The sequence below is a fragment of the Eublepharis macularius genome, chromosome 6, assembly GCF_028583425.1.
Source record: "Eublepharis macularius isolate TG4126 chromosome 6, MPM_Emac_v1.0, whole genome shotgun sequence".
Lineage (NCBI taxonomy): Eukaryota > Metazoa > Chordata > Lepidosauria > Squamata > Eublepharidae > Eublepharis > Eublepharis macularius.
In genome coordinates, this window is record NC_072795.1 from 102,609,803 (window position 1) to 102,753,981 (window position 144,179).

Consider the following 144,179-nt stretch of genomic DNA (forward strand, 5'->3'; position numbering starts at 1 on the left):
TGTAGAACAATAACCAAATATGAAATGCTTATAAAAGAACTAAATATTTTAATACTATTTTTTTTTCATTTTTAATGAATTTTATTGATAACAAATAGCATAACAACATCAATAGTAGAAAAGTGGTATAACATTATACATAGAGGTAGTCAAGTAACAAGACGATAACTTTTTCACAGAACCATTAGTAAGTAACATACAGTGCAGGCAAGATTACATGAAAAGGGTGACTAAACAGTAACAATAGGGGCGGGAAACAAGGTAACGAATCAGTTGTCATAGAAGCCCAATTAGAATATGATAGGGATATTTAGTCAGACATCTTTATGAAGGCACATCTTCTTACTGTTTTCTTGAGTGTTAACGTTAGCTATAGGATGTGAGTTCTCACAACAGAGTTCAAATAGCTATTTCCTCAGCCAAAGTGGCACTCACAGTGTTGTATTGTGTTGTTCCGAAGTCAGCTTTTCCTTGGCTTGTTCCATATCTTGAAAACACCCAACACCTGTATGAAGCTAATGCTTTCTCAGTGGCCTGGAGAACTAGGCAATGAAGACGCTGCAATATAGACACCTGGAAAACCTCACCTCTTCCTCACCTGACCCTCTCAGGCTCCCCTTCCTTCAGCCTCCTACCATATTACAGTTCTTTTTGTATTCTCTACCAGCAACAACTAAGTTTCTTACTTCTGGATTAACTCTAACTGAACCTTAGCAGGCTGTGGTTGGCCTTTTATTCTCTCCCACCAGACTCTTCAACTAATTAAAGTGCGCTGCATCTCAGGCACTTACCTCATTGGTTCTAAGCTAAAAACCAATGAAAATGGTTAAACCATTTTACTAGCTGACCAGTCAGAAGTGGCGTATTTTGAACTCTTCTATCCCATACAAATGCAAGGAAACTCAATGAAAACTTCAGAATGAAAGCTACTCCCTTGGTAGCAATTTCTGGGCATCACCTTCAATGCTTGGCAGGCTGTTCCGAGGTGTGTATATTTTGTAGCTTTACTTCCCTCACAAAAGTAAAAACAGTCATTCATAACTCTCCAATTTTTCAATACTTTTCATTACTTTTTTATAGAGAGAATTATTATTTGCCCTCATTATATATATTTGATAATGTCCCATAAGGGATTTTAACTGTTTCTCAGCCATGGGTAATAAAGTCACCAGCACGGAATAGCAAGACAGGGAATATTGGCCTGGTTGCTTAGGCAACTGGAATGTGTTTCTCCTTTTCCTTCAGAGTAAGGGCAATGGGTAGGCTTTGTTTGTCCTCAGTGAAGTTGTCACATAGCCAAACCTGATTCATATGATGTTATGAATGACACCATCATGTGATCTCCAGATCATACATTTTCAGTAGCAAAAAGAGGAGGGGGGTACCGACAAAGCAGCACAAATTGGAAACAATGTGTGTGAACAGGCATGAAAAATCAATTTCCAAAAATTAGAAGGGTGGTGATGGACCAATCCCCCTCCAAAAACCCCCTTTCCTTCAGAAATCAAAGTTCAGGAAAATTGCGAAGCGCTAGTTTATTAGTTGTGTTTGCCTTATGGAATAAGATGGGGAACACTAGCTTTTCTGCATCTTATTCCATGAGATTTTCCCCAAAGCTAAACATTTTGATTTCAATGGGAGAGACTTGGATCTCCCGTCCTCCTCACTTTTTATCCTCAAAACAGCTCTGTGAGGTAAGTTGAGAGAGTGACTAGTCCGAAGTCAGTCATTGAGGTTCATGGCTATGATTTATGTCTCTCCTGTTCTTGCCTGATAACTTCAAATCTGCATCACGCTGGCTGGACCATGCTTATTGCTGTTTGAGTCACCTGCAAGTGTAGCATCTAAATCTTGGATGAGCTTGGGAGGTGGGTCATAAAACAGAGGACTCAACAGTGTAAGTTATCACTCATCAGGAGGCAATATAACAAAAAGGGAACTTGATTTGAGTTTCTGCTTTACAAGTGAATATTCAGGTTAAGCTAACATTTGCATGACTCTTTGCTTAACCATAATTATGGCTCTGCAGGGTTATTCTGACACCAAAAAAGAATCAGACACATGAGCTGGCCAATTCCATTTTCTCCCTAATAGAAGATTATCCAGGGAGAAATCTGTCTAACTTTTCTGAGCAACATCAAATTGACTTTGATTAAATCAATACCTTTGACTCTGCTTTGCTGTAAATATACACCTTGATGAAAATACAGAAAAAAGTAAAAATTGCTATCTAACAGTCGCTAAAATAACTGGAGTAAATTATTATCGTTGTCCTTCATATGTAATGCTGTGATTGTAACAAGAGCAAGAGTAATGCTGAGCATATAAAGACCCACACCTTGTGATTCTGATGCTTCAGTTGTTGCCACAAACATTTCCTAACCCCTACACTTTAGTTAAAATATTGAGTTTCCATCCTTATCTCCCCTCTGTTTTGGCAAGGCATCTGAGACTTCTATAACTATTTATGAAGTTAGCCTGCCCTCCAAAAAAATTTCTTTAAATGAGTTTCAGGCTTCATGCTCAGCATTTAATGGGTCACTGTAATGGGGTTCATGTAGCATATTCAACTCATTCATGTAGCTCATCCAACTGAGTCACATGAAGCAATATGTTCTGTGAGCACCTTAGTCATATGCTGTCTCTCTTTGCTTGTGACATCCTGGGTGATGTGGGTTGATAATGGATGAGGGGAGCTGCTGATTGTTCAGGAGAATGACACTCTACATCACACAGTATGGGATCCATTAGATTATGTCAGGGTTCCCCAGCCTTTTTGAGGCTCTGGGCACTTTTGGAATTCTGACACAGGGTACTGAACGCAACTGCAAAATGGCTGCCGCAAAATGGCTGCAGAGTCAACCACAAAATAGCTGCTGCAAGATGTGGAGCCACATTAACAAAGGAAGCCCAAATGCAGGGGAGAAGAGGGGTATTTTTTTAAAAATACACAGGGAAAAAGGAGAGAGACAGAATAAAACTAACTTTGGTGGCAGCTGTCACTGGAATAAAATTATTTTAATCTGCACTGTGAATCAGATCTCCAGTGGCCAATCAGAAACCCTGATGAGTAAGAACCCTAAACGGCCCCATCCACCTCTAAAAGATGCCAAGAAAGGTGTCAGTGGGCATCATGGCACTCACTGGCATCACTTTAGAGACCCCTGGATTACTGTTTCTTTTGAACCAGAGCTTCTGTTTTGACAATTCCTTCTACAAATTTAATCTACAATACAAATTTATAGTTTCCTTACATTTTGAAAATTAAATACTTACATTAGTCTATCCACAAGAATGGATAAAAGTATGTGGGGGGCGTGTTTGGCATTGTTTTACAATATTGATAAACATTTAACATGATGTGAAAATGATTGGTAGAAACTTCCTCCCCCTTTTCAAAGGGATCCATTAACCCAGAGGGTATAAAGTGCAACAATGCCTCAGTGTACTACTGTTGCTGCAAGGTTTCTCCTCTTCCCTTCATCCTTTCAGTGAATTTATTACAAATACCACTAGATGGCATCTCAGATTGGAAAGACATACTGCATATACTGTGCATGGCTAGCATATGAATTTAGAAGTCTTCAGTATCAACTTTCTATAACTTGGATGGATAGTATTATGCATACAAGCAGCAGCATACGTCAAGTACTCCTGACTTGAACATGTGATACTGTCTTATACCAATGGGCTATCTAGCTCAGTACTGTTATCTGCTCTGAAGGGCCACTGGTCTCCAGGATCTCAGGCAGAGGAAGTTTTTTTCCAGCACCTACTGTGTGTTATTTTATTTTAAGATACTTGGGACTGAGCTCTGGCCCTTCAGCACATGCGCTCCATCGCAGCTCCTGCTGAACTGGTAGATTATTCTAAGTAAGCTTCTCTTGCAAAAGAACATCGCAAAACATGTCAGTGAGGAAAAAAATGGGCAGGGTGGGGCGGAGAGGGAGGATAATTTTGGCCAAAACGTACACACATGCGAACACAGAATAAAACAAGATATGCAGTGCCATCATGTTCCCCAAAACATAGGTAGAGTAGATTGACACTGCCTCCAAATGTGGCACAACTTTCAGGTAAGCCCTGTAAAAGAGATGAGAGTGCTCATGATGAGCTCATCAGCAGTCTTTTTTCAGTTGGTAAATACTACATGTTAATGAGCCCTTGATTCTACATATCCTTCAGAAGATCATACTTAACAATGTGTTTAGACTGTGGGTGCACCTTTTCAGTCTGTGACAGTTTTATATACCCTTGATTGTCCTCAAAGATTGTTATTGATTCAGGCCTATCCAGTACTGTCTAAAATTAACTGCTGAATCCAGATAGCCTTTTGGCAAGCTTATGCAGCTTCTGTTGAAGAAAGTGCTACAATTGTCTGTTTTTGGCTTGCCCAGCTAATAGTGCTCCATACTGAAACGGATATCTACTGGTGCGATCGGTGATGTTCCCAGCCCAGTTTTGGATATACAGTCGCTGGTAGTCACGGCTTCACCTGGCTTGTTCCCTTCAGATACCGCATCACTCTTTTCACTGCATTTCAGTCTGCCAGGCTAGGCGCAGAAACTTTTCTACTCAGAAATCCTACAGCAGCACTTATATCTTGGCTAGACATTGGGGCTAGATACAATGGTTTCCCCATTACCTCAAGATAATGATTATTATTGACAATGCTTCTTGATTGCTGTCACCTCTTTTGCCTCTTCCATTCCAAAACACTCCAGCATCTCCGTTATTTTTTGTTTCCGACCAAAGAGATAGATCCCATCAGCTGCTCTTCCTATCTGAATACCAAGGTAATATGTAATGTCTCCTAGATATTTCACTTCGAAATTTTGATTCAACTGGTGTATTATCCTATCATAGTCCCCTTCTTGTTGAAAAACAAGAAACCACATAAATCAGGATGTGTGTCCATTGGTTATCTTGTTTTTTGGTGTACAAACTTGGATCTGCTTTGCCTCTCATGAATCCTTCTCCAGTGAGTACTTCATTTAACTTCTCATTCCATACTCTGGCTGCTTGCTTTAGGCCATAAATACTCTTTCGGAGTTAACATTCTAATTCCTCAAAGCCAGGTGGCTGGTCCATGTAAATATCTTGTGTACTATCACCATACGAAAAGGCGATTTTTATGTCTAAATGTTTGACATGTATTCCCTTTCCGGTTGCTACGCTCAGTAAGATTCTTTAGTGGGGTACTTTACTGCTGGAGCAAATGTCTCATCATAACCCTCACTACAATTTTGGGAATATCCTTTTGCAACAAGTCTTGCCTTACACCTTTCAATTCCCCATCTGCATTATATTTAATTTTGACTATCTATTTGCATCCTATAGTTTTGCACCCAGGTGGCAATTTGATGAGTGTCTGAGAGTGGAACTACAAGTGACAAAAGGCACAGATTGGACACTTGTCACCTTCCCTCAAGTTTTGATGGGAAATGTAGGCATCCTAGTCTTGCAGCTTGGCTCTCTGACTGCTGTCCAATGGACTTTTCAACTGTCACTTGTCCAACGTTCTGCCAAGCTGCCTACATTTCCCATCAAAACTTGAGGGAAGCTGACAAGTGTCCAATCTGAGCCTTTTGTCACTTGTAGTTTTGCTCTAAGTCTTATTCTTGTGAAGTGATTGTATCTTTTCTGCTGCTGCCTCTCTCCATTTTTTGGTTTCATTTTCAGGCAACTTGGAGATATCTTCCCAAGACAAGGGCTCAAATATTTTCTCAGCTTTGGCTATCTAGGATAGTCTGCAGGGTAGTATGGCTTTAGCTTCTTGGGCTAAGCATCCGAGGGTTGTAACTTTGCTTGGTCCCATTTCTTCTTGAAATCCTGACAACTCTGTGCTGAATTTCACCTCTACTTCTCTTAGTCTTGCTATCTCTTGCTCACATGTTAATGAGTTTTCTTTAACTTCTGTGGGTTGCATCAGATTTAGTCCTGGGGTCTCATCAAAGTATATGTTAGGACCCCTTTCTTTTTCTTAGTTAGATTTTGCCTTTAACCCTTTTCTTCTTGCCCCCTCTGGATAGATTGTTGCCACCAGGAATTATATTCCAAAATAATTTAAATTTCCCCTTTAATAATGTGCCCAAGCGTCAGGCTTCTTCACAGGACTATGTGGCCCTGAGGATAGGAATGGGATATATAGGAATGACATATGCTCTGGGATAAAAAAAAACCCCAACCAAAATAAACTTTTATTTTTACAAGAAGCATATTGGTTTCATATTATCTCTTAAGCTTGATGGTTTCAAAAAGCATTATCTGTTCTTAAAGTTTCTTTTCATAGGCACAGTCACTCAGAACTTCATAAACTTTCTCTCTCAGGCAGGGGCGGCGCAAGGGTTTGCCACGCTCGTGGCCAGCTGGTTGGGTGCTCCCCGCACGCACGCAAGTGCGCGCACACACCAGCCTGCATGATGACATCACGTGTGACGTCATCACAGGAGCACGTGCACCGCCGCTGGCCCGATTGCTGTGGCAGGCAGCCTCCGAGCTCTCCCACTCAGTTGCCTGCACCGCCGCAGATGCCTGTCCGCGGCGGCTGCGCCCGGCCGGGGGCTTGTGCTGGTGGCGGCAGCAGCACGGGGTGGGAGGGATAGGAGGCTGCTGCTTTGTGGTGCGTGCTCCCTCCCCCTGCACCTCCTCCGGCGCTCCCTCCAGCACCCCGCACCTGAGGCCACCGCCTACCTGGCCTCAATGGGCACACCGGCCCTGCTCTCAGGCTGCACACTCAGTTTGCCTGCTTTAGATATCAATTTCTCACCCAAATATACGTAGATTTTCTCTCAAGCGCACACAGTTTGTCTGCTTTAGATTGAATGGGTTTCACTCAGACACACAGAGTTCAGAGTTCCACACAGGTTATATTTCTCTCAGAAATGCTTAAACACGCTCAGGCTGCACACAGCTTGCCTCTCTTGCCCTCTAAATATTTCTCTCAGAAATGCTTAGACTTGCTCAGGCTGCACACAGCTTGCCTGCTAAAACCAGACTCAATATTTCTCTCAGAAACACATAGTTCAGCCTTCGCACAGATTGCCTAATAGAACTAGAATGAGACTCCTTTTCAGGCTTCCACACAGGTTCCCTGCCTTGCCCAGACTGAATATTTTCTCTCCACTCAGTAACTGAAATAGCAGTTCACTCCGCCCACAGTCTCAATCATCAAGCAATCATCTCACTCACTCATCCCTCTCTTTCACCCCCACTCTTCATCTGTATCACACCAAGTATTTAAAGATACACATACACATACACATTGAAAATCATTACAGTACACTATACCACTTATTGTAAACTTGTCTGTCTTTGGGAATAGAATTCTGTGCCTTTTACAGAGATCACTGTGACCCACTAGTATTCCTTCTGTGACTCTATTGTCCAGCTTTGAGCATTTTTCACTGAGAATGCATAGGCTGTGCATCCGAACTCTATGATGTGCTGGATGTTTGGCTTTGATCCATGCCATAATTCATATGGAGTGCTGTCAATTGTTTTTGATGGTAATCTATTTTGTAGCTATGTTGCCATCATAGTTGCTTCACCTCAATACTTATTTGGCAATCCAGCATCCAGAAGCCTGCATCTTCCTTTCTGCTGTACCATTTTGTTCAGGTGTGTATAGCACAGTTGTCTGGAGCTCATTCATTAATTTGCCCTTAACATATTCAAGTGTGCATGACATGAGTGCATCTCCCCACCCCCTACCACCCTGTAGCTACATAGCAAATGGCATTCTCTGCCTCTCTGCCAATCGAGTCCTCACAAAGGGAGACCCGTCTCCTCCTATCAGGTTTGGAAACATTTGGAAGGGAGTCTTCTCTCATAAGCTGAAGTTTGAAAGACACTTCCCTGGGAGGGACTTACATCTGAGCAGAACTGTTTAAGATTGTATCCATAGCCTTTCAGGGCTCTCTCTTTTCTCAGTCAAATAACAAAATTGGCAAAATTGTACCTATTCCCTCCTTTCAAAAACAATCCTGCATTCCCCCAAACCAAAAGAAAAATAAATACTTATGGGAAAAACATAGATCTCTTTGGAAAGAGGTGGGTGGGGTGGAATTCAGCAAATCATTCCAGCTGCCTGCCTGCACTTGGGCAATGGAAAAGTTTGGCAGTGAGAATGCCATGTTTTGCAGCAGAATGCTGAGCATCAAAAGGAAGGATTTGGATTCCCCCCTCATTGTAGGAATTAAACTACAAAGCACAAGGGAACCAGTAGCAATGCAGAATGCAAAAGTAATGTTATTGGCACTATAGAAAAATAAAAACGTGAATATGAAGCAGGATTTTTTTTAATGTTGCTGCACTGCACTTGTTGGAGTGCTCTCCTACTTGAAAATGCCCTGCTGAAGAACAGAGTGGATTTTCACATTTGAGGTCAATGCAAGCACAACGGACCAAAACTCATGAAAATGAAAAAAAAAACAAGTGGTTCAGTTCCAAGATAGCACTAGCACTAGCTGATCCGGAACAAATTATTGAGCAGAATTATTCCAGAACCCTCAGAACTGAAATTGAAACAGAAATTTTCTTGGTGTATACTCCTAGAAGTCAATCATGGTTTAGGTTAAAGTTTTTGAGAAACTTAAATGAAGAGGGGATTTGAACAATCTGTTTTTTAACATTGTATTCGGTTGTGATGTTCGTTGCTTTTGTTTTTCTACAGCAGCATGAGTAATTGCAATTGCTAATCGTTTGCAAATTTTGGCTCTAAAAGATATTAATTTGCCTTGCTTTCCGGCTGGAAGAACAGTATTTGGTCAATCTAGGAAACAGCATCAAAGAGGCACATCAAGTTGTGTTTTCAGATCTGTCAGAAGCCACAGAGATGAGCTCATATGAACAGAGATTGGTTTGAAGAGACAAAAATAAGACAGCATCACTCCACCACAGTTGCAGATTAAAGCTGCTGCTACAACTGCTGCATAAACTTGGCATTTGGCCAAGCCTTTGAACAGGCAAAGAATTCAGGAACTGTGATGTATCAGCAAAACTGCACCTATAACGTGTTAGCAAATGAAAGGATCATTTATTCTTTCATCAGCAGGTCTTAGGGAAGCAAATTTCCTTTAGCCAAAGGGTTATTTTTAACATAAAGAACTTCAATTTGTAACAAAAATACTGCTAAATTGCTCCCTACTCTCCCAGACAGTGGGAAGCCTAGAAGTAATGCTGCAGGGTTTCGTTTTCATTGGCTAAGATAGTTACTGGAGACTGAAGTTGTAATATTGGTTTATTTACTGATATATAAGTGGAGAATAAAGAGACAGAATTTTAGTTTGTTGGTTTCTGAGGCTGATTTTGATGCTGGCTAATTGTGCAGTTTGACTGCAGGCACACCTTTAGAGACTGAAAATATAGAAGAGCGAAGTTGAAAGGGTATTAATAAAAATGAGAACTGCATCAGGTTCTCAAAGAAAACACCTACATCCTAGGTGTCTCAGTTTTAGCCCAAAAGGGAGGGGATTGGGAAATGCATAGCTGACAATCTGAATCCAAACCCGAATGGCAAATTTTTGTCATCCTCCCTCCCCTGCAGGTAAATTGCCTGTTCAGGAAAACATCTGCAGTCATTTGCTCCCTTTGAAACATGAATTGATCATTCCTGTCTATTAGTTTGCATTCAGTCTAGGGAAGGATGGTCACCCAGCCCCAGAACAATACATTCTTTAGTAAAAAGTGATGGAACTTAATGCAGCAGAAAGATTAAATAATCCATTAAAAAGCTTATTAAAATGGAATTTTTAATTCCTTCAATACAGCACATTTGCTTATTAAGATGGTGCCTCCCATGCTGAATCAGGATGTCCAGCATGGGTACTGACACACTCCTTGTGTGGTTGGTGGGTGCCAGTCACACTGATTTTTCATGGCTTACATTTGCAGAACTTGCCATCTGGGAATTCTCTGTGAAGTCATGTTTCTTTGACATTCTTGTTTCTCCTGCATCAAGGAAATGTGTAAATAAATAACAAAGCCCCCCTTCCCATTCAAATGGGCAAAAAATCAATGCAGGGGCTACAGGCATGCTCTCCTGATCATGGCACATGCTTCGTATCTAGGTTTCGCTCTAGGCCTGGTCACATGATCGACCCACTGGGATTGCCAGTGCTGGCATCTGGAGGAAGATTGCAGGGGTCAGAGAGACCTACCTGTTTTGTGTTGCACTGTGACGTTTCTTCTGGCATGAACTGGAAGTGATGCTGTAGCCCAGTGGTTATGTGCTTGGGCTGCAAATCAGCACTCTACTGGTTTAAATCCCACTACTGCTATGAGCTCTGCACGTGCCCTTAGGTAAGCCACTGCTCTCAACCCCAGCTCTTCAGCTCTCCAGCTGGTGACTCAGCATGCTTTGGACATGGGGGGGCATGTCTCTCTGTGTGCATGCATAATTCTCTTGATAGTAAGGCAGGGATGCCTCCTGACTCCTCCTCTGTCTCTATGTCTCTTGGGAGATTTCTTCTTCTTGGGAACCAGTAGCAATGTAGAATGCAAAAGTAATGTTATTGGCACTATAGAAAAATAAAAAAGTGAATATAAAGCAGGATTTTTTTTAATGTTGCTGCAGGATACAGTGAAGCCTCCCTCCATTAACATTCCACACCCTGGGAAACTCTTCTTCTTCTTGCCTCATGGCCTTCTAAAGGGGAAAGATGTATGTCTCAGAGCTCCTACCATTAAGTTCTCATCCACAGACCCACTTGCAGCTTTGCTGCCGTGCTATCTGGCCATGGTATTTATAGGGAAGGTGATTCTTTAGACTAGGACTCTTTCTTTCTACTCCAGGATATTGCCATGAATGGAATCTACCTCAATAAACTGTAAGTTCTATCTAAAAGGAGACCACATTTTTCTTTTAAAGCTGCTACTAATTCACAGGGATAGATGTTGCAATTAATTAAATCATGTGGGGGATTGATGGGTTAAATCCTTTCATCCATTCCTGTATGGTCAGAATCCAAACTGCAGATGTGTGTGCAATTTACCTTTCACATGTGAATGGGTCTCCACTTTGTCTGTTTTGGGCCCGAGTTTACATCGTGGTCAGCACAATCCTGAAGGCCCACAGGGCAGAGGTGTCTGGATGCTTGTGTAACTACAGCAATGCTAATCTGCTCTCTATAGGCAATCTGCAGGGAGATATGCCAACACACAAACCCAGCCAGGCACAGACAGCAGAGCAAGTGCTCTGGAGTCCCTGATAACACCTACAGCATCCATCAATCATGCAACATCAGCAACCAATGACAGTTGTGTGAATGGCTGTTGTGTCTGACTACAAGGATGTCAATCACCAGACCAGTCACTGAGGTGGTCCTGCATGTACCGAAGACCAACTGGGAAGACTGAAGCCCATGTTTGCATGCCACAGTTTGCTTACTTTGTAGTTCATAGTGTAGCGTGGCTTTTATATTTAGTTATGATGAATATAGTGTATCATGCCTTATATGCTTAGACTAGTTATAGTTGTACTAAATTGCATGTTGTGGGTGGAATCCATGAGATTCCAGGCTGGGAGTGTGCTGTTACAGTGGAATAGAAATAGCTATGTATGGAGGGAGGCTTCACTGTATCCTGAGGAGGTTCTTTTGAATATGGATTGGTGCTTGATGTGCTAATCTTCTCTGCAGGGCTATTGTCGGGTATAGAGTGTTTTGTTAGCCTGGTGTTATATACAAATATGATGACTAGAGAATGTTATGGCTATATTTGCCCCTTGGAAGAAAAACTCAAAATGTCACCTCTCTGCTATGGAGTGGAGCTCATTTTTAATGACATGTGAGGATAGAAAAAGGCAAGAAAATGGTCTAGAACCTGCTCCAAAGGCATTGACTTCTTATAGCATTGTGGTGTTGCCAGCCAGTATTTTTTTTAAAAAAACTGTGCCCCCCCCTCCTTTTCTTCCTGACCTCTGGTTTTACTGCAAAACTAATTACTGATTTTACTGCTGACTTTACTGTTGATCATCTTGGGTTGGGACCCAGACTAAATTGGCAATTTTCTCCAATTCCCATTCCACTACAGACCCTCTTCTAGGGTCCCCTTTGCCCCAGGTGTAACATAAGATTTTACCATAGAGTGTCCGGTGATTCCTAAAACTATCCTAATCAGGGAAAACTTGGAAGTGGTGTAGTGACATGGCTGATGTTGTACACACTCCATGATGACCCTGTCCCCAACACTCTTGCTGGTTGTCAAGTTTGGTCTTGCAATCCTAATTTCCAGACAGTTTTCAAAGGCAGTCTGACATAAAGCCCATTAAAGTAATCTAATGTGGAAGTGATCAGAGCATGGATCACTTTGGCCAGATCATACTTCAAGGAATGGCTGTAGCTAGTATATCAACTGAAGCTGATAAAAGGCATTACATGCCATAGAGGAAGCCTGAACCTCTGACTGTGGGCTAGGATGCAGCACCACCTCCATCTATAAATCTGCTTATTCCCGAGGAGTGCAACCCCTCCCAGGACAGACTGATTCCTCAGGCCTCCATACATTGTCAGAATGTGTTCAGCTTCTGGACTTGGATTTCTCTTGATATTAATTTTGGGTTACCTGACTGCAGGATTATCATTATTTTTTTTAGCACAGAGTATGCAGCAACATTTCACCAATTTTACTTTCCAACGTATTCCTCAATGAGGTGCCTATACTTTTCTCTATATTTTAAAAGTTTTCAGTGGCAGGGTTTGCCAGTAGGGTCACCCCAGCAGCAGGAGCCAGGCATTTTTCTGCACCGCCATAATAGCTTGCCTGAGGAGGCTTGCGCTCTGTGGCTTTTGGGGACCATCACAAGGGAGGGCCACAGTGTGGCATTGCAGCTACCAGTTCAGCAGGGACATGTAATACAAGAGGCTGATAGGGATCTACCATAAAGCTCCCAGCTCTCTATTTTGAGCGCCTTGTTGTTTAGGAATACATTTAATTCTCAGGGTGACTCTTCCCTGTAATATACATCTTCCTTTTTACTCAGATATATCCAACACCCACCTTAATAGTTATATTATAACTAGTTATATATCATAAGATTTACTTTTGTGCTTATAACTTCTACTTCAATAAATGCTGTTTAACTGTGAATGCAGTCAACCAAATTGAATGTAATGTTTTATTTCCTTTCTTGGACAGGTGGATAAGGCATGAAGACTTCTCTTTCTCTCATTTGCACAGATGTATTTCAGGTCTCTGTGGTTGTGACACTGTAGAATGTGTCTTTCACTTTCAAAGATGGGATGGAGAAGGAGTGGTCTGATTTTCTGCAGCTTTGTACAGAATGTCTAAATGCACTCAAACTACCATTTAGTGAGAGCCAGAGGGTACAGTGAAGGCAGCAGACCTAGCTTCTGTTGAAGATCCTTTCAATACCTTATTCTCTGTGGCATGAAGCATGCCAGAATCTATTTGGAAGCATGTCATTGTTCTTTTATCAAAAAAAGAAAGGGAAGACCCTCCCCCAGTGCATCATCATTTGAACAAACAGTAGCAAAAATAGCCAGGCAAGAGTGGTCTCAGATGTAATTTGCTGTCTCCCAAAAGGCGGGGGGGGGGGCATACAAGGATATCCCAGGAATGTGGCATAGCAAAACTTGTGGAATTCACTGCTGCAGAATGTGATTATGAATACTAGCTTAAACAATGTATGCAAAAATGCATTTTTAGGATGGGGCAATTTGCAGTAGAGAAACTGGGGAGGGGTGCATTGTTCTTCTGTTTCCTGCTGCAGGGTTTAGACCTGAGAGCCAAAACAGTACAGAGATCATAGATCTCTACCAGTCCTAGGTCTGGCTCATGAGGCAAGGAAAGAGGGGATTTAATCCTTCCAACTTGGTTTCATTCTCTGAAGTGAGCCTCTCCTTGCTTTTATAGGGAAAAGACAGTCTTTTAAAAGGAGACCTCATTTTTCTTTTAAAGCTGCTACTAATTCCCAGGGATAGATGTTGCAATTAATTAAATCATGTGGGGGATTGATGGATTAAATCCTTTCATCCATTCCTGTATGGTCAGAATCCAAACTGCAGATGTGTGTGCAATTTACCTTTCACATGTGAATGGGTCTCCACTTTGTCTGTTTTGGGCCCGAGTTTACATCGTAGTCAGCACAATCCTAAAGGCCCACAGGGCAGAGGTGTCTGGATGCTTGTGTAACTACAGCAATGCTAATCTGCTCTCTATAGGCAATCTGCAGGGAGATATGCCAACACACAAACCCAGCCAGGCACAGACAGCAGAGCAAGTGCTCTGGAGTCCCTGGTAACACATACAGCATCCATCAATCATGCAACATCAGCAACCAATGACAGTTGTGTGAATGGCTGTTGTGTCTGACTACATGGATGTCAATCACCAGACCAGTCACTGAGGTGGTCCTGCATGTACCGAAGACCAACTGGGAAGACTGAAGCCCATGTTTGCATGCCACAGTTTGCTTACTTTGTAGTTCATAGTGTAGCATGGCTTTTATACTTTAGTTATGATGAATATAGTGTATCATGCCTTATATGCTTAGACTAGTTATAGTTGTACTAAATTGCATGTTGTGGGTAGAATCCATGAGATTCCAGGCTGGGAGTGTGCTGTTACAGTGGAATAGAAATAGCTATGTATTAGCAACGAAATCGATAGAGAATAGGGTCTGTGTGCCTTTAAGGACAGACTTATGGGAAATGTAGTTTTTTTTACCCTTTTTAGACAATTTCCTCTAGGGAAGAGTGGGAACTGTGTTTCATGATATCTCTTCCACTCTTTGTATTCACTCTCTGTTAGGCATGGAGGATCCTCATCTTTTTTACTATTGTGTATTACAGCTAAGCCATCTGATTCTGAAGAGTTTTAATGCGATAGCCATTAGAGATTCTAGCTCTCAAAAGGAATCCTACTTGCATCAAAACATCTATTTATTTAGCCAGATCCATTCATGTGCTAAAAATAAAAAAGATTTGGGAGTCGGTGTTCTCAGTTGTGGCACCAAAACTCTGGAAATCTCTCCCTGTGGAGATTTGTCTCTCCCCTTCAGTCACCATCTTCTGCCAGCTGTTGAAGACTTTTATTTCATTTGGCATTCCTTCAGTGATCCCTCCCTCATGTCCAATTCTTAATTATTTTAAATGTTTTAATTATTATTTTTATGTCTTTTAATGTTTTTTAGCTCTGGTTTTAATTGTTGCAGTGATGGGTTGCTGTTGTTGTTTTCTGGTTGGTTATAATGGTTTAAAATGTGGTTTTATTATGTATGTTTTAATTTTTTAGCTGCCTCGGAGGCTCTTATGAGGGCAGAAAGGTGGGATATACATTTTATTAAATTAATAAATAGGATGTTATAAATTCCTGGAAGGGAGGTAAAAGGTAAAGGTAGTCCCCTGTGCAAGCACCAAGTCAATCAATCAATCAATCGATCGATCGATCAATCAATCAATCAATCAATCAATCAATCAATCAATCAATCAAGTACCTTTAATGGCATACAAAGCACCAAGTCATCACTGACCCATGGAGGGACGTCACATATCACGACATTTTCTTGGCAGACTTTTTGTTTCAGGGTGGTTTGCCATTGCCTTCCCCAGTCATCTACACTTTACCTCCAGGAACCTGGGTACTCATTTTACCGACCTCAGAAGGATGGAAGGTTGAGTCAACCTTGAGCTGGGTACCTGAACGCGGTTTCCGCCAGGATCGAACTCAGGTCATGAGCAGAGCTTGGGCTGCAGCACTGCATCTTACCACTCTGTGCCACAGGGCTTGTTACCATTACCTGGACGGTAACTCCAAGTAATGGCCATTCACTACAGCTCTGTTCAAAAGTTACAGTGAATATATACACAGTTTGTGTACAATATACACTTAGCCAAGCTTAGAAGCTTCCCAAAAGCATCTGTTGGGAATAGAATGCTGTGCTAGATTAACATTTGGCTCTTCATCTGAGAACGACCTAATCCCCTCAGGAAAACTTCAAGTAGTTTGCATAGGATCAGCATGAACTTCGCTTAGTTGGCAGCAATGCATTGTCCCTCCTCATTAGTACAAGCTAGAATTTATGTCTCTCACAGCTCTTAAAAAGAAGTACAGTACAGGGCACACCTTTGTAGTGGGAAAGGAAAAATATTTGCCCATAGGAAACTTGGAACACCACAACGCCTTGATTTCAAGAAGAGAGCTGGATTGTTAGGGGGGTGGGGTGGGAGTTGCTAAAGGCTGCCATCTTCTTTCCAGGGAACGGAGAAGAGACAAGGAGCGCCACTATGCTATACCAGCTTTAAAGTTATGGCACTTTATGAAACTAAAAATGATGGGGACCTACAATAAATTGCAGGGAGGAGAATGATTTCAAGGGCCTAATTATATAATAAAGTATCCCACTATTTCTCTCTTCCACCATGTCTGTACCAGGACCAGACCTGTTCAGGCAGTGCTGTACTTTGATCTTAATTTCCAGATGCACATGGGGCTAATTTGGTTTCTGATGCTTGGGTGTGTGTATTTCTCCCCTGAATCATTTTTCTGATCTGAAACAATCTTAGGGACTCACTATTTAAACTTCGGTTTTATTCATTTTATTATTGTTATTTTGTTTATATGGTAAGCAGCCTTGAGGCCTGCAAAGTAAAAAGGCAGCTAATAATGTTTTAGATAAATGAATAAATTAATGTTTGCCCTATTAGAGAAACTTAGTGCATAGCTTGTAAGTAAAAGCAGACAAATCTGTGAAAAGTTTCCCTGGAAGGACAAATAAAAATCTCCCTGAGGCCATTTCGAGTCAGGAAAATGACACGAGGGAGAAAGGTTTACAGTCTCATTCCATGCATAATACAGTTCTGGTCTGAATTGGCCCCAGGGTTGCCAGCCCCCCTTACCTTGAAAGAAGGGAAGGGGGTCAGACAAGCAGGCAGAGCCCCCTGATGGCGATGTCTTGTGCATGCGCACACTCTGGAGGCCCCGATGATGTCACTTCTAGTTGACAGCCAGAAGCTACATGGCAAGGCTAAAATCAGCCCCAAACATAGCACTTTTGCTGTGTTACACTGATTTGGCTCCACCCCCAAATCTCCAGGAATTTTCCAATCCAGAGTTGGCAACCTGAATTCACTGTTAGGATTCAGTCATTACTGTTTCTGTGTTTTATAACTCAAAGACTGATAGCAGCAACTGTCTCTGCATTATGCAAACCACCTTTGAATGTATTTTTGTCTTAATAGTGTTTCTTCAGTCTGTGGCTAAGACCAGAGGAAGTGAGTGTTACTCTAAGCTAGTTCCTGGTTCCACATGACTGCATCTAGAATCACTTATTTTCCAAATTCCTTTTCCAAGTTCCTATCAAAATAATGTCTATCAAATCTCTGTTCAGCATGAAATTAATGCCTTACTTCGGGCCAGTAATTTGCTTTCAACCAAACCTACCTCACAGGTGCAGAGAAGTTAGCCGTGTTAGTCTGTGGTAGCAAAATCAAAAAGAGTCCAGTAGCACCTTTAAGACTAACCAATTTTATTTTAGCATAAGCTTTCGAGAATCAAGTTCTCTTCGTCAGATGCCTGATACAGAGATACAGAGACAGGGCTTAGAGTCTCTGTATCAGGCATCTGACGAAGAGAACTTGATTCTCAAAAGCTTATGCTAAAATAAAATTGGTTAGTCTTAAAGGTGCTACTGGACTCTTTTTGATTTTGCTACCTCACAGGGTTATTGTATGTTGCCAGAGTGAATGTGACCTATTTTCCAATCCAAGCCCAAATCTGAAACACTATTTTGGGCATAAAGAAGAAAAACCTGTTTAATGCTATCTCTCATTCCTATGCGAAAGAAGCTGCTGGCTTAGGTTCTCCACCCAGCTCAAAGTTCTCCTGGAGAAAATGGCTGTTTTGGTAGGTAGACTGTGTGGCATAATATCGCACTGAGATCCCTCCCCTCCCCAAACCCGTTTTCCTCACAGTCTACTCCCAAATATCCAGGAAAATCTGGAGCTGGCAACTCTAAGCAATGGCAAGATTTTAAAAGTGATTTTTAATTGAAATGATGTGCCTTTCTAGTAAAGAAAGAAAAAAAACATTGCATCATGGTGTCAAACACTATAAACCTTTTGAAAGGTTTAATGTGATTTTAAGCGCCAGATGAAATTCATGTAGTTCATAAATGGTCCTTCTTTTTCAGCTTGTCGGAATAGCCAGTGTTAAATGGGTTGGAAGAATACAAAGAAGCAGTGAGGTTAGAATAAAATCAAACTCAAAATATGATGCTTTCTCTTTGGCATCCAGTGTAGGAAGTAATGGGTGTAGCTTCTTTGCAGCTGAGTAAAAAAAAAATTACTAAAGGAGACATTGTGGAATGTTCTTGGAAATATTTTACACAGGAAAAGCTATAAAGTTACAGAAAATATACTTAAAAGTTGAAATAAGTTAGAGTGGTAGAACGTGTCCTGTTTTAATGTATTGGATAGGTATGTGTCCTTTAAAAATGTCTAAAATATATGTTTAAGGGATAGTCAAACTACATACTATGTGATATAAAGGAAATTAGAACTGTAAGAAATGTAAGCAATTATTAGTCAAGATTCAGGACTGCTCAGAAACAGCTGGTGTGCTGAAAACAAAAACAAACAAGAGAGTATGTGCCCTGTTGCTAGGCGCATACAGGCACACTAGAAATTTTTAGAGTTCAGCCCTCTCCCCACTTCTGAAAAAGTAAATATTGTAGTGGACAGATTTGTTAATGCATATAAATGGAAATGCATGCACATGGGTACAACTTCCCTTCCAAACCATCCACACCTAACTTCGGTTTGCAATGTTTGATTTGCAATTTTTTTTATAATTAGTGCAACCAGATACACGTGAGCGTTCACATTTTCAGAATATTGTTATGGTTACATGCTGCATCTTATAGAGTCAAGGAAAGATCCTTCATATAAGGATAGGTGTTAAAAACACACGTCTTTATTTTTATCTGTGAAATGTTGAAAAGTATGGTATGGCACTGAGAAAGTGATTTCTATTCAGAGTCTCCCTACATGAGATGCCTGGGCACGTGTTTGTCAAGTGTCAGGAGACACAATGTGAGCCGGGAAGCATAGTTTTGAAAGGAAGAGCTGGTGGAGATCGCTCTGGAGGGGGCAGATTTTCTCACAGCCCTCCACTGCCTCTGTCAAGCCAGATTGTCTTCCCTTCTGGAGCTTTAACCCTGCTGCCCTTGCTGCTTAAAACTTTGAATTAACCAAGCCTTGGCAGGGCAAAGGCTCCAGAAGGGGAGGCGTCAGAGGTGACAGAGGGTTGTGAGAGAATCCATCCCCTCCAGAGCGATCTCCGCTCGCTCTGACTTTCAAAACGCTTCCCGAGTCCCAACTAACATTGCTTCTCCCGATGCATGAAGAACACGTGTCAGATATCTTGTATAGAGAGATCTCCTACAGCACAGAAATTGGAGGGTTCTGTGGTCAGCTACTCAACTCAACTAACCTTTGTTGATGAAGATGGAAGTTCTGCATGGTGGAAAGGGAATGCAGGGGGTATGTGCGTTCATAGGAGGGGGTTGCAGAGTAAGAGTAGTTGCTGAAAGTCTGACAGGTAAACAGACCCAAGCAGACCAAGTCCACTTCCTCTTGTCACTGGGCCTAGGCAGTTTATGACTAGATTATATACAATGAAAGACTGTGCATCGTTTATGTCATTCATGTCTGAGGTCTTTGTCCCAAACAATTTCTTTCAGTGTTGCTCACCTTTTAGTGGCAGGGACTTCAAGACCTTTAACAGGGAAGTGATAGGCATAACTCCAGTAACTTTCCTTCAGTCTAGGGACAAGACAAACTTGTTGAATTTCTACCTACCGTCTATATGTTGCATGCACAGAACAAGTAGCAGGAAAACTGTGGTACCCCCTCCCCCTCACACACACTGTCATTACATATTCTGTTTTTACAGATATGTGAAATTCTCATAGGCCAGAAGAGGCCCTGTACCTCCCTCCAACAAAAGCAACAGAGCTGTTCATAGCCAAGCCACAGCAGAGTGGGGTTCCAGAGAGGGACACTATTCATGTTTTGGGGTGGTAGTGGTAGAAGAGGCAAAGATGGGCTTAGATTCAACAACAATGCAGAAAGAGCATTTCTTGGGGTTAAACTGCATTTTGAGAGCCAGTTTGGTGTAGTGGTTAAGAGCGGCGAGACTCTAATCTGGAGAACCGGGTTTGATTCCTCACTCCTCCACTTAAAGCCAGCTGGGTGGTCTGGGGTCAGTCACAGCTCTCTGGAGCTCTCTCAGCCCCACCCATCTCACAGGGTGAATATTGTTGTGGGGATAATAATAACATACTTTGTAAACCGCTCTGAGTGGGTGTTAAGTTGTCATGAAGGGTTGTATATTATTATTATTATTATTATTATTATTATTATTAACTAGTTAATGATGGGGATGATTTTTAACATTTGTTAGTTGGCTTAGAGAATTTTCTGACACTTTTTGAAATCTTAAGAACTACTGGCAAATGTCAACATTCAACAAGTTTCTCTGACTGGCTGAACAGCTCTGAATGCTCACCCATAATATTATGTGGAACCCTGGAGCCAAGAGTCGGACACCACCCAGCTCTTTGACTGACTTAACATGGTTTCAGAGCAGGGCATAATTATAGAAGGATACAACCAGATGGCTTAAAGAAGTATGTTGTGTTCCACGTGCCACAGCAAGGCAAAAATCCCTCACTGTCACCACTCAGTTTGACAACTGGGCCATGCCACAAAACATTTATATAATAATATGTTCCATCATTTATGTGAGTTGAAACTGTTTGGAAGCGTTTGTTTAGCTTAGCAGTAGAAGACAAGTTTTCGTTGGGCATTAGCTGCCTGTGAATCTTTGCTGGAGCATGGAAAACGTAGCGCCCCCCCCCCACCTCACAAGCCTTTCTCATCCTAATAAGGCAGAGTTCTCTCCGCTGGTAACATAGTCTGAATGCCTTCTTTATGAAATAATGCAGATCACTGAGAGAACAGCAGCCACGTGGTGGAGTAGCTGTATCAGCTTTCCCATCTATAATGAAACAGGATTGTCTTTAAAGAATTACTAATCTTGAGCAACACATTTAAAAAAAAACTCCTCCCTTCCCTTCTTGCAAGAAAATTACATATAGAATCATATTTTCATAACATCCAGTGTAAAATGGTAAGGAAAAAGAGCAACTATTACATGCAGGAAATAATCTATTTGTTTTCAGAGACCATTACACCTTCTCCTGAAGGTGTTTTTCCTCCTGGGGGTGTTTTTCCATCTTCTGGGCATGGAGCAATGGACACTGGGAGAGCCAGTTTGGTGTAGTGGTTAAGAGTGCAGGACTATAATCTGGAGAGCTGGGTTTGATTCCCCACTCCTCTACTTGAAGCCAGCTGGGTGACCTTGGGCTAGTCATGGCTCTCTGGAGCTCTCTCAGCCCCACCCACCTCACAGGGTGTTTTGTTGTGGGGATAATAATGGCATACTTTGTAAACCACTCTGAGTGAGCATTAAGTTGTCCTGAAGGGCGGTATATAAATCAAATGTTGTTGTTGTTGTTATTATTATCGATGGGGGGTGAGTAGTTGTGAATTCCTTGCATTGTGCAGAGAGTTGGACTAGATGATGGAGGTACCTTCCAACTCTATGATTCCATAAGAACTATCTCCAGCCAAATAAATGTCCAAAGTAAACCAGAAGTCACTAGTCCCTTTTGATTGCTTTCACTTTCCTTCTGCCTGATATTTGGCATCTTAATTAATAGCCAGTGGCTGGGATTTACAGGTGTGTTCTCACAAACACAAGCAGGAATATCTTTATAGTCAGGGAGAGGAGGGTTTTTTTTGTTTTTGTTTTTATAAAAAAGCTTATGGCTCTGATCCAGCTACAGTTGTGTTTGTAGGTACATTGTAGCGCCAGAGGGGAATGCAATGCGTATATGTTTCCCCAAATACCTCCTGAAACTAACTAAAGTGCTTTTGATTTTGCTGGAGGGAGAGAAAGGAGCTCAACGATCATTTATAGAAGTACCTATCTTTGATAGTTGATACACTCATTACATTCTCTGGAACTATTTGAATGTGTTTTGAAGTTGCAAATAAAATGCACCACATGGAGGGATGGTGGTGGAATGACTGGTTAGAGGGCTTTGTTAGGATAGGGACCATGGAATTGATTGGGGAGAAGGCACCAAACCAGAAGGGAATCTGTAGAAACTTTCAGCAGTTTTTTATTTAATTGCCACAACATAGCAAATCTCTAATGGTTTTTGCAAAATGGGCAAATGTGTGTGTGTTTTAAATGATTAAGACTGTGACATTCAAGTGCAGGAATTTGGCTCGAATCTAAACACTGCTATGGGATTCTTGAGTGGCTGTGGAGCTGGGGTTGCCAACTCTGGGTTGGAAAACTTCTGGAGATTCGGGAAGTGGTGCCTGTGGAGGGGAATTGGCGGGGGGGGGGGGTTCACCTAGAATCTGTAGTATAACAGAATTTGTTCTCTGAAGCAGCCATTTTCTCCAGAGGAGGAAATACCATCTGGAGATCAGTTGTAGTTCCAGGAGATCACCAGGCTCCACCTGGCAGCTGGCAACACTACCTGAAGCAAGTTGCTATTGTCGCTTCAGTCAATAAATGGTAAGACTGGATTAGGCAACAAAGTGATTTTCTGTGGATCAATGAAATTCATATTGTCTGAAAAGAATATTGGTGTTAAAAACTTATCCCTCACTTCATTAAAAATAAAACCTTGCAAAAACATTTTTAAAGTTGTGAAATTGTTGAGGGGACTGGGAAGCAAGCTGTACTAGCAGGGATACAAGCGCTAGCCAATAGGAACCTTTTATTGCTGGCTTTGCCCCCAGTTCAATTTGAATCACATTTGCTTTGTCAAATCTCATTGCTAGGGTTGTACTCCGGGGAAATATTCAGTTTTCCCACTTCGGGTTTACCTGAAGCGGGAAAAAGTTTCGGAATAACCCAAAACCCGAAGCGGCAAGCCACTTTGGATTTGGGTTATCAGAATTGCTTCAGTATGCTTCATAATGATTCGGAGCATATGAAAGTGAGGCCCCTCAACCCCTGAGCCCCCTTCCCCCTTCCCCCAACCCCACTTACTGAATCCTGAAGGCAGGAGCCGGCTCCTCCGTCACCCGCACCGCTTCCTCCTTCTCCACAGTGGCCAGCTGGGTAGCGGGGAAGGCCGGAGCAGGTGTCTCTGCCGCCGAGGTGGCTAGCAGAGCAGCGAGGAAGGCCGGAACCGGTGCCTCCACTGCTCGTGCCGCTGCTTTCACCTCCACAGCCTCCTTCCCCCAACCCCCACCCCACTTACCGAATCCTGAAGGCAGCAGCTGGCTCCTCCACTGCCCACGCTACTTCCTCTGCCTCTGGGTGGTGGGGAAGGCCGTAGCAGGCATCTCTGCCACCACAGCGGCCAGCTGGGCGGCAAGGAAGGCCACAGCCGGCGCCTCCGCCACTGCCGTAGCCAGCAGGGCAGCAAGGAAGGTTGCAGCTGGTGCCTTCACCACCTGCGCCACCTGCGCCGCCGCCAGGATGTCCCAGGTAAGTGGTGTGGTGGTGGGAGGGAGCCCTTTAAAAAGGTCCCAAAGTGACCCAAATCACATCAGGAAGCTTTAATTCGGTATTTCCAAATCGGGGCCATCACAGTGGCGCTGATTCGGAAATACCGAATCTTTACTAATTGGGCCCAATTCAGTTTTTTTCCTGAACCAGGAACCCAGTACACACCCCTACTCATTGCGTAATGGAGAAAAGTTTCTGTATTTAATGTGATAAAGGGCATGATTTTGCAGCTGTTCCCCATGGCTCTTAAAACATTATGTCTGTCTTCACATTAATAGGAAATGTATGCTGTTCTCTGTATTTATCTTACATTTTCTCTACATAAATGTCCAAGCATTCAATTTTATGATTATTCCTTTCAGTGGTCACTCTGTCATATTTGGGACTTCTCAGGTGTTTGGCGCAAGAAAAGTTATTCTGATGGAATTCTTTATCTGTAGATAATTTTTCTAGGTATTTATGATGATGTACTGGAAAATCCAGTCAGTGACAATTATTTTTATGTTTATTTTATTATCTACTGAAAGTCTTATTGATCCAAGGGTGCCAAGTCTCCTTTGACAAAAACAAACAACCTACTGGAAAATAAGGGCCTCCTTTATTCTTAAATGGTGTATATGTGTTTTTACAGGATGTGATCAAGCATGGAACAAAAGAGCTTTTTTTCTCTCTCTTTCAGCTTCTCTGGTATTCCTCAGAAATAGAAACGTACTTTTTCTAGTAGCCAAGGGAGCTGGTTCTTAATTTCACCAATATCGAACATTAGATTTCTGACTGACCTCACTTCTTTCATTATAACAAAGAGTTGTGTGACCCTTCAATGTACACTTTGATTGTGACATAAGCGTTGTCATCATGAGCCCACTTTGTGGGCTGCAATCAGTGGATGGACTAATAGTACAAAGAGAAGAAGACTGGGTGTGCAAGGAGAAGGGTTTTTCTTACATAAAGAGGACAGAAAGCTTAACATGGATCCAAGACATGGGATGTGTTACAGTTTATGGCAACGCTTTTTCCATTGTTTATTTTTATGCTCCTTTCTCCCTTTCCTTCCTCTTTACTTGTAGTGACCAGTTGACAGGATACATTTTCAACATTTGCTTACTAGAGTCAAATTTATACCAGTCCTGCCATAGGCTCAGCTTTCTGCCCTAAAAAACAACATTCGATTTATATACTGCCCTTCAGAATGACTTAACACCCACTCAGAGTAGTTTACAATGTATGTTATTGTTATCTCCACAACAACAAACACCCTGTGAGGTGGGTGGGGCTGAGAGAGCTCCTAAAAGCTGTGACTGGCCCAAGGTCACCCAGCTGGCTTCAAATGGAGGAGTAGGGAATCAAACCCACTTCTCCAGATTAGAGTCCCATGCTCTTAACCACCGCACCAAAGTGGCTCTCCGAAATGTGAAACCAACTACAAGTGCAGAACCTACAAAACTGGGATTTGAGGAAAGGGCGTTGAACTTCTCGTTCTAGAAATTAAGCATGGCTAATGAATTCATCAAAGAAAAAACACCCCAAATATCAGTGGGTTCATTTGCCTTGGGCGTGTTGAGTATGAGAGCTTTGGCTGGTTCAAAATGATGCTTTAAACAGAGAAGAAGAAAGGGAATAGCCTGCATCTTCTCTCCCCATTTGCAGCTCGTCATCACTCTGGTTCCCCTCTGACGACAAAGGCTGCAGATGTCAGGCAGCTGCCTGCCAGGCAGTGCTGCAACCGCGAGCCAATAAAGCTCCTTCTTCCAGGAATTGCTCTTGGCCTGGGATGTGCGGCCTGCCCAGGAAGTCGTTTCAGGACATGGCTGATATCTTCAGAACAGGCAGATGTTGCTAAGAATGGAAATCACAGCTTGATTTTAAACAAGGCAGTTCATATATCCAAAGACTGGATATTATAAAACTTGGGCTGTAACCTGACTTTTCAATTAATTCTGTATAAATTTGCATGTGAATACAGCAATAAAAAGGGAAAGGAGTGGACTTTTGTTTTCGGATGATGCAGCCGTTTATCAAAGTAGGTACCATTGTGAAAGAGGCATTGCTTCATGTCTTGAAGCAGGGGAAGAAGGTCTGTTATAAAGTGGTTTGTGGCTGCAGTTTTAGTTCTTGCATTAAAAATAGTAAAAAGTAGTGGCAAAAAGTAACTAGATGGGTGGGAGAGGAACTCTTGTAATTACAATCAAAGATGGAGAAAAACTCTCAGGCCATAATGGATTGGGACTGAAGGTGAACATTATGTGTTGCCAAATTTGACAGCATCACTAAAATCAATAAGCAGTCAGTTAATGTCACTTGTCTTTCATTTCTTAAGAGAGAAAAGCAGCTGGGGTTGCAATTTGGGTGGTCAAGTGACCGAGAAGGAAAGAGTCAACCACCCCTTTCCATCCCCACTCCCTCCCCACTATTCCACTCAAAAGTAACAAGGGCTGGTTCAAGATATTTTGTTGTACCGAACAGTCTCAACAGTTTTGCTCTTTAGATTTCACAGGCCCAAAAAGGAAGCCAACAACACAATGAGAAGTAGGAGCTCTACTAGCTTCCCATTTTTTTCTGGGTGCTTTCAAGGCCCTGATTGTGATCTATAAAGCCTTTAGTGCTTTGGGTGTTATACCTCAGAGACCACCTTCCTCTGCTTGCTCCTTGGAACTTTTCATGTGAATGGTTTTCTTGATTTTCCAAGTTTAACATGCAGTGGTATCAAGAGTGACTGCCATTCCAGTATCAAAGCGCATCAAATCTTTCAGGGTTTTCGGATGTGAACCCATAAGGCTTGACTTATACTAGGTCAGGACATCAGTCCATCTAATGAAGCATTGTGTACTCTGCTAGACACAGAAATACTATTGCATGTTCTTTAACAGGAGATGCCAGAGTTGAACCTGGGCTCCTCTGCATGCAAAGTATGGGCTCTGCTACTGAGCTAGATCAGCTACTGAGTGTGTGTGTGTGATATTATATGTGTGTGTGTGTGTAACTCACACACATTTAAAAAATTTCTATCCTGCCTAAATTTTCAGAACTTTTGAATCCACACTTGAATACACATACGTACACTTACACATAAGAAAGGGCCTCAAAAGAATACACTTAAAGACATATTGTCGAAGGCTTTCACGGCCGGAGAACGATGGTTGTTGTGGGTTTTCCGGGCTGTATTGCCGTGGTCTTGGCATTGTAGTTCCTGACGTTTTGCCAGCAGCTGTGGCTGGCATCTTCAGAGGTGTAGCACCAAAAGACAGAGATCTCTCAGTGTCACAGTGTGGAAAAGATGTAGGTCATTTGTATCTACTCAGGAGGGGTGGGGTTGAGCTGAGTCATCCTGTAAAAGTTTCCCAGGGTGTGGAATGCTAATGGCGGGAGGCTTCACTGTATCCTGAAGAGGTTTGGTGCTACACCTCTGAAGATGCCAGCCACAGCTGCTGGCGAAACGTCAGGAACTACAATGCCAAGACCACGGCAATACAGCCCGGAAAACCCACAACAACCAAAAGATTTTTATAATTAGAGTAGGTTTATAATGAAAAGAGGCATAATGAAAACATTAGTGGATCGTGCAAGACGGATATGTGAGCCGCACTTTCTCAATGAGGAAATTAATCATCTAAACCACGCACTTCAGGCAAATGGCTACTCCAGAAATGAAATCCGAAGAGCAATCAAACCCAGGATGAATCAAACAACCAAGGAAAAACAGTCTCCTACAGGAAAAGTGTTTTTGCCATATATCAAAGGAATTACTGATCAGATGGGAAAGCTTATGAAAAAGCATAACCTTCAAGCGGTATTCAGACCCACCCGAAAAATACAACAGATGCTACGATCAGCAAAAGACAGTAGAGACCCCCTCACCTCTGCAGGAGTATACCGCATACCCTGCAGCTGTGGACAAGTTTACATCGGGACCACAAAGCGTAGCATCCAGACAAGAATAAAAGAACATGAAAGACACTGCAGACTTGGACAACCTGAAAAATCAGCAGTGGCTGAACATAGCCTAACTCAAACAGGGCACAGTATCTTATTTCAGGACACCAAAATACTGGACAACACTTCCAACTACTTTGTCAGACTGCACAGGGAAGCCATTGAAATTCACAAGCATAAGCAAAACTTCAACAGGAAAGAAGAAACCTTAAGAATGAACAGAGCATGGTTTCCAGTTCTGAAAAACACCAGGCTAACAAAACATTCTATCCCCGACAATAGCCCTGCAGAGAAGATTAGCACATCAAGCACCAATCCATATGCAAAAGAACCTCCTCAGGATACAGTGAAGCCTCCCGCCATTAGCATTCCACACCCTGGGAAACTCTTACAGGATGACTCAGCTCAACCCCACCCCTCCTGAGTAGATACAAATGACCTACATCTTTTCCACACTGTGACACTGAGAGATCTCTGTCTTTTGGTGCTACACCTCTGAAGATGCCAGCCACAGCTGCGGGCGAAACGTCAGGAACTACAATGCCAAGACCACGGCAATACAGCCCGGAAAACCCACAACAACCAACACTTAAAGACATCTTAGCAGAATAAGTCTTCTGAGTTCTAAGTAAGATGGAGCAATGGCCTGCCTAAGGCAGCATCATAAGTTTACTTCCAAAGACATACAAGTTGGGCTTTGGTGGACCTTGACATTGGTGTGGTAGCCACTGAGAACAGCTCTCTCTAAACCTGTGGTGGCCCTGTTGCAGCCTGGATCAAAGGCAGTCTGATGGTAGCCTACTTAAGCGCCAAAATTCAGAGGAGGGTGAAATGGCAGATGAAGGGTGATATCTGCAGTTGAGTTTAGGCCTGGTGATCAGCTGGCCAGCAGAAGCGGGGGTGTGGCTTCTAGCCCTTGTGGCAGAAACAGAATGGCAAACTATTGCCCAATCATAGGCAAGTCAGAAGCAGCTTGGGGCATTCTGAGGGGTGTGTGGCTTCATACCCAGTGGTGGGCCATGACAAGTCACAAAAGGCTGCCTGGGAGGAACTGGGCTTGTCCTGGAGAAGGGGCAGGTGATAAAAACAGAGTTTGACAATGGGGCAGGAGCAGAGAGAGAAGGAAAGGGAACAGTAGGAAGGAAATGGCCAGAGGAATGGGAAGAAGGAAGAGGCAAGGAATCTGGGAGGGGAAGGAAGAAGCAGAGAACAGTAGAAGGTAAAAGAGGAGGAAAATGACAGCCTGAAGGGGAAGCCCTAAGGAAGAAGAAGAGTCCTTCAAAGGACAGTTGATTAGGGCTTCCTCAAGCAGAGGAGAGGTCTGAAAAAGGCAAGAACTACAGGTGAGCAAAGTTAACTGCAGGCTAACACATTGTCCTTGCCATAGATAAAAGGTGCTAAGAAAATAATCCAGGTTTGTGACTGATTTTGGAAGTAATGGAAAAGATATGCAATGTATAATTTTGTTTTACACTCCGTAAATCAAGAAAACAGTTCACATTAAGGGTCCCAAAGAAACATGCTTCAAAATATCTGATCAGAATAAGATATCATTACCCCTTTATTACAGAAGATGCAATGAGCTAGTACTGGAGTGGGAGGTAAGAATAATCCCAGCAAAGTAGATGGTCCTTTAGCAAATCGCATGAGTGACCCTCTTAAAAAAGTGCAGATTGCATTTACATTAATTCCAGTTGTTTCAAACACTGCAATTTTTTTCATTATGGATTCTTTTCTTTCTTTGGCTATCACAGTGCTGTTTTCCAGAAACATTTGCTTTTTTGCAATGTCACATGTTTTACTGTAATTTTGCAGAAGAAGAAAAAACAATGCAAAGGAATGCTTTAAAAAAGAGGAGCCAAACTCTCCTCTGTCATTTTACTATCATTTCTAATGATAAAGCAAATTTATTTTTGTAAGTTAGTTGTGAGAAGATATTGACAACAATAATAAAATCATTGCTTCATCACTCCCTGGACCCTACCAGAAAATAACGGCACAAAAGTAGATTAATAACCACCACCACCAACAACAACAACATTCAATTTATATACCGCCCTTCAGGACAACTTAATGTCCACTCAGAGCGGTTTACAAAGTATGCCATTATTATCCCCACAACAAAACACCCTGTGAGGTGGGTGGGGCTGAGAAAGCTCCAGAGAACTGTGACTAGCCCAAGGTCACCCAGCTGGCTTCAAGTGGAGGAGTGGGGAATCAAACCCGGCTCTCCAGATTAGAGTCCCACACTCTTAACCACTACACCAAACTGGCATCAACACACTGATGAAATAGTCAAGCTCTCATTTTCTAAGTCATTTTGCAATACTTCACCTTGTTGAAAGTTTACAAATAGCAGCCAAAACTGACATGTTACATCAGATAACTATGGTAGTATAAATTATATCAGAGGTATGTGTGCTATTCTGAAGACTCGCATGAAATTGCTGTATACCAGAATGCTACATCTGAGACATCTCTCAGGTCCAAAGGAAGCCAAATATGGCAGATGGGGTTCTCAGGCCCTAAATACCAGTATCCATTACCTGTGCATCATCTCATATATTTCTTGTGTATGTATCATCTTATTATCCACAACAACTTATGAAAAAACTTACACAAATGCCTTTGAGATATATTTACTATCCCAAGTCAAATTCCTATGTCTCTAAAATGTTCCACCCATCCCAGCCCCCACAAAAACACTGTGATTTGGGTGGCAGAAAGTCAGCGTGTTTCACAAATCCCGGAACCTGTTTCAGACGCCCAAAGGTTAGACGCACATGGAATGTGTCTTTGGTTTAGATCTCCTCATCTTGCTTTTTGCATATTAAATAACTCACATCAGTTCTGCAGAATATCATCTAGTCATATTTTTGACCAAATAGCAAAGGCTAGTTCTTTCCTGAACACTTAATAATGCTTCCCTGGAAGGATAAAAAAATTAAGGCAATTTTTTTTTTACCACAATACGCCAAGTATGTTTGGGGGGAAAAACCACCTTGCAGTAACACAAAATCGGTTGATTTTTGGTGCTGTTTTATGACCCAGGTGCATTCTTTCTTTGCTTCTTTTCTTTCTTTATTAGGAAAAAAAATTAAGAGCAGAGTGGGTGTATTTTGGGAGCACAGTTTAAGAACATGGAGGTGACAATCTACTAAAGGAAAAAGTTGAAAAGCTACTTCTATGTGTTCTGCCCCCCCCACCCCCAAAAGGTAATTCTGTTCCAGAAAACTGGCCAGACATGCTGTGCTTGTGTCAGTTTCATGTACTATGAGAAGTTGCATCCTCAGGATCTTGTACTTGGAAAACTAGCTGTTTCTCTGGCCAGGTTTAGCAAAATGCAAAACCTGGACTTCTAAAAGCTCTGTATAGCATGCCGTAGAGCATTTGTCCTGCACTTTGAAGCAAGTCAAATGAATAATGGTGTAATGGTGTCAGGCTCTATAATATGAGACAGTGATACATGGAAGTCTTGCTTCCCATAGTCACAAGTGCAATTTGACATGTTCTAATTTGGCTTCTATCTGTTGCAGCCATGGAGCATCCCATCCACCGTGCAGTCAGTGAAGGAGTTGAAAGGGACACGAGGCAGACCAACTCCAGGAGAAAAACATTCTTAATAGTTGTATTGACCCACACAAAATCCAGAACCAAAACCAAAACCATGTAATACCTTTTATTAGGACCAACCAACATGACACAAAATATTGTGCAAAGATTTGAGCTCACCAGAACTCTCCGTCAGGCCAGCTATTACAAAGTTAAAGTTTTTCAAGCAGATAATTTTTTCAGGTCCAGATCTTAAGACCCAATCTTGTCAGCATTTGGTGTAAGATACTGACAGGCATGCGATTTTATTATTGCTGGACTGGTATGTGATTATAGCTGTTGCATTCTGGCAAGAAGAAGTAAACAATGGAGATCCATAAAGTTTTCAGGAGTTCAGGCAGGGCTGGTGCTAGAGTTTCTGGCACCTGAGGCTGGGGGGCAGCTTCAAGGCTGTTGCCGCCCCCACACGCACGTGCACCCAGACTGCATGATGACGTCACTGTGTGTGACGTCATCACGCAGCATGCTGCTGCAAGCTGGCCCCATTGGCGCAGCAGGCAGCTGGGACAGTGCGCGGGTGGCCTCCAAGCCCTCCTGCTCAGCTGCCCCGCGCTGCCCTGGCTGCTTGCTGCATCTGGCCCGCAGTTGTGTGCAGGCGGCGGCGGCAGCATGGGGCAACTGAGTGGAAGGGCTGGGAGGCTGCCCACTCAGACTGCCCTGTGCTGCTGCCGCCAGCATGCGCTCCCAGTTGGGTGCAGCAGCTGCAGGCCAGGTGTGGCAGACGGCCAGGACAGTGCACAGGCGGCTTCCCAGCCCTTCCGCTCAGCCGCCAGTGCTGCCGCTGCCAGTTCCACAGTGTGCGCCCTCACCCCGGTGCCTCAGTGCTTGAGGTGGCTGCTGGCCCCCTTCCATGGACGTGCCAGCCCTGAGTCCAGGAACTATTTTAATGAGGCAACAGCCCAGTCCCAAGCAAAAAACCACCTCAAAGGCCAGTGATTTGAGCAGGCAGAGATTCTAAAGTTACTGGAGAAATAAACTATGGGATTATCCTTGTAGTATACAATTGAACTATTAGCAGTCTTTGGAAGCCTGGACGCTTCTTTTAGTTTATGAAATGCAATTGGTTCAATGGCCTTGATGTTACCCTAAATGGGGCAGGGGTCCTCCTTGTGAGTTGGGGGAATTAGCATTCAAGGAGACACAATGAGAGGGAGTAACCAGGATATCTCCATCAATGTATACCATGATTGTTCCCTTAGAGAACTCTCTGAATGAACCAGGCAGGTGCTCAACAGGAATGTTTTTTGTTAAAGGAGCAGCAAAGGCAAACACACAGAAAAACACCCACAGCATACACACAGGGCTAACTAGAAAACCTGTGGAGGCAGCAGCATGAGGAACCAGCACTTCACAGCAAGAAGGCTCAGACACGCATCTAAAGATGTGCATATGCATCCAAGGAACATGCACACAGCACATGGCTGGGGGCAGCCTAATTACAGAGCAAAATGTATCTGGGGCAGAACTATGTCTTCTGCCCCTGAAACAATAGCTTAATGGCTTCTCCAGAAGTGAAACAATAAATTGGGAAGGTTTGATTGTGCATATCTCAAAGAAACTATAGGTGAGAAGGGAGCTTGATGGTGATTGCTAGATGGGAAAGGAGTATCAGGGTCCCTGAATAGCCCTGATTGAGAAGGTGGGTGAGGGAAGGTGTGGAAGAGTGCTGATGGGATAAAGTAGGAACTTCTGGAGGAACTCTTTGTTTTTCTTAAGTGCTTCTCCAGGGCATGGAGGGGCAGTTAGTCAATCTGACTCACCTTCTGGTAGTTTTCCAACTCCAGCTGGCATTGGCATCTGTTCCGCCTTGCCAGGCAGTGTTTTGTGCTCATGGCACACGGGAAAGGGGTTTATGATATTTTATATTCATAAGCTGCCCTTTCAGTGAGTAGAAGGGGTATGACTGCTAACAATTAGTTTGCATCCTCAACACTTGAGGTTTACTTTGGTCTTATGATCTGCTATTTAAACGTGTTTCCACACGTTGGATAATCCACTTTCAATACTCTTTAGTGAACATTTGAAACTGATTTTCCGTGTGTGGAACAAAAAATCCACTTCAAAAGGATTGTGAAAGTGCATTGAAAGTGCATTATTCAACGTGTGTGGAAATGGCCTTGGTCTGTCTGTTCCTCCTTTCAAGATTTCCATGTAGCCCTGGCCTATGAATACATGCTTTTATAATAAAGCTGGAGGGCAGTTCAGGCCCTCCAATAACTCTCAGAAGATTCATATAACATCCATTACAAACATTCACAACAACAATCAAAATACAAACTGATAGCCAATCAACATAAGTATAGGAATTCTCATACCTAGAATATCAAATATGTAGGTTTATAACAAAACCTGAAGTCCTTCAGGCCTCCCAATAACTCTGGAGAAATTGCACTTTTTCTTCCTTATATGGAATACCCCTGCTCTTTAGCTCCCCCAGTGGACTCAGGGTTACACTTGCATGAAGAAACAGCACCCCACACACTGTCTTTTCTGTTTTCTTTTCTCGGTCACTTCTCTGCTTTCTTCACTTCTCACTTCCCTCTGTGGCCCCCTAGTCTCGTGCCATGGCCTCCCATTTATGCAATTTTTACCTGTGGCCCCCTTGGAATATCCTGGGGACCCCTGGGGGGGCCATATGGGCCCAGGTTGAGAACCACTGGTCTAGAAGATGAACAAATGCCTATTTGCATAGTGTTACAAAAGAGTTTAGATAAGCGCACACTGTACATTCAGAAAACATGAGAGAATAATCTGAGTTCAGATAACAGTTTGTTTTGCAAACTTAAGATTTAATATCATTCTCCAACAAACTGAATTCTTCAGGGACTAAGATTAAGGGCATGTCTACCACAGACTTAAATCAGGTTTCACAATCATTCTGACTTACTTGAGAACTCTAGAGTTGATAACTGTGAAGAAACCTAAGCTCTCTCGAACAGAATTCTCAGCAGTGTTAGGAAACTACATTTTCCAGGATTCTATTAAGAAAGTTTGTGGCATTTAAACTTGTGGTAGATAAGACTTCATGATAAATAAGGGAAGGAGGAGATAATAAATACAAAGTAATAGCAAAATGATGGGCATGCAATAAACTTGTGTGGTACCGTGGTTAGAGTGTCAGACTAGGATCGGGGAGTCCTGGGTTTGAATGCCCACTCTGCCTTGTAAGCTGGCTAGGTGACCTTGGATGAGTCACATGCTCTCAGCCTAACTCCCTCACAGGATTGTTGTGAGGATAAAACGGAGGAGAGGAGAATTGTGTGAGTTGCTTTGGATTTCCATTAGGGAGAAAGGTGATGTTATGACCCCTTTCTTTCTCTCAGTTAGATTTTGCCTTTAACCCTTTTCTTATTGCCTCCTCTGGGTAGATTTCTGACACCAGGAATTATATTCCAAAATAACTTCCCCTTTAATCACGTGTGCAAGCGTCAGTCTCCTTCATGGGACTATGTGGCCCTGAGGATAGGAATGGGATATGGGAATAACAGATACTCTGGGTTGGGAAAAAAAAACGTTTATCGTTATACGTTATAAGCGTATTAGTTTCATATTATTTCTTAAGCTTGATGGTTTCAAAAGAGTATTATTTGTTCTTAAAGTTACTTTTCATAGACACAGTCACTCAGATCTTCTCTCAGGCTGCGCACACAGTTTGCCTGCTTCTGATATCAATTTCTTACTCAAATACACATAAGACTTTCTCTCAGGCGCACACACAGTTTGCCTCTCTTGCCCTGACTGTTATTTCTAAAATATTTCTAAACGTATCTTAAAAATTTGATTTGCCTTCCTAACTCTTTCTTTCCATTCACTGATTTCTCATATTCAGTTCTTATAGAGCATGCTTCAGCCAAAGTTACTTGTCTTATTAAGTGCAAAATCAGATCTTTAACTGTTTAACCATCCTACTGAAACCAATAGGATTTTAAAGTACTTAACTACAAATGCAAATACAATTATTGGAGCGCCAATCTCATTTTTTTCAAAAATGTAAAGTAGCAATGGAAGGTTGCTGAAGCTGTTCCCTGCCCTCAACCTATCTGCTACAAATTGATCTGTCTTCAGAGCGCATGTTGGCTATTGCCTGAAACTGCACAACAACAAACAGGTGGAGACAACTTGGATAGAGAAGCTGCAGGCAGGGAAAGGGTTAAGCCCCCCCCCCCATTGCTTCTCTGCTCCAAATTCACTGCTCCTAAAGCTGCATGCATAAAACAGCATTGAGATCATATTATGAGTTTTTGTGCATAATGTGTAGTTTTCCTCTACATTTAGCTGGCTGGTTTCCCCAGGTAGGGCTGAGGGGAGTGAAATATGTGGGAAGCTGCAGGCCCTGGAAGCAGGAGCCAGAACACTAGGCAAGAGCAAAAGGTTGGGCATTTATATCAGGCTTGATAGAACCTTCATAGTTGACATTCCTGTTCCTTCTTTCCTGATAGAGACTCCTCAATACAGTATTTCTCAAACTTGCTTTGCTTTGATCTTTTTTTGCAAAGAACACAATCCAAGTACATTGTGTGGAAGGAATGGCGCACCTTTTCCTGCTGTAGAGATGCCACCCACAGAAGCTGCTTCTACATGGCAATGATCCTCTGTGTTGCTTTTATCACCACTGCAAATGCAGAAGCATGCATGTTGGCAATGGGGATTCTGCATGGGAAGTGTTTTTGTGAACTGTCTTTCTTTCTTTCTAAACCCACCCCCTTCTGCATATGCTCCACTTGTCTCCACGGCAACCCTTCATTGGCTCTTGGGACATCGTTGTCACAGCCACTGTCACCTTTTTTCTCTTCACAGTGACATGCACTATAGTACAACATCAGCAAAGTATCCTTTAAAGCTGTCTTGCCGCTTCCCCTCTCCATTCATCTCCAGACAATCAAGGACAAAAACTGCCCTTATATTTCCCTCTCATCTCTCAACAAAGGGCTAGAGACTTCATTTTAAAAACAAAATCTTGGAATTTAGGGAAACTGAAATTTGAAATGGAAAATAGTAAGTGGTGATGGAATGGCACAGCAGAAATAAAAGTTGGGGAAATAGCATCTGCAAAGAGCTGATGGCAAGAAAATGGTGCCAGTGTGGGTGGCATTTTGCAGCAGGAAAAAGCATGCCATTCCTTCCACATAATGTGTTTGGATTGTACTGTTTCAAAAAAAGAGCAAAGTAAAGCGGGTTTTGGGAAACTGTATATTGAGGAAGGGTGGGGGGTACTATTGGAGCACATTATGATTCTCCAAAGAAGCCAAATTTTGTAAGCAACCAGGGATACCTTTTTGAATATGTCATTCTTTTTGCCTGTACTAGTTTCCTGTCTCTCCTTCCCAAATTATTTTCTCTTTTTTATTTTTAAGAGTGTAATCTTAGGTTTCTATTTAGTTTACCATTTTCTCCTATGAAAGAAGAATGATTGGAACAGTCTTAGCTCTACAGGTGGCTTTGCTGCATGCCCTGCATGTTTCTTTTTTTTCCCCCTTGCATGGAATTTTCCCTTTCATGGAAAAAGTTATTTAATCATTCAGTTTTGACTTAAACAAAAATGTGCTGGCATCTTGCAATGCAAATTCCTCATTCTAATGGCAAGATTCCAGCAACTTCATTTGTAAATGAGCCTTCTGCATTCATAATTCATAAAATGGTTGGCATGTGTCCCATTAAAATAACAGAGGAAGAGAAAATATTCTTAAGTTCAAAAACACTCTTCCCCAGTTTTTCGGAACTATTTATACAAAAGGGATCTCATTTCCTCAATTAAAATATGTAACAACATGTGTATTTAGAGATACATGGAGGAGTAAAGATTAACAGACCTTTAAAAATATGGAGAAGCAATCATCACACGTTCTTTAAATGTTTTATTATTCACTGCAAGCTAAGAAAAAGCAGGGAAAGGCTCTTGCATGCAACAAAGGGGGCTCACATATTTTCCAAATTTAATAATAGGTTCTTCGTCTAGCAGCAGGACATTTGCTAACTGTATTTGAGTTCATCAAATCTAGCAAAGTGCCCCTTGTATTAGCAGTCAGATCCCTCCTCACACTGAGAGGGCAGTTTATAGATGAAATATTATCCTTATATTCCATAAGCACAAGGCGCTGCTTGGCCCAAGGTAGAATGGATGCCAACTGGACGGGAACCTGGAAAATTACAAGAGGTGATTCAGAGCAACTGGTTGACCAACAGCCCCCTCCTTGCCCCGGAGAGATGCATAATGTAGAACAATGAGGCTCCCAGGAAGCTGCTGTCTCATCCCGTCAACACCTAACTTTGCTTCCCCTTACCTATCCACCTTAATCAAGCAAAACTCAAGCTATTCAGCAAACCTGTTAACTTTTCCCACCCTGTACTCAATAGGTCATCAAGTATTTTTCACACCTATAGTCCACCTTAGGAAACCTCTCCCCTCTCCTTTGCCCACCTCAGGAGACAACCATTAAGCCATTGCTTTGGGGCAAAGATGTCAGTCTTGCCCCAGGGAATGTTTTGCCACATAATTGGACTCCCCAGGCATGTGAAATGTGTGTGTGTGTCAGGACCCAACGTACACCCTCAAATTCATTTGAGTTCTTTCTCTTCATTAAACATTGGTTGTTTTGTTGCTGTCTTCATGGACCTCTGTCTTCAAGACTGGTAATTATCACCCTCCCTAAACTGCTTTCTCACCTTTTCCTCCCTGATTTTCTTAGTTAGACTTGTATGTGTGCTGTGTGTGGTTTTGTGTACATTTGCCCATTTTATCTTCTCTTTAATAATAAAAAAACACCTTTTCCAGTTGAACATCTGCCTAATTTATCTGAGAGTTCTCTAAAGGAGTAATCCCCATACACATTGGTGGCGATTACCAGTCACACCCTCTTGCTTGCCTCCTTAATGCTAATTCCCCCAACCAATTAAGGAGACCTCCTACTTGGGTAACACATTAATTTTGGTAGATGAAATAGACTAGATGGAGCATTGTGGTTGTTGCAGTAAGCAGAGGCTGGTAGCAGTTTTGAAGTTAATACATGTTAACAAACTGAAGCTTAATCCTGACAAGACAGAAGTGCTACCAGTGAGAAGAAAGTTTGACCCAGGATATAAGGTTTCACTTATTCTGGGTGGGTTCCACTTCCTTGTACTTTGGGAGTGCTTTTGGACCTTCTGTTGGATAAGCAGGTGGCAACTATAGCCAGGGATACCTTTTATCAGCTTCAACAGGTTAGACAGATGCAGTTTTCCTGGGCAGAAAAGATCTGGCCACTATGATACACACCTTGGTTAAATCTAGTTTAGGTTACTACAATATACTGTGTGTGGGGCTGCCCTTGAAAAGTATTTGGAAACTTCAACTGATGCAGAATACTGCAGCCAAGATGCTGACTGGAGTGGGTCACAGGGAATATATAACTCCAGTCTTGACTCATCTACACCTGGGTCCCAATCTGTTTCAGGATACAATTCAAAGTACTGGTGCTGGCCTTTAGTCCTATATGGTTTGGAACCAACATACTTGGAGGACACCCTACGCCCTTCCAAACCTACCTGATAACTGCAGTTATCTTCAGAGGCCCTGATTTAGGTGCCCCTGCCTTCCGAGATTAGGTGGGTGTGGCGACTCAGGACAGGAGAGGGGCTTCTCAGCAGCAGCATCAAAACTCTGGAACTTTCTCCCCTTGCCTCTCCCCATCCACCAGTGAGTAAACACTTGTTTCGCTTGGCATTCCATCTATGTCTCCTCCCCACAATGTTTTAAACTATTTTTAGTATTTATTTTAAATGTTGGTTTTAAATTGTTTTAATCATGCCGTTATGTGTTGGTTTTAATGGCTTTTATGTTGTTGACATTTTAATTTGTATGTATTAAATTTGTTAGCTATCATGGTGGCCCTGTGAGGGTAGAAAAGCGAGGTAGAAATCTTGTTAATAAATAAATAAATACTCAGTGCTGTAAATAAACCAGCCAGGTTGATAGATACTTAGGGCATTGTGTGGTTTATGTCAGATGACACTGAGTGAAGAAAACAGGAGGGCAAATGAAGAAGGGTATTCATGATGGCCTGCAGGAGAAAAACATCCATTGCAGTGAGTGTTTATTTTTTCACTGCTTGTATGTGGGTTGGGCAGGAAAAAAATTTCACTTTTGAAGTGGACCTAAATCCCCTGTTCTGGGAAAATATGGGTCCAGTTCTTTCATGTACATGTTCTTTTTTATGTTGTAGTGAAGTACATGAGGGCATGGTCATGTAATTTGGGCGAATGTGTTTACACAACACATTTTCACAAAACAAACGTCTAGTATTTGTGTGAAGGGACATGCTTCATATTTCACCCTATGAACAATTTGTTTGTTTGTGTCCCCATTTTGGCTTCTTACATAATCAAATACCGGCACAGAAGCATTTTGCGTGGTGTCTCTTCTTGGCTATGGCTCTGCTCTCCACTTCCTTCTCTTTCTAAACTTAAGCTGCTGTATTGATAGTCTATATGACTCTTTTTGCTAGCAGAAGTTGTAAACTAGAATCAACACCTTGACACAACTTATTTGAAAAACTTTTGTTTAAAAAAAATTGAGGCTGTGATCCTAAGAGGCTCATACCAATTTACAAAACACTTCTGTGCTTTATGTACTTCTGATGGCAGGTCTTCACATCATACCTCTCTGAAAGATCCCCTAACCAGTTCCAGGAGGAAGCTTATATACTTGTTACATTGGAATAGCAAAAGACTAAAAAATGAGCAGAAATTACATGCAACAAGAGGTGTTGACATTAGGATTACTTGAGATTCAAGTCAACTGAATTCTAATCATGTGAAGTTTCAGCCCTGTTGTTAAATAAATTATACCCAGAAAACACACTCACTCAAATGAGACAAATTTCCACATAGACCAAAGAATTTTTTATAGCACAAAATAAATTATATAGAAAACAAAACTGCAACAAAATGCCCTGTATTGTGTGCTGCACAACTGATGTTACAACATGAATATATTTATTGCTTTCAGGAAAGAGCAGTTCAGTGCTAACAAGCAGATTAATTATACAACTTGTCCATCTTGATTTTCTTGGGTTTTAATCCAACTGGGTTAGAAGCATATTGCAGCATATGGACCATATATGGGTGTGGTTTCCCTTAGCAACTTACAATGGTGCCTCTGGACATCCTTGATATTAGCATTGAACACAGTTCAAAGCACACTCACAGTATGTATTTAAAATAAATTAGAAGCAACGTATTTAACTGGCTGGAAAATGGCCAATCGATTGCCTGTGAGAAGTATGAATCTCTACTAGACAGCCATGAAAGAACAAACTGAGGGACATTTTGTTCTTTCTCCCCTTTTTATGCCATCCATGTGCTACAAATTACTAACACAGGTTAAGTGTGAGTGGGTAAACTAGTATATATTTCTGTGGTTTAGTGCATTTTGCAGCCTCACTTTCAAAAATGTTTATTGTACTTCACTGAACTATTTCTACCATTTTTACATGGTACTATGAATCTAACTGGTAGACATTGCCTTTTGATCTAAATTAAAGTTTAAAAGGCATACCCTAGCCCCAAAATAAACTGATGATCTATACTTCACCTTAGGTTTTATATAAGTCCAGCTACTATAATAACAGCTTTCCACTGTTTCCAGGGCAAACGTGTGACTGTGGGCTAAAACGCGGCTCAGAGAAATCTACTTGAGCTCAAACGGCAGTAACTGACTTTAAACAGCTTTGGTATAATTCACTGCTAATGGAAAAAATGTACACACAAAGACTATCCATCACTGTTGGACACCTGACAAAAACATTAAGGAGACAGAGAAGACGGGAACCTGGTCAGTCATGTGGGTCTACTGAAAGGAAGATGCATATCCATATAAAGATATGGAGGCCAGGAATGATATCAAGATGTGACCATTAAATTTGGCTCTACTGCATTTATGCTGATATTTAGTTGCTAACGGCTGTCTTAAAAAGAAAGGTGAGAATGAACTAGGGTTTAGCCCCTGCACAAATTCTTGTGACCAGTTCTAATATTAGAAGCTGTTTTCCCCCCACCTCCAAAGTCTTTAAAGAGCTCTGCTGAAAACACTGCTTTGTATTAGTCATTCATGAATTGCAGTTGCAACCTTATGTGCTCCAACAGCAGTTTCCTAGGGAACAGCTTTTCAAAAATGCTGTACCAGGTATATCACCCTACCTTGCTCTGGGAAAAATATATATTTGAATTTTCTATCGTTTTTCTTTTCACTTCACTTATATCCACTATTAACTGGATATAAGAATAAACCATGTTTTATAATCATTGTTGCCAAGCAGCCAGTATCTTACTAATGCTACCACTAAAAGTGTCTTCTGTCAGCAGGGCTCACAACCTCCCAGGTGGGGGTCTTAGAATTACACCCAATCTTCAGACTATAGAGGTCAGTTCCTGGAGGGAACAGCAGCTTTGGAGGACTGACTCTATGGTATACTATACAGTATACCACAGACATCCTAGAATAACATCACATCTCTGCTGAGCTCCCTTCCTACCCAAATTCCACCGCCACCAAATCTCCAGGGATTTCCCAAACCAAAGCTGGTAGCCCTATCTGTCAGCTCCTTAGTACAGAACTCTTGTGTTGAATATCTTGTTACCTTATTAGGCAGACACTAACAAGTCCAATAAACTGCATTCATACTTCTCCACATTCGGCTCTGCTCTCGCTCCTCCAAGTTCATCCTAGTTGTTTTCCTGCCCAAATCCTCCAAATTCCACTGCTGAGCCACTAGATTCTGCCTTGCCTCTTTCTACCCTGGCTCTCTCGCAGCCCCACGCAATGGGCCAGTGTTACAATTTTTTAAAATTTATTTATAACATTAATGTCATTTAACAACCTTGCTTTTAGTTGCAAATGGAAACTACGTATTCACTGACAAATCAGGCTGGAATGTGACCTTCACAATGAAATCAGAATTTGGTATAACGCAACAGCAACAATAAATGAGAAAAGCTGCCGATCAGGAAGAAGCTAATATCAAAGATGAAAAAACAGCACCATTATATCGTGTGCCTTCGGGAAAATTTAATGAGAGAATCGGAGGCCTACTCAAAACATACTTGGCTGAGTCTAGATATAAAACGCATTTAGCCCAGTTGTGTAACCATTCAGCTATTTACAGAAGAAACATGCCACCATCCAAACAAAGCCATCTGAGCACAAAACTTTTTTTAAAAAAAGTAGGTGATCCTCTTAAGCAGCAGCATTTTTGTTTTTAAAAAAACACTCAGGTAACAAGAACAGACTCAATATTTACAAGTGCATTTCCTTTACAAAAATACAGATATTCTTAATAAGTAGGACAGACTAAGTCATTAAACCAATGACCTCACAAAATTTATTTTTTCACTTCAATCTGAATGATTCATAAGCTGAATTTTACAACCACAAAAAGGTTTGTTATAAGATGTTCCCACTTTTGACAAGAAAAGCTCAAAACATTTCATACATTAAAAAGAAAATTAGCAACTAAGTATTGTGTATTAAGATCTCAACATATTGCAAGAACGGCTATGGTAACACACTCATAACCAACAAATGATACAAGGAAGTACAGAAGCATTACTGCTAATGTCAACCAGCTCCCTCTTTTCATCACTTGGATCACAGCTTATGTAAGGACACTTACAGCCCAAACCTATGCACATTTTCTCAGAAATAATTCCCATGGAACTTACTCCCAACCAAGTATGCATAGGAATACAACCCTTGCCACTCTCCTCCGGCATTTACTCTGGGATATGTGTATATTCTCTACTATAAAAATGCAGCATAGTACCTTTTTGTAGTGGCTGACTGTGTAATAGGGGCATTTTATGTTTTGTTTGAAACCTAGAAAACAACTTACCACTAATCTAAGAGGCAGATATTAAATTCTGGCATTTTCTAACATCTTTTAATGTTATAATGAGCTCTGGAAACGAATAATCAAATGTACTGCATTGTATATGCATTATATCATACAGTGCTACTTATTAGGCAGGCATTATTGAAAGCAATGCATTTTGCCCTCCCAAACCATAAATTTTGTAAATGGATGAGACCACCTTGCTTTGAATCTCCAGATTTGTACTTTCAGACTTCAAAAGGTAATGTAATAAACCCTGTTGCTATCTTTAAAAGCCTGGAATTTTGTTTGTTCAGTTTGTTGTGCTTTTGCAACATGAAATGTGCACTTAATTTTTGGTTCATAGGCCAGGTATAACCAAGCATTGAAAACAAAAGCCTTTGTATTTTTTTGTAAGTTGCCATCACTGAGACCCTCATTATTATGGTGCTTTCTGATTGGAAGGCAACCGATATGACTTTTGATTTTAAACCACGTAAATACTTTTTTTTTTTAAAATCATAAAATGGTTGCGGGACCAATTGTAAAGCAGCACAAAATCATCCAGGCACAATCTAGTATTCACAGAAATAATCAACTGTGACAAAGCATACAGTTCCAGGAGAGGAATTCCATTCCTAAAAACCCCTCCGCTACAAATCTCACTTTTCTAGCAAGCAACTTCATCTAATGAAAAAGTACTGTTGGGCAACCAAAACAATATTTCCTGTTCAGGGCCCCTAATCCTCAAATGACTAATCTTATATACTAATAGCAAAGTGGCCCTGATCTGTGGATACTTAAATCTGGACATTGGGGCCATGAACAGACAAGACAGATCTTCTTTATGCAACTGAAAAATGTCTCGTTTGCAGAAAAATATGAAATCTAAAAACACACACATTGCTGGGGGGAGGGGTTAAAAAAAACCAAAAGTGTAAAAGAAGCACAGGTAGCTTTAACCAGATGCCCTCAGTGGTTGTTGCTAGGAAACCAAGTAACAGGCCAGTGTTCCAGGCTTTGTTTCTGCCAGTAAAAGGCAGGGGGAGGGGCCCTTTCCAGGACTGTTTTGGCCTTTGTTCCAATTGTGGAGAAATGCAGTATATAAATGAAGTAAATTAGTAAATATGGATGAAGATGAGGGAAAGATAAAGGGTAAGTTGTTTAGTGGGTTTGAAGGAGAGAAGGACATAGGTAAAGGTGAGCATATGGAGGCTGCCAGGAAGAGGGAAAGAGGAAAAAATGTGGGGAAGAGGATATAGGGAAAAGTGAAGTACCCCACACAAGTCCTTGCAGGTCCCCCACCATGCAACTGGGCTATAGGGGAGAGGATGTCTGGGGTGGAGCGGGAAAAGGAAAGGTGGATGGGAAGGAGAAATGGGAGAGGCTATGAGGGGCAGGGAAGGGCAAGAAGACATGGTGCAGGAGGAGACATGAGGTCCCCCACTTGTCTTGTCTGTCACCCATTCCTAGAAGAAATATACAGTTTATGCTCTTCATCTGTCTTGGATTTATTTTTTTCTTGTCACATACTCCGTACTCCTAGAACATACATAAAGATGCTGCTAGAAAAAATACAGTGGAAGATAATGGCCGTTTCCCCATGTCTTAAAAACAGCACCTCACTCACAGAACACTGGCAGCTTCTTCACACAATTTCTGATGTCACCCGGACGCAGGCAGCGATGATTCCGTTTTTGGGATGCCACAGGATGCTATTTTCAAGAGGTGGGAGAAACGGCCAATGTCACCCTGCAAATTCAGTCCAATACTTTTCTTTGGCAACAATCACAATAGGCATGGGACTTACAGTGTTTTGTTGTTGTTGTGTCCTTAGCCAGCACAAATGTCAGTTCCAAAAGATAACCGTTTCTGAGCAAGTTTTTGGGATATTTTCTGTATAAATAATTTGAATAAATGGGTTTGTACAGTTGAATGTTTCAGTATTATCAAATTTTTGGTCATATAACAGAATTGTACTATATAGGCATTTGAGATTGGACACCATACAAAAAGTAAGCAAATCATTTGGCACAGGACCTATGCTGAATGTATACTACTAGTCCGTCCAGATTCCATTAGTGGGAATTTGGGTTGCCAACCCATTTGGGTTGGCAACCCTGCTAAGGTCTTTCATCTCCCCAAATCCTGCTTCCCTGGGCTGTAGTGGCTGGTGATCTCCCAGAATTACAGCTGATCTCTAGAATACAGAGATCTGTTCCCCTAGAGGAAATGGCTACTTCAGAGGGTGCAGTCTATGGCATTATTCCCTGCTAAGGTCTCTCATCTCCCCAAATCCTGCTTCCCTGGGCTGTATCCCCCAAAATCTCCAGGAATTTCTCAACCTAGATCTGTCAACCCTAGTGGGAGCAAAACCTGGCACCACCTGTGTGCTTGTATAGTAGGGATAAATTTAACATTCTGGCATTTAACATTGTAAAAGGTCATTGCCTCAATCCAGGAAGCAAAGTTTACGTATGTAACCCAATACCTTATTCTATATTTGTGGGTCTCTGTGTGCCCTAAACTTGTGCCCTAGGCAGTATTTAGTTGCATACACAGCAACCTTGTAGTTCTCTGGACTGGACCTACAGTCCTTTCAATGCCTAAGTTGAGATGAGATACTGTATGGGAAAGATGCATGGAGTAACTTTTCATTCAAAGAAAGGAAAGGGAAATCTAGCATGCACAGGGCCTCAAAGGAAGTGAGCCACAGCAGACAGTAGTACTGTTCGCAGACTTGATATCTTTGTCCCCAGTTGAGTTTTTTTATTGCTCACTATAAAAATCTACATATACAGTTAACAGCTTTGGTGGGATATTCATGTCTTTAGTTGTTTAATCTTTCTTTGGCACAAAAAATCTCTCTCTGTGTGTTCTACTAATCCCTAGTCAATCCTGAATTTATTCTAGGTTCATTAGCATTTTTAGGAGTGGTCAAATGTATATATGTTCCATTCAGGTACAAAGAAGTTCTGTAGAAGACATCTGAGTTGGTCAGCCTTTGGACAATTATCCAGTCAACTGGATAGAGGTGCTATGCACGTGCATCAGTTATGCCAAGGTACAGGTCACCAGATTACATGCACAAGGAACATTTTAAGGCTGAGTTTCATGTGACGTGGTTGCCTTGAATTTCCATGATTCATGTGGAAAGATATTTGCTGTCATAAATTTAGGGTCCAAAAATAAAATAAAAAAACATTAAATTGGCATAAGTTTTCAGCCTGAAGAATGTGTTTGCTTACTGAACTTCTGCAGAAAGTCTTTGTATACAGAAGCAAATGTTTGTATTCATGTGAAAAAGCAAAATGAGAAAAAACAAGCCTTATTATTACTACACTTAAAAATACCTTGTCCAAATCCTCAAAAGCAATCATACCATCAAAATAAATATATAAGTTTGAGAATACATTTTAAGTCAATTGGAATGAATTTTTGAAACAGCACATCATGAGCCAACAAAGGAAACCTGAATATAATTTAGATATAAAAGGGGAAGTGGCATATACTTCATATGAACAAAATTCAGAATGTTTTTATGCCTGTACAAATTTCAACAATTCTCAAAATGGAAGAGCACTGGTATGAGAAGATAAATATTTGCTGCAACAAACCAGCATTAGTATCAATACTAATAAACTGGTAGAATACAACACAGACTTCCTGGTCTGGCACTATTTTTACTAAAATCAACGGCCAAGACTTTAGTAATGTCTGGGGTTGCCAGGCACAGCCAAAAGGAGACTAGTAACCAGTGGGAGATTAGGGAGGCAGTGACAGTTTGACATCACTTACAGTTTCCTCAGAAGTGATACCATACCTCTTTAGGAATTGGCAGAAACTCTATGGTTTTACAATAAAGTTTCCAACAATTCCTAGAGAAGACTGATGTTGCTTCTAGGGGTAAACTGGTAGTGATGTACCCTGGTAATGCCAATAAATTTATTGTGTATTACTGATTTGCAACTTTGTAAACTATCTGAAATACTGAAAAAAGTGGCTTTTGCATCCCTTTCCATGTTTCTGATAACTTCTAAATAGATGACTTACATATCTTTTCCCATGGTAAGATGCACAAATTATAGATATGCACTGAGTTCAGGTATCTCTACCCCAGCACAAGGAAATATGACAGATACTTGTTGAGAGGTAGAACCATAGAAAGAGATACAAAACACTATTAAACCCATTTTATGCCCTCCAGTTAATGTCTGAAGTCACCTTTTGAAACACAGCACTAAAAAGATTATGGCCCAGATCAAGATAAGCTAATACGCATATAGAAGGAGGTTTCAGTAATGCAATTAGGTCTACTGCCAGATGCACCTATCCAGGAATCACAAAACTAATTCTATGAGGCCAAAGGTACTTTTTTCTTCTTGAACAGCCCCATGTGCAGTATAACAAAATAATTTTAAAATGAAGCAAATTTCAAACAATTTTTGATATGGCATAGGAGCAAGGGAACTCAGCAGTTCAAACAGAAAAAGCTAAAACAGTCACTGAGTAGGGAAAAGTCCACTCATGAACCCAAGCAGCTATTTAGATCTAAATGATTATATAAAGGATGTTGGGATATAGGAGTGATAATTCTGCAATGTGCCAACAAGATCGAACATGCAATCAGTACTATCAGCTCTGACAACACCAGTAACTACAGGTGGGGGAAGCAGGCACTGGCTTCAATACAGACATCCCCTGTCATGTGGGGCAGCACTGATCACATGGGATGGCACAAGCACAGTGGCGGGATGGAGAGAGGATGCTGTTCTCTGCTTGGCAGTGGATCCCTTGTAATGAAGCCCATGTCTCTTTTATGTGGGTTCTACGAAACAAATCTGGATTTGGTCTTGGGCAGTATGCAATGCTCCTATAGAAGTAATAGCCTAAAACTTTTCATAGTCTAACTCTTTCTGCATTTAAAAAGCTGGATTTTCAGTATCATTCTATCTTACTAGAGTGAATCATTCCATTATTACTCCTGCAATTTACTCCTGTAATTTCTCCTGCAAGTAACTGCGTTTATTAAAAGTTGTACAAATTATTAAACTGTACTATTATTTGGCTTTTCACTGCAAAGGTAATGGAAGACAGGAAACAATATACAATATATTCGGATCTCTGTGATGATATCCAAACCCACAACACAACATTTAAGAACAACAAAAGAAATGCATGTGTGATACTTAAGGCAATTATCATCATTTTAATATTATCCGCCACTTTCTTAAGTAGCCAATAACTTGGGTCAGACACCTTTTCTGCCATATTAAATCTACTTCAGTTTCAGATGTGACAACCAACTGTTCAACAGCTTCCATATTCCAGATAATCACAAAATGTGGTTATCTGCATATGTTGATGTCTTTTACTGACACAAGATTATTGAAGCACAGTGGCCTCAATACATGTAAGCACACTACCCTTTTGTTGGATTATTACTAAAGTTAGAGAAAAATTGACATTTCAGAGGAAAGCTTGCAAGGGCAACAGTTTCACACACCCAACACATACTTTTTTGAGTCAGTTTACATGACAGTTCCTGTTTCCCCTTAAGGCATGTACTTTAAAAATTGTTATACAATAGATTAAAAAAACCCAAAACAAATAACCTTACCTGCTGCGTGTGTGCTGATTTGCTACTCCTCAGATTCAAAATCCAGGTAAGTCATATACACTAGTTAAAGGAGGCTATGAGACATTGTATGAGTGCCTGTATACACAATTTCAGTTCAATAATTATTGTTTCACTTCTCTGAACAAAATCCAATTTTTAGATGTTTCAAAAAGACCTCTGCATACTAAAGAGAGAGTTATGCCCTGACCTATGAGAAACTGAACAAGAAAGAAAGGTAGAAGAACAATAACCACATCTCTAAACATATATTATATACAAAATATTTCCAAAGGTATAGTCTTTACCCTTTCATACAGTACTTCTTTTAAGCAACATTATTCCATAAAATAGTAAATGTGAAAAAACTGCAACATCACATGTGAAAGACGCATGGCCTCTGTTAATGTAATCTAGGGGCCAGGGAAAATTTCTAACAGGCAGAGCAAACTATTCCAAAGATTCTGGCTCTTGACTATACATTGAACAATTTGCCTATGACTTGCAGACTTACATACCACAAATATCTTATGGATGCGTCAGTAGCAGAATGGCACTTGGCTTACTCTAATTTGGGTGGGGAGGGGGAAGAGAAAGATACAGGTGATCAACTGAATAAGAAGTCCATATTTGCATGCTGAAATTCTGGTTGTGTCCCCCCAGTCCAGGCACATCCATTCATTGTGCAATCTGTCGATGGGTAAACATAGTGCAGGATTAATCTCAGTGGGATCTGGCCCTTTGGTCTAACCGAAGTCAATTCTGGGTCGATACTGCAGTACCATGGGGTAAGACTAAAACCACAATGAAAACAAAACAAATAAAAAACAATGTATATACACAGAAGAATAAAAACTAGTACAACTATTAAAAGACATATCAATAGATTTTTTTTAAAAAACAAACTTATGTTAAAGAAATGTGTTACAGGAATATAAAAACATACTTTATGTTAAGGGAATCAGATAATCAAACTGGAGTTTTAAACCTTTATTTTGAATAGAAAAGCCAGGCCCTGACCTCTACTTGTGCAGCACAGGGTGCAAAGGCTGTGTCTGAAATGCCCTTGTAGTTGCAACACAGAACTTAGGTCTCCTACATCCATGGAAAGCAAAAAGGGTTTTTCCAGTGCACATGTTAGGCATTCTCCTCTCTCTGAACGATGCTGCAACCAGGGAGGTTCAGAGTCTCCAACAGGAACTTAGCTATGGTTTCAAGGAGATAATTTTAGGGGTGAGGGTTGGAAAGTCCTTATAAGGGTCAATGCACTGCCAGGCCATGACTGGCAAGAGGAAACTGAAAGATTACGGAAAGCAGGGTATCAATTCTCTAAATAAATTAATATAGTTCCTGGAATCAGTACTGAAGGACTAGACATTCTAAACGATATGCCACCTGATATGCCACATTCTAAATGATAAACTGCCACCTGAACTAGTCATGGACTAGTTCAGGTGGCAATTTACAATAATCCTTAGATTGACACTTGATTCCAAAATATATTGGGCATAGTCCTGCCAAACTCAGCATTTTTAAGTTCCATCTATTCTAGTGTGGTAATTAATTATATCAATTGCTTCTACTTGACCCAGTGGTAGGGGTGTGCACCCCGCCCCAAATCAACAGCAAATCCAATTTTTTAATTGAATCTGAGAAAAAATTCAGAATTCCCTGAATTCCAAATTGATTCTCTAATTCAGTTCAGTTATTTATGAAAGATTCAGTAATTTTCAGCCATTATTCCCTATGGAGAAATCACTCTGGAGGTTATCTGGTGGGCTGAGGGGTCATTTTTCAAAGAAGGTGACCTCAGTCACTCTCCATTATTCCCTATGGGGAAAACTATTTGGGGGCTATTCGGGGCTGAGGATGGCATTTTTCAAACAAACCGCACCAAACTTGCAGGGAAACTATTCCTGCCTGTTCTCCAAAGACTCCCCGAGTTTCAGGAAGATTAGACCCTGGAGTCCAATTCTATGGGCCCCTGAACAAGGTGCTCCCAGCCACTCCATTGTTTCCTATGGGGAAAAAGTCAAAGCAGACTCCCACTGCAGAAACACCCTGGGACAAGGCTGCCATGGCCAAGGCACTCTCCGAAGTACAAGCTGAGCTCATTTCAGAGAAAGCCCAACAGAACCAAACTGAAGCAAGGGAATGGAATCCACTCAGAAACAAAGTGAAGCATGGGGACCAACATCACACCAGAGAATCACATCAATTCCACTTGCACTGAACTGAAGCAAGGAACACTGTTACAACTTAGCCCAACAGAAGCAAACGTGCTTGTGCTGGGTACTGCTTGGTTCTATTCTGTGGTGTTTCTCTACTGGCTGAAACCTATGCCTGGCTGCTATGAATGACATTGGTTCTGCTGGGATAAGTTGAAACAGTGTTGCTTGCTTCAATTTGATTTGGGTAGAGTGGATGTGATTCTCTTGCGTGATGTTGGTCCCCTTGCTTCACTTTGGTTCTGGGAGGATTCTATTCCCTTCCTTTGATTTTCTTATGTTGGGCTAAACTGCAAGAGTGTCGCTTGCTTCAGTTTGGTTTGGGTGGAATGGATGTGATTCTCTGATGTGATGTTCGTTCCTTTACTTCACTTTTGTTCTGGGGGGATTCCATTCCCTTGCTTCAGTTTGCTTCTACTGGGCTTTCAGAACACAGAATGAAAGATTTTGGCTTTCTACTTTTGGTTCCAGTTTTACAAGCAATACGAAGATGAACTACCAGCTTTCATCAGTATGAAACATATATATTAGTTATTTATCCAGTTGATTCACAAGCTGGCCTCTTAAGATACTCACCTTCATGTATCATAGCAGTATAATCATTTTAAATCATAAGGGCAACACAAATAGCTAGTAGTACAGTGAGTGGCCATGGGTGCCCTCTATTTGCCATTCTTGCTGCAGGCACTAGAAACTCACATTGCCACAGCGGAGAGAGGGGTCAAAAACTGGTGTCCATTTTCAATTTCTATTATGGCCACTGAACATCAGTTGCTATAGAAGGGCAACTTCTTAATTTTTAGTTGGTGGTTGTGACAGTCACCATAAGATCTGCTGTTGTTTAGTACCAATTTTGTGTAATTGTTTTATGCATTTTTGTTAGCTAGGTCTTCAGTAAACTAATGTAGAATCTAACACTGATAAAAATATTAAATGAACACATTATTCCCAAATTCTTTTACTCCTTAGAAAAACATCAAACAAAATTAAAAAAAACCCAAGGCACTCTGAGGCTCTGACCTTCACAGCTTAATTTCAGATGGGAAGATCTTTGTAATAGGGAACTTCAGGGATACCCACCTCCCATCAGACCTTAACAATACAGGATGTACTGATGTGATCTTAATGACTGTAACTGTACAGTCTGGAGTGCCTCTTACCTGATAAAGAGAGCCATCCTGTGAGCAGACTTGCGAAGATGAGCAGTTCTGACACCGAAACTGCGAAGGAGATGATTTTCTGATCAGATAAGAGGCATCCACAACTGGACACTGATTATCAGTCATTTAATTTTTGTTTTGTTTCACATGTGAGGCTTTTACAGTTAATACAAGTATTACATTGGTCTCAGAGTTAATGGGCAAATGTATTAACTTCTACTGGACAAATTTCTGTTGGAGGTATATGCTATTTCTAAAGTTACATAAACATTTTATATGGAAAATCAGAAAAGAAGCAAAAATCTAATACACATAGGCTTGGATCCAAGGATCCTGGTAGAAGACACTTCCACTCATATATGGAGTGTGCATGCACACACATCAAAATCCTCCCACCCTCAAAAAACTGGCTCCAGAGAGAAGAGGCCTCTCTAAAGGGAGCTAATTCTTCTGTAGTCAGTTTTGAAGTGGTATATGAGAGAGTACAGACCAGGGGTGGGTGGGATAGGCAACCTTTGTATGTGGGGGAGAAGGGGGTATGTGAACAGAATCATTGGATCCAACATTAGGTAGCTATAAGTGACTAAAAACTTATATTACAAATAGACTTGTTGTCACAAAGAATGTAGCATTGACTAGAAAAGATAAATACAAACTTTATTTTTCGATGTCATATTCAGTGAAAGTATCATTTCAGGATTAAGGGTGGTCATATTCTTTTTAAAAGTTGATAGTAATCTAGAAGATTATTTTTAGCTAAGTATTACAAAATGTGCTAAATGGAGAACATAAACAGACATGACATATTTAAATGCCTTTCTGAAGTAAAATTTGATGCTGATTATATACTGTAATAAGAACACAGATCTCTTCTTTTAGAGAAAGGCACAATCCCAGCCAAAGTTCTTTCAATTTCTATTGATTTCAATTTGAGAGGCAATCACATGCTCAGTTGTATAGAACAGAAAATGCTTTACTTTGGTTCAGTCATTATCTATTAGCTTTAGTCAATTAATTTACCATATTTATAGTCTGCCTTTCTCACTGAGACTCAAAGCAGATTATTTTTAGCTGAGTAGCCATGTTGGTCTACAGCAGAACAGCAGGATCTGAGCCCAGTGGCTCCTCACAGACCAACAGGATTTTCAGGGTGTAAGCTTTCGGGAGTCAGAGCTCCCTTTTTCTTCAGGTGCCTGAAGAAGGGAGCTCTGACTCTTGAAGGCTTACGCCCTGAAAATCTTCTTGGTCTTTTAAGGTGCCTCCGGACTCCAATCCTGCTATTCTAAAGCAGATTATAAAATCCTGAGACCATATTTGTACTGTATTTCCTTTGTATTCTGTTAAATCCTGTATGCCGCTCAACATTTGAAGAGGCAGGGATAAAAAATACATGACTAACTACACAGTAAGGCACTGAAGAAATATCATATTAGCTACATCCCAGTGATAATAACAGAATATGAAAGAGCTTAATGAGTACAAAATACTCTAGCTGTTCTGTACATAAACTTACATCTTTTGCATTATTATAGAACTATTGCCATGTTGACTTTGGAAATTATTGGCTAGCCAAACCATAAGAAGCCTGCGGCTGAATAGACTTTCTTGCCACTACAGCTAAAGTTTAACACAAAAAATAATGTTAATTGTCCAAACATTGCCACCGAGATTAGCTAAGCACATATCCTGATTGACAGTGTTCTGCAAATCTGAGAGTTTAAACAAAATCCTGTTACCCATTTCCAACCTGCCTAGGTCATTCCACAGCACAATGGATAGCACCTACATATATCGGATACAGAGATGCTATCCCTTGCTCATTTTTTGTAAAATGTAACTTCATAAGAATGCTACTTCCTTTAAACATTCATTTATGAAATGCCCTCCTCTCAGCTACTCAATTGGTATCCAGCCTGTGGAGATTCAGGTGCCAGGTTAAAACTATTCACCAAACTTTTGGCTGATTCCTCCCCTCCTCCTTTTCTTGCTGATTAGCTGCTAGGCTGTTTTAAATTTTATAGATTTTTTAGTAGTTTACTATGAACTGTTTTAATTCAAGTTGTAGTTGGGTTAGCCATTCTGAAAATCTTTTAAACTGAGCAATGGGGCATACAATCTCATAAATAAAGAAAAATAAAACTACTGGGTCTTCTTGAACCAAAGGCTCCAAAAACCACCACCACTCATGGTTTTTTTTAATTGTTCGATAAGATTTCAAGATTCGTAATGTACAATTTACTTTGTGACCTCTTAAAATCAAGGCCTCATGGTGTCTTGAATGCACACATTGGATAATTTTTTTTATGCAGAAAATGTAAAAACGGGGAGGACTCCCTGTGGAAGATACTATAAATATATGGAACTATACATAGTAAAATGTTAAAAATTCACAAAAATAACTAAAAGCTAATAAAAACGTATCTTTATTTACATTTTCGCCTCGTAGTCTCCATCTTGTCATGTAGATGAATTCCATAGTGTGATCTTTACCCATGATTTCTCCGTTGCATAGTACATCCAACTGGAAAAAGAGGGGTGGGGGAAACCAAGTACAATAAACCATAGAATAATCTTGAGTCATAAAAACAGTTAAGTGGCAATATTTTCAAGAAATGAATGATCATCATTTAAAAAGAAGAGGAAAAAACAGAAAGCATACAAATGCCAGTGTAGTTTAACAAAAATAAAAACAAATGGGCCTGAATTGGTCAACTCCTTTACATGCTTTCATGGACTTTTCCCCCCCCATTCCTGACTGTAGATCTAAACATCCCTTTTCAAAGGAGTTTAAAAAGGAGTTTAGGGTGTGACCGATGGCAAACATCCTGGTGAGCGTCTTTGGATCAGAGGCAAATTATGTGACGTGAAGTCAGACTTAAGAGTGATACAGGCCATTTAATAGCAACTATATTGCTGTATCAACACACATACATTTTTCTCATCTGAGAAGAGCTCAGGGGGGGAAAGTGTTCTGCAGAATTTTTGGAATGCTTCATCTGGATGAAAAACCAGCTGCAAAGGAAGCCTACTGGCTGATCTTGATAACATCACCAACACCATCAACACCTGGAGAAGTTTTTCCAACTTTTTCAACAGTCCTCTAAGTTTGGCAATCTAACTGAATCTAAAGAAGCATAAAAAAATCTAAAGAAGCATAAAAGATCTAAAGTATAAACATTAATTCAAATTTCTTCCCTTCCCTTCCCTTCCCTTCCCTAGCAGTTCTTCATATGGCATGTATTCTGATACAACTGACAGGCTCATTGTTCTATGGTGTTTCAAATTTGCTCCATCACTCTTCCACTTTCTCATTTAAGTCCCAATAAAAGAGAGAAAGTAACAGTAACATCCTAAGCAGTTCTCCTCAGAATCCAGGGTTGCCAACTTTATCTACCTTGAAACTGCCGCTTCTCTTCTTTCATGTGATTGCTTTAATAATAATGATAATGATAATGATAATGATAATGATAATGATAATGATAATGATAATGATAATGATAATATTCAATTTATATACCACCCTTCTGGATGACTTAACACCCACTCAGAGTGGTTTACAAAGTATGTCATTATTATCCCCACAACAAAACACCCTGTGAGGTGGGTGGGGCTGAGAGAGCTCCTAGAAGCTGTGACTGACCCAAGGTCACCCAGCTGGCTTTAAGTGGAGGAGTAAGGAATCAAACCCAGTTCTCCAGATTAGTTTAAACCATAAGTTACTTCATTGGGAGCCTACGGAGCACCCGTGTGCCATTTTGTCATATGCTCCAGCCAGCCTCCCCACACCTCCCTCCCTCGGCCAGCCAGGTGTACTGGCATTCCTATTGGAATCCTACTCAGATATAGCCTATAGGGCTTACTCCCAGAAACAAGTTCTTAAGAGTGCACTATAAATTACTCCAACATGGTTAAAATATTGGAGCTGCAATGCTATGCTCATTTTAATTTAACAATACCTATTTTTATGCAATTACAGCAAGGGATATTAACTATTTAGAATATTATTACAGGTCTCCAGGAAATTTTGAGCTGATGGAAGAAATGCATCATAAAGGTTTCAAAGGCCTATGAGACAGCACAGAAATTAATACTGGGGTTTGTTACAGAGCGAAGATACCAACTGGGTATGACTGGTTTGCTGTATTATGGATGCTGGACTTTTTGCAAGTGTCCTACACTCAGTCACGAAAGAGTTAAATTGTAGTTCTGTTTGTTTAGTCAGATTAGCACAGGACCACTTAGGCTTCAAGACAGAGGAAGTGGGTGTCTTTAGCCTTAATGAGAGAATCTAGGATTGTCTATTGGATGAGCCCGTTTATTGGGGGGCAATTAGCTAGCAACATATACTAAGGTTTTACTGCTCTTTGTTCACTGCCACAGTCTACTACTACTACTTCACTAGACCATGCAGTCTATGCTTTTCTCTCTCTAGTACCTAGCTGAGACTATCAAGGTCTGTTTGTTGTTTTTCCTACCAAATGATGCAGAGGAGTTATCCGTGTTAGTCTGTAGTAGCAAAATCAAAAAGAGTCCAGTAGCTCCTTTAAGACTAACCAACTTTATTGTAGCATAAGCTTTCGAGAATCACAGTTCTCTTCGTCAGATGCATCTGACGAAGAGAACTGTGATTCTCGAAAGCTTATGCTACAATAAAGTTGGCTAGTCTTAAAGGTGCTACTGGACTCTTTTTGATTTTCCTACCAAATGTACCCTTTTTACCCTATTATGTAGCAAAGTATTTTTATAGAGCTAGAATCACAGAAGCCTGTCTACTTATTTCCACTGTGCTATTATCAAACTCTGCTACTCTGCAACCTTATATCTCATTGCTGTGCAACCCGCCAACAATGGACAATAATCTTAACACAATTCCATATCTAGAATCATTGACTTAATTATTGCTACATCATTGTTAAATCCTAATGTTTTTCAAAAACTATGATTTACTTGAGGTATACAATTTGATCTAGTATTAGATTAGTAAAGGGCTTTAGAAAGTTAGTAAAGGGCTTCAGAAACATAAGGAGGTTAAACACATATTGTGATGGAAATGACTGGCTTCAGCTCCACCTCTCCTAACAATCAACCAATGACAGTGGGCAGAATGATGGGCCAGGGACAGTTAGTCTGTTGGGGAGAGTGAGAGATGTGAGAGGGCTTTTGGAACTGCTGAGAGGAAGTAGCAGAGAGATAGCTGGCAGTTAATCTGTTCTAATATGTTCTGATACTTTCCCTGTTTAACCATAATTTATTTATGATCATTAAAATAATTCACTTCAGTGTTTTATCGTTTAATAATAATTATTTGTTTTTAACATTGACTGGCTTGAAATTGTTGGCTGAGGGAAAATGTCACACACAGAGGCCCCAAACACTGGTCATGTTAAATGGGCCAAGTTTAAATAAATGACGGCATAGTATATAAGGGAAATTAACTCAAAGTTCCCTTTCCCCAGTAGCTCTGAGCAATAGCTGGGTAAGGGAAGTAAACACAGGAAATGGGCTACCTGTCTGGTAGAGTCTCTGAGTGTGGAGAGAGGGGACCCTGTGTGTATTTGGGTCAGGGTTCTCTGCCTAATAATAGAGAGTAAACAGCTGACATGTAGTGACAGGCCTTTACTGCCTGGGAAGCCCTCAAACCTGTAAAAAACTGCTTAGAGGGGTGGCAGTATGAAAGGAGGTTGCCTTGCCATAGATATGAATAAATGTTAGGAAACAAAACAGCCTAGCTTTTGCACGTGGGAAGGGGAAATACTGAGGCCTGTTTCAGCAGTTAATTTGCTTATATTTATGTCTATAAACACAAGTTGTGTCGCTGGCTAACACCACAAGTGAAGAACCTGCTGTAATTATTTTTAACTTCCCACATTCTTCTTTCTACCTATAGCCTTCTGAAGTCAAAGACAGAACTGTTAATGTCTCATCATCTGGCTAAGATAATATTTCTTGTTTCATTTTTTATTACAATATATCCTACTTGCGCTAACACAGAGTTAGAGAAGCAAGATTATTTAGCTGAAGTGCCATTTCTGTGCCAACAGTTAAGTTTTTCTTCTTAAATTAAATGTATAATTTACAGTTCTAGAAGATTTACTTTCAGTTATGACACTGGAACTGCTATCTTATGCATACTTATGGTGGAAAGCGAGTCCTCACTCTTGCTGATATCAGTGAATATCAGAACGGAGATCTGTAAATATGCACAGAATTCAACACTTAATCTCACATTCCATCTTTGGAATTAGAGGCCAACAAATATGTATAAAGCCGAACCTTTAAATTCAAGACCATTACACAAGGGAGTCTACAACCTTTGGGTTGTTTTCCATCATACCTCATAAGAACTTGGAAGCTTTAATTTTAAGCTTAGAAACTTCTTGATCGTTCCTACAGTCACTCGTGTAGAACATCGGATGAATTTCTTCATCAATCCCTAAAGGAAAAGAAACGAACACTGTAAACTCAGGTACATATTTTAAATATAATGTCTCATTTGGACAGTGTCAAAAATAGATACACCTGTATTATTTGATGTCATTAATGAGAAGACAGGGCCATAGCTCAATGGTGGAGCACATGTTTTGCATGTAAAAGGTCCCAGATTCAATCCCTGGCATCTCCAGTTAAAGGATTTTAAGTAAGAGCCAAGCCACAAGTGACGCCTGACACAGGTTGGACACTTGTCAGCTTACCTCAAGTTTTGATGGGAAATGTAGGCGTCCTGGTTTTACAGCTTGGCTCTCCATTACAGCTGCAAGGCCAGGATGCCTACATTTCCCATCAAAACTTGAGGGAAGCTGACAAGTGTCCAACCTGTGTCAGGCGTCACTTGTGGCTTGGCTCTAACAGAGCTAAGAATGGCCACTGCTCGAAACCTCGCAGAGTTGCTTCCTGTCAGAGTAGATAACATTGGGCTAGACAGACAAATAGTAAGATGGATTAAATAAAAACTTGGAAACTTTGGGGAAGGTTCTCAAGTTCATATGATGAGGCCAGTATTTATGAAAATACAGTAAACGTAACTGTACCTAGCAGTTAGTCATATGCTAAACTTTACAAAAAGTGAGTCGTTTTATGGAAGAAAGCACTAATAAGTAACAGAACAGAGATATGAACTATATATTCAATGGTTTTAAATGAGGGGTTACAGAAGAGATGTAAAGCGTAAGGGCAATTGAAATGAAGAAGTGGTGAGGCTGGATTCAATGAATATTCCTTCTGCAAGCCCCTGCCGCCAGCCATTTTTCTCTGAACCAGATTCTGGGAGTGGAAATAAGTTGGGGTGGGGGGGTGGGACTGGCCCTGGAAAAAAGAGGCTGCAAGGAGAAAACAAGAGAAGGGGGAAAGAGGTGAGCAGCTCTCTCCTGCCCACTGCTTTTCTGCATGAAACCACCACCACTACCCTGCCTCCTGACAACTGTTCAGCAGGAACCCGTGGTGCTGCTGCTTGCCCGGAGAGACTGTTCCATCAAAGGCTGTGTTCTTCCAGCCCCACCTCCTGGCTGCTGCTTCTATCTTATGCTTGTATTGTGATTTTAGATTTGTAGATTTTAGAAAGGGCAATGGGTCTCACTATCAAATTATTCCCTGGGGTGGAGGGGGATCAAAAAATGTTGGGAGCCTCCTACCCTTTTGTGGAAGTGTCAAGCCAAGAATACTCCCATGATGGAGACTGCTCTTTCAAAATGGGCACATGCCACATATGCAAAATTGGTATCTCCTGGCTGCTCTAAAGCTGGGACTGGCTCTTTGTTTTGGGGAAGTAATGGTGTCTGATTTCAGTTTCCAAAAAAGAGGAAGATTTGCTCCTTGTGCAACCACAGAGACAGGTTGCTCAGACAAGAAAGTCCGTGTTTATTGCTAATTTGAAGGCTTGTATGATGCCCTAGATGAGCTCAGTACTTTGCTTGTTAGGCAGTCTATATGAAGTGACCCAAATCCTTCCTGGTTTTATCTGTTGCATTCAAAAAACCTTTAGATTTTATCCTCGATTGAAAAAGCAAATGGGCACCAGGAAACACGTTGATGGTTTCCACATTAGGTTTTGCTGCTGTAAGGCCATTCGGTCCTAGATTGTCTACAGTTTTTCAGGAGCATAAAGATACAGAAAATCAGAATAACCAACAGTAACGTATCTAATGAGTTTAAAGTATACGGCTAAAAAAATGTATTGCTGCATTCTCCAAACTCACTTTTACTACATTATCTCCAGATTGTCCATTATTACGTAAGCAATCCAAACAGATAGCAATCTGAGGGTCACTCCTGTGATAGTCTTTATCTTCTTGATCTTCATCTCCATCTTCATCATCTTTGAGATTTTCAGATTTTGGATTCCCTTCTGAAAAATATATTTTAAAAACATTTATTCATATACTGCAACTACATACAGTATCTCAGTCCTTGGCATACCTGGAATCAATGAGACATAATTCCATATAATTAGGATATATATCAGTGCAGGCAGGCCTAATAATTCAGCTCTCATAACCTGCTTCAACACCTGGTACAGAATCTTGGGAACTGGAGAACTTGGTTAGCCTCAGTTAAAACCTGTGCTGATGTATTCCTTAACTGCTAGGCTAGAGTAAAAGGAAATAATTTGCTCTAGGAAATGGAAAAAGCAAAGAATCCTATACTCTGACTCTCTATTTCCTAAGGACAGCTCCAGCATCATAGCTGTACCAGTTCTGAATCACCAACCAACACATTTATTTATTTATTTATTTATTTATTTATTTATTTATTTATTTATTTATTTATTTATTTATTTATTTATTTATTTATTTATTTATTTATTCATTCATTCATTCATTCATTCATTCATTCATTCATTCAATTTATATACCGCCCATCCCCAGGGGCTCTGGGCGGTGAACAGTTAAAATCGATAAAAACAAGAACTAAAATCAATATACAAATAATAAAACAAATTAACAAAGTGCAGTGGTGGGGAGAACCCTCCCCCACCCCAAAGGTGGGAGGGCGACATGGCACCGCCCCCTTCAATCACCGAATGCCTGGCGGAACAGCTCTGTCTTACAGGCCCGGCGGAACAATAATATGTCCCGCTGGGCCCGGGTTTCCATTGACAGAGTGTTCCACCAGGCTGGGGCCAGGACTGAAAAGGCCCTGGCCCTGGTTGAAGCAAGGCGGGCTTCCTTAGGGCCGGGGACCATAAGTAAATATTTATTCGCTGATCGAAGCGATCTCCGGGGAACGTACAGGGAGAGGCGGTCCCGAAGATATGCCGGTCCCAACCCGCTCAGGGCTTTAAAGGTAAGAACCAACACTTTGAACCTGATTCGGAATTCAACCGGAAGCCAGTCCAGCTGGCGCAGGACAGGTGTGATGTGTGACTGGTAAGGTATACCAGTCAGGACCCGTGCCGCCGCATTCTGGACCAGTTGTAGTTTCCGGATCAGGCCCAGGGGTAGCCCAGCGTAGAGTGAGTTCCAGTAATCTAGCCTGGAGGTGACCGTTGCATGGATCACTGTAGCCAGGTCCTGGGGCATCAGGTAGGGGGCAAGTTGCCTGATCTGACGAAGATGGGAAAATGCAGACTTGGCAACCGCCGTGACCTGGGCCTCCATCGATAGGGAGGCATCCAGGAGCACACCCAGACTCTTTACCACTGGCAAAGTTGCCAGTGGTGTCCCATCCAGGGCAGGGAGCTGGATCCCAACGTCTGGCAGCCCCCGTCCCAGCTGCAGGACCTCCGTCTTCACTGGGTTCAATTTCAGCCTGCTCTGTTTCAGCCATGCCGTCACAGCCTCCAAAGCTCTGGCCAGATTGTCTGGGGCCGTGTCTGGCCGGCCGTCCATCAACAGAAAAAGTTGGGTGTCATCCGCGTATTGATGACAACCCAGCCCAAACCTCCGCACCAACTGGGTGAGGGGGCGCATATAGATGTTAAATAACATCGGGGAGAGTATCGCCTCTTGGGGAACCCCACACACCAAAGGGTGACGGGGCGATAGATCTCCCCCGAGCGCCATGCTCTGTCCCCGACCCTGGAGAAAGGAGACCAGCCACTGTAAGGCTGTCCCCCTAATCCCCACGTCGGCAAGGCGGCTGGCCAACAAATCATAGTCAACCGTGTCAAACGCTGCTGTGAGATCAAGTAACACAAGCAGCGCTGACCCGCCTCGATCCAGATGCCTGCGAAGGTCGTCTGTGAGGGCAACCAAGGCTGTCTCCGTCCCATGGCCAGGACGGAAGCCAGACTGGAATGGGTCCAGGACTAGAGCATCATTCAGGAATTCCTGCAGTTGTACCGCCACCACCCGCTCAATCACCTTGCCCAGGAACGGGAGGTTCGACCCTGGGCGGTAACTGGACGGGTTGGTGGGGTCCAAAGATGTTTTTTTCAAGAGGGGCCGCACTACCGCCTCCTTTAACACTCCTGAAAAAACCCCAGAGCTCAGGGAGATGTTAACAATGGCTTCCAAATGGTCCCGTAGCCCCTCATATTAAACATATTAATATTAAACATATTAATACATATTAAACTAACATATTAAACTAACATGTTTCTGAAAAGCCTGAATTTCTTAGTAAATGTCCAATGTATGTGTACAAGTACTTCAAAAGAACAATTTCAAGACACTATAAACTGCCGTGAGTGTTCATTTTTTATAAGCTGGGGACCGGTATGAAGACGAATTTGCCCCCTTCCCCTTGCTCTGCTCAAGTCCCAAAACATTTTTTTCAAATGTCAGGGTTCCACCTCGTGCATTATGTGTAGCTAGCTTGTAAGAAAAGGAAATGTTTAACACTGTTTTTGTCCATTTAGAATGATATGTAAGTTGTAGTTTCTACATATAAATGAATTCCTGCTGTAACAACAGAAGGTAATATATTTCCTCAAATGAACAGATTTCTGCCATACGCTGCATAAAAATGATTAATTGAACATAGTCCAGTACAATATCAGTGCTTCTAATTTCTGTTTCCTGTCCAAATCTAATACCTTTTGTATTGGTTAACTTTCACTTTGTTACATGATCCTGCCTTGCTAACATATGGTTGGGATTTTTGCAAGTGTCCTACATTCAGTCATGAAAGAATTAAATTGTTACTCTGTTTGTTTAGTCAGATAGCTAGTTAGCAACGGACCACTTAGGCCTTAAGTAAAAGTTCCCGCCATAGAAAGGAGAAATCTTTAGTCTTAATGAAGGAATTTAGGATTGTCTATTGGATGAACCAGTTTATTGGGGAGCAATTAACTAGAAACATATACTAACGTTTTATTGCTCTTTGTTCAGTCTGTGTCTAAGTCTCGAAGTAACTCTCAGTCTTTCTCTCTAACCATCAAGATGTAGCTAGTTAGTTAGATATTCTTTATTTTCCAAATAAAGAATATCCCTGATACGTAGTAAAAGTATTTTTCTAGAGCTAAAACCACAGAAGTCTGTCTACTTATTTCCAATGCACTAATATTAAACTCTGCAACTTTTCTCTCTTTTTAATCCCACCAACCAACACATATTATCTTAACATATACTGTAGAGTTTTGGCATCTAGGGCAAGCTACACAAACAATCTAAAGTACCATCTAATTATGTAATACTCTGAAAATCCCTGCCTAATGTACAAGAATATTTCAAATATTAATAGATTAATAGACAATACAATAGTGTATAGATTGCAGAAATTGAAAACAAGCAAAAAAAATCTGATACAGAGTTGATACAATACAATACATTGTTTAGGATTTTAGCCCATCTTTTCTTAGGACATGGGATGAATAATGCACTCTAGGTATGTAATTTACACTTTGCCTCTAGATAAATACGCACTTCCCAACTCCCATGGGAATAGAGCTATGCTCGCAGCTGCCATTGCATAACTGGTGCTTATGTGGGACTATGCTATGAGAACTGTATAAATTGCTCTCACATTCTCTTTCAAAGAGATAATGTGAGGGGAGAAGGGGTGCATCTTTAGGAAAGAAGAGCTGAATTATTTGCAGTACTGAAAACAGGGTAACAAAAGCAGAGATCGCCACTAAAGTATTACTCTTATCAGTCAAGGTTTCAGACGCTAGGCACAAACACGGAAATATGGAGCACATGTCTGTGTATTTAAACACACACAATGCTACATGAGTTCAGAGAACGGTACTAACTAGGTATCATCAAATGACCAATAGCAGATTAAGGGCTAAGTTACATGTGACGGCATCCTCATGCCTGCCGTGGAGAAGCTGTTGCCATTTTAAAGTGATTTAAAAATCTGTAAAGGCCTGATTCTGATCAGGCCTGTAGTATGGTGGGCCCAGTGAGGATCGAGCTGTCACAAGATTTTAAAATCAATTTGAAATGGTGGCGGTGTCCCCGTGGTGGACACAAAGACACTGCCATGTTTAGTTTGGCCCTAAGACTGGACAACTGAAGAAGAGAAAAATATCTGAGTGCATCACATTTACAATTCTTTAAGGGCTAACCTAGTCCTATGTTAACATTTGCCTTCAGTGAAGTGCCTAGAGTGAGTCTAGCAGAACGAGTACGTGCAGACAGTATCAGAAGTGGAAATGAATAGCGTACTACATCCCAACAAAAAAGTCTATATGCATGGATTCCATACACAACATGCTCAATCAACTACCTGGATCCTAGGCAGTATAACTGGACAAAACATTAACAGCTGCGTAAGTATTTACAATGCAAATTTACAGGAGATTTCTTGCAAGCAGGAGAGCTCTGCATATACTCTGGAGTGCATAAGTGCTGAAGAAACTTCTAGATTAGATTAGATAACAACCTACAGTCATTTTGCATCCTACTTTATCATACATTATAACAAATAGCCAAGTTTCATAAAGCTATGTAACAAACTGTTGCAAGGAAACGTCAATAAATGCTGCTGTAAATGAAGTCATAATTTTGTATACATTTACATTTTGCCATAAAAACATACTTAATATGATCAAAATATTGTTACATTATATATATAAAAAATAACTACCTTCTCCATTTTCTTGAGGTTTGTTTTTCCTCCAGAATTCAGCTTCATGTTGCAGTTCTTCTGGTTAGCAAAATAAAAAGCAGGGTGATATTTCAACTCAATAATGTTGAACTACCAACAGAATCACAGGGGGGAAAATGACAAATCTAGTTAAGAAAGTTTTTTTTTAAAAAAAACTTACGTTCTCGAAGTCCTGGCACCAACTTAAATATAATTTCTTCTAATGTATTGTCCAGCCTTTAAGACAGAAGATACTGTTTTGAGAAGTCAAAAAGCTGATTGCTAAAAATATAGTAGAACTTTAAAGACAAGTGGTAAAAGAAACATTTCAAAACTACTTTTGGAGTGCTATTCTCAATGCTTATTTCATATATCTTCCTATATGGGACGAAAGTCAATATTAGACTGCATTATGAACCAAGAGGAAAAGTGAGATACATTTAAAAAAAATAATGTAATAAATATACCACATAGTACAAATTTACATGCTAAGTTATAAATGAGGTATGACATACTGTTAAAGCAGCAAAATAAGTTTAGGTTTGATAGAAAAGCAATTATGACATATATTTAAAAAACAGGCAAAACACATTTTTCCATGTTTTAACAATTTTACAGACATTTTACATTTCTATCCTCACCTGCCCATGTGCACAAGTGGTGGGATGTTTGTGTGTGTCATTTCTACTAATTGTTACTTCTTGCTGCAGCCCCTGTGCCACATCTCATTCTGTTCTTGCAAGTATATTAATGCTCAGGAGTGACTTTCAGAGAGAGCTGGGGGCTGCAGCAGGAGAGGAGAAGTGAGAAAGTCACTTTCTGAAGGCAGAACTCTGCCCATGGTTCACTGGATCCAAGCCAAAATCTATTGTTTCTTCTATCATCTTACATGTATGAAGCCACTATACAAGCTTTGTCCTAAGGCACTGCCCAAACACAGGGAACACACTGGGGACAAGTCACTTCAACTCCTGTTGATTTTAATGAAATGAGATAATATAACCAGCTGACCGTGAATACTATCTATAGGTATGTTTAAATTCAGGCTGAGCAGAGAACTTGACTTCTGTTTCAATTTTTTGTTGTATACTTGGTCTAGTTAGATTTATATAACAGTATTACCTATTTAAGGTTACTCAAGGATGAAGGTAAGTCACAATATAAAAAGAAGAATCATACTGTACATTTCAGCTGAACTGCAAACTCAGTTTTGCAACTGAACTGATGAATGTATCAGCTAACTGAATTCTGTTTAAACCAATCATTATCACCCTGCCCAGTCCCTCCCTCATTATTGTTTCCACCTCCACTTCCTATTGCTGAAGAAAGTTAACAAAAGCTCTGGCTGCTGGATGCTTGAGAAGGAAGTAACACAACTTCTAGTGAATATTGTATGGTCCCTTGCAAATACAACAGGTGATAAAAGGACTGAAATCTTTTACAAAAAGCTTCATCTGGACAGTCATTACTAGCATAAGCTACTAAGTTTCTCCTGCCAGTTTGAAACAGCATTAATTGTAAAACTGGCATAGCAATGCAGTGAGTTCTCTTCATATGTTATTGAGAACCATAACAATGTTTACTGCATGTGGCCAAAGGCCATCACAATTAAGCAAATAAAACACGTAAGTAAAGCATGAACAAAGCATGAATACGGTATCGTTGGCAGCATGCAATAAACATTATTGATTCAGATTCAATAAACAATAGAGCTATAATGTTAAAAACACACAAAACTCCATTAAGACACATTAGCACCTTCGTTATATGCAGGTGAAGGAGTCTCAACGATTAAGCACAGCTCGAGCCCAGATTTTCTTAGCTGCTAGGGTGAACTGTGCTATTCTACAAGAGACGTATGGATCCAAATCAGAGAGAAGGAGGGTTCATTTTTCCATCACTGGAGAAGAATCAACGTCTTTTAAGATTTCACCAAGAAATTTATTTTTTGGCTCTGTATACAAAGGGCAGAACAAAATACAGTATGGGGTCTGAAGCCGTGTCTGCACGGGTCTATTTTGTCAGTTCAGCTCCCATACTGCAGTATTTTTTTCGTGACTGTCTGCACCATATTTGTTGCCATGAGTACCCACTCCGGCCACTATGTGGTTTCCCCCCCGGCTTTCCTGGGAACACCTAAACCACAATTGGCTTTATGGTAGGCTGTTTCCCTGTGCATACTCTTTATTCTATTTTTGGTGTTCCACTCTATTCTGCCTCTCTCCTGCCCCCTGTTCGCCCACTGCATTGTAATTGGCTACTCTCATCTAGCCAGCCACTTCCTCTCCCCTCCTTTCCATTCTTCTCCTCTCCCCTCTTCCCTCTTTAATTTTTTTTTAAGTCCAGCCCAGGATCGATGAATCGCTGGTTTGGAAGCAGGTAGAGGGAAGTTCCCGTTTTATTCTTTTGCTTTGGCACTGGTGGGAATATTGTATAGGGGGCTAAATATCTGGATATCAGAAATAATTGAGTTTTAGATTCTCTTTTTATCCCATGGTGGAGAAACAGATGCTTAAGGCCAACAGAGAAGGAGGCAGGAAAGGAGCTTTGCCAGGGATTTATCACTGCTCCAATGAGAGGAGTAAATGGCCACATACATACAAGCCAATTCCATGGCTTCTGGCTTGACTTCAGGGGAAAGTGAGAAGTTACGTCCCCATGCAGAAGGGGCTTGAAACTCCACAAATTAAAAAATGGGCAGCAATTGGTATTTGTGTGTAATGACCATCTAGAATGGCTGGAACATGATTTGAAACCTCACAGAAATTAAAGCCATTCTAAGACTAGAAAAGGTGATTTTGGTCAAATAAGAGGCTCTGCCATGGTCTCGATTGAACAACTTGAACAGACCGATACTCATATCTACATGCCTCCAGCTTCCACCCTAAACATACCACTCGGTCTATTGTCTACAGCCAAGCCTTACGTTACAACCGTATCTGCTCCAATGCTCTCAACCGAGACTCACACTTAAGAGATTTACAACAAGCATTTTTGAGACTACAGTACCCACCAAATGAATTGAAGAAACAAATCAGCAGGGCCAGACTAGTACCCAGAAACAGTCTGCTCCAGGACAAACCTAAAGGAACTAACAACAGAACACCACTGGTTGTCACCTATAGCTCCCAGCTCAAACCCATCCAACGTATCATCAGTGAGCTACAACCCATCCTGGAAAATGATACCTCTCTCTCAGAAGTCCTGGGTGGAAGACCTTTCCTTGCCTACAGACAGCCCCCCAATCTTAAACAACTTCTCACTTATGAATCGGCCAGCAGAGTCACCAGCACAGGTACCAGGCCCTGCAACAGACCCAGATGCCAGCTACAATTACAGGACCCAATGGCATCAACTACACTGTCTCTGGCTCTTATAGCTGCTCATCCTGCAATCTGATACATGCCCTCATGTGCCAACAATGTCTTTCTGCTCTGTACATTGGACAAACCAGCCAACCTCTACGCAAAAGAATAAATGGACACAAATCTGACATTAGAAATGGAAACGTCCAAAAACCAGTGAGAGAACACTTCAATCTACCAGGACATTCCACCAAAGACTTAAAGGTCGCTGTGGTTCAACAGAAACCTTTCAAAAACAAAATCCAACGGGAGACTGCTGAATTGGAATTCATATGCAAATTTGACTCTGTCAAGCTGGGACTGAATAGAGACTATGAATGGTTATCACATTATCACAGGTAACAGATTCCCTTTACAGAGGCGTGGTCTGGGGGAGCCCAGTGACGCTTGGTGTGGGCTTTTGGGGACCACAGTTCTCTTTGTCAGATGCAGCTGGCAGGGAGAGCTGTGGTTATCGAAGGCTTATACTACATAGGAATTGGATACTTTCACTGCTACAAACTAATACGGCAAACTGACTGCACACCAAAAGGAGATGTTTACATTTCCAAGCAAAGGAATGTTTTGATTGCCTCCACGCTAATTGCATTCTGTCCCCTTGTGATATATGTCCCCTTCTTTCTTCCCCTCTCTCTCCTCCTCTTCTGTATTTGACCAGTTCGGATCATGCATCTGACGAAGAGAACTTGATTCTCGAAAGCTTATGCTACAATAAAATTGGTTAGTCTTAAAGGTGCTACTGGACTCTCTTTGATTTTGCTACTACAGACTAACACGGCTAACTCCTCTGGATCTTGAACCAGGGGAGAATATTTGGAACAGAAAGGTGTACTTCTGTCCAATGCACCATTGATCTTAAAGATCCATTCTTGTATATTTAGACCAGGCAAGGGGACACTGCAAAAGTCATCCACCAGAGAATAAAGATAAGAATATGGTGTAAACATTACACCAGAGATCTCAGACCTTGTGCTGTGGAAAATATGCATCTGCTGGAGTTACAGCAGTTCTAATAATCTTAGGCCTGGGTAGGTGGGTTCCCTTGGGAAGAGAAAAAGGTTAAGACATAGGATGTGTCTGTCTTCAAAGTTTTATTATTTTATTTATAATTCTAAATTAATGCTTCCTTGTATGAAGGAAAGCACTGTAAACCTCAATGCTTGTACTCAGCTCTATAAGAGTACTTCCCTTTATGTTTCCAGACACCTCTTTAACGATTTGAAAAATCCCTAAAATCATGACATCTGATTCAGTTAAGGTCAATCTTGACCAAGTTCCATTGAAACCAACAGAAAACCATATATCAATTAAAAAACCTGACACGTATTTAAAACTGCATTTGTACCTTTCACACATGCTCAAGTCCCAGTTACTTTCAGTGGAACTCACACATCAGTGACAGGGCTTACTTCAGATGTGTCATGCATGAAAACAAATTACAACTAATTTTGCCCTTCCTATGGCTTTTATATCACTTGTGAACAGAAACACTCTATCTGAAACACATTTTTAGTCCTTCGCCAGCTATTTTCCCACAGAGTTGTATACATTTGAGATTACCTTTTTTATTTTATATTTTAACCTGTCTTCCCCACAGGAATATCTATTCATCATTGTTAATAATTTGCTGTCAAGTCATCTGTGACTTGACAGCACTTTATACACACACAATAGACATCATATTGAACAGGTAGTGCAATATGCTGTCTTATACACTGTATTGTTAACTGCTGATTTTATATTTATGCTGCCAAGTTTTGTTATTGTACACTTTACATGGCTGTGATCCGCTCTGAGCCTGCTTGTGGGGAGAGCAGAAAACAAATTTAATTAATTAATTAAATAAATAAATAAATCATATGTTAAAAGTTAGAAAAGAAAGGGGGGGGGAGTACTGTAAGTTCAGAAAAGAAAAGGGATTAAAGCAGGAAAAGCCACCACAATCCTGGAGCTGATTTTCCCTTTCCAAGGATACTTCCACCATTCCCTAAAGAAATATATCTTCATAACCAACATGATCAGAATTTCAGCAACAATATTTTTATAAAATCACAAAGAATTTCTTTAAATTCTTCAAACTTCAGTAATCTGAAGTTCTGGTAAACTTGTAAAAATATCTAATCACACACTACATTAGGATGAACTGTCTTCCATTGAAGCAACTTATAACTAATATCTCCTTACCGCAACATTTCTAAAGGATTGGTCTCATGCACTTGATTGCCGCATCTGGGACAGTCATTGCTGTCTTCAAAGTGCTGCACAATACAACTCTTACAAACTATGGAATAAGAGATGCATATTAGGCAAAACAGAAAATAGAGGTACAATAAATAAATGCCGGCATACAAAAATATCTACAGACCTCAGGTCTGTCACAAGTACACCCCAAATTGCCTCTGTTCCCCTCATTCCCCTCACGAGTTAACCCTCATTCCTCAGATTTTCTTTCCACCTGTACTATGGTAAACTATGCATCTTTCCACAATCTGTACTATAGTAAACTATGTGGGCTTCATGTTATTAATTTACTTGTGCTGAGCTGCCCTTCAATGTAAAATCAGTGAGGAAGCCAACTTGCAGTAAAGATCCGTGTGCACATCACAACATGCATGTAGATACTAGGCTAGAAGCAGGAGGTATTAGCTTTTCATGTTAACTGAAGTTAAGATTTCATTCTTTTCAAGACATTGGTATATATAGATTTAAATACATGCACAGGTTAATAAAAGCAATTTAAGTACCACGAAGCAAAGATTATGAATTGAGGCAAGATATATGTTTATATGGCTGGTGAGCTTGCTGCATGAATGTATGTATGTATGCATGTACATATGTGTGTATGTATATATGGACACTGTAAAGCGCAAAGTGGAGGCACAAAATAGCTACTCCAGGGAGCTGCTACGGCTGCAGCTTCCATGTATATTTCCATTGTGAGTTTGCTACATGCCTTTTTCATGCTTCATACATTACACTTATATCTTACACTTCCTCTAAAGACTTCATAAGTTCTTTCATTTTGTTCTCAAGAAGTCTCCCATCCAAGATAAGACTTTTATGGCTTCAGCAATTTAAGTGCCAGGAAATTCTGTCAGTTTTTACTGCTTTATTTTACCTTTTTTAGCACGGTTCAGACAAATTTAAGATTTCATTAAAAAAAAGAGTTCTGTCTACTGATATTCCCTGACTTCAAACCTCTGACCTCCCTCGCCATCCAGTATATATAACTTCTACTTCTGTTGATTTATGACAGTACTCACACCTGCCCATTCTGCATCAACTCCTCCCTTTCCCCCTGCATTGAGACTTACACTAGAAGACTCATGGTGTAATTCACACCAAGCTTTGGCTCCTTCCCCACAGATTTTCTCATAAAATCTCGCAGTATGATTTTCTGCCCATATCTATTTTATGAAGGCTCACATTGCAATAAATGTGGTTAGTATTTAATGTGCCGCCAGAATTTTTTTGCTGCAAGTACAGCCTCACTAAAACTGTTATGAAGATTATAATCCGATTCCTTAATTTAAAAACTGCACACTTATGAACCTCTAGCAGTAGCTAGAAGGTAGCCCCCCCCCACCTCCCCGCAAATACCACACAAAAATCCTACTTACAAGTATGGAGGCACTCAGTTACTGTAGTTGGCTTGATAAGATATCCTTTGCAGAGACAACAGGTGATATAGGGGTTGAAATCTTTCACAAAATGCTTCCTCTGGGTAGCCATTCGTGGCACAAGCTGCAGTAGAGGAAAATGTTTTGGACCCAAGTTGTGAAATGTGTGCAAGGTGAAAGTGAGAAGATCACAGGAGCAGGTGAGCCACTCTATGCAGCTGGACTTCTCCAGGCATTGGAGGATTAGGATCCACAGCTTCTCAAAGGATAATGACTCCCAACCTCTGCTTCTTTTTACAGTTAGGCATCTTTCAGCCCGGAAACTAACAGAAAGACAAAAAATGAAAGTATGAGTAGAGGGACGTACCGCAGCAAATACAACTAAGACAGAGGAGTTGGGGGAGGGGCTTACTGTCATCCAGTATGGCTAAGGCTAAGCGTTGAAAGTAGGGGGGAAAGTGACACGCCAAGCGTATGTGACAAGTTGTGCTGGAGCGATAATATGGGGCCAGTGTGTCGCCTGCGTTGGGACAGCTCACTCTGTTTAGGAAGGAAGCCCTTTCCTCTCAGCCTCCTTCCTCTCTGGCAGCAACCTATGAAAAGAGACGTGGGAAGTTGGCAGGGAGGGCATTTTGGAAACCTCAGTCTACCCGCTTTCCATTGCCCTCTGCTCTCCGCGCCTGGGCAGTTCCTGGTCTCACAGCCGGGCACCTTCTCTCGCCTGCCGCCGGCACTTTCCCGCTCCCTCCTCCCCAGGCGCTCAGGCTCTCTCCTCCCTCGGCCTGCGTGTCCTTCCCCGCTAAGTCTCCTGCCTCATACCTGGCGGCGCTCACCGGCCTTAGCCCCGGCCGACAAAAGGAAAAGGAAAAGAGCAAGCGCGGCCTCCCACCCGCTCCGCGCCAGCTTGCCAGTGCCGCGCCGCCCCCCTCCCGCCAACCCCGTTCCGGTTGAGACCGACGGGACAGCCCCGAGGCAAGTCTTCCTGCGCCACACTTGGGGCGGGCAGGCGGCACTCCCGGGTGGCTCCTCTCGCTCTTCCTCACGCACCCCACGCCTTGAGGCAGGCTCGCCTGGCGTCTCGCCTTAGAACCTCTTTTCGACCGCGTAGCTCACGCTTGCTGCAGTTATGAAGGACAGTGTATCTGAGCATGTACAGAATATTAGTTTTGTTCTGCCCTGTTCAGCCACGGTCTAGGCCAGAGATGGCGGGAAATAAGTGGCACAGCAGCAAGGATTTCTCGCCCTCTTCGACAGAAGGAGAAGATCGAGTCAGGCCAGCTTCCAGGGTATCACCAGCTCAGGGGCAAAAACATATCCACACACAGAGAAGGAAACACAAGTACTGTAGAACACACTAAGTGACACAGTTGCATACTGGGAATTTAACTTTCACTACACTTGTCAAAAATTGGGCTAGCATTGGCATATATTCAATATCCGGTCTAGATGAAACAAGAATTTTCAGAAGTTTTTTCTAATGTCATATTGGATGGTTTCCAGGTAGCCATGAGCCATGACAACTTTCTAAAAAAGTTATTAAGCATTATATTATCTTTCTCTGCCATATATATTTATTATTTACACCATTTTAACCCAACTTTCTCAAACAGAAGACTGAAGGTAGATTACAATGTTATATGAAATGAAGTCCTGCCCTCATCATGTCATAGTTGACTCATAGCTACCCCTGGTGTGGTTTTCACGGCAAGAGACTAATAAAGGTGGTTTGCCATTGTCTGCCTCTTCAACCCTGGTCTTTGTTGGAGGTCTCCCATCCAATTATTAACCGAGGCCCACCCTGCTTAGCTTCTGAGATCTGACAAGATTAGGCTGTCCAGGTCAGGGCACAACGTTGTATAAAATTTTAAAAAAACACCAACAGCAAACAATAAAATATTGTAATTCAAATATCAACATAGGATAAAGCCTAGAAGAGGTCTGCCCCAGGTTCCTTCTGAAATAATTCAGACTTGCCATTGCCTCTGAAAAATCACCAAGGTCAGAAGGGAGCGTTCTTAAAAGCATCAGGTAAGCTGTTCCACCAGGTAGCCATCACAGAAAAAGCTTTCTTTATCCAAAATACATATAATTTGTCAGTGAGATGGAGTTTTTAACAATGATTGTTTAGATGAGCAGAGCAACTTCACTGAAGCATATCAGGAGAGATGGTCTAGTAGATATGAGGGAGGCCAGGCCGTGAAGGCCATCTAAACTAATTCTCCTGTACACTTATAGAACAGAAGCTAGAGTACTTGTGGCTTGGAAAAAAATATCATCTAAGGAAAAGGTACCTGTGCGAATAGAGTCTATCAATTAAAACAGAGGTATGAGTTTTGCAGCAGAGAACAGACATGACAGCGGAATCTCCCTGCCTCACCAGATCTAACTGCAAGTTACATATGTGTGAGTATAACCAAACCATAGTGACCTTTTTTCCTAGGAGCAACCACATAAGGAGGAGATGATTTGGAACAGAGAAGCAACAAATGGAGAAAAGGGTTAAGTGCCTACTCTATCTCCCGTACGAGTTCTTCACTGCAAATCATTCTTTTATGAAATGGCTTTTCTTTTAAAAAAGTTTAGCAACCTGCAACTGAATGTACTAAGCACAGCACTCTAGAAATAATTGCTAAACTACAATTTGTTGGCATGTACTAAATACTGGTACCTAGGCAAACATTTAAGATTTAGCCCTTGTCTCTCTACTGGCACACAATTGATATAGAAATTCTGAAAGTATTAGAATTAGGGAGGTATTGTGAGGCAATAAAATGATCAAAAATTCATTATAAGTTAAGTCCTCATTGCATTCTTCTCAACTTAAAAACATGCATCTTTGGTCAAATGTTGACGAATAATCCCTTCAAAATATTACAATTGTTTTAATTAAGCTGTGAGGCTCCTTGAAAGCGTGGTCCGCTGCCTGACCTTCCACTGTGGTGCTGCAGCAACTGCCAGTGTCCTGGGATCATCCCTCCGTCTGCCTGCCAGCCGTGGCCCTTGTGGCCTCCCTTTTTGCCCTCAGAAATGTCAGTGGAGGGGCTGGGGTTGAGCCACCCCTGCAGAGCTCCTTCCTGCCTGTGAGGCTGCCCTTAGTAAGCAGGGTCCGTCTTCCCCTCTCCCCCTTGGCCAGGGGTTCTGAGCCCTCTTTATACTCCCTCCTCTAATAGAGGCTCTGCCCTGCTCCACAGGTCCCTACCTTTAGGGTGAGATCCAACACCTGGGCCAGGGACTGCCATATAATCTTGCCCCAGCTCCGCCCCTGGCTTCTACTGAGGGCCACCTCCTGGGCTGGTCCTTTTGCCCACCCGGGTGCTTGCCCTGGTCGAGAGAGGCCTGCTCTGGGCCAGAGGCCATTGTGGTTGGCCTGCTGCTGCTGGGCCTCATCCCTGCCCCCTGGGAAAGGGCTTCTGGCCGTGATGTCAGCTGCTGCTGCCACCGGCTGGCCACGTGCTGTGGCCATGTCTGGCTAGTGGAGGGTGACTGCTTGCACTGTTGGGTGCTATTGGCAGCAACCCTGCTCCAGCCAGGGGCCTTCGGTGCCCTGTGAATTTAGGATTGCAGCCCAAAGTTCCATTGTTGTGCCAGATTACACCTAAAATAGACAGCAAAAATAAAAATGCTAATTGTTAAGTACAAACCATACATTTGCTTTGTCCCAGCCAACAAAAATCTATTATAGGGCTGTATCGAATGCATTTCTATCTCAGGAAATGTGAGGTAGACCTGCCCAAGTAATGGAAGAATGAAGTGGTATCTTTTCACACAGCTCCCCATTAGACACACAAGCTTGCAATTATTTACTGCATTTCCTAGTTCAAGGTAATTCACAGAAAGACAATAATATAAAACTGACACTGCCAATATAAGCAAAAGCAGCTGTAAATAGCATAACACTGTTTCTAAGTTCTTTATTACATGGAAAGTTTCTTTGCCAGTGACACACTGGTGCAAAAACTCTCCGTGCCTGGTAGAAGAACTCTGAAATCAGCCAAACGACATGTTATAAAGTCAGTGTGGAGCAGCCTTCATAAAGGGACATCTTCAGTGTTTACTGCATGATGGAAATCACATACAGCTTGACCAAGCTGCAAGAAAAGACTGGTGAATGTGGAAAGAGAAAAGCTATGCATTGTTCTGTCATCTTTTTGCTGCATTAAGCATCTCATTCAGTTTTGAAAATGCTAGCTTTTTAACAATAGGATATCTGGCATACAACTATTCAAGATAATTTTATAGCTGAAATTTCACAGTTCTTAAAGAATGAAAGATTTATCCCATATGAATCAATGTCAAAATATTCAGCCAGTTTTTCTCTGAGGAGCTTATGATGCCATTCCTTTCACTGAAATTGACTTCTGAATAGAGGCATTAGGATTGGGTGTGTAAGTGCAACTATAATTATGCCCTGAACTTGCAAAACAAGCATATGTTTATACAGTACAGGTTATTTCTAAATACTTAGTACTCTAGTTCTAAATACACAGATGAGCTATAACAATTGCTCCACATTTGTTCAGTAAATGGGCAACAGGAACTGGCTTGATCACATTTTTACATGACTTTCCAAACATTAGATCTTACTGTTAGTTCTGCTGCATATTGATATTTAGTCCAGACTACCATGAACCTATTTCGTGAATTTAAAATTCTAAGATATCTTAAACATTGCTTTTCTTCTGAAAACTATTCCCTATTTAAATGCAAACAAATCTATCCACTTTACTTACAAATCATCTTTAAAGCGTGACCCTTTGGGCCATGTTTATACTAGTTCAAGGGACCTTCATTAGTGAATTCCATGGCATCCAGTTACAAAAATGAAATGTAAATGTATGAACCACTATTCATAGCATGATTTTTAATGTAGTTTCCAATAGTCACCCAATTAAATGAACCTTAGATGCAACCCTGCTGACTTTAATCTTAATATGGATGTTGAAAACAGTGGGCTTTGATTAGTGGAAATCCTCATAAGATTTTATTGTGTGAGATCCATCATTTCATCAATTAAATCTGTGTGCGATTTACATCCTTTTTTGCTTCTAGATTAAGCATATCTGGTATAGCAAGCATTGCTTAAGAAAAAGCATTCCCTCTGAGAGAGAAAAGGAGGATACCTCTTCTGACTTGCTGAGGTGTTTAGAGGCAGAAGTATGCATCAGGGGATGTAACTTGGACTGCTTTAAATTGTTCCTCATGGGATGAATTCAAAGGGTTGCTATTGGAGATCAGCTATCCTCAGTTTGGGAATTATCTTGTGGGGTTCTGCAAGGCACAATCTTATCCACCATGTTATTCAACCTCTCTGTAAAGCCTTTAGGAGAACTCATTCACAGCTATGGAACTGGACACCACCAATATGCAGATGACACTCAACTCTATATCTCACTATCTAAATCCCCTGGTGATGCAGTAGCGGTACTGAGTCATTGCTTGACAGCCTTTGTCAACTGGCTGAAAGCAAACAAATTGAAATTGAACCCAGACAAGACAGATGTGATGCTGGTTGGAAAAGCAGAGATCCTGAAAGACGTGCTGTTGTCAACCGGCTGAAAACAATCAAAATTGAATCCAAACAAATTGGAAGTGATGCTGGTTGGGAAAGCAGAGATCTTGAAAGACATTTGCTTCCAAACCTTTGATGGGGTTCAGTTGACCTTGGCTGACTCTGTTAAGAGCCAGGGTTATATTTGGGTTATATTTGATCCATCACTGCTGCTAGAGAAGCAAGTAAATGCAGCTGCAGAACTCTCACAACTCAGAATAATCTGGAAAAAGGCCCCCTAACTTAACACGGCTGATCTGACCATCTAGATTCATGGCACAGTAACATCAAGACTAGACAACTGAACTGCCCTCTACATAGGTCTCCCCTCAAAGTAGACTTGGAGACTCCAGCTGGTGCAGAATGCTGCAGCTTGTTTACTCTTAGGGCTAGATGCATGTAACTCCCATTCTGCAGTCACTCCAGTGTCTTCCAATCAGTTACCAGGCCCAATTCAAGGTCATGTCTATCACATTCAAAGCCCTTCATGGCTTTGGCATCATATTTGTGCGACTATCTCTACCCCTATGTTTCACCACAGCAGCTTTGCTCATCTTGACAGGGTCTTTTGCAGTTACTGCCCTGCAGCTGGGCAAAATCAACAGCTACTCACACATGTGCTTTCTCTGTGGTAGCCCCTATCGTATGGAATGGGCTGGCTGAGAAATTCAGGAAAGCTTCCACTCTCCTGGCTTTCCCCAAACTATGTAAAGCTAAATTATTCAGGAGGGCTTTCTACCCAGATTATAGGGCTGCATCATAAAAAGTCGCTCAGAGAGATACATTAGTAGGGTCAGAGATTGTATGCTATTTTGAGGGTACTGTCTGCTGATATAGACACATGCCTACTAAGGAGTTTTCCATGTTGCTAAACATGTAAATGAGTAATGCATTGTTTCAGAAAGATTTCATCTCCATGCTTGTCTTTATGCTTGTTTTTCAAATTTTATGCTACCCTACCATATTCTATCTATTTCGCTGAATGTTGTTCATTATGGTACTTTGCTGTTGATTATATTGTATTTTCACTTCCATTGTGTAATCTGCCTTGGATCTCAGTGAGAAAGGTGGATTGATGATGACATGATAGATAGATAGATAGATAGATAGATAGATAGATAGATAGATAGATAGATAGATAGATAGATAGATAGATAGATAGATAGATAGATAGATAGATAGATAGATAGATAATTTTTAAAGGCTGTGAATTTAATCAGGTGAATCTTTAGTTGTCCAACGATTTTCTAATTGAATTGATTAACCATCTAAATAATGCAACTTTACTCATTTCTGTATGTTTGAATGTAGAGGCCCATTTTGTATTTCCTATATATCTTTAAATCTTTTATGTACTAATATGTTTGACAATGTGGCTCTAAACAGAATTATATCCTTGAAGCCCATTGACTTCAACAATTGATTTAGAAGGGTGGAACTCTGCTTAGGATTGCACTGTTAGTTTGTCTTTTGACTTTGTCATCAGTTAGTTATCATATAGAAAGTTTGTCACACCCCTCTGTCCATGGAAAAACAAAGAAACTGTGATGTTGATATCCTCCTTGGGATTTAAAGAATGAATACTATGTGCCTTTATTTGTCATTGGATTATTTGATGAGAAACTGAGTTTGTGATCACTTAAAACATACTTTGATTATATTATTTAAATTTACATGTACAATTGCACCTAGCTATAAATCTTAGCTTGTCAAATCTAACTATAAATCTTAGCTTGGTATTAGCTTTACTGTAAAAGCTAAAATAGCATGTATGTCTAACATAAAAAACCCTAGACAGTTGGTTAGCATCTTAACTCTCAATGCTGAATTAATAAATACTCAAGAATACCTGTAATGTAGTAGTTTTCACCTAACTTTTAAAAATACCTTTTTGAATTATGATCCATTTGATCATAAAAACAGAATACTTCTAAACCAAGAGTTCTCCAGTTATGTCATAGAAAGGCTTTCAAGAGGAGAGGGAAATTAGAAGATTGTCCTCATCCTCTTGCCCAGTAAACAACAGAGAAGACCTGGAATCACTATCAAGATATGAATGGGGGCTGAAACAGTTAAATGGAATGCATTGGTTGGGAATGGGACAGCTGGACATCCCCAACTTTTAGCCCTGTCCTGGCACACAAAACTTACCTTCCTCTGTCAAACTTTCTTTTTGTAGGGAGCTTTTAAAAAAAAAGTAAGTACTTATGGATGATAAAATGCATCAGAGTCTGAAGTGTCTACATATTTTAAGAGTTACAGTTTGCTGAGACGGTATTTAAATTACTAGTTGCAAGCATCATATGTTTAGAAACCTGAATGGTCAGCGTCTGGCATATTTTCCAGATATGCTGCAAGTTTCAAGAGACAGTATTTTTAAAAAAAACTAAAATATTTAGCTGAGTTTTAGCACCTCCTACTCCATTTTCTTTCTCAGAATTTAGAAGTGTTGAATAGCAAGTTCTGTTTTAAAGTTAAGTTACAACTAAGTTGTTGTTTTGCTTGCTCAGCCGTGAGACAAGATCAGTGCTTTACAGTGAAATCCCAGGCAGGGCTACTCCAGTCTAAGCCCATTGATTTCAATGGGCTTAGACTGGAGTAACTCTGCTCAGGATTTCACTGTTATTTCTATTTAAAAAAAGAAAAAGAGGTGCCAATACTCATGTTTGCTGTCTTGGGAACCCAAACAGATTAGTTGAAAGGAGGGGGATAGAGATAAACAATTGTTATGTTCTGAAAACTCCTCTCACAGAGGAATGGTCCTGGACAGCCTACCATTTCTACAGATGTAAAGAATAGCAACTAGCCAAACTGTAAACAAAAGTTAATATATTTACCGTGTGAGTAGAATCTACATAGTGTATTGATTTTCACATTACTACTTTCTCTAGGAAAACAAATAAACCCCCAACATTGTGTAATAGAATAAAGTCCTGGTCAAAAGTAATATTTCTTGGAGAGAATGGATTTAAAAATACTGGAAAGAAATGCGTCCATCTCCTCCCCTAGAGTGGCCTGCAAGCAAGTCCTTCTGCCACAGATGCCATATCTTCAATACATCGTTTTGTCCTATGTTAACTACTAAGGAGGAGGGAACAGACAGTACCTGGGGCAGCCCAGAAACTTCTAATTGTTGACCCTTATAATAAGTATTCTATCCACTTCTTACTAATTATGAAAAAAATCCAATTAATAGGTACTTACTATCTAAGAAGTTAGTTCAAGAATACTGCAATTAAATTTCTGTCTTCTACCTAGCGGGGTGGGGCGGGGCAGGGCGGGGGGGGAGGGAGGGAAGCATCCAAAACAAATGCAAACGTTAACATGGATGTAATGCCAATAAAGGTTGCTGAATTGCAACAAATGCAAACAGCTTTGTCTCCAGTAAAAATCTAAAGACACTTTCCATCACTAATTAAGTTATTGCCTGAGAGGAACAAGTGAATTTGGATTACAGAATTCAGTCCCCTATGACTGAATAAATACTTGTGAAGCTCATTTATTACCACACAATCAGCCACAAACTATTTGCTACTTTAGTTGAAATCAGGTTCAGATCCCAGGAATGAACCACATCTGGTTATCTTATACAATATTAACACTTCATTGTTATAATGATTGATTTACTGCTTGAAACACCAAAACTTCTTGGGTCAGTCCTGTTCTTACCCACATCCTACATATATTTGATCTTGTAAGGCACTAGCTGGCCGCTTAGCACAAACCAATACTGATTATGGTTGTTGTGGATTTTCCGGGCTGTATAGCCGTGGTCTTGGCATTGTAGTTCCTGACGTTTCGCCAGCAGCTGTGACTGGCATCTTCAGAGGTGTAGCACCAAAAGACAGAGATCTCTGTGCTACACCTCTGAAGATGCCAGTCACAGCTGCTGGCGAAATGTCAGGAACTACAATGCCAAGACCACAGCTATACAGCCCGGAAAATCCACAACAACCATCATTCTCCGGCCGTGAAAGCCTTCAACAATACATCAATACTGATTATATTCCTCAGCCAGTGTACTATAATATGCATTCACATCCTGTGACTTCTTGGTATTATTTGCACTCAACACAGGATGAATGCAGTAGCTCACTAGAAACTTCTCACCTAAAGAGAGCATTTTTCTGCTTTGGGAAGTGGCCACCCAGCTGTCAGTGAAATCAGACACAATTGGAATTTTTGCTTTGCTGATATCTTCCCACCTCTTTTGGGTTATTATTCAAATGCCAGAAAAATTCTACTGTATTTTTTTAAACAGCAAAAGTGCAAATCTTCTCAGGAATTAAGTAAGAAAGAAATCTTGGGCTACTTGCTCTAAAGAGACCAAGAAGACATCTGGTTGTTCTGCCCATTTTAAATCAGCCTTCTTATGTTGTTCAAGTTTGATATACAATTGACACTACAGTTCTGTGCTCAGGGAAGGTTCACCTTTGTCCTTAGAGAAAGTCCTGAATCTTTTAGGAAACACTAGCAATCTAATTTGCATATATATTTCATATACTCTCTCTCTCCCTCATAGATCCAGAGGAGTTAGCCGTGTTAGTCTGTAGTAGCAAAATCAAAAAGAGTCCAGTAGCACCTTTAAGACTAACCAATTTTATTATAGCATAAGCTTTCGAGAATCAAGTTCTCTTCATCAGATGCCTGATCAAAACTGGGCAGATACAGAAGAGGAGGGGGAAAGAGAGAGAAAAGGGAGGGGTCATAAATCACAAGAAGGCAGAATGCAATTAGCATAGAGGCAATCAAAACATTCCTTTGCTTGGAAATGTAAACATCTCCTTTTGGTGTGCAGTCAGTTTGTAGCAGTGAAGGTGTCCAATTCCTATGTAGTATAAGCCTTCGGTAACCACAGCTCTCCCTGCCAGTTGCATCTGACAAAGAGAACTGTGGTCCCCGAAAGCCTACACCAGGCGTCACTGGGCTCCCCCAGATCACGCCTCTGTAAAGAGAATCTGTTACCTGTGGTAATGTGATAACCATTCATAGTCTCTATTCAGTCCCCGCTTGACAGAGTCAGATTTGCATATGAATTCCAATTCAGCAGCCTCCCGTTGGATTTTGTTTTTGAAAGGTTTCTGTTGAACCACAGCGACCTTTAAGTCTTTGGTGGAATGTCCTGGTAGATTGAAGTGATCTCCCACTGGTTTTTGGACGTTTCCATTTCTAATGTCAGATTTGTGTCCATTTATTCTTTTGCGTAGAGGTTGGCTGGTTTGTCCAATGTACAGAGCAGAAGGACATTGTTGGCACATGAGGGCATATATCAGATTGGAGGATGAGCAGCTGTAAGAGCCAGAGACAGTGTAGTTGATGCCATTGGGTCCTGTAATTGTATTCCCTGGGTAGATATAGGGGCAGAGCTGGCATCTGGGTCTGTTGCAGGGCCTGGTCCCTGTGCTGGTGACTCTGCTGGCCGATTCATGATTGTAAGTGAGAAGTCGTTTAAGATTGGGGGGCTGTCTGTAGGCAAGGAAAGGTCTTCCACCCAGGGCTTCTGAGAGAGAGGTATCATTTTCCAGGATGGGTTGTAGCTCACTGATGATACGTTGGATGGGTTTGAGCTGGGAGCTATAGGTGACAACCAGTGGTGTTCTGTTGTTAGTTCCTTTAGGTTTGTCCTGGAGCAGACTGTTTCTGGGTACTAATCTGGCCCTGTTAATTTGTTTCTTCACTTCATTTGGTGGGTACTGTAGTCCCAAAAATGCTTGTTGTAAATCTCTTAAGTGTGAGTCTCGGTCGAGAGTATTGGAGCAGATACGGTTGTAACGTAAGGCTTGGCTGTAGACAATAGACCGAGTGGTATGTTTAGGGTGGAAGCTGGAGGCATGTAGATATGAGTATCGGTCTGTTGGTTTCCGGTATAAGGTGGTAAAGTTATTGAAGTCCTGATGAAATCTCTCAAGGGCTTCCTTCCCATGGGTCCAAATGATGAAGATGTCATCCCATCCAACGTATCATCAGTGAGCTACAACCCATCCTGGAAAATGATACCTCTCTCTCAGAAGCCCTGGGTGGAAGACCTTTCCTTGCCTACAGACAGCCCCCCAATCTTAAACGACTTCTCACTTACAATCATGAATCGGCCAGCAGAGTCACCAGCACAGGGACCAGGCCCTGCAACAGACCCAGATGCCAGCTCTGCCCCTATATCTACCCAGGGAATACAATTACAGGACCCAATGGCATCAACTACACTGTCTCTGGCTCTTACAGCTGCTCATCCTCCAATCTGATATATGCCCTTATGTGCCAACAATGTCCTTCTGCTCTGTACATTGGACAAACCAGCCAACCTCTACGCAAAAGAATAAATGGACACAAATCTGACATTAGAAATGGAAACGTCCAAAACATCCACAATTCTCACCTTTGCCAGTTATATACATACCTCTGCTAGCCTGCACCAAAGTTGTATTTTAAGATTTTTTCTATTAAATCCAGTTTGTTAAATTCATCTGTTTCTGAATACACCTTTTGACCTTCATTGCTCCTAGGATTTTATTATAAAGCATAAAAATCAACACAGAATTCAGATATGGCCTTTGGGAGAAATTAGACTCCATGTTTAGATTACTTCATCTTTCTGGGAACATAAAGAAAACTAAGATCTGCAGAAGACAGAATTTGCATTTTGCATTAATTAGAACTCTTGAGTTTACCTTCAAGAGCAGTCCCATGTACAGCATCTTACAATTGTTATACATATACATATACATATACATATACATATACATATACATATACATATACATATACATATACATATACATATACATATACATGTGTATATGTATATGTATATGTATATGTATATGTATATGTATATGTATATGTATATGTATATGTATATGTATATGTATATGTATATGTATATGTATATGTATAACAATTGTAAGATGCTGTACATGGGACTGCTCTTGAAGGTAAACTCAGAGTTCTAATTAATGCAAAACATGGTTGTCAATATGTTGCCTGGAAGTAGTCAGTAAGCATTTATTACACCAGTGTTAAACCAACTGCACTGGCTACCTCTATACTTCCAGGTTCAACTCAAGGTGCTGGTTCTTGAAAGCCAATAAAGCTGAAGTGTGACACTGAGGCACTGTGTATACATTGGAATCAGTTGAACACACACAGCTGCCTTACAGAATCATACCACGGGTCTGTCAAAGTCAGTATTGTCTACTTTAACTGGCAATGGCTCCTTAGTGTCTCTCAGGTAGAGATCTTTCACGTCACCTGCTACCTGAGTCTTTTATATGGAGATGTCACACAACCATAGCTTCTCCCATCATGACACAGGACCCATATATGAAGGGTTACTCTCTGTATAAACCTGTGAGCAGGCTGCACTCTGTTTAGCAGTTCCTATATGTAGATGGCACACTCTTCCTCTGTCCATTCCTTGTTACATCATTCATCTTGTGGAACAGACTCCTGGAAACTGTATGGAAGACTCTATTTCTTTTGATTTTTTTGCAAGGCCTGTAAGGCAGTGGTTTCAGTGGGCCTTTTCTGGAAGAGCTTATGGACTATCAGCGGTCAGTACTGGACTCTGTTGTTGACTGAATATGGGCAGAAGTTAGCTCTGGGTAGTTTCTCTGTTTTTATTATCCCCTGTTTGTAGCGAGGTTTTATTGCACAGGTTGCCAACCTTTTCTTTAATGAAAGCTACTTCTAAGCAATGAAAAAGATCCAGCATGTTACCAAGTTTTGTTTTGTTCAGGAAACAACATGGAAGAGCACCAGAAATGAAGCTTTAAGCTAAAGAGCACAGAGGAAAATTTTATTAAATAAAAACTTTTAAAAGCCTAGAGCAAATTTTTTAAAATAGTATTTTCCTAGGTCTTCTGGGGGATGTAGGAACTAATGAGCTATGGGCAACTCACAAGTTGCCTGCCAGAGACTCCTGTTTTATTGTTTCTGGTCTTAATTGTGAGTTGCCTAGTGCTAACCCATTTATTTATTTTTATGTACTTTATTTTACCTCATTTATACCCAGCCTTTCTCCCCAATGAGGACCAGAGTAGGTCACATAATTCTCCTCTCCTCTTTTTTATCCTCACAACAACCCTGTACAGTAGGTTAGGTTAAAAGTATGTGACTAACCCAAGGTCACCCAGTGAGTTTCCATGGCAGACTGGGGATTCAAACCAGGGTCTCCCAGATTCTAGTCTGACTCTGTAACCAATAAACTTTATACTGTATCTATTAAAGACATATTCAAGCTGTTTTGGATGCAGTTGGAAATACAGAAAAGTCTAAAGTTACATATGCGTTTAGCATGTCTTTGATATTATTGCGGCAAGTAAAGCATATTTTTGTTGTGGGGATAATAGTAACATACTTTGTAAACCACTCTGAGTGGGTGTTAAGTCATCCTGAAGGGCGGTATATAAATCAAATGTTGTTGTTGTTGTTGTTGTTGTTGTTGTTGTTGTTATCTTTATTTAGTTTTTTAACTGATCCAACACAGCATCCTGTTTCTCAAGATTATATTGCTTTCTTGACGAAGTCTTGGTTTTCTGGCCTCCAATACCAAATACAGCCCATAGTAGCCAAATGAATGTGCATTTGTATGTTTTATCCCACGACTTCTCTGCCACATCATGCCATCGGATTCAATAGTTGCACTGTCTCTATATCAACGTGTAATATGCAACGCCTGGTTGGAATTTTAGTGCAAACCTATGGCCTTTTTGCACAGCGATTTACTTCTCTCTTTTTGAGTGTTCACTCCTCAAGGACTGGATTTGTTTGGTCCACCTACCTTTCTGCACACCACTTTAAATCCCCCTGTGGGTGCCATCTTTTTTGTCCGCACCACCATGAAATAAAGAGGATTATGTGGTGAAGTATGGATATCATTGCTGGTGTTACATTCAGTGACACCAGTGCCATCACATCACCACCACCTTTTTAAAAATTGTCACGCACACCCAATCGTGTTATGACATGATGATTGCCAGAGGCACCCGACACTAAGACATTAGCAGTGCAAAAAAAAAAAAAAGACATGAAAGTGAAAGGAAACCCAACACGATGCACATGCAAGGCTGGTGCAGAGTAATCCAAAATACGGAACTTTTTATCCAAAAAGCAATGATAGCCAATCTTTGAAAACCTAAAAGAGATCCATGTAACCACAACATAAAGAAACCCTTTCATTATACTGCTATGACGTTATAATGTCATAATGCTTGGTTTTAAAAAAATTTCCCTGATATACAACAACTGTGCTCCAAGTAGACATTTTTGTTTACGACCCCTCTGTGGTCCAAACCCAAAGAGCCCCATCCAGGCTGACCCAGAGCTGGGAGGCAGAGTCCAATACTGGAGGGGTAAACCAACACAATGCAATAACATTGTTATAGCATTGTTAAACTTTCTTTTTTAAAAAGGTGTGTCTTAGATAAGAAGGAAGATGAGAGGAAGGAAGAGGGGAAAAGGGGGAGGGAGAAACTGAGAGGAGGATGGAGAGACCAATCAGTGAGAAGTGGTCTGCAAGGGGAGGGGGGAACAGAGTGTGAAGGGGGAAAAAACTAAAGGAAATTCTGCACCATTATTGAGGAAAACATCAAGGAATGAGCACAGACAGAAAACTCAAAGACAACCCTTGAAAATGCTGCACTGAAATTTGAAAAGGGAATTAAGTCTGCAGAATCCAGAAGAAAACTCAAAACGTTATAAGGACAGAACCAGTAAAAATTGCCCATGGGAAAAAGGCTTATATTACAAAGTTATACTGGCTTGCTGTTCATTTCCTCTCATCCCAATATCCACTTGTGTACTGACACAAGATACACAGCTAAATACCGGGAGCTAAACTTGCAACTTTCTAAAACAAATGCAACATCTTACCAATATGATCATTTCTTGCGAAGTTTATAAACATGTCTACTAGCATGTATTGCTAGCAGCCTGATCATGATCATCAACTCCTGTGTTCTGCAACACTGGGCATACTGCCCCTTCTACGGCTCAACGCCGAAGCATGCTGCACAGTGCTAGGACCTGAGATGAGATGCTAGTGTAGTTGCTACTAATGTAGTTGCCTCTGATTTTATAATAGGTGTATCTTCTAATGGCAATTGCATGGCATTTACAGGGAACAGACCAGTTTACCAAAGAAATGTTCAGGAAAGATCCTCTGTTTTAACATGGGTAACCATGTGACTTTGAGCATAACCTATAGTAAAGGACTCTATGGAGACCTGACATGTCCCCATTTCCTTGCAAGGTCCTGGATTTGGCTTCAGCTGCAACAGTGCAAGCTGCCATAGCTAGTGGAGACAAAATCAGGGCTGTAATGTATACATTATTTAGAAATGATAAAGATAAAAAGATAATTCATTAGGTAACACTGCCTCTCTGCACTGACAAATGGCAATATGCATCATTCTGGATTGCAAAACTACCACAACTAATGCTATAATGGACAGTTTTCATAGTGAGAACACAACATAATGGAGAGATGATGTATTTTTAAAGTGGCTTGTTATTTATGCCTCATCTTCATAACTGACAGCCACTCACAATGCAATCCTAAGAACAGTAAAAACTTTGATTTCAATGGGCTTAGACTGGAGGAACTCTTCTTAGGATTGCATTGCCAAAGACTGAAAACCCTACTATAACCATACAATCTTCAATACAAAATCTTTCATTTGCTTATTTAAAAAAATGATCACATGATGCAATCAGGTTGCTGTTGCCACTAGAATCTATGTGTTGCCTAAGTACTTTTGCCAGCACATGCCAGGATATTGTGAATGAAATGGACTGGTGTGGATTTGCAGGTGCTTTACAGCTGTATACAATTTTGGATGCATTCTAATGCACATCAGTGTACCTTACACTTATCTATCAGGACTGCGGTCAGAATCATTTGTGGGTTCCGTGGAGTGGTGGGGTTGTCAGTTCAGGGCAGTCACCCACCATATCATTCTGTTCTTCAACAAGGACTTTTTATCCTGCTTTAATTTCTCTCATTTGAAATGAAGGCCTAGCTCTTACAAGGCAGTCATAACCGTGCTGCACTTAGGAATACTTTTACCTACTTTGAATGTTTATTGATTTGATTGATATCCTGCCTTTCACACAATGGGACTTCTCCTTCATTTTATCCTCAGAATAACGCTGCAAGGTATGTTAGGCTGAGAGTGTCTGACTGGCTCAAGGTCACCCAAGCAAGCTTCCATGGCAGAGTGGGGATTCGAACCTGGGTCTCGCAGCTCTTAATTTGACACTCTAACCACTATCCCACACGAGCTCTTTTGGAATAGTCACCACTTCCATCAGAAAGGAAATTGAAGGTCAGGGGTCGGAACATGTAGGAACAGAGTGGCTCTGGCTTCATGACTCCAATGCTTGCCCCTCACCGAAGGAGCTATCCAGAGCTCTAGTGCTGGCTGACCAACCAAACCTTTGAGGCAGATCTCAGTAAGTAAATTCTTCCCTGCAGGGCCCTAAATTGGCTCTGACTAAACGTGATTCATCTAATTGTCCTATATGTACAGCTTTGCCAGCCTCAAATCTTGCTTGTGTCACATCTGGATCAGTTTTCTTGAGACTTCTCGGTTTGTCTAAGGGCAGTTGGAACACTGCTTTGAGACGTTGCTTAGTGCTAGCAAGAATTTTTAACGCAAGAGACAGGTTCATATCTTTATTTTAATTGAGAGAATATCTGGTTTCCATTTTATGTAGTTGGGATACATATGAATGATGGCATCGGCCATACTAATGGCTTGAATTGTGTAGAATGGACAATGGAAGCACAGTATTTTCTTCTGTATTTTTATTTTAACTTAGTATCCAGAAGGAACAGTGCAGGAAGTTGGAACATCACTGCAGCAGAAATGATTCTTGGTAGATCAAATGCAAGCCAACAGAATTGACAAGTTGATATCCAACTTTTGACTTCTTTACCCTAAGCCAACTCCTTTGGTAATTCAAGTCTTGCTTTGTATGGCACAGACATTTTACAGAAGTGGCCATGATCTATGTGCCTTAAATGGACCCATGAATTTGGCACCCTTCCATTCTACCATACTTGATCCATTGCCTTCTGAAAGATGAGGAACTAAGCTAAACTTGTTCTATAGCATCCAAAGAGCACAGACAGGAACACTGTAACATCTTAGTACTTGAGCAAATATACTATGCTTCCTGCTGTCTGAGTCTGCTTGCTTTTACAATTAAATAGTACTTGCCATTTTTAAAAAAGGTGTCATTCTTTAAGAAAACCAAAATATACCAGCATTCATGTTTTAGTTATTAGTTATTAAAGGAAACTCAACGTTTCCGTAGTGGGGCACACTATCCTTCCATTTCTGAATATCATAATCCCAGTTCAACTAAGGCTTCTGTACAAGGATTTCTGGCTGGGAATGTCAGGATAAGGATGACAGCTGTTTGCATGGATTGCTTGGAGTGGGATGAACATTCTAGTTTCCTGGCTTGGTGTCTCAGTGGCCCATAAACTTAACCAATACTGATCAGGAATTCCATCCCCATCTCTATTTTCATACAAGTTGCTTTTTAACAGCCTTATTTTTATGCAGCTAGAATTGGATTGAGGTGATACAATATGCCTATTACTGATTAAGCAGTTAGGAATTCTGCATAAAGTATAAGCCTGCCCCACCACACTAGTCTCACTAGTGAGGTAGTGAAGTAGCAAACTACCTTGCTTGTTTGGCTCTTTCATATTCAAACAGAAACAACTATCCATATGTAACTAGCACAGCTCTGTGGAACAGTGTTCAGAACGTCCTTAACCTCTCATACCACTTTCTGCCCTTTGGCACGTCTGCAGTCATGTTTTGCAAATATTTTAGCAGAAATATATCTGCTAAAATAATCTATCTTCTATCCTTGGAATAAATTCAGCAATGATAGTTTAGCCAAAAGATATTTTTGGGCATTATTGCACAAATCCTATTTCCCGCCCCTCCCCCCATGCCACAACTGTAATTTATGTTCTATTATAAATATATTCTACAATTGCCCATTAAACTTTAATTTTGAAACTATTACACTTTTACACCCTATTACAAACTATTATACCCTAATCCAGCATATATAGCTGTGAGAGCATACCTGATATCTCACAGGGACAGAGTTACAGCAACATCCTATATGGTGTCCATCACGCTACATTCTCATCACATACAGCACTATAACAGGAGGCCCTATATCAAGCATGTAAGTTTCCACTGATATGAGCAGGGATTCAAACCTGTACTCTGACCATTACGCCACACCACAGCTGTGTTCCCTGAGTATAGATCACTGCTTACAAAGCAAGTTATACTGCTTTTTCCTGTATAAAATCTTATTGGTAGGAAGGAGAACTGGACCTTTTTTTTTTTGCAGGCTCTATAGGAAGGCGTCTGAACATCAACTCCTTCTACTCTCTGTTTGGCCCCTGAGCACAAAAGTGGAAGCAAAGAAGGCCTGCAAAATGCAGGACCATCCTTGAGCAGTCATTGTACTACTGTGGCCATGAGGTTTCCTGGCCCACATAAGAAGGAACTTCATTCAGCCTATGTGGTGGAGGGGCAGGGACAAGCAACTCATCAACAGTGTTTATAAGATTGCAAGAAATGTATTTTATGTATATATGTTTCACTTTGTTCCATAAGTGAAACACATTTCATCTATTTTATCTGTGTACGTAATCCTTACGATAATACAATGGGTTAAATCCTGTGACACTGTTCTGCTAATGGCACAGCTCTCCTGTACAAGGAGTTTCCCATCAGTGAAAGTCTCCTTGCAACAGAAGAGCGCTCCATCACTATTAGAATAGAGTCATAGGATCTCATTCAGTATTATGGGTGAAGCCAGTAAGTTAATGGGCTTAGCTGAGATTTAAAACAGAAACTTGTCAGTGTATATACACATCAGCCCCTGTCCAAAGCCACCATAGAGTGCTCCTCAAGTAAGATTACTGACAGACTGACTCAATCATTGATACATTTATATTCAAGTTTGTCACCTGCGACCCCCTTATTCCAGTGTTTTCCTATTATACAAGAACAAGCGAAGAACCCATGAGGACTTGTGGAGGGTGACTTCATTTCCTCCTGTATTGACTTCCCAACACTGTTTCCTCTTTCTGTTCTCCTGGCAGTCCCCATATCCTCTACCCTTTCCCTGCTTCCTTCACCCTTTCCCACACACCAACAAACCTTTCTTTTATTACCCCCCCCCCCAATCTTCAACTTTATTTACTTCATTTATACCCCACTTTTCTTCCCAGTGGGAACCCAAAGCAGCTCACATCATTTTTCTTTTCTCCATGCTATCCTCACAACAACTCTTTGAGGTAGATTAGGATGGCTGAGAAAGAGTGATTGGCCCAAAGTCACCCAGCTAGCTACCATGGGAGAGTGGGGATTTGAACCCAAGTCTCCTAGATCCTAGTCCAACACTGTATGCACTACACCACAGTGTTTCCATGCCTCTGGCAACCTCTCCCTGACCAAGCTATTAAAGTCATGTGGTAGCATGTTGCTCAGGAGAGTTGTGTGGTAGCCACTGTTGTGCCTGGTCCAGTCATGCAGGCGGTGCGAAGGCTGACACTGGCACCAGATGAGTCACATGGCATCAAGTTATCTGGTGAGTCCCCCGAATTGTCTGGTGGTTGCCCCTAAGAGTTCCTCTCCAGGGCAAGATGGAGGGGAGTAGGAGGGGACCAGGAAGCCAAAATGGTCCTGAAAAGGGTCCCCTTGCCTTTTACTGACAGAAATCAAGGTTTGAAATCTGACAATATTACTGTGGTTATCTAATAGTCCCCACAAAGACCATTTAGATCTCTTTTCTTAAAGGTACAGGAACGGTCTTTATTATTGAGGAGGGGTTAACCCCCATTTTTTTTTTTAATTTCAGATTTTTCTGTGAACCTGGGGCTTTTCTCAGGTTTTTAGAAAGATCGGTCTTGCCTTTCCACAGCTCCAATCTCTTGTTATAAGTATCAACAAATGGGCCAATATTGATGTTCCAGAATAATATACAAAGCTTCTCTATACCAAGTAAGTATATAGGTTTATCTAAATGAGTGGTCTTCAACTGCTAGGACCCACATTTAACCCACAGGGGCTATGTGGGACCCACTGAACAACAAACACATGACCTCACAGCCACATGGAGTAACAGTCACACTGCAAGAGCAGCCAAAGTTATGACCTTACCTGTAGGAAAAGGAACTTCAGGCCCAAATGCTCACAGAGCATAGGAGGCCCAACTGTTGGAGGTGGGGACTCTCCAGGCTGGGCTTTGCTGCACAGAGTGAAGAGAGTTTTTGTGGGGGTGGGGCTCTGAACTTCCCCATGTTAAAAAAAAATCTGTCTGCCACCGAGAGACTTTTCTTTTCTGCTCTGGTACTTCTCTCAGAGTATATACAGCAAAGAGGCATGCTAGCAGCAGATCCTTGAAAAAACTGCCAAAAAAGAGGCCGCTCTATAGGGGTGCATGACACAAAAGTTGGGTATTTAGTCTGCCTAAGGATTGCAACTCGAAGACCACTGATCTAGATCAATTATGACTACTCTGGCCTACAGAAGGTCTCCAGACCCACAGAATTCCTGTTAACAGCCAGTTCTAAAAACTGAAAGGGGCTGCTCTACCACTGAGCCACAGTTTTGACTTATTAAATAGTAGTTAATAATCTTGGAGCATACAGCCTTTAATTCTCCAGCAGTTTCAGCCCTCAGGACCCGCACAACCATAGCTCCCCATCCAACTCAAGCATCACTTGAGTGCACATTAGTTGTGACAAATTTGTTTCTATCAAATTGATCTTAACTTTGAAAAAGCTAGACTGACTCTTGGGTTATTATCTAGTATATTTTTATTCTGCCCTTACTTTAAGGTCCAAAGTGGCATACATGGTCCTCCTTTCACTGTTTTGTCTTCACAAGAACTCCGTGAGGCAGGATATGCTGCGAAAGTGTGACGGGCCCAAGTTCAGCCAATAAAAATCCAAAGTAGAGTAAGGATTTGAGCCTAATATCAGGTGGGCTGCTGTGCTAGTCTATCGTAGTACAACAAAATTAGAGTCCAATAGAATCTTAATGACCAACAAAATTTTCCAGGGTACAAGCTTTCATGAGGCAAAGCTCACTTTATCAGATACAATTTAGACCTAGTCTCCCAGATGGTTGACACTAACCACTACACCAGATTGCATTGTGGCCTACAGAAGCTCTTGCTAAGAGCCATCCTTTAACAGCAAGACAGTTTTGAAATATCTACCTTTATATATAATTTACCTATTTAAATTAGAGGTAAAATAAGTTACCACCGACCAGCTCAAATAGCCACAGTGTTTTCTAATACATTAATATTAACAGAACAATCTCTAAGAAAACCCAAAAGGATCAGTGGCTTATAGGAGGTACAAATTAGCATCCAATCACATCTTCCCCCTCAAATTATGGCAAGCAAAGAAACTGCTGAGGCAAACGAACTTCCAGTTCAATCCATTCAGGGTTACAATTTAACATTCCAGACCTAATGAAAGAAGGTTCTACTTCTAGGAAAAGTGTATTCAGGATGGCATGAAAACTGTTTTGCTTTTTATTATTTATTTATTCATTAGATTTATAGTCCACTCTCCCCAAGCAGGCTCACATCAATTTAAAAGTCATCAAATAAAACAGATAAAACTGGTAGCATAAAAATGGATACAATTTACAGATTCTTTTAAGCTCTTCTGGCACTTTCTTCTTCCCCCGATTTTGGACTGAGAACTACCATGGAGACCTTTTACAACAAGCATGCGTGTGTGTGTGTGTGTGTGTGTGTGTGTGTGTGAGAGAGAGAGAGAGAGAGAGAGAGAGAGAGAGAGAGAGAGAGAGAGAAATGAGTCACCACCAGTTCTTATTCCATGGAACTGATGATTCATCCATTCAGTCATCATCTCTGGCCCACATTAGCAAGCAAAACACACGTGGGTTGTAATCCACAAACCACTCTACACCCCAGTGTTCCTCTGTCCAAAACATGGGCTTGGATCAGATATGATGCTTTTTGTAAAGGAAGCAACATTGAGTTCCTCACCACCACCACAACCCAACTCTATATTTCTTCCATTAGGAAAGTGCAAGGGTAGAAGTACTACATATCCCATGAGAATAAGAATAGACAAGATTTTAGAGCCTCCCCCCTCCCATGCCATCAGAACTGTCCCTTCCTAGGTATACATGCCCACGAAAGCAAGTGCCTGTCAGTTTCATTTGTGAGCTCAGGCAGACGCCTGGGTGGGAGGGGTGCACTGGCCCATCACAACCGTAAACACCGAGAGAGCAACGCACAGGAGTGTGTGAACGCCTCCCTTCGCCACAGCCAGAACTTGCGTCGTTCCTCCATCTCCTCCTCCGGTGACATCTTATATAATAATGATCCAAGCTAATCAAAAGCGGAAGCCGATCAAGCCGCCTTTAGAGCGCTGAGCTGGAAAGATTTTTCCCTTCGGAACAGATGCTTCGGCCAAGAAACCTCGCGCTCTTCCCGAAACTAGTGACATCGGGCGTTCTTGCTAGAAAAATCCGAAATGGAAGAAGCAACGCAGCAGCCAAGTGCAAAAACGCCGGCTACCCAAGAGAGGATGGGATGCCGCGGCCACCGCCGCCGCCCTCGGTTCCCCATTAGGAAGCTGACACCCAAAGCGTCTCTCCTCCCTCCCCCACTTTTGGGGTGATCCTCACATATCGGGCGAACGGAGCTTTGACTCTCGAAAGCTCATGCCTTGGAAATCTAGTTGGTCTTTAAGGGGCTACTGGACCCGGATCTCGTACATCAAGCAGGCTCCTTAAAGGGGGGAGGGGGCATCTAAGAGGAGAAAGTTAACTCTCCGCTCCAGTCCCTTCACAAGCCCCCTTCAAAGCGGGCTCCGCTCGCCAGCCCGCCTTTGGCGCTGCAGCAAGGCGCGATTCAGCAGCGAGCGCGTTAAGCAACTTGTTATGACAGACGAGCCGTTCTTGGCCACCAGCCCTCTCCCTTCAGCCAGCCCTCCCCCCTCAACTTTCCAGCGGGGTGAGGCGGAATCGGGGCAGGCGGGTCCCTTACCTTCCCCCAAACAGCCCGGAGGAAGCGCCCCGGGGCGGCAGCGCGGGAGTTAGGCTATGTTGCAAGGAGCGAGGTGCGCGTTAAGCTGCTGTTCAGCTGACAGGAGTTCCACGGGGTTGGGGGGGGGGGTTGAGAGAAGGGCGGGAGGAGGAGGCGGCGGCAGCGGAGAGTCTAGCGAGAAGGAGGACTCGCGGAGCGGAGCGGTGCGGGGGGCGGAGGACTTTCCCAGGGCTTGTTGTTTACGCACTGCTGCCCTGCTTGGGGCACGCCATTCCGGCCGCTGATTGGACACAAACTGGGGCACAGCCTTTCGCCGCCCGGCCGGCCTCCCGCCCTCGCCTCTCACTGTCATGGTGCCCCAGAGCCCCGAAGGGAATAGCGGCGGCAGGCCAGTAAGTTTGATCTGCGAGGGGAGACGCGGCGCCCAGGCTGGCCCTGGCGGCGGCGGCGCGCGCGCAGAGCCGAACCAATCGCAGGACGAACGCCGCCGCGCGCCCTCGCCCTGCCAGCCGCTAGCAGCCGCTTCGCTCCTGGTCCTGCACACACGACGCCCGGGCTTGAGAGGAAGGAGCCTGCACGCGCGTGCTCACTGAGCCCCAGTGAAGCCGTTGCCCTTATTTTGCCCCTTTTGGGCTTCTTCCTCGCCGTTGCCGAGATCGCTTAGCTGTAAATCCTATACAGCGTTTGAGTGGTCACGACCCCCAGCAACAGCTGAGTGCACCCCAAGGAGCAATAAAGACAGCGACATAAACCTAGCCCTATTCTAAGCATGTTCACTCGGAATTAAAGTTCTATGGGACTTAATTGGAGAGAAGTGTACCCCGCGGGTTACAGCATCCCCGGGAATGAGTGCGCAACAGAGGAAAAGCGAGAGTGGACTTTTAGAGGTAGGGGAGCTGCTAGTGTGGCCCTTGAAAGACTAATGTTTTATCACAATAAATAGTTGATTTTAGTCCACGAAAGCTTCCCCCTCCCTCGACAAATCTATGCAGAGGAAAACTGACTTACTAAATTTCAGTGGGCTAGCCGAAGGGAGCTTTGACCCTCAAAAGCTCACATTGTGGAAATCTAGTTGGTCTCTAAGCCTTGGTGCCGCTGGATCTGAATCTAGCAGTTAAGTCTTTGATGTGCCACAAGGCACTCACCCACACAAATCTCGCTCGCTCTGTCCTCTCCAGCCCCAGCAGAGTAAAACCCTTCAAAACTCCATTGACGTCAATGGGCTCAGAAAGACGTCCCTCTGTTTAGGACTGCGCAGCAGCACGTCCCCCGCCCCCCTCCCGGAATTCAGTTTTTTTCAGCATAGGATGCTACCACCTGGAGGCTGGCAATCCTGTGCCGGATTCACTCAAGACTTAACGTTTCTGTCCCCTGAATCTGACATGTTACACTGCTCCGGCTCAAATTCACTCTCCCACTCAAGGGGCGCATGCGCTTTCAAGAGGTACATACTCCTGCTGCCTATGGCAGTCAGAGACGGCCCTGGACTGCCCAGCAAGTATTTAGAACTAAACGACTGCCCGTCAGTTCAGAAACAGACACAATGCTGTGCAGTGGCTAAACAAGATGTTTGGATGCGGCCTTGGGAAAGCCAGTTTCAACTCCTACTGCCTCAATGTAAAGATAGTTTTCCAATCTTAACTCTGCAAGTGTTATTACTATTGTTATTATTGTTATTTTTTTAAAAAAAAAACAGTTTTGCAAAAGACAAGGAAATGGATCCTCCTTTGGGAATCCCATTCCACAGAGTGAGGGCTGTGATGGAAAAGGCCCAGGCTCAGGTTGAAGTCAGGCAGGCCACTCTAAGTAGTGGAACACCCAGCAGGTCTCATCTCACAGACTGTAGCTGGCACACAGAACCATATGGGAGGAGATGTGTGGGCCCCAGGCAGTGAAGGGCTTTAAATGTCATAACCAGCACTTTGAACTGAACTTGGAAACTGACGAGTAGCCAAGAGCTGTTTCAAAAGGGTCCAAAATAACTACCAAATTTTCTCAAGCAAGAAAATGTAAATCACAAAATTCAAGCTTGGATTTAGAAGATTTAAAAGAGGGGGACATATGAAGGAGTTTATAAAATTATGAATGTATCAGTGCCCCCCCTCCCCCCAGCTTGTCACAACACTAGAATAGGTCATCCAGGAAAGGGTCATGGCAAGCTGTGGGTTCAGGGTGGAACAACTAAAACTCTTCTTTGTACAGTATGTAAATAACCTATGGATTTTACTGCTACAAGATGTGGTGATGCCCTCTGGCTTAGTTGGATCATACAGCCCACTTCTAGGCAGGCATTCTCAAAAGTAAGTCTCCACAAATTCAGTGGAATATACCCTCAAATACATATGATGAGATTTCAGGGTTTTTATTCTTTTACTGCTGCTTTGTTTCCTTTGGTATTAAATGAACCTAGAAACCATTTGACAGTCTTTGTTTCTGGTATTTACCAATAGGTGGAGTTCATTATTCAATGCAAATATATAGTAAACAGAGATATCTGAGAGATTATGAATGGTAGATCTAGTTAATTCTTATTTGAGCAATACATGTTCAGTAGTATATTTATTTGTTTAGTATTTTTTTATCCTGCCCTTCCTCCGAAGAGCTCGGGTTTTGTCTCTCAGATACGTGCTTCTCTCCTTTCTTGGATTTTACCTTTACAATGTGGGAGGCTGGACTGAGACAGAAAAAGAGAAAAAAACTGGTCCAAGTTCACTCAATAATGTTTCATGCAAAGAGAGGATTGGAATTTGGGTTGCCGCAGTCCTATTTGAACACTCTAACCATTATACAACACTGGTCTTTTTCATCACCGGGAATCTAAATTCCTCTTTCCCCCATGAAATAGGAATCTCCCTCTGTTGCAGAGATCTTATATTTTTCAGCGGTCAACTGGCAATGTTTTGTCATTGAGGAAAATACATTTTCCCTTCATCAGCATTTCCTCTGTAATAGTGAGATGGCTCAGTGACATCTCTAATGACGAAGGACATAACTTCCCATTCCACCATGCTCCCAAGCTTTTTGATGGGTTTTTTTTGAAGTTTTAAAACTGCACTCCCAACACTGTTTATCTATGTTTATTTATTTTATTTATGTTATTTATAGTTTGCCTTTCTCATCGATACTCAAGGTGGATTACATAATATAAATCAATACAAATATTGGCTGGGACTTTCAAATACAATACAATAAGATAAGGATAGCAGAAATTTGAAAAGAAGAAGAAATTCAATATAGAGGTGAAGGGAAAAAACCCAACAACAAGAACAACAACAATGTTGAAACAAAATATAAAACAGCACAGGACTATCCAATAGAAGCATACTTACAGCAACAGACAATTCACATAGTATAGTCTACAGTCATCAAAGCATTTCTTTTTATAAAAAGTGACCAAAGATCCTCTGTGTTCAGATGGGACAAAACACCACTGGATCTTTATAAAAAGTGATGAAACAGTTTTTTAACACAATCACTTTGGTCACTTTTTATAATTACCTTCCCTCCCCTCTATGTAAGGGAAGGTTAAGCATGGGTTAAACTCTTGTTCAAGTCTGTGGGGCTTTAGAATATTATTATATTATATATTACCAGGGTTATATTACCAGGGTTATACTACCGGTGCCAGGGTTTCTGGCGCCTGAGGCAAGATACCTACTTGTGCCCCCCCCCCCGCTAACCAATTTTTAAAAATAGAAGAAATGTAGGAAAAATGAAAAGCACAAAACTTGAAACTTTGTACATTTTTAATTTAATTTTTAAGTTTTCACGGGCTCATGTAATATGACAGGGGAATCCCACTATGTTCACACCATGGGTGTTTGAGCCCTGATGGTGTTCATTGCTCCTTCACAGCATTACTCATTATTGTCCCTGTTACTCTTGTTTCTTTTAGGAGGAAGTCCAACAGAGTTAGGGGCACCAAGGACCGTAAGAGCCCACAACATGACCAACAGCTGCAGTGGCCACCAAGGTGCCAGCTTGCCTGCAGGATCATTGCAAGTTGATTAGCAACAGAGGAGCCAGTTTGGTGTAGTGGTTAAGAGTGGATTCTAATCTGGAGAACCAGGTTTGATTCCTCAGTCCTCCACTTGAAGCCAGCTGGGTGACTTTGGAGCTCTCAGTCCCATCCACCCCACAGGGTGGTTCTTATGAGGATAATAATAACACACTTTGTAAACCACTCTGAGTGGGCGTTAAGTTATCCTGAAGGGTGGTATATACATTAAATGTTATTGTTGTTGTTGTTATTACTTGTCATTTCACCAGCACAGCTGTACTTATTAAGAGCATGCAGGGATAGAGGCTCTACAGGTGGTACCGCTGTCTGTGCAGTTTTCAAAGGCACAAGACTCTAGCAAGAACATGAGTGTTGGCAAGCACATGAATATGACTTGCATTCAGACGTCCTGTTGCCAAGTAGGCCCCCTCCTCTGCTTTAAAGCCTGCTATGAACTGTGTTAAAGTTTCCTGCGTTGCTGTTTTTCTGCTGCACCAAAGACTGCTTTGCACGTGTGTGCTCTAATACACGTGTCAGTTTCCTGCCTGCTTGCTAATTATCTTGCTGCTGCAATAGACTGTGTAGTTTACTGACTCCATGTTTGGTTAACTGCACAAAGGACTCTCTTCCTGGGCAAGCCCTGCCCTGGCCTGTATCTGGAATTCCCAGTGTGTGTTTGGACTGTGTTCCCCGTGCCTGCTTTGCCATCTGCCACGGACCGTGCCTGTTCCCTGCTTTGGACTGTGTTTTAAAGTGTTGTTCCCGCTGCCTCCATGGAAGCCTGCCTCATATGGGCCCAAGCCGCTGCTAGCAGCCGGGCGCCTGCCGGGGAAACCTCCAGCGAGCCTGGCTAGGCGCTCCCTGGTCAGTTCCCGCCTGGAGCCTCCCGCGAGCCGGTCGCCGAGCTTGCCCTCGCTACCGGGCAGCCTGCTATCCAGCCCCAGCTATGCCCAGCCGGCATCCATGTTCTCAGGCAGCCAGAAGACCCTGGGAAGAAGACTGCTTTGAGAAGCCATTTCGGCGAAGCGGGCACACCACGTCCGCAGCGAGAGCCCCTCGCCCCGCTCTGCATATCTTAGGAGCCGCCCCGGAGAAGGAACTAAGTGCCGACCATCCCAAGCACTTAGAGAATGCATCTCAAAGAAACCTCCGCATTCCAAAGCTGATGACATCAGGACAAGCCCTGTCCGCTGGAACATCCTTTCAGCCCACTTGGATTTCCCCCTCCCTCTTTTGTCCCCTCTTCCTGAGGTGTCACTTATCACAATCTGATTACCAAAGTGGCCCATCCAAGCCATTCAGTAGCCCATTAGACCCTTTGTTTTAATCTGTGAGAACCACCAAGTACAGCACCAGCCCCAGGGTACATTTTGGGGTATTTAAGCTGGTCTCCCAGACCACTCGGTGCTCAGGCCATTCCCTATCCAGACCTCCTTGCTGTCCGTCTGTGGTCCCAGTGCTGGCATTGGGCCACCCTCGCTGCTGCGTCTCTGCTTCGCTCCAGGATAAGTGAGTATTCCCCCTACCATCGTTGGGAACCAGCTAATGCGAACGTCTCTGTATTTCCTACGCTATATTTCTTAGACCTTGTATGTTCTTTGTATGATTGTGCAAGCTAGGCTCACGCTACACTCAATACACGTGTTTGGACCTGACTCCTTGTCTGCCTCTTTTTCACTAGAGTGTCTGGGATCGGGACCTCCGTAAACATAGGTTATGATCCTCGCTTAATATTAATAGTTACAGACTGCTGCAGCTAATTCCCCATTATAATAAAGAGCAGTTCTGGTAACAGTCCCTTCGTGATGCTGTGCAATAAATATTTGGATCCTTTCATAGTTGTTGGTAGATGGGGGCAGCTAGGCTAACCTCCGTATTACTAACCTCAGCTGTCTTCAGTATGGGATTCACACTGGAAGGGTGCTCACAGAATTGTGCTGCAGCAAAGGAAAAGAGCCACACATTTCCCCATGTCACTGTTGGTGTGATAAACCAAATAGGCTTCATGGTGGGAAGAATTGCTGGAATGACTAACAACAGGCACAAAAATGTACTTCATGACTCCAGTACAAGGATGACCACATATGAAGATGCTAAGCGGGACCGTTATAGTATGTGGCAACCAATCCTCATGACTGGCTCTTCCTCAGTGGCTGAGTTTGACAGAGCAAAATCACAGCTGTGCCAGGACTGTCTGATAGCTAGCCACATGCAGGGCTGGATCTGGGACACGAGATGTACTAAGGTGTGCTTTTTTACAGCACTAGGCCTTTCTCTGCTGTCTTTCCTGCCCTGGTATATTTGTTTAGTTTCAACATGAAGGCCAGCAGAGGATTCCAAATATCCCATGATGTGTCTATTTCCTGTGTGCCTCTTGAATGTGACCAGAAGACTGCTGTGTAATGTGCGAGGTATGGGTGCTAGTCCTACCTCTTCTTTCTATTTTGCTGCTGATTGGTTTGTTGCTGTCTAGAAACTGATATTTGCCTTCCTTACAACTTCCCCTTTGCTGGGATTTGAACCCTTGACTCCTGTTTCCTGTATGAGTGCTTTTCCCTAGTGAGAATGCCTTCTTTCAGTGTGCAGCTGTATATTCTTTTGTTAGTGACTATGTTCTCCTTGCTTTGGAAATACCTTCTTGAGCCCTTATTCCCCCCTTGGTACCAAAACCCTTGTGAGGAAATGGCTGTCTGATGAGATTTTCTCCTCTGCCAAATGCAGTTTGGAGATGGCTGTGTTTATGGTTGGAGTAGCCATACTTTCTTCTCTGTGTGTTGGCCTGTCAAAAGGAAGGGGATTTGGTCCCCCATCTGCAGCTCCCAGGACTGGAATGCTTACAGGCTTCTACTGAGCACATCTTATTCCTTCCTATTGCAGAGACTGTTGAGTTGCCTTTGCTCCTTCCCTTACTCTGTTCAGGAGGAGCGGCCTTATGACATCATGAAAGTTGGCTGCTTCCATATTTGGTTGATGTTGCTTGCATTCTGCTCTATAGAGGGTGTGGGTTGGTCCAGTGCAGTTTCTATGCTTTCAGCTCCTTAGAGTCAGGTCTTGACTAGCTGTGCTATTGCAATTGGTGATGCACTGGCAACTGGGGCTTATGATAGGGCTGCCCAGATCTCATTTCTTTGAATCAAAATGGCCTGGCAACCAATGTGGAGTGTTCGGGTGCAATAAACTGACAGAAGTTGCAGATATTGATCATGGGCCATTAGAAACCCCCCCAAACAACAGGGTGAATAATACATATATTAGAAGCAACCCAACCATTACATTGTGTATTACTATATTTTTACTTTTTTATTTGTTTACATTATTTGTAGTCTCCCTTTTTAACTGGGACTCAAAGTGGGTTACACAGAGTAAGTCCATACCACCAAAGGGTTAGGAAATTCAATAAACAACATAATAGGGTATGTATTGTAGAACTCTGGAATCAACCAATTTAGCAGTTAGCTGTGCATTTTCCATTATAAATTTAGCATAACTGTTAAATCTGTTCTGCCCGGGAGGTTCCTATCTATTATGTGGCATGGAAGAGTTCATTTGTCTGGCAATGAATTTTTAAAAATTATACTGCTTTAATGTTTTCACTCTTTTTTAAAAATTACTCCATAAGACTTTTTCAATTCCCAGCATTTATATGCTTCCTCTAAGTAACATATGATAACTTCAGTAAGTTCTCTTATCACAGCTAGATGACAACACTTGCATCTCCTTGTACATCTAATCTTGTGATGATACACATCTTTAGATCAAGCAACACTAGTGTGGTTTGCAGCTATAAAATCTGCGGTTGGCAAAACCCTTTTATGGAGCTGAATGTTGAAACAACCAAAGTATTGCTTAGCTGAGTGGCTTAAGAAAAACATAGAAATGAGCCATTTGCCAACTTGCTACTAAAATAGCAAAATATGCCTTGTAGAAATGCCCATACAGATGCCACAGGGAGATAAAGACATTTAGAACAATACAAGTAATGTTCACCTGTAAGTCCAGATGTCATTTAAGGATTACAATCAGGACATTTTACTTTTTCTCCTCCCAGGAATAATAATAAGTGCAAAGCTTTGCAAACATGTTGAAGTATAAAGCTATTACAGTGGATTCATCATCATGAGAAGTCATTGGATTAATGGGTCAAAATAAGGTCAGCCTGCCAATTGTGGACAGAACAGTTAGGCATTCTGTTTGGGGATTTAAATTTTTAAAAATGAACTAGGCTAGTATAGTTGTTTTTAAGTGCTTTCCCGAAAACAAGAAATCCAAAACAATTTAGCAAAATATATTTTTAATGCATGTTTCTACAGGATGAAGAGTTTTGTATAACTAAACAAAATGAATGCTCTTACATCAGCCAGCGCTATCATAAAGACCATGACGTTTATTTTACATAACCTTGTCCTAAAAAATAATTTGAAGAGCTGTTCCCAGCCTTAACTTTCTCCTTGTATAGATACAGCTTCCCAAATCATCCCCATTGTGGCCTTTTCTTTCCTCGAAAATTGGTTGCCAGGCCATTTGTGCTTTGGTGCAAGTGAGGCCATAAATTACACCTGATAGGACATTCATACCAGTTCTTCCTCCCTATAAGAGCCGGCATAGTGTAATGGTTAGAGTGCTGGACTAGCATCAGAAAGACCCAGGTTTGGATCCCTGCTCTGTCATGGGAGATTGCTGAGTGATCTTAGCCAGTCTTCTCTCTCTCTGTGTCTCTCAGCCTAACCAATCTCACAAGGTTGTTGCAAGGATAAAATGGAAGAGGGGAGAATGATGGTATAAGTGGCGTTGGGAAACACAGTTTAGGACTGCACTGTTGGTCCTGCATACAAACACTACATGTGAGGATCTCATTCATCTTAATGGATTTTTTGCTCGCAAAATCCTGGAGGTTAACAAATGAAGTTATTAAAGTGTATAAAACAATTTAAAGATTTGTTTATGTACTTGTGCATCTTTTCTGGTGAAATTTAGGAGTCAGTTGTTATGAAGTATAGCTAATTCTCAACATGGCCCCATCGGTGGATATTTAAATCCAGAGATTGGAGCCATGAACAGACAAAAGCCCCAGATTTGCAGAAAGTTTTGAAATCTAAAACAAATTCATGGGGTTGGGGTTAAAAAACTCCAAAAATAATAGAAGTATTGTCTGTAACTTTAGGAGATGAATGCCTTTTGAGATCTCAGTGGCCATTTGAGGTTGCTAGGCAACCACAATAATATTGCGTGTCTTCAAACCTTCGTTACCATCAATAAAAGGGCTGGGGCAGAGCCCTTTCCAAGGCTATTTCGGTTTCTGGGCCAACCCTGCTCCCTACCCTCTTGCCTTGGAGGAAGGACTCATGAAGACCCAGCAGCAGCTGCAGCAGCAGCAGCAGACAATTTACATACATACGCAGGTGCTGTCAAGACACAACCAACTTATGGCAACACCAGCAAGGGGCTTTCAAGGCAAGTGAGAAGCAGAGGTGGTTTGCCACTTCCTTCCTCTGGAGAGGGTTCCTTGGTGGTCTCCTATCCAAGTACCAACCTTACTTAGCTTCTGAGAGGTGATGAGATTAGCTTTACCCTGCCACTTTCCCTCCCATCAGTCAACTTGCTACCATGCAATTTGCACAACTCACTCAAGTGTGGTAGTGGCTATAGCTTGATGCTATACAACTTGCCTGGGCCACACAACTTGAACAACTTGACTGAGCCTGGCAGGGGCCACCACAAAACTCACCTGAACAACTTGCTACTACATGACTTTTGCAACTTGAACAGACTTTCTCTGGTAGGGATGGTGCTGGGGGTAACTGAGAGACAGTGTGTAGTAGAGCTTATAGTGTCGGACTAGGATATGGGAGACCAAGGTTCAAATCCCCGTTCTCCCATTTAAGCTTGTTGGGTGACCATGTGCCAGCCACACTCTCAGCCTAATCTACGTCACAGGGTTGTTCTGAGAATAAAATGGAGAGGAGAATTATGGAAGCTGTGTTTAGTCCCCATAGGAAGGAAGGAAGCATGCAAGCAAGCAAGCAAGCTGAAGGCTGGCGGGGAGATAAAAGAGAGATTGGTTGGTAAGTGAGAAGGCGAAAAGGAATCAGGGAAAGGGTAGATGATATGGTGACTGCCAAGAGGAAAGAGGAAATAGTGTCAGGAAGGGAATACAGGGGGAAATGAAGTGACCCTCCCACCCCCATATCTCCTTGTGGGTTTCCAATTTACATAATAAAGGTGGTACAGTCCTTACGTTATACTCTTCTCTGCCACACATAGTTCTTATGTAGAGAGATGTCAGAATTACTCTATAAGAGGCCTTTTAGTCGTGGTTGTGCCAGTTATAATTTCTGAGCCTTCTGGTCTGTGGAGTGTTACCAAATGTGCTCAGGGCAGCACGTGTAACCTTCTTCGTCTGTTTGAACAGGGCTTGGGTCCAAGCTCGGATGAAGATGAATATGGTGTGCCCAGAGGTTTGGGACTCAAAGGAAGTGGCAGAACCCCAAAGCAGGGTTAGAAAAGAAAACAGAGGCTATAATACATTGGAATGATCAGATATAGCGCCCAATTCTTGCACCCACCCAGTAGTTATTGCCAGAGAGCTATGCATTCCTCAAGGAATAAGAGAAAGGGGAGGGCAAGAAGTAAGCAAAGAAGAGAAAGACGATGGGGCAGGGGAATAGTCCCTCTCTACATGTGGAAATTATTTTGGTTTGTCTGGTTCCATTGATCCTCAGACTGGCTCAAGGAAAAGTGCTTGTCAAGGGGGCCAAGTGAGTGATCCCGCAGCAATAAATCCAAAGAGGAAGTGAGGCTGGGTCTGACCAACATGTCAGAACCCAGAGCACATAGATAGATGGCAAGTAAATGAGCAAGAACAAGTGAATGGGAAGGTTGCAGCACGGTGTGTGTGCTGACCATGTGCCTGCTGGCTGTGCACTGGTAGTTTGTACATCTTGGAGTTGGAAAGGGGGCTCAGTTATAGGAAGTGAGCATGATTTGCAGACTTGCCAGTAGGCTGGGAAAGTTGAAAGCAAGACTTCTGATTGGCACAGGAGGAGGCAAGGCAGATGATTAAGGGGTCAGATGATTAAGAGGCTGGAGCACCATATGTTGGCAACATTTTCACAAAGCAAAGTATTTTATTTTTTAAAAAGAGATTTGCAGCATCAGCAAAATGTGTAATTTTAGAAATGCGATAATGCAATCTCTCTAAAATATGATATTTTAGAGGGAATGGTAATAAGGGATTTATCTCAAAAAGTATATTGCAAAGCTGGAAAATGTGCAGAAGACAGCAACCAAGATGATTGCAGCACTTTTCCTATGTGGAAAGGCTGAAGAGCCTGGGACTTTTCAGTTTAGAAAAGAGACAACCATGATAGAGGTTTATAAAATTATGCACAGGGTACAGCGAGTGGACAAAGAGGACTTTTCCTCCCTCTCCCTAAATACTAGAACTTGAGGGCATGAAATTGATGGGCAGTAGATTCAGGATAGACAAAAAAAAATACGGCTACATGCATAAACAGCTTTAAAAGGGGATTAGGCTGATACATGGAGATTAGTGGAAATAGAGGTCTCTTTCTTGGAGTTTTGTGAAAGCTCAGGAGGACTGAACATCTTTCAGCAGTATAAAGGGAACAGGACTGTAGTAAACAGGAATCATTCAGGAGCGTGCTTGCATTATTGATCGGTGCATTGTTTATTGTATATATTACCTTATTCTTTGTTTTGTCATTTTTATAATCCAGTTTTTGCATTCTTTATGGTATGTCATGTCTTATACTGTTTTTTATTGCATTGCCTTCTAATTTTGTAATCCCCCTGAGTTTCAGGAAGAAAAGCTACCTATAAATTTAAAAAATTGTATGGTAAGATGCTTTTAGCTGGGATACATTGAGTGGCCAATGTTAAACCTTGGCCTGTACAGCCATGTGTTGTGTTTAATCAATTAAAAATTGTAACAGACTTTGAGACTTTGCAGTATGGCTGATATGGGTCAAATCCACATTACTCATTCTAAGTCGCATGTTCCCCGCATTCCCCACGCAGTCCCGAGTGCCGGTCACATTACCTCATTAAACAGACGCATTTCATTCGCATTTCTCCCGAATATGTGGTCACAGGTTTTCAACAGGAGTTTCACGGTGGCCGTGAACAGGCCAATGCGCAATTTATGTGGTTTTTTTAAAAACCACCCCCCCTTCCAGTCTCTCCAGCCGTTCCGAGAGTTCCTATTGTCTGATTCAACTTGCAAGTGCTCCGTAGTCTGCAAAAGACTGTTTTTGACTTCATAGCATTGGATTTATTGATTATGCTGTTTCTGAATCAAATCTGGTAGTTTGAAAAATCATTTTGGGGTGAATCCATCCTCAGAACGGACTCGCGAAACTTCCTTTTTAACTGTTTTTTATTTTTTTTATTTTATATTACTGTAATATCGAAATTACAAAATATCGAAATAATGACACTCCAAGGAAGTGAAACTTCAGTAAAATTCAGGCACTGAACTGTCCTGCATAGGAAATGCCCACGAAAGCTTCCCACGTGCTTCCAAATTTCCAAAAAAGAAACGGGAGAGAGCCATCAGTGCTGTCAGTGGGGGAAAGAGAGGCATCATTATCTTCAATGATGTTTCTTTATAAGGCAAGATCGAAATAACGGAAAAGTGCGCTCAAATTTTTTTTAAAAAAATGGGTGGGAAAGAAGGTCCCACCCAAAAAAGCGGTTTTCGAGCGGCCGTGTGACTGGAGGAACGCGTGAGAAAGACGGATTGGAAGCAAGAATGTGAACGAAGAGGAAAAAATCGCAGATTGGAGGCAAACGGAATATATCCGATAAACATGCGGGTAATGGGTGAATGTGGATTTGACCATGGTTATAAATAAACAACTGAATTTAAAGCAGGAAGAGAGGTGCAGAGGGCAACATAAAAACAGAAGACAGCATGAGAGAGGGCAAATGAGGTAGGGAAATATTTTAAATCTTTGTGTTGCTAAAAGAGTTCAGGAGATATGGTTGCTAACTATATGCATTGCCAGAACTTTTAAAGCTATTTTTAGCTTTCATTCACAAACTCTGTAGGATGAAACACAAGAAAACCATGCTCCTTCTCCACCCTTGGTTACTTTGGAGATCAAGGATATGAAATCTGCAGGCTGTGTTTTCGAGTCGGTAGATTGTGGTGTTTAGTTTTTAATTACTGCAATTTCGTTCTTTTCTGTTGTTGCATTTTCTGCATCTGTTCTCTATTCCTTTTAATCCAAACATCTAGCCTCTCTCTTTCTCAGTAGTAGAGCATAATAAACTAATTTGGCACATAGTGATGTAGCGGTCAACATGACATAAGAGACCAACAATAGCTTTTCAGGGAGTTGTATAGCTTCACACTCCTTTTAAAATTATATTTTCATTAAATTATAGAAGACTGAAAAAGCAATGAGCTGTGAGGTTATTGGTGAATTTTGTTTGGTTATTTCCATTGTGGCTATGAGGTTCTCAATGAATGTAGTCAATTTGACAGGATTTTGGAAATCCAGACTTTTTTATTTAAAGGTTTTACAAATATATACACTATCTAAAACACAGCAAACAATCTCTCCGCCCACCCACCCAATTTGTGGAGATCCTCCTGGAGCTCTTCACAGTTGGGCTTGGTATACACCATCCTGAATAATTTGGTGTTATCTGCAGACTTGGCCACTATACCACTCACCCCTAGTTCCGGATCATTTATAAACAAATTAACAGCACTGGGCCCAATACTAGTCCTTATGGAACCCCACTACTTACTTCACTCAGTTGTGAGAATTGTCCATTAATATCTACTCTTTGCTTCCTGTTTTTAAACTAATTTTTAATCCACAAGAGGATTCTTCTTCTTATCCTCTTATCCCTTGACTGCTAAGCTTACCCAGGAGTCTTTGATAAGGTACCCTGTCAAAAGCTTTTTGAAAGTTCTGGTATATAATAGAGTTGCCATCTTGGTCTGTTGCAGGGTCTGGTACCTGTGTTGATGACTCTGTTAGCTGTTTTGTGAGGAGTCATTTAAGGTTGGGGGGGCTGTCTGTAGGCAAGGAGAGGTCTTCCACCCAGGGCTTGTGAGAGAGAGGCATTGTTTTCCAGGATGGGATTTAGATCACTGATGATATGTTGGATGGATTTGAGCTGGGAACTATAGGTGACAACCAGTGGAATTTTGTTGCTAGTTCCTTTTGGTTTGTCCAGGCTTGTAATTTCCTGGTACCCCTCTGGACCCCTTTTAAAAAATTGGTGTAACATTTACTACTTTTGAGTCTTCTGGTACAGTGGCTGATTTTAGTGATAAGTTACATGTACAGGTTACTAGATCAACAATCTCGTTTGCGGTCCCCAAGAACTCTTGTGTGTATGCCATTAGGGCCTGAAGACATACTTGTTTTGAATTTCTGAAACAGGTCTGAAACTTCATCTCTCATCACCTCAATTTGGTTCAGTTCTTCAGCCTTCCTTCCTGAAAATTGTGGCTGTGGCGTGGGTACATGTCCCACACTTTTCACAGTGAACACAGATGCAAAGAATTCTTTGAGCTTCTCTGCCATTCCCCCTTCTTTCTTTAGCAATCCTTTTATTCCCTGGTCATCCAAAGACCCCACTGCTTCTATAGCAGGTTTCCTGCTCTGGATTTATTTAAAGAAATGTTTGTTGTTTCTCTTCATGCTTTTAGCAATCTACTCCTCAAATTCTCTTTTCTCATGTCTAGTTATTAACTTACAGTTCTTTTGCCAGACTCTTGTTCTCCCTTCTGTTCACTTCATTGAGGCAGACCTTCCTCTTTTAAAAAGAAGCCTTTTCCCCTTTTTTTGTGGCTTCCTTGGGTTATTAATCGGATTGCCAGGTCCCCTTACCCTCCTGGTGGGAGGTGGGGGGAACTGGCCCTTACTCTGGTTGATCTCCTCACGTGCACTACATGTGAGCGTGCTCCCAGCAGGTGCGATGATGTCACTTCTGGAAGTGACATCATCATACCCTTTGGCAAGATTTTCACGGTGTAAGCTTTCAAGAGTCAAAGCTCTGTTTGTCAGAAATGAGAGCTCTGATTCTCGACATCTTATACCTTGAAAATCTTCTTGGTCTTTAAGGTGCTACTGGACTTGAATCTTGCTGTTCTACCGCAGACCAGCATAGCTCCCTACCTGAAACTATCTCATCCCTGTGTTTCACTCAAGGTAACAAAATAGAAATAGCACACACTTATATTGCTTTTACATGTAACTATTATAAATTGATGTGATCTCAGTTCACACATTTGTGGGAGCAGTCCCAAACTGCTGTAGCATAGTGGTTAAGTGGCTGGGTTGCAAATCAGCACTCTGCTGGTTTGACTCCCTCTATTGAAGTGTGGTATATAGATCGAATGTTCATAGAATCATAGAATCATAAGATTGGAAGGTACCTCTAGGGTCATCTAGTCCAACCCCCTGCACAATGCAGGAAATACAGTTACCCCCCCCCCCCCACATACACAGTGACTCTTACTGCATGCCCAGAAGATGGTAAAACACCATCAGGATCCCTAGCTAAACTGGCCTGGGGAAAATTGCTACCTGACTCCAAGGATGTGATTGGTCTTATCCAGGGGCCGCAAGCACTGATGTTACCCTTCCTGCCCTCCCTCTCATTTGCCTAGGTTCACAGAATCAGCATTGCTGTAAGATGGCCACCTAGCCTCTGCTTAAAAACCTCCAAAGAAGGAGAGCCCACCACCTCCTTAGGAAGCCTGTTATTATTACTACCCTGAGCTCTGCAGGTGGCCTTGGGTAAGTCATTCCTCTCAGCTCAGCTCCCCAGCTGTATGTGGGGATAATAACAACACTGATTTTGTTTACCACTCTGAGTGTGGTACTAATCTGTCCAGAAGGGCAGTATATAAGCATACTGTTATTATTATTGTTGTTGCTGCTGTTGTTATAAGCAGGTCTATTCATTTTAGAATTGCAGCTTTGGAACCAATCTACTTCTTTGGTCAAGAAAGACTAAATAGCATACGAAAGCTGTGTTTATAAAAGCAATACACCCCAGAATTCCCGGTCTATTTATCTCTTCCATTTGGGCTGCTAATGTATTCTACCGTTCTTTCATGTATATTTTGCAAGTCCAGGTCACATGTCTCATTTCCTACCTCTCCAATCAATTTGTATGAAAATATAACAGCTGGGTTTCTCACAGCTCTACATACAGTACCTTGATATAATCTCATTTTCTGTGTTAGAGGCAGCAAAATATAGCATTATGTGTTATGGTCCTCTTACATATAGCTAGAAATTAATGCACATCAACATCATGTTATAGGAGGACTCTCTCTCTCTACTGTGTGAAAACATGATCTCTGGGTTGCCAAAAGCCCTACGTGAAAGCATGCTGTACCTCTTTATCATCTCATTCTACATGCTTCTCCATTATGGCTTTGTATCAAAAAAGATTTGAAACCTTAGCACATTGTCTGTTCTAAACTGAATTACACCTACAAATACATTTCCACATTTCATGCACTGAATACAAAATGGCAGAGGAGAATAAATCACATTTAACATTATGTACATGAATAAGAACAATTGTTTAGGAAACATTTTTCTTCATTCTGATGAAGCATTTTGTGTAACTTCAAGGCTCACACATTGAAGTGGGTCATAATAATAATTATTACTTCAGTGTTGGTATAATTTTAGAATAGTGGCTTTGACAATGGATTTTATAATTACAGTTACAGGAAAATGAAGCACACATTGTGACCCTCCCCACACCATCAGTCCCACTGTGTTGTGCAGCTTTCTGCCTGGAATACCTGCAAGATAGTCCCATCTGCAAACCTGAAATCTGTTGATGATTGCAGGACTTTAGAAGCTCTACCATCTGGACTGTAGAGATTACACTCTGTTCCTTCCTTGTTAATTTGGTGTGGAGCTTCCGAAGCCCCACCTGCTACATTTTGGTCCTGCTTCTTGCTTACAGGTGCAGGAATACCAGACAATGCAGGAAGCTCTTCAAAAGTGGAGGAGAGGTTGCCATAGGAGTGCCTGGAGTACAGGGGGTGGTCACTGAAGAACATCTGCCTCCACTTTGTGCAAAAACATTTGTTACTGTCATAGCTGAGGGGGCGAGTGACAGGAATTATGGCAGTAGGACATTACCTTGCATGAGGAAGCCATACCCCAACAAAGGCAAAAAAAATCTGGCTGGAGACAAGTAACCCTGGCATCCTTCTGGGGACAGGGAGCAGATGTTTCTCCCTAGGTTTGCTATTTGCCTGACAGCAGAGTGTAATGGCCAGAAAAGGGCTTCCATAGAGAATGGGGAAATTCCTAGAGCATCACCCAGAAGTCATATCACAGCTTCCCCAAATGCCACCCTCCCCATGCACCACCCTCAAACTCTTCTGGCCTTTGCCAGGGTAGTATAGACAACCCTATTTCGCCCATAATGGTGGCTATATAATCATGTTCAGGCACCATAGTCAATTTGAGGTATTTTATCTACAACAGCCCTCATTTGACACCTTCAGCAGCACTTGGTGTTCTAAAAGGCACTCTCTTTGCCTCAGATCAACAAGATGCCCATGTTCAGAAAACATCTTCTCCAGTGCTCAGATAGGCTTGAAAAGGATGCATCATTATCTGAACAACATCGCTCTCCTATCAGTTGATTTTCTTTACAGTGAATTGCTTTGAGAACCATTATAGTACACACATTTTGGATACTACAAATAAATAAATAACTGTGATGCCTCCTTGGGACCAGGCTTCTGAAATTCCATTAAATTACAAAACTGATTCCAGCTCCACCTTTTCTCCTATCTTAGAACCTTCCCCCACCTTCCTTGAAGCTTGAGCTGTTTAATACAAATGTTTTGTTTTCTCCCTCTGCTGAAATAATCCAGACTTATCCATCTTTACCATCTGCAAAACAGCAGCATAAAAAAGGTCTTTCATCCAGCTCTACTCATCAAAAAGTGGGAACAAATGCTCAATGACGTACCATTGCACAGCAGTTTAATAGTTCGTAATACAAAAGAGTACCGATATAATCTGTAGGGAAAAAAATCAGCATTTTGCATTCAGAACTATTCATCTTTATAATAATGGGATGAATCATTCTGCAAACAGCAATGAGGAGTTTGGTGTAAGGCATGACCTAGCTAGATTCGATGCGGAGATGGGGGAGGTATACATGCCCTTACTTAATCAATGCCGTGTTAAAGCTGTTCCTGTGCACTGGAACTCTCTCCCCAAAGAGCCTCGTCTGTTGCCATCTTCCACCAGCGGGTAAAGTCTTTTTCAGGTTTGTTTGGCATTCTCTCAGTGATCCCATCTTCCTACCCAATGTTTTAATTGTTTTTTATGTTTTTGTATGTATTTTAGCTTTGGTTTTAATTGTTTTAATGATATTTTTGTTGGTTTTAAGATGAGATTTTATTATCTATGTTTTAATTTGTTCGCTGCTTTGGTGGACCTTATGAGGGCAGAAAGGAATTTGTTAAATAAATAAAATATTTCTTTATTTCAAATATTTATATCCTGCTTCTTCAAAGCAACTTACAGAAAGTAAAACCACCTCATCTACATACCCACCCACCCACAAAATAAAAATGTACAGTAAAGTCATGTCAAAGCTAAATGCCATAAAATTTTCATGACAAAAGAGAGATAATAATAATAATAGATAGATAACAAGAGATAATAATAAAATCTAAAAATAATAAAATCTAATGAAAAGCTTTTCCCCCAAGGATCAAAACGATCTGTTTTGATTTCAAAAGAGGGCACATGACAGAAATGAGGAGACTAGTCAAAAGAAGACTGAAGGTGCCTGGAGGCAGTTTTGGAGTGAATGCGGGCTGACAAGCTGAAACAATTCCAACACAATGGCAGTGCTACTGGTGGAGGGAAGGTCTGAAATTTGTTACCTCCTGTTCTAGATGGGATTGCACTCTCCCTAAAGGAGCAGGTTTGTTACTTGGGGGTGCGGTGGACCCGAGCCTCTTGTTGGATAAGTATATGGCAGCGGTTGCCAGAGGTGCCTTTCACTAGATTCAACTGGTGAGTCAACTATGGCCATTCCAGAACAGGAAAGATCTTGCCACTGTAGTACATGCCCTGGTAACATCTAAATTAGATTACTGCAATGCACTTTACATGGGGCTCCTCAACTGTCCAGAAGCTCCAGTTGGTACAGAATGCTGCTGCCAAAATGCTGACTGGAGCAGGTCATATGGACCATATCACTCTAGTCTTGTTCCAGCTTCCAGTTTGCTTCTAGGCCCAATTTAAGGTGCTGGTATTGACCTTTAAAGCCCTATATGGCTTAGGGCAGTATACCGCATGGACCTACCTGTTCACTCTGGTCATCTTAAGAGGCCCTTCTTTAGATCCTAACTATCTGAGGCTAGATTAGTGGCAACCCAAGGAAGGGCCTTTTCAGTCATGGCACCAAAACATTGGAACTCCTTCCCTAAGAAGATTTGTCTGTCATCTTCTACTGCTGTCTTCTGCCAGTGGGCAAAGAGTTTTTTTTTTTTTTGGCATACCTCCAATATATGTTATTGGCCCTCCTCCCTGTTCTTTGTATTGTGTCTTTTAGAGATGGGCATGAAGTGGAAAAAACCTGAACCGTGCGGCTCATGGTTCATCGCATTTCACAAACCATGAACTATGGACTTTCACAAACCTGCCCCGGCTCACAAACCAGTTCATTTGGTTTGTGAAAATGTCACATACAGGTAAGCAAACTGTCACTTCCAGGTCAGCAGAAGGTCACTTCCGAGCCAGCAGAAGACCACTTCTGGGTCAGCAGAAGGTCTGCAGGAAGTCCATCCTCTATTGCCTAGGAAACTGATTGATTGGTGCCAGGCTGTGTGCAGTGACGAAACAATACAACAAACCAAAGGAACCAACCTAAAATTTGTGGCGGTTCGTTAGAAATGGGTTCTGACGAACCGCTGGTTTGCGAACCACGAACTGGCCCGGATCATTGCGAACTTTGGTTCGTATTTCAGTTCGTGCCCATCTCTTGTGTCTTTGTGTTTATTGAATTATTTTTATACTATTTCAATGTAGTTTTAAATTTAAATTGATTTAAAATGTTGTTTTAAAATTTTTGTTTAAATGTTCATATCAATGGGGACCCTATTTTGGTAGAAAGGTGACAATTTTAAATACATATACTAATAAATTATTATTAATGAATTAATAGAATAAAATACCTATAGGAAGCCTGGGAAGTATTTAAAATTACACAAATGAGGCCCAAATAGAATGCATTCCTCAGGGCAGGAACCAATAAATCTAAAAGAATGCACACACAGTTAATCGCCCAAGTCAAGGAAGCCATAAAAGGCATAAAGTTTTCTTTAAATAGTAGAAAGTTTCTCAGATCTGATGAACAGAAGGGAGCACAAGTTCTGGCAAAACAAATATATGTTGACAATAAGGCAAGCAAAAAGAGACAATAAGGCAAGCAAATCAGCAGATTGCTAAAAACATTAAAACCATAAAAATGTCTTCAAATATATCAGGAGTAGGAAACTGGCTAGGGAAGCTAGGATTGCCAGCCTCCAAGTGGTGGCTGGAGATCTCCTGGAACTACTACTGATGTCCAGGCAATAGAGATCAGTTCCCCTGGAGAGAATGGCTGCTTTGGAGGGTGGACTCTAAACATTGTACCTTGCTGAGATCCTTCTCCTCCCCAAAAGCTGCACTCCAGCCTTCACATCCCAAAACTCTAGGAATTTCCTAACCTGGGGCTGGAAGCCCAAAGGGAGGTGGACAGGCCTTTGGATGACAAGGAATAAAAGGATTGATTAACGAAGATGGGGAGATGGCAGGGAAACTGAATGAATTCTTTGCATCTGTTTCCACTGGCAAATGTGTGGCACACTCCTGCATCAGAGCTGTTGTTTTGGAAGTAAGTACAAAGAACTGAGTAATGAGAGGTGAAGTTCTAGGACTACTAGGCAAACTGAAAACTATTAACTTAGGTCCCAAAGAGTATTTCTGCAGGTGGAGGAATACACACTTACAGAACACAACTTTCTTGCCTCTGTCCTCCTGCTGCAATCTGAAATGCTCCCCGCCAAATCCTGTGCCTGGCCCGGACAGCAATTTCTTTCAAATAGAGTTGCATATTAAAAAAACCCAAAAAACTATTTTCAAACAATGCTTGTGTAAAGGCTTTTTGATTCAGTAGGTTTTTAAAACCTAGCCTAACCTTTAATAATTTAATTGCTTTAATGAATCAATTACAGTTGGCAATGATAATTGGCACTGATGCAAAGAAATTCATTTCCTAATTCAGCAAAATAAAGCCAAGCAACAAAATGCCACAATACAGTTGCTTATTTTTTACAAGATACATCCACTTTTCATTTTGAGCTCTAACAGTGAAATCCTAAGCAGAGTTACTTCAGTCTAAGCCCATTGGCTTAGAAATAAACTTTCTTGGGGTCAGAAAGGATTGCTGGGTGGAGGGGAAATAAGAAACAGGATTGGATTATGATCCTTGTATCTGCAGATCAGGGGATCTACCTCAATACTATTTTAACATTTTAATACATTGCTTTTAAACCTTTCTAAACCTGAAACCCCAGCAGGCAGCTGACATTCCGGTCTCATGAGCTAAAAACTACAGTTTTAGTAATTTTTGTGTTTTCCTTTTTTTTTAATGGATAATATATTTTTCGTGTTAGTATCCATGGGAATTCACAAAATTTTAAGAGCAGAATGTGACTGTTTATAAAAACAAATTAAATACAGTTGTTCTTGTATTGCAGATAGAATAATGCCTTGCCAATGTGTATCTGGAACATTTCTCTGCGTACTACAGTTCGAGCTATTTTGTCACCCCAAGCAAGGTACACCAGTCATGTTATGGGCCAGTGCTGCTGTTAAATAAGTCTAGGCCAACCTCATCTGGCAACACTATGAAGGTATGGCCTAGACCCAGGTGGCATCAGTGTAAGCCAAGGATTGATGCCCAGGAGCCAGCCCAGGCCCTGGAGTACATTGGTGCCCTCCTCAGTTGGTTGGGTGGCTTGACCAGAGAACTGTCCCTGTCTGTCTGAGGCAGGGCCGGATCGAGGGGGGCAGGGGGGGTAGTTTGCCCCTGGCATCGCCAGGGAGGGGGCACTGGGAGCAGCTGCCAGCTGCCAGAGTGCGCAGGTGGCAGCATGGGCAGCCTCGCAGCCCCTGCGCTGCCTTTTGCCTGCCCCACGGGATGGGGCAGCCGGCTTGCCACGCACCCCCTGTCCTGCAGGGCAGGCAAAAGGCAGCGTGGCTGCACACACCATTCACCTGCCCCGCAGGAGAGGGGGCAGCCGGCCGCCCCCTGTCCTGCGGGGCAGGTGCATGGCGCAGGCAGCCTCGCAACCCCCCACGCTGCCTTTTGCCTGCCCTGCAGGACAGGGGGTGCATAGCAAGCCAGCTGTCCCTTGTCCCACGGGGCAGGCGAAAGGCAGTGTGGGGGCCTGCGAGACCGCCTGCGCCATTCGCCTACGGAGAAGCGAATGGCGCGGGCAGCTTCCCAGCCCCGCACGCTGCCTCTGGCACCCCTCGTGATGATGTCACCAAAATGATGTCATCACGCCGCGCTGGGAGCATTGCCCTGGGTACTGACAACCCTAGATCCGGCCCTGGTCTGAGGTTCCATTTGAATTAAGAATGGCCTCTCTCTCAAGCTTAGCCACTATGCTATACCAGCACTTAGAAAAAAGTGGTGGTAGAAGGGGAAAACAAAAAAACAATCCATTCAGCTTGATTAGGCACAGTTCATACTACAAACCAAACATAACCAACATTTTGTCATATCTATCATCAACCAAACGGGAGACTGCAATGAAGAAATCAGAAGAACATTGAGACTTGGAAGAGCAGCTGTGAGGGAGCTAGAGAAGATCTTTAAAGATAAAGATGTCTCTCTGGGAACCAAGATCAAGATAACCCAAACTACAGTATTCCCCATTACTATGTATGGATGTGAAAGTTGGACAGTGAAGAAAGCTGACAGGAAGAAAATTGATTCATTTGAAATATGGTGCTGGAGGAGAGTTTTGCGGATACCATGGATGGCCAAAAAGACAAATAACTGGGTACTAGATCAAATCAAGCCTCAATTCTCTCCAGAAGCTAAAATGACAAAAGATGCTATCGTGCTTTAGTCACATCATGAGAAGACAAGATTCTCTGGAAAAGTCAATAATGCTAGGAAAAGTGGAAGGCAGTAGGAAAAGAGGAAGACCTATTGCCAAAGTTCCAAAAGCAAATGAATAAATTGTTCTTCAAAATACCTTCATAGATAGGACCACTGCAAGATCCTGGTGCATAGAACCACCATCTAGAAGCCCCGCCCAATGAGATGCTAGCCAAAGTATCTTGTTTCGAATAGTAACTTTATCAAGGGCAAAAAAAATGATCCTGAAGTTAACCTGCTGAAAATAAAAACGTGCGTGTATACCATCCTCAAGTCTTAATCACTCAAAGTCATAATAAAATCAAATAGAAAAATCTGTACTCACTACATCACGGAGACTTCTAACACATAAACTGGCATAACACCTGTTGATGACCAAGTATCAGACCGCCATACTTCAGGTAGGGCCTGGAGATCTCCCAAAATTGCAACTGATCTCCAGACTACAGAAATAATTTCCCCTAGAGAAATTGGCTGTTTTGGAGGATGAACTGTAAGGCATTATACCCTGCTGAGACTCCTCCCATCCCCAAACCCTGTCTTACCTAGGCTCCACCTCCAAATCTCCAGGCATTTCCCACCCCTGACCTGGCAACTCTTCTCAATAGTAAATTTGAGAAATGAAATAAAGACTGTGGGATCCAAACTTTTCCAAAGAGATGCGAATGGTCCTCTGAGGAGCCAGGACTGGATCTAGGGTTGCCGATGCCCAGGGCAACCTTTGTTTGGCTTTCCCTGCGTGTGTGTGTGCAGTGCGCATGCGCTCCCAGCGCTGCATGATGATGTCATTTCCATGATGTCATCACGCAGGGCAGGGCATGCTGCCCATGCAGCAAGCCAGCCACCCCAGCTCATAGTGCGCTGCGGAGCTGGCCGCAGCAGCGCAGGCATGTGCTGGGGCGGCCAGCTTGCTGTGCAGGTGGCTGAGTGCAGGGCTGAGAGGCTGTCTGTGTGGTTCGCCTGTCCCGCTGATGGGGCGGCCAGCTTGCCGCACGCTCCCTGTCCTGCGCGCGCAGCAAACCAGCTGCCCTATCGATGGGGAAGGCTGAGGGCCTCCCAACCCTGTGCTCAGCCGCCTGCGCTGCCACTGCCAGCTCTGGTGCTCTCCTGGTGGCTGGCAGCTGCGCCCGGCGCCCCCTCTTTGGCGGCGCCAGGGGCAGGCTACCCCCCCTACCCCCTCGATCCGGCCCTGTGAGGAGCCTCCCCTTGCAATCCTGCACAAGTTCAAATCTGGTTGGTTTTGGAGATGAAACCACAGAAGGGATCTACAGACAGCCCATTGATTTGCTTCTTTAAAACATAAGCAGGAGGCAGATAGATTTATTTTACTTTGGAGGGTTGCAGTTGGCATTGTGATAGAAGCAATGTTTCAAGTATGCTTCAAAAACCTACAAAATGTGTTTGACCAGAGACAAATGGTGTCTCTGTAAGTATACCCGCAGTTCTCTTGGGCTGGCAGCAGAGAACACCACTGCAGAGAACCAAAAGAGGTTTGAGAGAAGCATTGTTTCCCAGAGTGTGCACACATACTCTTTTTGTCCAACTGCTAGCTTTTCACTTTTTATTAAAACAGTATAGAGGCAAAAGTGGGCAGAGAGAGTAGGCATCATAAACAGCAGTCCTTCTTTCAGATCATTTTCAACTCTGGGAAAAATATTATCTTAACCCTAAAAAAAAGGTATACTCTGTCTCCTGCCTTTGTCACCAGACAGGTGATCACACAGTGTGACAGTTGGGAGGAGGTACCAAATCGTTCGCAGGCTCTTCTTGACAAGAGCAGGAGTTGCCTCCTCTGTATAAATATAGACGTCCTCTAAATGAATTATTTATTTACACACACACACCATCATCTGAGCTGCTGACAGTACATCAGTAAATTAAAAAAGTATTGCCTATCTCATAAGCTAGAGCCTAATATAAATGGAATCAGCAATATTTCAATAATTTGCATCGTTGCAAAACCAGACATTTCCTGCCACACATGCTGTATGACATGATTGCCTCATGGTGTCTGTGGCAGGCAGGCCGCTTTGCAGAAATTAGGTGGGAAACAGAACTCCAAACAATATAAATGGCTATCAATTTTACCTCATGTTTCTCTCTGACCTTCATAAATTCTTCCACAGAGTTCAGAGTTGTAGAATGATCCCATTAGATCCTCATAATATTTCTGTACAGAAGGTTTGGCTGAGGGATTAGCCCAAGAGATTAGAACCCAATTCAGCCTGTTGCAAGTTGATCATTCTGTTCACCGCTCTGCTCTGGCTCTCCTTACCAGCCTGTCGTTCTGTAATTTTCTTTGAGAGAAAACGGCCAGGTACCCGTCACTCAGATTGGGCTCTGGTTAGAACGCTGCTTCAGGTTCAAGCGAGATGGCAGACAATTTTTCCAGAAGAGTCATGTGACATCTGAAATGTCACCCTGAAGCTAATGGCTTGAATAAAGCCATGAGTTTTCAAAGAGCAGCACCAGGGAGGACTGTAACAAGTCTACCACACAAGATCAGAGACATACATGCATAGACTCTGAAGCACCCATATGATTCTTAAAGTTTGTGGCTTCCAAGAAGCAGGCAATCTTTTTTCAAGCAACAATAAGTGAACAGGCTCACTATTCCAAACATGCATGTTTTCTAGCTGCTCTTCCCCCAAAGTTTCTGGAACTCGATCCTCCTTCTAAGATTACTCTGTCTTCTAGAGACCCTCAAAGGCTGTGCCAGTCACCTGATTGATGAATGAGCATGGAACTTCTCACATATTACAGCTATACATCTGACATTATTACAGATTATATCATTCGGGGAGGGGTGCATGCACGAAGTTCCAGATTCCTTTCCCCTTGACCTTTGATGCTTCTTGTGTCCCTCCTTGCCTGTGTTTCGCTGCACTTTACCACAGCTCTGACATAGGAGCAGAAGACAGAACCTTATGGATCAGAGCACTCTGTTTTTGGAATTATCATATAAACCAATGAATGAATGGATTATCATGGATTATTGGTTATTGGAATAGTACCTGACCTATAGGCTGCCCATTAGCTATACAATTAACATATACATGGAAATGTCAATGCATGATAACTTTGAAATATTTATTTCATGCATACATGGCCAGTTTATAAATTTGGAAATAAGCAAAAAAATATGGCATGAGGCTATAGTTTGTGAGGCACTCTGTCTTCTAGAGACCCTCAAAGGCTGTGCCAGTCACCTGATTGATGAATGAGCATGGAACTTCTCACATATTACAGCTATACATCTGACATTATTACAGATTATATCATTCGACGGAGATCTCTCAGTATCACAGTGTGGAGATGATATTACCTGCCAACATCATCTCCACACTGTGACACTGAGAGATCTCTGTCTTTTGGTGCTACACCTCTGAAGATGCCAGCCACAGCTGCTGGCGAAACGTCAGGAACTACAATGCCAAGACCACGGCAATACAGCCCGGAAAACCCCCAACAACCATCGTTCTCCGGCCGTGAAAGCCTTCAACAATACATCACTCTGATTCTACTGAAATGAATTAAATTTCAATAATTTACTGCAATGAGAACTGGAAAGCAGGGTGTGGCTTCATTGAGTTTGTCTTGCCGAATGCAGTTGATAAAGAAGCTGCAATCTAGTATCATCACTTGAACTTTGGTATCAATCAGTTTTTGATACCTTGCACTCAAGGTGTTTTTTCTGGACTGAAAAGGAAGGCCCACTTTATCATTATGCTCAATTTACACCTGAATATCTGTATCTGTATTTCAGATTTCAGAACAATGGGCAGGCATCGTCCTTGAATTTACAATACGTCTCAGTGAATATTGCATCCCAGTGGCCCACACTTGCTCAACCAGTCAGAGTTTGGAGATGGGGCAGTATTTTTGAGGACAATTATGTCCCTTCTGGAATTCCTCTATACCTGTCCACTGTAGGGCTTGACTGGGGAATTCTGATTCAACTTGACTACCTCCTAGGGGGAGTAATGTCGCTGTCCATATATGGGTCCATATATGGGTAGAGAGAAGGAGAATCAGTGCTGCATGCTTTCTTGCTCCAAAGAGATAGGTTGTAGTCAACTCCATTTTTAAAAAGACTCACTTCAGCATCTCACTCGGTGCACAGTTTGAGAATCACTAGCATAGATATCCAGTCTATTTTAATTTGCATGGTTATGCCATGGAATTATTTCCTCAGCACTCAGATCCACCTTCAGGTCAGGACTTGCCCATATTAGTTCCTGGTTCTCACTATGGGAAATGTGTTTTGGCCTGAAATCAGATAGACACATGTTATGCAATCTGTTTTTTATTATTAAACAGGGAAATCTCTCTTATCCACAGAGAAAAAGCTTTACAGATTTTCAAGACAGCATGCTTTCTAAGGCTGTGTTGTGCAGAAAATGTGCACTATTGCCCTCTTCAGGATTTTCAAAGAACTACAAAAACTCACAAAGACATGCACTTTCCAAATTGTTCTTGCTACACTCTGACTGCATACACTGCAATGCTTCATGTGCATGGTCCTCCTCACCTTTCATGCAAGCACAGTTTCAATGTACTAATTTTTTTTAAATGCAGTGTTTTAAAAGCAACCATAGGACAACACCCAGAAGGCATCCTCGTTCTGTCATTGAAGTAGCCAAATTCCTCAATAACAATTTCATGTCAGCGGTGTTCAAACTTTTATCTTCCTGAATGTTTTCTACAAAAATTCATCTGCCATGGAACCCCTGGATATCTGTAGGGACCTGCTATATGTTGCAGAGGATTGCAGATGATTCTGGAAAGCATTCTACGCTGTGTACAATGGCCAAGCTTGTAGGTCCACATCAGTTATGGTCTGCCCCACCCATTTTATTGTTGTTGCAAGGAGCAGGCAGAACCAGCAGAGATTGTTGGGTTTCTCAGATCAAATTGGAAACTTAGAGGGCACACGTTCATGAAGTATTTCTGACTCTATGCTTGTTCCCACACTCTGTATCCAAACTGTGCCCTGAACTTCAAAGCTGTCCCTCATTGGCATTAGCCAAATCAGTAGGTGTGGACATGAGCACCTCCTCCTAAGAACGATCTGTTCCATTATTTTTGCTTGTTTCTTTTAAAGCCACAACGAAGCAGAAAGTTTTCTGCTCACTATTGTTCTGTGTAAATGAACAATGTGCTACTGCAGCACCCCTAATATTGTAGTTGCTCATTGTATGGGAAATTAGTAGTATAAAAATTGTCTTCCGGGGAAGTTTTTCTGTGTAACTGATCTTCTCATTGAGGAACCCCCAATAAACTCCCAAATAATCCCAGGGTTCCCTGTAACACAGTTTGAAAACCACTGCATTATTTCAAAAAAAGAAAAGTATGAGGTAAACAGAAGAACATGGATTATTCACAAAGGCTTTTGTATTGTAGGGAGCAGCGGTCTCAGATGCTTTGCCAATGAGTTGGGGACCATAGACTTCACCACTATCTTGCATTACATACTATCTGTTGTTTTAAATATGTGCTTCTATGAGCTACCTGTGCTTCATGTTGTCTAATGTCAGCTCTAGAATTACTTATGTTCTGTTTCAGCATTTCTTCAACTCTTTATTGGATTCTTGCTAATGCTGTCTTTGTAAACTTGTGTTTATTTATCTATGGTGTTGTTTATGGAAATTGTCCTTGAATTTGACTGTACTAATCTCACACTGTGTAATCTGCCTTGAGTCTCAGTGAGAAAAGCAGACTATAAATGACATAAATAAATAAATAAAAAGTCTGTGAGTTGAGGCTGCATGGACTTGAGAATAGAGTGTGTAGTGTGCTTGCCTACTTGGGATTTAGACACAGTTGGGATGAAGATCATGGAGGAAGGCAAATGGTATAATGGAAAAGTGAGCCAGGTGGGACTGCTGCTCATTCACTCTTGTACTCTCTTTCCTCCTTTGGAGATAAACGTGTGGAAGGAAGGGCCAGGAGGGCTGCCTCCCCATGGTGAGAATTCCTCACATTGCTTTTTTGTCAATAATGAGGCACGTGCACTAGCAATGAAGCTTCCACATGCGCTCTTTCTTCCACTTGTCCCTTCCACATGTACTCTACAGTGACTCCACACTGGGTCTTGCAAGTGTGTGGTCCTCAGGGTTACACATGCACTACAGTGTTATAATGGCTCTATTAAAATTTGAAATAGATAAGCAGAAATAGATTGTTGTCACCTATGTGCTATGTCAGACTGCGTTGCAGCTAATGAATCACACCAGACACTTGTTTGGGTTAGAAATGGCCACAGCTATATTGATTACAGCTGGATGGAGCATTGGCCTGGCATCTGGGCACGGATCCCCGTTGTCATCGGAGGCCTGGCTGCCAACCGATGCATCACCCGCCAGCCTCCCACTGGCACATCTCGGCACACGTTGTTCCATCGCCGGCCCTGCCTGGCGACCCTTGCTTCCAGATCCGTTGGGGTGAGCAGTCCCGAAGGCCCACTCACCCTGTTGGGATCTGGCCCAATGCCTCAAAACCGCCAACCCATAAAGTTGTGACAGTACCCCCCAACAGTCCTTAATTGGCGGTGGGTGGGAGGGTGACAAGCTGCTCCTGCGGTCGGATGCTCGGGTGTAATGGCGCTGACCATGAGGCTGGACCAGCGCAGGATGGACACTCCTCCTCCTTCAGGTAATCCCACCTCCACTGCGTCCTGCACCCAGTGCCAACCCCAGCTAGCCAGTAAGTCATCAGCTTCCTTTTATAGCACTATAGCTATTACTAGTTTTATAAAAAGACCTCTGGTTGCATGGCGGGGGGTGGGGGGGATATTGGAGAAATGGTGCCTGTGAGAGGCTGGCTGACTGCAGGAAAATGGTGTTGAGGGAAGGGACCTGTGCAGGGCACAAAAATGCACCCTTCCTTCTAGTTGGCATGCTAATGAACTTGGACTGCATTCTTGCCAAAAAGATCAGATTAAGGCTGGTTTTGGAAAGGGCATGTTGAAAGGGCGGGGGTGGGGGGAGTTGAAAAGAAGATGATTACAGGATGATGTGAGGGAGCTCAGGAAAACAGAGAGCTCCAGTAGGGAAGCCAAGCCAGAGAAAAACCTCTGTGTAGAAACAGCCCTACTTTCCTAACATTATGACATACAATGAGATCGATCTCTGTGGTGGGGCATCATCTGTGGCACTCCCTCCCCATGCCTGTTCATCTGGTGGCAGTTCTGATGATATTTAGGGGCTGTGCACTGCAAGCATGCATAGAGGGCCAGTTGCTGGGATTGGGGATGACCAAGTCAGTCTGTGCAGTTCAGGAGAAAGACAGAGAAGACAACGGATTGCCTTTTTGTGTGTGTGTGTGTGGAGGTGAGATGTCTGTAGACTTGACTGTACTAAAAAGGAACTTCTCTAGTACTCTATACCATTCTATTAACCTCTCATCTTGTATGCAAAGAGAAGCAGGAGACATGGTACTCTTGTTCTCTACATACATGCATAAGGAGCAGACCGTTCTCAAAAGAATCAAACATGGTTCTATAAAGCCTTACAGCACAGGAACTGGGACCCTAGGAGCCATCCAAGGGTCATCATGAGATTAACATCACTGCTATGGAAGAAACATCCAGTCATCTTTTGCTGTGGGCCAAACCTATTTACATTGATTTAGGATTGCCTGGCATGGCCTGGCAACCAGTAGGAGATCAAATGAGGCATGGAGGAGGTGACCATCAGCGATGGTGTGACATCACTTCCAGGAAAATTTGGAAGTGATGTCATGCCTCTCCAGGAATCATCAGAAATTCTATGGTAAAACCTCTATGGTTTTCCCTGGAAGTGCTGTCAGTCCTCTCTAGGAATCACCATCAACGATATGGTTTTACCATAGTGTTCCCAGCGATTCCAAGAGTGGTATGATGTCACTGATGCAATTTTTAACTTTTTTCTTTCTCCTGTTGGTCACTACAGTGCTGGCAGGCAAGGCCTGCTGAGAGTGGGCGATCTCCTGCTCCCAGAAAGTGCATGGCAACCCTACATCTCCTGCTCCCAGAAAGCGCATGGCAATCCTACATCTCCTGCTCCCAGAAGACACATGGCAACCCTACATTGATTAGACACCAATTTCATAACAACTCTATAAGGCTTAGGTTTCACTGAGCCTGTGCTCTCCCATTCCAGACTGCAACTGTAGCTCTCATGAGAATATGTTCTTGCATGAGAAAAGGTACCTCTTTCAAAACTCAATTTCCCTGATATAGAAATCTACATGGAAGAGGAAAGGTCTGTTGCGCAGCTTCTGTTCATTCCTGTCAGGCTTGCACTGAAGAGTTTGCCATTGAGATTGTATTCTTCTCACTCATTAGTATTGCCTTCCAAACCAGAGATGATCTTTCTAAACTGCATAAATGTTCTGTCAGCTTAGAAACTTTGGTCTTTTCTCCCTGTTTTCTAAAAATGATGAAAACAAATGTTAGGCTTTAGTATCGATCTTGTTGGTTCACCAAGATTATCCAAGCAGTTTCTGACTCTCCTCTCAACCCTGACGTTTAGGAAAGCTTTGGCCTTTATCTCAGTAGATACAAGCTATTAAGAGAGCAGTTCCAATTATCTTTGGAGAACAGAGCCAGATAAATCATACCATTCTCTTTATTCAACAGGAACCTGGGGTGGTGATGGAGGTAGTAAAAGTTCAGCTTTTTAGTCAGACTTCTACTCACCAAAAGGGTGTCTTGTGAGTGAATTTGTACCAAAGATCAGCTATTAAGCCCTAGTATGCATTAGCTGTATTTAAAAAAAGCTGACACATTATTTCATAGTATCATAATTTCCAAATATTTCTATAGTGTTAATTAGGAATTGTCTAGCACCTGCTATTTTGGTTTGTGTTCTTCTCTCTGGTTGTGAAGAGGGAGACAATTTTTCATTGGGCTGTTTTACTGTTCATGAGCAGCTCAAGCCTGTTCAGTAGTTTGCTTTCTGATGGTTCAGCCATTGCAGTGCACTCACCAGCATGTTCTCAAACAGCCTAATCAGAGCCCTCTTCCACCCCCTCCCAGGTTAACCAGCTTCACCATAGTCCCAAATGGCCAAAGTCACTTTAGTACTCATGTTGACACACTAACAGTAAAATCCTAAGCAAAGTTACTCCAGTCTAAGTCCATCTGCTTAGGATTTCGCTATAAAGGTCTGTCTGCCCCTCTCTCAGTCCAGAACTCGACTATTAAAAATCATATATCATAATAACCATGAAAGCGAATTCCAGTCTGGCACAAAAACTGCTAACTCCCAGTTTTTAATGCAATTAAGGAACAGAGAGATTGTTCTGGCGATGTCTCAGATGGAACGCTTTTTACTCTTCTGTAGCCAACAGTCCAGTAGAAGTGGCTCAAGCTGTTTCTCAAGTAAAGGCAGAAGCAATTACTGCCTTGCATGTGAACATTAATGGGCTCTGTGTAGGCAAAGTCTTGTTTGTAGCCAACATGGGCACTCCCATGTTAATCTAGTTCTCTTTTGATGTGATAAAAATACAGCTGCTGAGGTGAAATCAAATACTGGTAGCTGTTAGGAATTAAAAAAACCTTAGGGCTTTTTTCCTCCCAGGGGATACAAGCTGGTACGGAGTACTGGCACCTCTCGGGCATTTGGGACTTAGGCTGAGAGGAGAGGACATCATGATTACTGGCACCTGTTTGTTTGTTTGTTTGTTTTTTTAGAAAAAGGCATTGAGAAAATGAATACATATCATTGGTGGCAACAGGCTATTCGTACAACCGCCCAACCGGTACTATGTTTAAGGTTACCAATTGGCCAGGATGAAAATATCCTGTCCCTTTAACAGAGATTTCATGTCTGGAATTAGCAGTCAACACTTTTCATGGCAGGGAGCTAAATAACATCACTTGATAAAGGGACAACTAGAGGGATCAGTTTAAAAGTTGACAACCCTGGCGATGTTTCCTTATCCTTTGTCCTGTGGTAGTTTCCAGCATGCAACCAGTAATCTCAGCTAATGAATTTAAGATGCAAGCACTGTTAGAAATCAGGTATCATGTAATATCATATCACAAACAAGCTGGGTTTGATTCCAGCATCTATCTGTATTGTCAGATGCAGGCATATGTTTGACTCATAGGAATGTGAAATGCTGAGTGACTTCTATTTCTATAAATTGATCCAAATAGAACTAGCTTTTTAAGAATCTTAAAGCCAAGGTGCACACACAATATTCACACAAGCCTACATAATGTTCCTGTTGCTAGACCCTAGATGCTTCCATATGGAAGGGATTTTTCCACATGGATTCTATCACACTAGTTGGAGGACCGTCAGTTCCCCCACATAAAAAACCCCTTGCACGCACAAAATTAGAGTATTAGGAAATTGCTCTATTCTAGCCTTCTTGAAATATTGGTTGTGAAATTGCAGTGGGCTATACCATTAAGAAGTATTCAACCATTCAGTCATCCACTTTCCACCTGAAATGGTACAGTCCACATCATGAGGGCATGCAGAGATCCTATGTTTTGCCTCTTACTTTCTCTTGACCCAGGCATCCATTTTTTATTTTTAAAAGTTAATTATATGTGTATACTAGTTCTACAGAGCTTTTATTGATGATTTTTGTAATTGTCAATTTAGCAGCAGCATCACGCACATTTCCTTCCATTATTTATTATTGCTATGCTATTAGGCAGATTAACTATTTACATTTTACATTGACATTTTAGCAGGACATATTTCTTCCTTTCTACTGCGTGTTTAGGAATGCCAACAGGCCTGGAGAAAAATGTGTGGAAATGGGCTGCTGAAGTTTTTCATGGCATAGAGATAAATAACATCACCTGGTAAGTAACATCCATTAAACCTTTATGAAAAGGACAGGACATTTTCTTTCTCTAGGCAGTTGGCAACCCTGTTTGTATCAAAGGAGTAATCTTTAAGGTAGGAAAGTATTTTTTTAAATAAAACCCGCAATCTCTGAAATGAAATTCCAGTTGGGTACTCCTGCTGTGATTGCGCCTTAAACTGTCCAATGAAAGAGACCCTTTGTTGCCTTTGAAAAGCACCGTGGCATCTCTCCATTCTCTTTTGCCCTTTTTGCTTTCAAATTTTTCAGATGATTCTCTTCAATTAGAAACTTGGGAAACATAGCAATAAAGACAGGTTGCTCAGTCTTGTTTTGAAATTTTCATTTTTGTGTAAATCTATGTGGTCCTTCGGTTTCTGCACTTTTCTAGCAGAAGAGGTCATTTTGCCTGTCAGTTATTTTTTTTCTTGTGCATGGAATGCCAAACTGAGCCACTTTTATTACTGTCTTAAAAGGTAGCTGGAAAATCATGTGCCTCTTTACTGCACCAGTAAAAGGGTTTTTATTACAAGCTACAGATCACTTTTCATTTGTCTTTCAGTGTATCCAGTGGCAATGCCACCTGATGTATTATGAATGCAGCAGTAATTCATTCATTTCTGCATATTTTATTTTATGAATTTGACAAGATTCCAAGGGTTTAGGTACGTGCCTGTGACAGAAGAGGGATGACATAAATACTGAAAATGTGTCCAAAATACTTGATTTTCATAGGGATTAGTTTCTGTAGAACTTTAACAGAAGTTAGAGGCAAAAAGATTTAGCAGGCAATCTCAATATCTTGAATTGTGTAGGTTATTATTTCCTTGAGAGTCTGAATAGATATGAACTTTTTAACTGCCAAGGAAGACAGACATGCTATGTCTGAGAACCATTTGAAAGGTTGGAACAATCGGAATCTTAGTCTTTGACATTATAACTTCCCTGGTGGCTATTTCTTCTTGTTCTGAGCCTACCTTTCACCTGATAAATTGGTGAACTGATGGAATTAACACTAATTAGTTTCATCAAAGTGCATCCATCACTTGATGACTGCAACATCAAGTGATAACTTCCATATGTGAAAGGATCATCACATAACTAATACCACTAACAGAGCATTCATATAGTCTGACATTGCCTTCTATGCAATGCCATTCAATTAAGTCAATTTACATATTCAGTTGCAGGTCATTAAATGTTCGTACAAAAGAAAAAGACATGTCAAATTTGTGCATTGCCATGAATAATCTTTTGAGCAGAGAGAACAATTTATAAATGAGTGAGTGAGTGAACTAAAAATGGGGATGGACGTGACTGCCCCATTCTTCCCCCACCCCATGGTCTCCAGTTTCAAAGATATTGTTCTTCCCAATCCATTATCTCTTGGGACGTACATTCATTTATTAACTAATGGGAATATGAAAAGTGTTATTTTAGTTATTAACCTGAACATAGTGAAAATTAAAATAAGTAATATTAATATGAGTTAATGGTTGTTGGGGGTTTTCCGGGCTGTATTGCCGTGGTCTTGGCATTGTAGTTCCTGACGTTTCGCCAGCAGCTGTGGCTGGCATCTTCAGAGGTGTAGCACCAAAAGACAGAGATCTCTCAGTGTCACTGAGAGATCTCTGTCTTTTGGTGCTACACCTCTGAAGATGCCAGCCACAGCTGCTGGCGAAACGTCAGGAACTACAATGCCAAGACCACGGCAATACAGCCCGGAAAACCCCCAACAACCATTGTTCTCCGGCCGTGAAAGCCTTCGACAATACATCAATATGAGTTAATGTTATTTTGAATTTATTATTCTGTTACATGGTTTAGAGGTCAAAGAGATCAGGAAGAGAGGGAGAGATTACCTACTCCTCTCTTTCTCTTCCTCCTCGCCACATCACTTATTATATGAGCAGGATGGAATACTTGTTGCTGGGTGCCAAGGCTTTGTGGGACTATATTTCCTAAGATGCTGTTAGGTGCAATGTCTCAGATGGCTCAGAGAGAACATCTAAGGTTTTATTCCTTGTCAAACCCCACATCAATCCAGGTACTGGTCCCAGTTTTCAACTGCAAAGTGAACATATGTTGGCTCTGTCTTACAAACAGGATGAACATGTATTAACTGTAACAAGTGAACAGGGCTTGTGTTAAACTAGGATCTGGGAGACCCAGGTTCAAATCCCCACTCTGCCATGGAAGCTTGCTGGGTGACCTTTGGCCAGTCATACACTCTCATCCTAACTTACATCACAGAGTTGTTGTGAGGATAAAATGGAGAGAACAACATAAGCTGCTTTGAGTCCCCACTGAGAAGAAATGTGAGATATAAATTAAGTAGATAAAATAAGTAATCAATGGTCACATCAGCAGTAGTTCCAATGGAGATGGGGGCAGAGAAATTCTTGAGGGCTACCTACCGGGCAGCAGCTGAAGTGAAAGGTGAAACTGGCAGAGGATCTTTCACATACAATGGCAATGGCACTTCAGCTATTCCTGGTTAGTACTGTGCAGAAGAAGGCAATGGTAAACCACTTCTGATCATCTCTTCTCTCAAAAGCCCTATGATGAGACAATCCAAAATGAAAGAGCTGATTGTGGTACAGACCATGAATTGTTAATATCAAAAATTAGAATAAAGCTGAAGATAAATACTAAAAGATATCATAGTGCCAAACTATAATTGAAATGACATTTCTGAAGAATTTAAAGACCATATAAAGAACAGATTTGTATTACTAAGTTCAATTGACCATGAACCAGAAGAATTGTGGGATGAAACCAGAAATATTATCAAGGAAGAATGTACAAAGACTATTCCTGTTTTTCAGCAACTTGCATATGGATACAAAGAGAACAATTATAATAACCAGTGAAAACAAATAAAAGAGAATAGCAAAAAAGAAAAAACAAGAAACCAGTTTCACAAAAAATCCAAGAAATCAAATGGAAATTCAAACTGAAAGATCAACACAGAAATACAGTATCAAAATTAAAAAAACAAAAACAAAAACAAAGCTTGAAACAATACACTGAAGAATTATGTAGAAATGATGAAAAGATGATAGATTCCTTCACCCACCTCACAGGGTGTTTTGTTGTGGGGGTAATGATAACATACTTTGTAAACCGTTCTGAGTGGGCATTAAGTTATCCTGAAGGGCGTTATATAAATTGAATGTTATTATTATTGTTATTATCAAAGAAGTATCTTTTCATGAAGAATCTGCAATTTTAGAAAGTGAAGTAAAAGCTGCCCTTGAAGTAATAGGAAGAAACAAATCACCAGGAGTAGATGGGATCTCAATAGAGCTATTTCAAGCTACGGAAACTGAGTCCATCAAAATCTTACCAAATATGGAAAACAAAAGACTAGCCCACAGAATGGAAATGCTCAATCTGCATTCCAGTTCTGAAAAAAGGAGACACCAAAGACTGCAGCAACTATTGGACCATTGCATTAATTTCCTATGCAAGCAAAATGCATTAATTTCCTATGCTCAAAATTTTACAGCAAAGACTCTTACTATATATGGAACAAGAAATGCCAGATGCTCAAGCTGGACTCAGAAACTAGAGAGCATATTCCAAATTTATGATAGTTACTGGAGCATACCAGAGAATTTCAGAAGAAAATCTGTCTAAGTTTTATAGATTACAGCAATGTTTTCAACTGTGTGGATCGTGAAAAGCTGTGGATTGTGTTAAAAGAAATGGGTGTGCCACAACATCTGATTGGTTTGATACTTATACTCTGGCCAAGAGGCTACTGTTAGGACAGAATATGGGGAAACTGAATTGTTCCCAATTGGCAAAGGTGTCAGGCAAGGATGTGTATTATCTCCCTACCTATTCAATCTATATGCAGAATGTATACGTTTCGCTGGGAACTAAGATCAAGATAATCCATGCTATGGTATTTCACTTTACTATATATGGGTCGAACATTGAAGAAAGCTGCCAGGAAGAAAACTGATGCATTTGAAATGTGGTGCTGGAGGAGAGTTTTATGGAAACTGTGGAGGGCCAAAGAGACAAATAAGTGGGTTTTATATTAAACGAAGCCTGAATTCTCCCTAGTAGCTGAAATAACAAAATTGATGCTATTGTACTTTAGTCACATCATGAGAAGACAAGACACACTGGAAAAGACAATAATGCTAGGAAAAGTTGAAGGCAGTAGGAAAAGCGGAAGCCCCAGCATGAGATGGCTTAGTTGGAAGCCAGGGCTTCCAGTCTGCAAGATCTGAGCAAAGCTGTTAATGATAGGACATTTTGTAGGTCATTAATTCATAGGATAGCCAGGAGTCAGAAGTGACTTAACGTACCTAAGACACACGCGCGTGCGCGCGCGCACACACACACACACACACAACTAGAACCCAATTCTAGTACCTAGCACATTCAGTAAACGGATGAGAAGAGGAGAGAAGGAAATGAAAATGAATAGTTTTGCTAACAAATATAATAAAAATTAAGTTTTTTTAACAAATGAGAGGAAAATGATTGAGCATCCTAATTGGAAGCACACAAAGCCATCGTTATACTTTATAAAATAGTAAAGAGTCCAGTTAACCAACTTTATTGTAGCATAAGCTTTTGTGAACCACAGCTTATGCTACAATAAAGTTGGTTAGTCTTACAGGTGCTACTGGACTCTACTATTTTGCAACTACAGACTAACACAGCTAACTCCTCTGGAGCCATTATAGTTTATAGGAATCATTTTTTGTTATTCTTCTTACAAACATGGCAGTCTCGTTGCCTTCCTGGCTGCTCCTAGTCATCTCCTCTTCCTCCTGCTTACCCAAGAAAGACTCTCTATTATTAATATTGGCAGTCCTAAACTACTGTAGCTGAAGATGCAGTTGATTCAACTCTTCTGTCATATTATTCTCATTTTTCTAGCCTTGTAAACAGGCATGTTTTGCTCTAGAGCAGTGTTTCCCATTCTGTGGGTTGGGGCCCAAAAGTGGGTTGCAAAGTCTCTGACAGTGGGTCACAGGCCAGCCATCCTTAATGGAGGTTCCTGCCGTTTGCACCCTTCTCTTTCTCTCTTCTTCCTTTCTAGCTTCTCACATGCCTGCCTCCTTGCCTCCCCTCTCTCTTCGCAACAATAAATTATGAGTGGGAAAAGCTGTCTAGAAACTAATAATTTTAAGATAGCAGGTGGAAGGGAGGGGGAAGCCTGGAGAGTAGGTGGGCGCTGTTCAACACATGGAAAATTAGGAGGAAAGAAAGAGGTATGTGTGAGTGTAGGCTGTGTCTTGTCACAGCTCCTTCAACAGCCCAACCGCTTGCCCAGCCACCTCAAGTGCCTCACTGCTCTCTACCTGCTGTGGGAGATGTACTGCACTGAGCTACTTGCCACCCAACTTTTTGCTGATACCTGCCATCTTCTTGCATCTCTTCAACTCTGTCCCTCCCCTCCATCTCTTGGGCCAGCCCTAGATGGGCAACCATACGAAGTAAATTTGTTGAGAACCACTGCTCTAGATGTAGTTTGAAATCTATGTACTATTCTTACGTTTCTTCATTTTCAGATACCTGTTTTTAAAAGTTTAATAATACTTATTAAAATTAAATTAAAGGGGTTTGGCCAAGAAGCAGGACAAACATCCATGAAATAACTAATAATCAAGGACTCAGCTTGTGCGTGTGTGTTTGTGTGTGAAACAAAATAATTTTTAAACAGGTTTCTTTCCGCAGACCTGTAAATCCTTCTGTTTGAGATTGCAGCTCATATCCTGATAGGTTTTTGTGACAAGAAAGAACTCTGTACACATATGCAGAGGCGACATTCATAACGTTTCACAAATCCCTGCTGTTGCTATGGAAATCAGTTCTTTTTAAATCTATGTGCAAATGCAAGCCCAGCTAACTGTCTGTGGAAGCAAAAGGTGTGCACGAGCCAAATTATTTGTTGTGTATTATTCCCTCGTGACCTCTGTGCCATCAGAGGAAGAAAAGAATTATTAACATCTCCAAAAGGAGCGTCTGTCATCAGGAGGGGATTTGCAAGTCAAAAGGACTCAAGGCAAGAACATCTGCCTGGTGCATTTTCTGTGTCATATATGGTAGATTAGTTGTTAAAAGTAGTTTAGAGGCACTATCAGATGAGGTGGGGTAATGCACACAACAGAGATGAAAAACATGGAGTTAGTACTGGATGAAATATTGGACTGGGGAAGAAGGAAGGCAGAAATGTACAGCTATCAGTATGACTTATTCTGCAGGCCAGAAAAACAAGCAGGGACATTCATTTTGCTTGGAAGTACAAACTGGGCCGTAGATGTTGGGAGGGACAACAAGTGCACCACTCCACTGAAGCAGTGATGCAGCCTACCTAGGAAGATTTTGAAAAATAGGGCTTTTCAGTTGTGATGGGACATGGCTATCACACCTAAAGAATAAAGCTTTAAAGAATAATAATAACATTTCTGATTTCAAAAAGTTTCCCCATTCCCTGATTCCATCCACCTGATCTTCTCCACCCCTGCCCACTGAAAGTTTTCCCTGGCTTTCAAAATCACTATTCTGTCTGTATAGGCTAATTGTGAGGCTGGTGTCCAGCCAAAGAATATGCAGTACACCATCTTTGGATGAAAACAGGCCTCAACTTTATTGGTTACAGCCATTGGGGCACTGGTGAAGAATAGGGCAACGGATCCACTACATTAAATGCCCCCCTTGCTGCTCAATGGCACACGTTCCTCAGTACACCTGCTGGACATCATGGGATGGCAGGGAGAGTAGCATCTGTCCAGGTACGACCCCAGCAATCCCTGCCATCTAGAGTGTAGCCTACATTGGCCAGCCCAGGTGTGTACCCCCAGATTTCTTAAGCTTCCCCCAGATTTCTTAAGGGAACCTCAGAAAGGGTGGAGGTAAGCTGCCCAGTCAGCACAACTCACCCCAGTGGATCTAGCCCAATGCCTTAAAACTGCCACAAGAAACAGGAGTGCCACTCAACTCCCGCAAATGCGTCAACAGCTGTAGCTAAATTGGAGCCCCAGCTCCCTGCTGTGAGCCTCTACTTTTGAAAGACACATCAAACATGTGACTCCCCCACCTGTAGTCTGAATGGTGCAACCATGGACAGCTGCCCCATGTCCTGCTGCTCATCGTGGTTTTCAGCACAGACTTCAACATATCTTCCTTTTTTTTTTTTGAACTAACACATGGAGGAAAAAATAACTTTACAGTATCCATTCTGGGATACAGAATAAATGAGAATGTGTGAAAATAAAAATTCTGTCCTCTCAGAACAATAATTTTGCTGATGGTGCATTTCATGTTGGAGAAAGTCAGTTGAAATTAATCAGCAGAGAATTTTTGTCACTCGGTCTTTAAGCTCTTATTCACACTCCTCTTCATAAATCACACATTTAGATGGTTTCCCAAGACTTAGCAATGGCACTGATAAAAAAGTAGGTCACCAAACATTGTAGTGTTATTTATTTGCAAATGTGTTCCATTTGTAACAAGCGAAGGGGAGACTTCTTCATGGTAAATCTGTCCCCGCTTTGTGCACCTGAGGGTTCTGGGATCCTGGTTCTCACAAACAGTAGAGCAGTTGCCACAGCCACTTCTGGGCTGTAACACTTCTGAGTGCAAGTTGGGGCATGCACAACTGAATGCTATTCCATTCTTTAAAAGTCTATCGAGAAAACTAGTCAGATAGGAGGATTCCAATTTGTTGGAATAGGCAACTCAGCACGCCTTTGGACATTGGGGTGTGCTGCATGTCTCTCTTGTATGTCTGTATAACTCTAGCAAGTGGCAACTTTCTTGTCTAAGATGGGAACGCCTCCTGTCCTGACTCCTCCTCCTTGCCTCTGTGCCTTTCGGGAAATCTCTCTCTTCCCTCCTGGCTTTCCAAGGAGAAGGATGTAAATCCTCGACGCTCCACATGGGGCTCTTCTTTTGTCCACAGACCCATACTTCCAGCCTCATTGCCTACTTTTCAGGCCGTGGTCTTAGAATAGGAATGTAATTCTTTAGATTAGGATCTTTCCCCTTTTTACTACAAGATATTGCTATGGAAGAAATCTGCTACAATAAAACTGTAAGTTGTATCTTTCTATGATTTTGTCTGAAGATTAATTAATGCACATTTTAGGGGTTTAGATGCTTCTGCCTAGATAACTCTGCTATGTTACTCTGCTATGTTACTAAACCGAACCAAATATATATTCCCAATACAATTTAGCCTTCGCTACTCCCTACAACATGACAGTTTTAAATATTTTAGTGTGGAGAAACATTTAATGGTGTGAACCCCCACTGGCAGTCTGAAACTGAACAATGATGAAGCAAGTTTACCATCTGATCATGGCTGCATCCAAACTTGGCTGGATATTGTGCTACGCTTGACCTGTAGCAATCATTTGCAAATGGATTTTCCCCTCTGGACAAGCAGATCCATCTGCAAATGGCTGCTACTGGCCAGGGATAGTGCAATATCCAATGATATGCAAGTACAGCCCTAGTTGCCTTAAACCCATGCTGCTTTATATAAAGGATGTGAATACAGAAAATCTGTGATAATTTTAGGGATGCTGCAAATTTTATCACAAACTTGTTCAACAGTCGAACTTACAGTGTTCAACGGGGATGGCCAGATGTGAACCGATCACCTCATCAGTTCATGCTGAACAGCCATGGGCACACGTTGAACAGGTTGGCACTGGGTTTTTGCAAAGCTGCACAGGTATAAAGATGTTGCCAATTTAGACCCATCACCAGCCATTACTGTCACGAGGGGCTACTTGAACGAAGGGTAGGATTTTATTAAAACACAGCCTATATTTATGACTGATTTATGTGATTTGTGACGGATTTCATTGTCTATTTAAACAACTGCCTGCTTGAGCGCAGCAATCATGCAGGAAGCAGGGGAGGGTGAGTAGAACACAGGCTGTGTGAGACCACTGTATTGCATGGTTAGGAACGAATACAACAAAGCAACCTGGCAAGCTGCTGCAAATGATTGACGAACAGCTGAACTGATCATCAAAAATCAGCTCTCTGTTTGTGACCTTTTGTTCAAACGTACTTAGTGATGTATCATTTTGCATGATACTGTAGATAGACCCCCTCAATTACTAGTAGTATAATTCTTGGTTTTGGAGGAGAAAACAGTCATATGACAGAAAAGAGCAAGAGTCCAGTAGCACCTGTAAGGATCTGCCAAGTAACTCTAAAAAAGACTTCATTGCATGAGTTAAAGAACTTTATTGATAAGATACCAGGATCTTACTCCATCTTTGCCAGGAATGACGTTTCTCTACAAGCACAAGACATATATAAGATTCTAAGTGCGAGTGAATTCCCAAATCCCCACCATTGTATGGTAATGGTCAGCTAAGTTCAAAAGGAGAGCATCTAGATGGGAAAAAGCAGAGCTGATGTATGAGGAGTTTCAAGGTTGTGAGTGTCCATGCTAGCATCTCTTCCCAGGCTAAGGAGAAAGGAGTTTAGAAGAACATGCAGATAACAGTAGAGACAGCCCCTCGCTTGCATACTTTCACATCACAGTCAAGAAATAGTGTCAGCTTTCAGTTACACCCATGGCATTAGAGCATAAACATTACACAGACACAGACATTACACATTGCATCTGATGAAGAGAACTGTGATTCTCGAAAGCTTATGCTACAGTAAAGTTGGTTAGTCTTAAAGGTGCTACTGGTGTTACCAGAACTGCTCTTTTATTATAATGGGGAATTAGCTATGGCAGTCTGTAACTTTTAATATTAAGCGAGGATCATAACCTATGTATACGGAGGTCCCGATCCCAGACACTCTAGTGAAAAAGAGGCAGACAACAAATAAGTTCCAAACACGTGTATTGAGTGTGGCGTAAGCCTAGCTTGCACAATCATACAAAGAACATACAAGGTCTAAGAAATATAGAGTAGGAAATACAGAGACGTTCGCATTAGCGGGTTCCCAACGATGATAAGGGAAATACTCACAATCCTGGAGCGAAGCAGAGACACAGCAGCGAGGGTGGCCCAATGCCAGCACCGGGACCACAGACGGACAGCAAGGAGGTCTGGATAGGGAATGGCCGAGGCACCGAGTGGTCTGAGGGACCAGCTTAAATACCCCAAAACGTACCCTGGGGCTGGTGCTGTACTTGGTGGTTCTCACAGATTAAAACAAAGGGTCTAATGGGTCACTGAATGGCTTGGATGGGCCACTTTGGTAATCAGATTGTGATAAGTGACACCTCAGGAAGAGGGGACAAAAGAGGGAGGGGGAAATCCAAGTGGGCTGAAAGGATGTTCCAGCGGACAGGGCTTGTCCTGATGTCATCAGCTCTGGAATGCGGAGGTTTCTTTGAGATGCATTCTCTAAGTGCTTGGGATGGTCGGCACTTAGTTCCTTCTCCGGGGCGGCTCCTAAGATATGCAGAGCGGGGCGAGGGGCTCTCGCTGCGGACGTGGTGTGCCCGCTTCGCCGAAATGGCTTCTCAAAGCAGTCTTCTTCCCAGGGTCTTCTGGCTGCCTGAGAACATGGATGCCGGCTGAGCATAGCTGAGGCTGGAGAGCAGGCTGCCCGGTAGCGAGGGCAAGCTCGGGGACCGGCCCGCGGGAGGCTCCAGGAGGGAACTGACCAGGGAGCGCCTAGCCAGGCTCGCTGGAGGTTTCCCCGGCAGGCGCCCGGCTGCTAGCAGCGGCTTGGGCCCATATGAGGCAGGCTTCCATGGAGGCAGGGGGAACAGTACTTTAAAACACAGTCCAAAGCAGGGGACAGGCACGGTCCGTGGCAGATGGCAATGTAGGCACGGGGCACAATTGTAACAGAGTCCAAACACACACTGGGAGTTCCAGATACAGGTCAGGGCAGAGCTGCCCAGAAAGAGAGTCCTTTTGTGCAGTTAACCAAACATGGAGTCAGTAAACTACACAGTCTATTGCAGCAGCAGGGTAATTGACACGCAGGCAGGAAACTGACACGTGTATCAGAACACACACGTGCAAAGCAGCCTTTGTGCAGCAGTGAAACAGGAATGCAGGAAACTTTAACACAGTTCATAGCAGGCTTTAAAGCAGGGGAGGGGGCCTACTTGGCAACACTGGACTCTCTTCTATTTTGCTACTACAGACTAACACAGCTAACTCCTCTTGATCTATAAACATTATACAGAGTCTTGCTGGGTATGACAGGTGATGCTAAGCACCACCTGACAGCACCTATAAGCCAAACAAAATTTGTGGTAGGGTATGAGCTTTCGTGAGTTACAGCTCACTTCTTCAGATTCTTCAGGTATTTGAAGAAGTGAGCCGTGACTCATGAAAGCTCAAACCCTACCACAAATTTTGTTAATCTTATAGGTGCTACTAGACTCTTGCTGTTTTCTACAGACAGACTAACACGGCTACCCATCTTGATGTACAGTCATACGGATTGTGTGATTTTCTTCTTTTATGCAATGAGAAAGGATCTGTTTTCTTGCAATAAAAGGAATAAACCGAGGCTCAGACTAGGTGATATGGGAATTGCCTCTTTGCTGTCATAATCAGCATCCATGCACCTAATTTACTTTCCTCTCATTGTAACAAAAATTAGGGAAATGTATGATGTGACATCACCATATTGGGCATCATCTTCCCCTATGATAGCCAATGATGTGGACTGAGAGTGTGTTGGGGAACCCAATGTGGTAATGTCACATCATGTTTGCATAACAAGACATTAAGGAGAGAGGGAAGAGACCCATTTTGTGCAACAGATATGACTTTACCATTCCTAGCTAGAGAGTTGAGAAGATGGTCCAAAATTACATTGCTTACCTGTATGTACTATAGATTAAGTAATGGTATATGCTGTATAACTCATGACGATATTCTTGTCTGCCACTTTCTCTCATCCTTTTGTGATATTTGTACTACCTGCTATGCCAATGATCTGGTTTTGCATTTGCAAATAGCATCACAGTGCAGCTCAGAAATGTAGGTCAAAATATGCACCTTAAAATCAAAGCTTACTTTGTTTCAACTGAGCATATCTTAGATTCCCCCCCACCTCGCAAACTATATACTTTTGAGAGCTTTTGTTTATGGCAATAGATTTTTCATACACTTCAAAAACACAAGTGTGTATATTTTTCATTGTCTTTAAAAATTTTGTTTTTATTGTGTGATTGCATTTTTAAACTATAAGTATGTGTTATTATTAGTTAGTTATTAACAGGGCTTTTTTCCAGCTGGAACGCGGTGGAATGGAGTTCCAGAACCTCTTGAAAATGATCACATGGCTGGTGGCCCCGCCCTCTGATCTCCAGGCAGAGGGCAGTTTAGATTGCCCTCTGCGCCGCCAAGTGATGCAGAGGGCAATCTAAACTCCCCTCTGTCTGGAGATCAGGGGGCGGGGCCACCAGCCATGTGACAATTTTCTCCGAGGGCAACCCACTGAGTTCCACCACCTCTTTTCCCAGAAAAAAGCCCTGGTTATTAATCATTACCCATTGGTGTCAGTGAGAAACATGTACAGCTAGGAAGCTATGTCTTTAACTTCCACCCCTTCGGATAAAATTGTCAGGGAGTATACCCCTCGTCCAATGGATTTCTGGTGGAGAGGAGGGTTTCAAGAAGTTAGGAGAGTTTTTATAAGCAATTACATGTCTGTAACTGTCTATAACTCTGACTTCCCTCTTTGGAGGCTTCCAAGGTCCATCTCTCTTTATTTCTCTCTTTTATTTCTTTATTTGCAATTCTTGTTCTTACAGGATTAATATTATCTCTATGTATATTTATATACAGATAATGCATTACATTTCAATAAATAAAAAAAAAATAGCCACAGCTGATCTTTGGGTACCCCAGTATGACAAGATCGATAGCAGCACAGCAAGCTCCAAGAAAAGCACAGTGGTAGATAACTTGCTTGCACCTGCAGGAAGACTGGCAGCAAGGTACAGAGGGCAGAGGCTCACTTAACTTTAATTGCTTCTCTCTGTCCTTGTACAGTTACTAGTCTCCTTTGTATTATTTTTAGAAACTCTGATGAATAATAACTAAAAAAGAGAGAGAGGATGCAGAACTGGCATTTGGCAGACCCGTAAAATGACTGCAAGCAGGGCAAGCAGACTGGGTGCCTTAAGAATGGCAGGCAAATGAGAGGGTGGAGCCTGGCATTTGGTTTACCCAGAGCAGGTGGAAGTAAAGAAAGGCCACGAGACAAGTCAGGCAGGATTACTGACAGTAACAGATGTGCATTAAGAGAGAGAGAGAGAGAGAGAGAGAGAGAGAGAGAGAGAGACGGCTGAGCAGGCATAAATACCCCAAAACGGGCAGGCAGACAACAGGAAAGTGTGGGCAGAGTTGGCATTTGGGAGCCTCTCCCAAATAGACAAGGCAACAGTAACAGATCCGGCATTGGGAGCACTAAAATAAGCAAGGCAGCAGTTAACACAGTGGAGAGATGTGGCATATGGGAGACCCAAGAAAATGCAGACAGGCAACAGTACTGAGAAGGCAGAACAGAGCAATCATGATGGCCCTTGAGATATGTGGTACCCACTGCATCATCTCACAAGGCAGCTTGGGCAGTCCAGCACTGGCAGATTTAGAAAGTTGAAGTGCTCTATCAACTGAGATGCCTGACCTAAACTCTCTGTATACAAGAATTAGAATTGTGTGGCTTTTTTCCATCAGGAGGAACACCTGTTCACAAGGTGTTCAGCAGTCATTGGACAGGAGAGCAAGGTGCTGTCCAGAACCTCAACAGCTGCTGAAGGGATCCAATTTTCCACTGTAATTTCACCTCTATCAAGCTACCTGGACTGGGAATTGACTGTACCTTCAACCACCACTCCAGTGGCCCATACCCACCAAGCTTGCCCTGTGGTGGCCCAGCAACAACCATGGCTGTTCACAGTGCTGCAAGGATGGCCAATTCTGTTGCTAGGAGTGCTAACAATGGTGGTGGAGGATCTGCTGGGTTCTCTGGTTCGTTCTCTCTCCTCCCCTCTGCCTCTTTCAGTGGCTCAGAAAAGAAGTGCCATGCAGCTTTTCACCCAGAAGCCTCTGTTAGAAGAAGGGACTGGAGATGTCTCTTGCTCAGGCCTTTAGGACTGCCAGCAGAGCAGAAGGAAGGCAAGAACCAAAGTCAGTTAGATAGACAGGCTGCTATCAGTTCTCCTTCCTGCCAGAGAACTGTCCTTCCTTCCCTTCTCTCCCCCTCCTCTCTCTCTTCTCTCCCCCTCCTCCTCCCTCCTTCTCTCCCCGCTCCTCAAAATCCTCTCCTGGGGTCAGTGGACCCGCAGACAAAGTGTGGGAGGAAGCTGCAGGGGTCCTGCTGCGTGGGGAGGGGGGAGATAATCTGTAGAAATTTTAAGCAAGTGGAAGCAAAACAAACCATAGTATTCACCTCTGTCTAACACCTGGACAGATTTCTTTAATTTAGAAAGTATTGCTGAGTCATCTATTCTAGAGCACAGATTTAAGCAAAACCAAAGACGTTTCTCCTGTACCATGTGGAGCTGCAGTAATAGAATCACTGCAGGAACTGTGAGGACAGTGTGGTCTTCAGGTCCGGATTCTGACTTTCAGCACTGGATTATCCTGCAAAAAAGATACCAGTCCCATTTTAGGCAATGAGAGATTCCTAAGAAGGAATGGAA

General features: G+C 41.9%; 1 protein-coding gene across 3 annotated transcripts; it reads right to left on the bottom strand.

Moving 5' to 3' along the window:
- Nucleotides 1–39,964: 39,964 nt before the first annotated feature.
- Nucleotides 39,965–95,627, bottom strand: PCGF5 (polycomb group ring finger 5). Of its 3 annotated transcripts, none has more exons than XM_054982621.1 (10): nucleotides 95,536–95,627; nucleotides 71,907–72,229; nucleotides 70,471–70,567; nucleotides 65,103–65,158; nucleotides 64,922–64,981; nucleotides 60,145–60,293; nucleotides 58,287–58,385; nucleotides 54,384–54,473; nucleotides 51,953–52,012; nucleotides 39,965–49,358 (listed from the first exon to the last, which is right to left on the bottom strand). In XM_054982621.1, the coding sequence occupies exons 2-10, from the start codon at nucleotides 72,016–72,018 to the stop codon at nucleotides 49,311–49,313; spliced, it is 771 nt and encodes a 256-aa protein (XP_054838596.1). In that variant the 5' UTR covers nucleotides 72,019–72,229; nucleotides 95,536–95,627; the 3' UTR covers nucleotides 39,965–49,310. The 3 variants fall into 3 exon arrangements, with proteins under 3 accessions (XP_054838596.1, XP_054838597.1, XP_054838598.1); XM_054982622.1 differs by lacking the exon at nucleotides 95,536–95,627 and adding an exon at nucleotides 72,726–72,788; XM_054982623.1 differs by lacking the exon at nucleotides 95,536–95,627 and adding an exon at nucleotides 72,319–72,362.
- Nucleotides 95,628–144,179: the final 48,552 nt, after the last annotated feature.

Coding starts and splice junctions, on each gene's coding strand:
- PCGF5 (XM_054982621.1), bottom strand. CDS start 72,018: ATGGCTACCCAGAGGAAGCATTTTGTGAAAGATTTCAACCCCTATATC. Junction 64,982..65,102: donor GGTGCCAGGACTTCGAGAAC/GTAAGTTTTTTT, acceptor TTTGCTAACCAG/AAGAACTGCAACATGAAGCT. Junction 49,359..51,952: donor AGGATGGCTCTCTTTATCAG/GTAAGAGGCACT, acceptor TTGTGGTTTTAG/TCTTACCCCATGGTACTGCA.